Genomic DNA, 144,179 nt, shown 5'->3' with positions numbered 1-144,179 from the left:
AAGTAAGAAGAAGAATTTTAAATTCTATTCTAGAATTAACAGGAAGCCAATGAAGAGAGGCCCAATATGGGTGAGATATGCTCTCTCCTTCTAGTCCCCGTTAGTACTCTAGCTGCAGCATTTTGAATTAACTGAAGGCTTTTTAGGGAACTTTAGGACAACCTGATAATAATGAATTACAATAGTCCAGCCTAGAGGAAATAAATGCATGAATTAGTTTTTCAGCATCACTCTGAGACAAGACCTTTCTAATTTTAGAGAGGTCTTGGTGCTGACAAAACTGTGATGATATGTGAATGTGTGGGCCCCCGTAGTTGCTTTTATGTATGACATCACAGGGTCACGTTCAGAATAAACCATCAGTTCTATTCAGTACAACCTACATGGTAGTCACGTTATTGCCTCCGCTCATGATATGGTGTCAGAAGTGATCGATTCAACAAATAATGAGTGAGATGGCAAAATTAGGACCTCCAGAAAAGTTCGACTTCACCTGCCCGGCGGAATGGCCAATGTGGCGCCATCGTTTCGATCGCTATCGAGTGCAATGAACTGGACCAGGACAGCGGGGAAGTTCAGGTGAACACGCTTCTCTATGCTATGGGGACGGAAGCCGAGGCTATCTTTGAGTCGTTCGTGTACGACCGGATTGAAAATGCCGAGGATGAGGAGGAGAACGATGAAGTAAGCCATGAATGAATTATGACATTGTGATACAAAAGTTCCATGAGCATTTCATGCCAAAAAGAAATGTAATACATGAACGGGCATGCTTTCATAAGTGAGTGCAAAAGCCTGACGAGCCTGTGGAAGCCTTTATCCGAAGCCTGTACGAGCTAGCACAGTACTGCGAGTTCAGAGCTAACAAAGACGAGCAAATAAGGGATAGACTTGTGATTGGCATTTTGAGCACAGACGTGTCAGAAAAGTTGCATTTGGAGCCAGAACTGTCCTCTTAAGAAAGCAATCCAAATAGCTCGTCAAAAATTGAACAAATAAAACAACAAAATGTGTGCTTAAAAGAAGTGAACGTTGCGTCCGACAGTGAATCCAGTGAGGATGCATTTTTTGTTGGTGCTGTACGTGAGGCGATGCCAGACATGATTGCTCAGCCTGATCCCCGACAATGAGTGGCTAGTAGAGCTGGATGTGAATGGCAGTCCTGTAGAATTTAAATAGACACCGGTGCAGACATTACAGTAATGTCACAGACTTCTTCAATAACTACTGCAACGTCCAGGTTGATCAAGACTGGGCCAAACCCCTCATTACCAGCCCAGGAGGTGAGGTGCAAAACTGTGGCAGGTTCCTCGCCTTAATTCCATACAAGGGACGGCGCTACAAGTACTGGGTGACTGTTATCAAGGGGCCATACTTCTCACAATCTACTGGGACGCAGTGTTGCCAAGAGAATGGGTCTAGTAATGAGAGTGAATGCCATTACATCTTGCTCTGTTTATGGATGTGTTTGGGGACATTGGACTGTTCAAGTGCGACCCAGTGAAAATCGAATTGAAGCCCGATGCAGAGCCCTACTCCATGGCGACGCCATGTCGCATCCCATTTTCCTCTCCTTCCAAAAGTGGAAGCCGATATGAAGTGAATGCTGTCTCTGGGCATAATCGCAGGAGGTCACAGGCTCCACGGATTGGTGTGCCCGATGGTCCCTGTTGAGAAAAAGAAACAAAGAGCAAGTGAGCGAGTGCGTAGACCTAAAATGCGCTGACACAGAGCGGTGCGGCGTGAGAGGTACATTTTGCCCACTCTCCAAGACATAGCTCCAAAGCTGGCTGGAGCAACAATATTCTCCACTCTCGACGTGACAAGTGGGTTCTGGCAATCCCGTTGGAGGAGAGTAGCCGTAAGCTGACAACGTTCATCACTCCTATGGGAAGGTTTTGTTTCGTAGGCTGCCATCGGGATAACATCAGCACCAGAAATCTTCCAGAGACAGATGTCCTCTCTGCTTAAGGATCACGAGGGAGTGGTCGTAGTGATGGATGACATCCTTTATGGAGCCCACAACCGAAGAGCATGATTGTCACCTGACTGCAGTCTTACAGACTATCAGAGGACAGTGGACTGAAGCTGAACAAGGCCAAATGTCACTTTGGCAAACCAGAAATTCAGTACTTGGCCACCTCATCAGCGCGGAGGGGCTGAGGCCAGACCCTAGCAAGGTGAATGCAATCACAGAAATGGCCAGTCCAACAACGTCAAGGAACTGCGTCAAATCCTGGGGCACATCAGTTACGTCGGGAGATTCCTGCCAGATCTCTCCACATAGCTGCATCCGATTACAGACCTGCTGAAGAGAGAGAATGACTGGGTCTGGGGTGAGATATAAGAAAGAGCGTTTCAGTGCATCAAAGTCATGCTGGTGTTGGCCCCTGCCCTGGCATACTACGAAGCTGACAGAAAGACTGTAGTAAGTGCAGATGCGAGCAGCTATGGTCTAGGTGCTGCGTTGATGCAAGAACATGGGGGCAGTGTTGCCACAGTTACTTTGAAAAAGTAATCCAATTACTGATTACTGATTACTTAGTTACTTTACTAATTACTCAATTGGAAAACTAACTGTTAGTTTACTAGTTACTTTTATAGTTACTTTCCCCAGCTGCCGACAACAACCCCTCTGCCATCTCAACATGACAGTTTTGCCAAAACTCACTTTATAGTCACCCTTTCTTGACTTCAATGAAAATAAATACTTGTTTTATAAAAAGTAAAATAAAGACCTTTCTTGACCTCATATTTAACTGTTGACAGCACTCTAACAGTAAACTTGCAATTTCTAACCTACATTGTTTATAAATGTAACTTAAATTCTTTCTAACATTTTTCTAACATTTAAATTCTCTCTAAACATTTTACTTGTCGAAATTATTATTTTAAGTAGTATTAGTAGTTGTAAAAAAACGGCTTCAAAACTGGACCTTTAATCTAGGGGTGTTGTGGGGGGGCACATCCCTGTCCCACGCCTCCATTCCATCTGGATTCGTCCCTGCTGTGTCAGAGGCTCCTCATGCGCCTTCTCCGTTTCAACGTGGTGGCTGAGCACATCCCGGTGAAACAGCTTGTTGTCGCCGACACATTTTCCAGCTGGCCCTTGTCCGAGGTGAGCAATGGAGAGCTAGAGTAGGAGGTACAGGCCTATGTTGAGTCAGTTGTTGCAAATGCCCCAGTCTCATCACAGAGGCTCAGTGAGATCCACACAGCCACTCAGCAAGACAGTGAGCTGCCACAGATCGTCACCTTCATCAGAAATGGGTGGCCACCCAGGTCACGAGTGCTGCCATCCCTGTTGCCTTACTTCTCCGCAAGGGCACATCTCTCTGAAACAGATGGGTCGGTGCTGTATCAGGACAGGATCATCATCCCTGCTGCCCTGAGACCTGCCATACTGGAGCAGATTCATGGAGGCCACCAGGGCCTCACAAGGTGCCGTGCACGAGCAAGGATGTCAGTGTGGTGGCCATGCATCAGCTGCAAGTTAACCCAGAAAGTGTCAACATGCCAATTCTGCTTCCAAAACAGGCCCACTCAGCGACAGGAACCATTACTCACCACAGCTCTTCCAGAGGGCCCTTGGCAGCGCATAGCAGCAGATCTCTGTGAACTAGAGAAACAGACCTACCTCATAGTGACAGATTACTACTCCAGAGACATTGAGATAGCTCACCTCACTTCAACATCTAGTACCCAGGTCATCAATAGGCTCAAGGCCATGTTCGTGAGATGGGGGATACCGTTCGAACTGGTGAGTGACAATGGCACACAATTCACATCTGGCGAGTTCAAAGACTTTAGTGAGAAGTATGGCTTTGTTCATACTACAACTAGGCCCTCACTATCCCAAACGAACGTGCAGCGGACGGGCCGTTCCGATGGCCAAGCACATCCTGAAGCAGCCTGATCCACATCCTTGCTCTGTTATGTTACAGAGCAACCCCCAGTGCAGCAACCGGCATGAGGCCCAGCTCAGCTCATGACTGGAAGGTGCATCAGAACCACACTTCCTATGTTGGAAGAGAAGCTACACTGCACCTGTTGACAGACAACAGGTTCATGAGAAAGACGCACAAAAGTCATCTTACCAGTTCTACTATGACCGCCGCCACTCTGCTCGTCATCTTCCCACCGCTTCATCAGGGACAGGACGTCAGGGTCAAGATCGACGAGGAGAGAAGGGGTGGAAAACTCTGCCAAAGTCACTGGCCGGTGCAAAGAGCCCTGGTCATACCTGGTGAAGACGGACGGCGTGCAGTGCTGCGTCACAATCGGCGACATCTACAAGCCGGGCCAGAGTCTTTGGATTCATCTGACCAACGGGAGCCACCAGTTGAGCGACCAACACCGCCGCCAGGTAGACCTTCACCTGCAGCCAGTCCAGCGCGCAGTGACAAGCCACCAGACCAGAGGGCCCCAGACCAAGCTGCGGGGCATGCAACCCCGCATACACCAGCACAGAGTGGGGTACAGGTGACTTTCAGGGGCCGTGAGGTCAGACTTCCATACAGGTATAGAGACACTTAGTTAGGCCTGCTTTGTTATAACACTTTGAAAAAAGAGGGAATGACAGTATTCATATGTTATTGATGAGGTTTAAGAATTTTCATACCGACAGTTATGAGTTATTATGAGTTATAATGAATGATGCATTCTTCAGCCATGGCACGGGACTATGGACATGGACTGCATGGCTGTTGCTGAAGTTAAACACCCACTGACTCTTTGAACTGTCTTGAGTAATAGGAACAGCAACTATTGAGGGCAGAATAAATCCCTACGTTGCTGTGGATGGCGGGCAGTCTACCCCAAAATCCTAGTTTATATGAAATTGTACCTGCTCTGTCTTGGGTAGTTAATGGGGTGTCTTCAACTTAAAAGGGGGAGATGTGATGATATGTGAATGTGTGGGCCACCGTAGTTGCTTTTATGTATGACGTCATAGGGTCACGTTCAGAATAAACCGTCAGTTCTATTCAGTACAACCTACATGGTACTCACGTTATTGCCTCCGCTCATGACAAAAACAAAGCTGGACTTTACAAGAGACAACGCTTCTCCTCAATGTATTAAAATCATTTAAAATAAGTGGAAAAGCTTGATGGACGTAAGTTGGCAGCACAGACTTGTTGTGTCCGGAGTCAGCAGGTCAGTAGAGCAAATTAAAAACCGCTGGGAAGCAACGAACGCTTTGTACAAGGAGAAACTTAAAATGAGCAGAAGCTGTGCAGCTCCAAACAGCTTCACTTATTATGAATTAATGTAGTAATAACTGGAGGTCGACCTCTCTCCAAGGACACTGGAGTAGAAGTCGGTTTTCCACCGGAGGAAAGTTCACCCGAGACACCGGAAAGCCTGGAGGTAAGTCCTGATAAAATCAACAAGAACGCATCATTCCTCTTTTTTTATGAGACGTACTTTTAGCCAAATGTGTGTATTTAGTTCAAGTTAATGTTGGTGATTCGTGTTAAGTTATCCTGTACGTTTATTAGCATAGTAAAGTGTATGAACACAGTCTGTCATCGAGTTAACCAACACTCTTTATCCTCATTCACTTGTGGTGCATCACGTTAATTTCTGCTCTCATATATACAGATGATGATGATGTAAAAGAGCACATGGAAGAGGTTGATGACAGCAAATTATCAGTCTCAAATGAATTAATCAGTCTCAATTTAATTAAATCAGTATCTGTTCTAAGGACACCCGAATGGAGGACACATTATTGTCACTTAAACACATCCTTTGGATAAACAATACTTCACCATCATCATATTAATAATGCAGAAAGATCACACATCAGTTAAGGAACACATATCAATTAAATGGAATGATTATATGCAAAGCATTTTGTTTGATTAATCAATACAAACACCATTAGAAGTTTTTTTAGAATGTCTTTCTTCACTTAAACCTAAATATAATAGCTGTTATCAAGAAAAAGTTTTATGACCCCGTGTTGTGTAAGGGATGTTGTCTTGCAGTCTTGAGAGGGTCTGGCCTTGGTATGAGCTCATAAAATTTGGGTTCTCCTGGCCTGGAGAAACTCAGATTCTGACGTGAAGCCATTATAATGTCATGTAATTCATAATGACTGAAAATTCACTGATAAACAGGCAAGGGCTCCCCTTTGAAGAACTTTGAATTACAGTTTCGTTTGCTGTGAAGCCCAGTGTTGGCCCATGGGGGATGTCTCCAAGCTTAAGATCTCCAGATGACAGGAATTTCTCACCTGAGAGGAAAAACACATTCTTTTGTCTGCAGTTCCAAAGTGCAGATTTGTCTACTTTTAGAGAAGCTTTTTAACATGGGTGCAGTGCATTTTTAATGAAATGGTTTTATTCATTTTTAAATAACAGAACCCAGCGAGTAAAGGTGAATTGTCAGAGGTCAGAAGCTGCACACTGGTGTTCCACAGGGCTCTGTGGCATCACCTGTACTTTTTGCACTTTATACTAATGATTGCAAAAGTACATATGAAACAATTACATTTTGAAATATGCAGATGGACACGGCCCATAGTGAGTCTCTGCATAAGGACACTGACATCTCCTCATACCACAGTGAAATACAGCAGTTCACTCAGTGGGGTGACAGGAACTGTCTGCTACTAAACACCAAGAAGACTCAGGAAATGGTGCTGGATCCAAGAAACATTTGCCAGTATGACACTGTCATGACAAAGAACACCACCATCCAGCAGGTGTCTACTTACAAGTACCTGGGGATCCAGGTGGACAGTGCCCTCTGTTGGAAGCCTCATGTGGACTTTCTGTGCTCCCGCCTGCAGCAGAGGCTTTATTTTTGAAGAAGGCTGAGGCTGTATGGGGTGAGCACAAGCATTTTACTTGTTTTTTACCGAGTCATGGTAGAGTCTACACAGGAACGGGCTCATAGCCTGGTTTGGGAATATACAGCTCAATCAAAAAACGAGTTAGCAAACATTCACAAGACAGCAATGAAAATTATTGGACTCAAACAATATCCCACAATTCAACACATTTATGAAGAAGCAGTGATGAGGCGGGCCAAGATCATCTCCACCGACCCAGATCACCTGCTGTTCCCTGAATATGTGCTGCTGCCGTCAGGGAGGAGACAGAGTGCCTCAGTGCAGGAACAACAGGCTGAAACTCTCCTTTGTACCAGCCTCCATCAAATTTTTAAATACAAAAGCACATTAGCACTTTACTCGCCCAAAAACTGTTTTTTTTTTTTTTGTTGTTGTTTTTTTATGTTTGTGTTATTTGTGTTTGTCTTTGTCAATGTCTTTTAATGCAACTATGTAGTACTTTGCCCAAGACAAACTGCCTCTTGGGGACAATAAAGTTTATTCAATCAAAACTCAGGTTTTTGTTGAGACAGCATTAATGTATTTATTTAATTAGGGCGAATCGAGGCCATGGCGCTACACATGAAACATTTTATTCTTTGCTAACTGAAATTATACATTCTTTCTAGAATGAAAGCCATCATCTGGTTATACATGTCTCCTGGGTGATCGGTCAGCCCAACAGAGATCTTTCCTGGACAACACGAAAATTCAGTAAGGTATATCTTATATATATTCCAATTCTAAGGTGGAACTATGCTAGTATATAAAGTTATATCTAAATATCTAAAAAGGAAGATAAAATAGGAGAGTAGAAAAGAGCAAGTAGAGCCACTTAGGTGCCTGTTCTTGAAAACCAGGGATGGAAAGATAAGAGAGGCTTCTTTCCAGCTTTATGGAAGAACGTACCCGCTCAACGAAGCATTATAGGGCAACTGTTTGATGGTCTTCAGGCTCTCATTTCTCAATCCTACTCATCAGCTCCACATTTACATGAACAAAGTAGTCGGGCCTCGCTGAGACGAACATGGAACAGCCCGAAAATGACCACTCGTCCTGAGTGTTACTTCAAGCTACAGCTGTTTTTCTAAACTGCAGCAGCTACAGATTTTCCAAAGTACTCAATATGCTCAGAATGACCAGTACATGTTTGGAAGGGTCATAGAAGAGTGTAAAATTTCTAGTTTTAATATTTTAAGAAAAAACATTTGGTCAAACGACCTACATACAGTCTGGAATCTTTAGTATCTTAAACTTTCTGTTGTGGATGTTCCCTGATAATCTTTAATACATTAAGACCTCTAGATTCTGCTGGCTGCCAAAGATACAAGATTTGTTTTGTATTTTCCACTTTAAATGCGTATTCCATTGATAACAGTAGGCCTGAAAATAAAAATTTCATATTTGTAAAGCGTTCATTTTCTTCGATGTGTGGTATTAAGTTGACCCACTTATTTTAGCCATTTTCTCTTAAAATATCAAAATAAAATACACTTTTCTTTGACCCTCCCAAAGATGTACTGGTCATTTTCAACATGTTCAAAACCTTGGAAAATCTCTAGCTGTTGCTGTTTAGAAAATACAGCTGCATTTGAAGTAACACTTGGGATGAAAAAGGACGTGGACACTTGAGCGCTGTTTGTCCTGGACAGAGATTTTGGCACATATCTCAAGTTGTTTATTGGGGTCATATTAGTCTGGAACAGGTGAGTTAATCTCTCCTAAATGATGTCCACACATCTCAGCAAGGTCTTCTACTAAGTCCATGATTTTATCACCAATCACAGCGAGCCACTGACCACCCGACCCAAGTTACCACCTGACCATCTGCACACTCAGAATAATCAAATAACAGTGGAAACTTTGACTACAGCCCACACAACATGGAGAAACTGAATATAAGAAACTGGCCCTGATGTTTAGTTTCTTCAATTTTTTCTTGGAAGTATGTTATTTTGCTGACAAAGAGCCGACTTTAGGGTTTGGTTTTATGATCTGACTTCACAGTAACACCAGTTTAAGAAGTAATGCTGAGCTCTGATGTGAGTGAATAAGTTTTTAGCACAATATTTTTTTTTTAACCAGATTGTTGTGGTCCTGCCGGGTTTTTAATTTATATATGGTACGGAACAAAGTTGTATTCACTTTAATAGAAAAACGAGAAATGTGTTTGTCAGATTTTTTTATTATTATTTTGTTAATGGAGATGACCATTTCAGAGATGGAAGTGATTGAACATGTATTCCTTCAGTGTAATCCTCGTCCTGCTCCCACTGGAACGGCTCTGCATCCAGACTTGTGGTCCAGTCTGAGGAAAGATGCCATCAAAGTGACCAGTGTTCTCCAACCAGTTGTTGCTTGCGTTGTTCCTCATTTTGACAGAAATTCTGATGTGCACAGCAGGTTGTTATCACAACTGGTGTAAAGGTGAAGTGAAAATCTCTTCTCTTCAGTATCACCCTCCACCTCGACTCCAAAATCCTTAGTGTTTTCTTCTGTCACACAGCTGAGGTTCACATGAACAGATTTCTCCTCTGGGGTCAGATGTGTAGAATTTATGAAGCCTTTCAGCAGCCAGTCAAGGAGTGGATCTGCAGGAACTGATTTGTAGTCGTACGTCTTCTCCCTCAGTGTTTTTCACACCCTAAAACAGAAAATGGTTGTTTTAAAAATTCTTATGTCTAATGAGTAATTATATCCTAAAGAAAGTACAGGGTGTAGTGAATATGACTTTTTATTTCTCTTAAGAAAAGTTTGAAAGGTACCTTTGGCAGTTGATGAGCTCTGAAAAAGGTCTGAATGGCACAAAACATTGGAATCTTGGGCTTTTCCAGGCATTTTGCAACTGATGCTCCAAAATCTAAAAGCAAACAACTTGTTTTAGTTGAGTAAAGTAGGAAATGTAAAAAGACCTCACAAGGTTTGTTTCATTTTTTATTCATGAAACTGCTATTTTATGCTAATTAGATAATATGCTGCTATGATCTATTTGAAATAGATCATTGTTTAAAATAAATTTTGTGAGATTTCATAGTGGGATCTAAAAGCCACAGAAAAATGTTAGCATTTTTTTTCCCATTTATATAGCGCCAAATCACAACAGTTACCTAGGTGCTTCACACAAGTAAAGTCAACCTTAATAACCCCCAGAGCAACAGTGGTAAGGGGAAAAACTCCCTCTGAGGAAGAAACCTCAAGCAGACCACACTCAAAGAGGTGACCTCTGCTTGGGCCATGACACAGACATAAATTACAGAACAATTCACAAAACAAATATACAAGAAACAGTGTTGGTGCACAGGACAGGAGGGTCTCCAGCACAAATACCACACCCATCTCTGGATGGAGCTGCACCTTAAACAGAGAGAAAAAACAGAATCAAGCATCAGAAAGAGAAGAAATACTGTATAATTTGTCAGCATTAACAAGAAAAACAGTTTTACACATTATTGAGGGATATGATGCATTTCATCAAAGTGTGTCTGTCCATGCAGAGGAGGAGGAGCCAACATCTAACATCAACATTTAAATGTATCATGGATCAAGTGTCATTTGTCTCGGTTTGTGTGTTTTACAATCAAGTCGTCACAATAAAAGTACAAAGCTTCATTCTACAACATGACGCTCTTCAATCAAAAAGTGTGTTAGTGGGGCTGTTAATCAGGACAACTGGGCACAGAATGAAAACATGAAACTTTCAGGGTTTGTTCTTGATGACAGAAGCTTTAATTTAAGATGTGGAGACATTCTCAGTTTGACCTCTGGGGTCAGCTAGAGGTCACTGATCTCTGGGATGTGAAATTTCTGAACATGAAATTAGAAACGTGTGAATCTGAGGATGTAAATGTGACAAATGTAAACCAAATATGTATTCCCATGTTTCTGGACATAAACTCATTTCTGATAAGTACAACACCCCCAGAGGTCAATATGGGGTCACCAAGTGTCCACTTTGACTCCTGACTCCAAACACTGACCCCAGAGATTGACATGCTGCTCTTTGTGAGGTCATAGAGGCAGGCTGACTTTGAGTTGGATATACAAGTGCTGACTCTACTTCTGTCTTGGATGTTTGTTCTTGACCACACCCATGATGCCAGGTGGCTCTCAGTCCATGTGAAGGACACGATCCAACTGTCTGAGACTCATCCAGAGACACATTCAGAGTTTGTGTCTGGACGCTTTATCAGTAAAAAGACCATCAGCTGCTTTTCTGCCGTTGAAACTGATCACTGCTGAATCCGAACACCATGAATTTATTTTTGGTAAATGGATTTTTCTAACACGATGCAAAGGTCAAAGGTGATCAGCCCCCACAGAAGTTTGATTGATAACATTTTAATATGATGTCATAGAGACGCATCGTCATGCAGGAGTGTTTTACAGAATGACCACAGAACACAGCTGACACATATAGTGGGCGTGTCTGTCCATGCAGAGGAGGAGGAGCCAACATCCAGCTGACTGAAGCTGTCAGAAACCTGGATCAGAGCAGCTGAACGTCAGTGTTGTAAATCTGGACACCCTGTTGTCCTCAGTTCAAGTCCGTCTCTTCTGTCATGTTGATCTTCCAGCATTTCTGCTGCCAAATTGTCTTCATGACAGAATCAGAAACGCCGCTGATTCAGCAAAAATGTTGCTCCCCTTTAAGACGCTCCTCGTTCCACCTCCACCATCGACTTCTGTCACCGCTGATGGTTTGACCTCTGACCTTACAGGTACAGCAGCAGACATCATAAACCGGTTCTAGTTAATAACCAGAGCTCACTACGGTTTATTCTCCAGCTATTTTCCCGCTTTATACAGGTGAGGAAAATGAACCAACCCCAAATAAAATTCTTTACCAACGGCTGAAAAATTTATTGAATGCCGTCTTGTTTGGTTGGAAAACTGCTCAATTCTGGGTATATTTCATGGTTTTCTTGACCAAAATTTGTTATTTTGGCCAAATTCAAAATTCTGCAATGAAGAGCAGAACTTTAATGAAACAAACAAAACCATCAGAATTAAAACTGATCACAAACTGGATCCAAAAAGGATTTAGGTGAATTTTATTGTTTTTCAAACTATTTATGACAACAAAAATTCAAACTTTTGTGAAGAAGAATTATGAACAGTGTTCAGAAGAATCAAACCAAGTAATCTGAATCAAAATAAAAATCAAAGAGACGAAACATTTTGCATAAATTTCTCCCCCAAAAATTTATAATTTCATATTTCCACAAGGAAGAATTATGAACAGTGTTTAGATTAATCAAACAAAATCAAGAGAATTAAAATCAGAAACTATTGTTGAATTTCACAAAAAAAAAAAAATCTACATTTTCCGAAACAATTCCAAATTTTAATATTTTGTGAGGAAGAACAATGAACTGTGCTTTGATGAAGGAAACAAAAAATGATAATCAAAATCCATCATGAAGGGAAGACTTTTTACCAACCCCCCCCCTCTCAAAAAAAACAAAAAATTTAAACACTCAGAGAATCAAAGTATCCCAGCATGCAGCAGGACTCCTGACACAGACGCCATCTCACACCTCGAAGACAGCAACACCTTGCTGACAGGTTAAACACCATGAACATCCAAACACAGGAGGTGATGGTCTCGTGGTTAAGCGTTGAGCTTGAGACCAGAGGATCCTTGGTTCAAATCAAAGCCTGACCGGAAAATCACTAAGGGCCCTTGGGCAAGGTCCTTAATCCAAAGTTGTTCCTGGTGTGTAGTGAGCGCCTTGCATTGCAGCACCCTGACTTCATAGTTTGTGTGAATGTGAGGCATAATTGTAAAGCACTTTGAGCGTCTGTTGCAGACCAAAAAGCGCTCTGTAAATGCAGTCCATTTAACACTTCACACCACCTTTTAGTCCAAATCTTCTGCCACACTGAAAGCCACCTTTTGTTCCTCTTGGATTTCTTTTCAATAGAATGTAACGAGCCCCAGAACCGGGGTCTATAGTTGCACCCAACCATAGCTGGGACTGCATCCGAGGGCTCTCTTCAAGATGGTGATCATTTCCTTAACTGCAGACAACTGCACCTCATGTGCTCTTGGGTGACCGGGGATTACCTCAAGGTATTTCTTCAGGTTCTTCTTCATCAGGCCTGTTGCCCAACAACAACTGGGATGATATCGATGTCTTTCAATGATCATGTTGTTCGTAGGTCATTTTTCAGGTCTTGGTATTTGTGATCTTTCCCCTTTCAGCTCGATTCAGGCCGTAGTCATTGGGGACTGTCACATCGATGATTTTGGCTGTTTTCTCTTGCTTGTTCCAGATGTTTGATTGCACCTCCTTCCATATGTCTTCCTGCTGGGATCTCTTTGTCGTAGAAGAGTTACTTTTCTGTTGGATGAGACTGGTGCTGGTTCATGCTCCCAGACATTTTCTTTGACTTCCATCTCCAGTTCCTTACATACTTTACAGTGGAGATATTGACAGATCTTGTTGTGTCTGGATGTATAATGTCCGTCTGCCATGAGGATCTGACATGCTGATGTTAGATGGTTTACACTCTCAACATCTGTGTGACAGAATCGGCATTTATCATTTTGTGAGATCCCTGACATTTTTTGAAGCCATTTGTTAGAAGTCCCTGATCTTGTGCTCCAATCAGAATTCTTTCTCCAACAAAACCAAATTCTCCATTTTTAACCCACTGCATTGATCCAACTTTGTCAATGTTTTCCTTTTCCAGTTCTTCTTGGAATCGTCTGGCCCTTTTGTGTTGTTTCCATCTGTCCACTCCATGTCTTCATTCTCTTTTGCTGTATTGTTCTGGTCTGTCTTGCGAGTTTTGTTGCAGGTGTTAGATTGTTGCTTTCCTCTCTGTTCTAGGAGGTCTTCTGACAAGTTGTTTGCCAGTTTGATGACTGAGATCTGCTTGGATAAGGTGTTCTTGTGATGTTGTCCTCCCTTTTTCATGACTTCTTCTTCACTGTCCAATACTTATTATAGATGCTCTGTAGGCTGGTTGATTTCAGTGAGACCCAGACCTCCTTCTCTGTGAGGGAGATATATTCTGTCCATGCACTGATTTCTGTATGTAACCTTGTGGAGGGTGAGCATCTTCCTGGTTTTCGTGTCCACGCTGTGACCAGTCTACTTTGCCAAACCCAAAGGTCACCACTGTTTTGCAAACTGGTTTATGGCTGTGATCTTGTTTTATGTTGTCAACTTTGATTTGCAGATAAATGTTAAATGAACTGCATTTATATAACACTTTTCCATCTGCATCAGACGCTCAAAGTGCTTTACAATGATGCCTCACATTCACCCATTCACACACACACCCCGATGTCAGAGTGCTGCCATGCAAGGTGCTTACTACACACTGGGACCTTGCCCAAGGGCCCTTAGAGACTTTCCATTCTGGCTGGGTCTTGAACCGAAGATCCACTGGTCTGAAGCCCAGCACTTAACCACTAGACCATCACCTCCCTTTTTAAATGGTTTCTTATTCTTGTGTTACACTCACTCTAATTTTCTTATGATTTATTGTAGCATTTTCTTCAATTCCCAAGTATTTGTATGTGGAGTCTTCAGCCAAATCTTCAATGTAGCTCCCTTCATCCAACTGTATGTTTTCTGTTTTCTCTTTACCTTTTTTGATTGTGCATTTTGAGCATTTATCCAGTCCAAATTCCATACCAACGTCTTTAGAACTTATGGACTGCTTCCACGAGCCGACTGAGTCCAGGATCTGAGTCAGCAAAGATTTTTAAATCATCCATGAACAGCAGATGGTTCACAATTTTTTGATTTTTCCTTCCTCTGCCTCTACTTAAGTCATATCCGATGTCATGCTCCTTCAGGATCTTGCTGAGTGGGTCTATGATTAAGCAGAATAAAAGTGGTGAGAGTCTGTCTCTCTGGAATATTCCTCTCTGAACTCGTATGTCTGGGATTGTTATTTGCCCTCTGTGTGGTTTAGGGTGATGGTGGTGTTCCACTTGTTCATTTGTGCTCTCAGTAAAGATCTTATTTCCTCATTGATGTTGTAGAGTTCTAAGCACCTCATGATCCAGGAGTGTGACACGCTGTCAAATGCCTTTTTGTAATCAATCCAAGCCATGCTGAGGTTTCTCCTTTTTTTTGCAGTCCTCCATGATTGTATATTAATAACTGGTCTTTAGTAACTTATCTTTTTCTGAAGCAACGTTTCTGTTCATTTTCCAGGTAACCACCGGTGACCAGATGTTCATAAATGACATCAGCTATGATTCCTATCAGTCATTTGTACGTTGTTGTTAGGCAGCAGATGGGTCTGTACTTGTTGGGAAGCTGTGTTTCCTTGGTCTTTGGACCTGTATGAATTATCATGTGTCTTTCAGGCTGCACTTATGTCCAAATCTTCGACCACATTCAGAACAGCCAAACTGTTTTTGTCCTGTATAATGGCAGAGCTGCTGTAGAAATGGCACCCTCAAAACACCGTCCCTGATCTGAATGGATGCGACTTGGCACCCCAAATTATAGAACCACTCCTGGGTGATCACTTGGGTGACAGTAAAGCCCATTGGTCCCGAGTGGGAACAGCCATGGTGTACTTATAAATACATCCGTCATCGTCGGCAGTAATGACACCCGGTTACGCCAATCAGGTCACTAAAATTAACATTGAATCGGTGTGTAACTTTGCAAAAACAATGTCGGACTCTGTAGTTTCTCTGCGCCCCTCCCCAGTTGGACCGGGAGTGACATGTTTAGCCGCATGTTCTCCTTGAATTGCTGGCTGTCTGAGTGGTGTCCAAAAAATGAGGTGGGCTTCATAGATAATTGGCAAAGCTTCTGGGGAAAACCTGGTCTTATTAGTAGAGACGGCATCCATCCCACTTTGGATGGAGCATCTCATTTCTAGAAATCTGGCCAATTTTCTTAAATCCTCCAAACCGTGACTATCCAGGGTGGGACCAGGCAGAGTTGTAGTCTTACACACCTCTCTGCAGCTTCTCTCCCCCTGCCATCCCCTCATTACCCCTCCCCGTAGAGACGGTGCCTGCTCCCAACCCCAATAACCAGTAAAAATCTATTTAAGCATAAAAATTCAAAAAGAAAAATAATATAGCACCTTCAGCTGCACCACAGACTAAAACAGTTAAATGTGGTCTATTAAACATTAGGTCTCTCTCTTCTAAGTCCCTGTTTAAATGATATAATAATTGTCAACATATTGATTTATTCTGCCTTACAGAAACCTGGTTACAGCAGGATGAATATGTTAGTTTAAATGAGTCAACACCCCCGAGTCACACTAACTGCCAGAATGCTCGTAGCACGGGCCGAGGCGGAGGATTAGCAGCAGTCTTCCATTCCAGCTTATTAATTAATCAAAAACCCAGACAGAGCTTTAATTCATTTGAAAGCTTGACTCTTAGTCTTGTCCATCCAAATTGGAAGTCCCAAAAACCAGTTTTATTGTTATTATCTATCGTCCACCTGGTCGTTACTGTGAGTTTCTCTGTGAATTTTCAGACCTTTTGTCTGACTTAGTGCTTAGCTCAGATAAGATAATTATAGTGGGCGATTTTAACATCCACACAGATGCTGAGAATGACAGCCTCAACACTGCATTTAATCTATTGTTAGACTCTGTTGGCTTTGCTCAAAATGTAAATGAGTCCACCCACCACTTTAATCATATCTTAGATCTTGTTCTGACTTATGGTATGGAAATAGAAGACTTAACAGTATTCCCTGAAAACTTCCTTCTGACTGATCATTTAGACCTCAGTGCTGCTTTTGATACTGTTGACCATAAAATTTATTACAGAGATTAGAGCATGCCATAGGTATTAAAGGCACTGCGCTGCAGTGGTTTGAATCATATTTATCTAATAGATTACAATGTAATGTAAATGGGGAATCTTCTTCACAGACTAAGGTTAATTATAGAGTTCCACAAGGTTCTGTGCTAGGACCAATTTTTCACTTTATACATGCTTCCTTTAGGCAGTATTATTAGACGGCATTGCTTAAATTTTCATTGTTACGCAGATGATACCCAGCTTTACTATCCATGAAGCCAGAGGACACACACCAATTAGCTAAACTGCAGGATTGTCTTACAGACATAAAACATGGATGACCTCTAATTTCCTGCTTTTAAACTCAGATAAAACTGACGTTATTGTACTTGGCCCCACAAATCTTAGAAACATGGTGTCTAACCAGATCCTTACTCTGGATGGCATTACCCTGACCTCTAGTAATACTGTGAGAAACTTGGAGTCATTTTTGATCAGGATATGTCATTCAATGCGCATATTAAACAAATATGTAGGACTGCTTTTTGCATTTACGCAATCTCTAAAATTAGAAAGGTCTTGTCTCAGAGTGATGCTGAAACCTAATTCATGCATTTATTTCCTCTAGGCTGGACTATTGTAATTCACTATTATCAGGTTGTCCTAAAAGTTCCCTGAAAAGCCTTCAGTTAATTCAAAATGCTGCAGCTAGAGTACTAACGGGGACTAGAAGGAGAGAGCATATCTCACCCATATTGGCCTCTCTTCATTGGCTTCCTGTTAATTCTAGAATAGAATTTAAAATTCTTCTTCTTCTTACTTATAAGGTTTTGAATAATCAGGTCCCATCTTATCTTAGGGATCTCATAGTACCATATCACCCCAATAGAGTGCTTCGCTCTAAGACTGCAGCTTACTTGTAGTTCCTAGGGTTTGTAAGAGTAGAATGGGAGGCAGAGCCTTCAGCTTTCAGGCTCCTCTCCTGTGGAACCAGCTCCCAATTCAGATCAGGGAGACGGACACCCTCTCTACTTTTAAGATTAGGCTTAAAACTTTCCTTTTTGCTAAAGCTTATAGTTAGGGGCTGGATCAGGTGACCCTGAACCATCCTTTAGTTATGCTGCTATAGACTTAGACTGCTGGGGGGTTCCCATGATGCACTGAGTGTTTCTTTCTCTTTTTGCTCTGTATGCACCACTCTGCATTTAATCATTAGTGATTGATCTCTGCTCCCTCCACAGCATGTCTTTTTCCTGGTTCTCTCCCCTCAGCCCCAACCAGTCCCAGCAGAGACTGCCCCTCCCTGAGCCTGGTTCTGCTGGAGGTTTCTTCCTGTTAAAAGGGAGTTCTTCCTTCCCACTGTCGCCAAGTGCTTGCTCACAGGGGGTCATTTTGACCGTTGGGGTTTTTACGTAATTATTGTATGGCCTTGCCTTACAATATAAAGCGCCTTGGGGCAACTCTTTGTTGTGATTTGGTGCTATATAAATAAAATTGATTGATTGATTGATGACAAGACATTCTCGATGCCGCTACGGGTCGGTTCCAGTAGTGTAAAATCAATAGCCACTATCTCATTAGGCCGGGAAGCTAGCAGATGCCCCATATAACTATGGGACACTGGTGAAGAATCTTTAGCCGCTTGACACCTTTCGCACTGTTGCACCCAGTGCTTATGTCAGAGAACATCCCAGGCCAGAAGCATCGTTGACGCACCAGTTCAGCAGTCCTCTCGATACCCTGGTGGCCGTGCTCCTGATGGAGTTGCTCAAGGACCTGTTCCCTGAGTACTGCTGGCAGGAGCAGTTGAAGACGTTCTTCCCTCCATCAGACCGTAAAAGCTGATGATACAATACTCCCTCCCATTCGACAAGACGATCCCACTGCTGGAGGAGAGATAATGTCTGCCTAGAAAGGCCACGACTCTCTTCTTACGAGGGTCATGCACGTCTCCGTCAAAAGACCAAAATCTCTTTCAGACAAGGATCATCCTCCTGCAAAGCACCAATTTCAGGCAGAGACCGCCCTGGTAGGGCACTAACCAAAAATTGGCAGGCAAGATGTGGAGCTGCAAGTTGCTGAAGAGCCAGTGGAACAGAGCTGCCTGGAAGCGCACTAGCAGCCAGCTCAGAAGATGTAAGATACTGCCTGGACAATGCATCTGCATTGCCATTGCTGCGACCAGATCTATACTTTATTTCAAAGTCAAACGCAGCCAATTGGGCAGCCCACCTATGCTCAAGAGCTCCAAGCTTCGCGGACTGAAGGTAGCTTAAGGGGTTGTTATCTGTAAAGACCTGGCACTTCAGGCCTAGCAAGTACTTCTGAAATTTTTCGGTCATGGCCCACTTGAGCGCTTCATGAATCTTCATGAAACTATAGTTGGTCATATGGCGCTCAGTGGGCCGAAAGCCGCGACTTGCATAGGCGACCAGTCTAACGCCACCCTCAGTCTCTTGTGACAGCACAGCCCCAAGACCACTGTAGCTCACATCAGTCTCCAAGATAAAAGGTTTGGAGAAATCTGCATATGCAAGCACTGGGGCTGCAACCAACTTAGCCTTCAAGGCTTCAAAGCCCTCCTCACACTGGAGAGTCCAAACCTCACCCAGGGGCTTCCCAGACCCCCTCTTGTGCTTTGTTCCAGCCACTTCCACCACCAGCCTATGCAGCGGGGCAGGCAATTTGGCGAAACCCTCTACAAACCATCGATAATAATTAGCAAACCTGAGAAAAGAACGCAACTCTGTGACATGTTGAGGCCGCTTCCATTTGGCCACTGCCTCAATCTTGGAAGGGTCGTAGAGACACCCTCCTGGGAAATGACATGTCCCAAATATTTAACTTTTGGCTGGAAAAAGGAACACTTCTCTAGCTTGGCCTTCAAGCCTTCCCAGTGAAGACGTTCCAAAACCAGTTGTAGCTTCTCCAGGTGCTGCGCCACATCGGAACAATACACAAAAATGTCATCAAGATATAACAACAGTGACTGACGTTGATCACCGAACAGCCTCTGCATTAACCGCTGGAATGTGCTTGGAGCATTGCATAAGCCAAAGGGCATCCGATTGAACTTGAAGAGGCCAAAAGGTGTACAAAAGGCCGTCTTTGGCTTGTCCTGCTCCTCTACAGGGACCTGATTGTATCCACTGGCCAGATCGATAGTAGAAAACCAGTGGGCACCAGACAGCGCATCAAGACTCTCCTCGATGCGTGGCAAGGGAAAGGCGTCCTTCCTGGTCTTAGCGTTAAGAAGGCGATAGTCCACACAAAGGCGAAGACCACCATCCCTCTTATGGACCAGGATGATAGGAGAAGCATTTGGACTGCTACTTTCCCTTATCACCTGCGCATCGAGGAGATGATTAATATGGGCCTTCACAGCCTCATATTCTGAAGGTGGAATGCAACGATAGCACTGCCAAACAGGCACATCATCCAGCAAGGGAATCTCATGGGTGACCAAATTGGTACACCCAAGGTCCCCTTCGTGAGCAGAGAACACAGTACTATACTTTTGCAACAACGTTCATACCTCTGCTTGAGCTTTAGAATTAAGTGCAGACAAATCCACTGCATCCACCCCACTTTCGAACATGTCAGCCACATTGGCGGCCACTGTTGCTGTTCCAGGGATGACCTCTGTTACCCCTGCTGGTAGACTCACGACTTCAGCCCTGCCAAGGGTTCCAAGGCTGATACGAGGATACAGTAAAACATCAGTCAACCCAACATTAATCACCGAGATGTAGACTGTACCTCTGTTAACATGCACTAAACAAGGAGAAGTGAGAAGACCAGCTGGAAGGCCTGATTCCAATGGCTCAAAAAGAAGTGCCTGGCCAGCAAAATGCTGAGGGCAAGTGCCGGCAACTAACTTCATAGTGCCACCAGATATTCGCACAGCTCGTGGACCCTGCGTTTTTACCAGTCCAACTAATGCAGTTGGCTCACGAGCCTCTGCCCAATGACACTTCTGTAAGGCCTCCATGACAGGACCTGGATCCTTGGCACCCACCGGGAGTTCAAAAAGAGAAGAACCATGGGTGCCAAAAAGCTCTCGATAGCAACGGCGAATTATATTCATTCCTAAAATACCAGGCACTGACAGTCTTGCAACTGGGGAATCCTTTACAAAAAGTATTCCACAGTGGGTTAGCACTTTATTGCACAGAACCACGTCCAGTTCTAATCAATATATGGAATCTTGAGCCCATTGGCAGCCCTCAACTGCAACCAGTGACAGGCCTGCAGACGGTCTGTGCCCCAAGGCTCAAAATGTTCTCTGAAAAAACTCTCCGTGATAGTGGACACCACAGATCCAGTGTCCAACAAACACAGAACTTCTATTCCACCCATGTCAACCTTAATGGTTGGACAAGATGACATTAAGCCTGAAAAATTGCCTATCATTGAGCCCTTAAACACCCCACCTGAACTTTGGCTCCCTAGTCCAGAGGGGGCACTAGTTTCCCTGTGGCTCAGAAGCTTGAGGAGGCCTAGAGGAAGGGTTTACTCAGCCGCGAAACGTGACCCTCTCTCCATCACACTCACTTGCATAATGGCCAGATTGATTACATCTCCGGCATATGATACTACTACGAAGAGGCCTACCACTTTGCCATGATGCCTGGAGAGAAGCCACAGTCTGAGTGCGCTGATTCAGTTGTTCCTGCTGGCTCTTAAGCAGCTCCAGGACTTCACTCAGTCCTGGTGCCGGCAAGGAGGGAGATAGAGCATTACCTCTAACCTCAAACTGAAGACCATGGATGGATGGGAGGGAAAAGCTACGCTCACGATGAACAGTAGGAAGCCCCTCCCTTTCGCACACGAGGGCCTCTGCACGTACCTGCAGTAGGGTAGCAGTTGGACTTCCGCGGACAAACCGCTTTAACTCCCTATGCAGAGTGCTGTCACATACGTGCTCAACAAACTGATCTCAAAGGAGAACTGCGGCATCTGGCACACCACCAGGAGTACTCTGTTCGATCTTCTCCTTAAGCGACATTAGAGCCAATGAAAACTCTTGTAAAGTTTCTCCATCTTTTTGTCTGGAGAAAAAAGTTTGCTGTAAAGTGACATATGGCTCTGTACAGCCATACAGTTCCAGAAGAATTTGCAAAATCCGAGCTGGGTCCTCCCGATTCTCTAGGGGATGGAACTTTATCTCACTCTTAGTCTCACCTTCCAAATGATCAAACATGAATAGCGCCTCGTCCCAGGTAGCAAGGTGATGTGCACGCATACAAGCTTGGACCTCCTCCGTCCATTCATCCAACGTTATACCAGTTCTACCATTGAACAGAGGACACTTACATCACGGGGCATAACAATCACCCGCTCTATGGATGCAGCTGGAATCCCTGAAGAAGCACTGGCAGCAGGAGTGCCCGGAGCCTGGGCAGCTCCACTAGGCCCAGCCTGGGCCCCCTCCTGGAGAAGTCGCTCACTGTCTGCTTTAAGCTGAGACAGTTGTTCTCTGAGCTGTTGGAGTTCCTCCTCCATACTGCTGCAAGTACACACACCGACCTCTACGGCAAGGGAGAAAAGGGAAAAAAAATTTTTTTAAAAGTTCTACCAACCTCAAGTTTGGGTCCTAAAAAGAATAACATTGCTTCGTCCATCTGTGTCTACCCACAACAAATTGCATAGAAACAGTACAAACAAGAGTCACAATTCATAAATACTACCACAGTGATCACACCTCTACGTCATTTCCATCCTGCCGACAACGCCAAGTGTGGTGAAGTGGGGTCTCGCTCCTGGGCTAGGGTTGTTTGTTTATCCTAATTAACAAAACACTATAATTTAATTCCAATTTTAAAAGAAGGACCGACAACGCCACCCAAGGATACGGCCCTGGGACCAATCAAAGCCCAATTTGTAACAGAAGGCTGAGCAAGGTACGGGAAACAGAGAGGTATGCTTATCACAAGGTAGATTTATTCTGTCAAATTTGTTTAAAAATATAAATAAAACATCACCAATATCACATTTCATCGTACTGCTTTTCACATTCACCTTATATTGCACAGAATTACCTTATTCACCCAGATCTTATATTGCACTTAACACAGAGTTAAACTATTCAGCTTTCAACCAGATCTTATATTGCACTTAACCGAGCTAAATTATTCACTTCAACCAAATTAATGTTGAGTGAGCAAGGGTCCAGCTCAGACAAAAAAAACAAAAAAACAAATTAAATCCAAAAAAAAACACTGCAAACCAAAGCGTAAACAACAAACCAAACACAATAAAAGCAACCAAACATGCATCAAACTTGGCAGAGGAGGAATAAACCCCTCACCCCACCATACTAATCACAGCAGGTGAAATCAATCCCGTGTAGTGCGCCAATAGCACCCGCAGAGGGAGCCCTCTGCAAAGCAATGTACACAGCTGTTGGCAGCCGATGAAATGTGGACAAAGCAATGGCCCTTTAATAGGAGGTGGCACCTCAAACGTACACTCCGAACACCATGGTTCCTTCTGCCTAAACAAGAGACACAGGGGCAATAAAAAACAAACAAACAAACAACCATATTAACTCAGCCTGTGTAGATGAAATCTTACCTGCCAGTGTAGGCGCATGCACCCGCAGACAGCAGGAGGAGGAGGTAGAAAGAGCCCACAACTCAGACTCTGAAGCAGAATTTGACATTAGCTGTGACACGGCACGCAAAGCCAGCAAGACCATGAACAAACTTACCACAGGAGAAAGCCCCGAGCCCACGACGCGTGCCCGACAGCACGCACTCCCAACAACCAGCAATCAAACAAACGCACTCCAGCCAGGCTGCTGCCCTGAACCCCAGACACATGCAATTAAATGACGCCAATGTCAACCAAGGCTACAGAAAAGCACAAAACTGACCTGTAAGAACGACTGGAACCCTCAGATTCCGATGCAAATGTGCCCAAACAAATTGGCACAGAACCCGCAGCACGCCGCCACCATGAGCCCACACCAGGTGGTATATGTTGTGAGGTAGAGTCATGCAGTGAACAGCGCCCCTGGCGGCATACATGCACAGCGCTTGCTCCTGCCGGACGTTCCTGTGTGTTACTCTGTGCAGCGGCTCGTGAATAAATGCTACTGAGAGACACGGCTCGACTCTGTGTGTTTCATTATGCATCAACACATGTAACATGGTGTCAGAAGCTGCGCTGGAACCCGGAGTGGGAGTGACGCTATTTGTCACTGGGACGACATACGTCGATTTGTTTTGATAGGCTTGATTATTATAAGTTCCTGTTAGCTAGCCTACTAGCATCAGCACCGCATCATGACAGAACAATGGCTTCCAACTTTACACCCAACATTCCACCGCCGGAGCCCATGAAGATGACCGGCGATCTTCACAACAACTGGGTTAGCTTTCGCTTGGAGTTTGAGGACTATCTGCTTGCGACCGGGCTTGACAAGGCAGAGAAGCCGGTGCAGGCAGCGATGCTCAGGAGGCTAATGGGGAAAGCCTGCCATCATGTCTACAAGCACAACCTGGGACTCACAGCGGATGAGCAGAAAGACTCGTGAGTGATACTCGACAAACTGGGACAATACTTCACACCAACCAGTAATGTCATTTTGAGAGGTACTTTTTTGGCAACCTTAAACAAGAGGATGGAGAACCTGTGGATGCCTTTGTCACAAAACTGAGGGAAAAAGGTGCCACTTGTGACTATGGGGCTATAAGAGATGAGCTCATTAGGGACAGGCTTGTACTTGGAATATCGGATGAAGGCGCCAGACGACACATGCTAAGAGAGAAGGACCTCACGCTGGAGGGGGCTATTGACATTGGCCGTGCGGCAGAGGTGCTGGACAATAAGTTAAAATCTATGTCGCACGTTAGCTCCATGCCTGGGGAGAGCATCAATGTGGCATATGGACAACAACCAGGACGGAAACCGATCAGCAGGACACCCGAGTGCACAAATACATCTGCACAGTCACAAAGAGGCACAGATGACTGCAAGTACTGTGGCACATGGCACAGACGGGGGAGAGGCTTGTGCCCCGCTTTTGGAAAATCATGTCACCTGTGTGGCACTGCCAGTCACTTTGCCAAGGTATGCATGAAAACGGGCCAGCGAACACGTCAGTTGAATGTTGTGGAGGACCCACTGCTAGTGGACCGGGGGGACAGCGACCGTGGGGAGAGAGATGTGTACGCAGCAGAGAGTGTGGGGGCAGTGAACAGTGAAGGAAAGAAGTGGTTCATAAACCATCCACTGCTCAGAGGGGTCCAGCAGTGCCAGCTTGACTCTGGCGCCACCTGCAACGTGATGAGCATTAAAGATAAGATTAGACTGGCACCAAGAGCGCCTCTTAAGAAAAGTCTCACCAGACTGAGGCTGTACAACAGCGAGTGGATGAGCTCAATGGGTGTTTATAGCACACAGTGTGTCATTGGAGGCAGAGCACATAAACTGGACTTTGAGATTGTGCGCACCAATCAGAAGCCATTGCTTTCAGGGGAGACATGCGTGAGACTCGGCCTGATATGCTTCACCATCCCCGATGAGCTGAACAAAGTGGAGCACTGCAAGACAGGTGCACTAACCAAGGACAGTCTCATTAACACCTACAATGACGTGTTCAACAGCCCAGTCGAATCGCTGCCCGGCGTTGTACAGTTTGTGTTGGATAGGTCTGTGGCGCCTGTCCAGTGCGCACCAAGGAACGTTCCTGTGGCCCTCAAGGCGGCTGTTAAGGCGCCTTGAGGACCAATGAGGACCAATATGTAAAGGACGGACACCTAACCACAGTCACACAGCCCACAGACTGGATCAGCAGTTTGGTCATAGTGAAGAAACCGGACAAGTTGAGACTATGTATTGACCCTAAACCCCTCAACCGCGCCCTGAAAAGGTCCCACTACCTTATGCCCACTTTAGATGATGTGCTATACAAGCTGCCAAAGGCGCGTATCTTCACCCTGGTGGATGCGCGTGACACGATCTTACAGTGTCGCTTGGATGAGGAGAGTAGCCTGATGACTACGTTCTGGACTCCATGGGGTAGAATGCGGTGGCTGAAACTCCCTTTTGGCGTCTCAGTCACTCCAGAGCTGTATCAGAGGAAACAACATGAACTGCTGTCCGGCCTGAGAGGGATTGAGCCCATAGCCGATGACATCCTCATAGTCAGCTGTGGGGACGAGGAAGAGGAGGCGGTTCGGGACCACGATGCAAACCTCTAGGCTCTAATGGACCGATGCAGGGAAGTGAAGCTGAGGCTGAGCATAAGAAAGCTGCAGTTTTGTGTGAGAGAGGTCCGTTTCCACGGCCACATCCTGTCAGCGGAGGGCCTCAAGCCTGACCCAGAGAAGGTCAGGGCAGTCCAAGACATGCCAAACCCCATGGATGCAAAGGGTGTTCAGTGCTGTGTTGGCTTCGTTAACTATCTGTCAAGGTTCATGCCCCGCCTGTCGGAAGTGTGTGAGCTACTGAGGAGACTGCTGGACAAAGAGGTGCCGTGGCACTGGTTGCCCAAGCATGATGCTGCCATGAAGGAGATCAAGATACTAGTCACAGCAGTGCCAGTTCTGCGCTACTATGATGTCAGCAAGCCTGTCACCATACAGAGCGACGCCAGCCAGACAGGCTTGTGCTGTTGTCTACTACAAGGGGGACAGCCGGTTGCATTGGCCTCTCGCGCACTGACCCAGACAGAGCAGAACTACACACAGATCGAGAAGGAGTGCCTAAGCATTGTATTCACCTGCCAACGCTTTCACTACTACTTATATGGGAGGAGTGATGTTACTGCAGAGACCGACCACCACCCACTAGTGTCAATCTTCACTAAGCCCTTCCTCAGCGCGCCTAAGCGCCTTCAAAGCATGCTCCTTACACTCCAGAATTATTGCGTCACGGTGGTGTATAAGCCAGGCCCTGAAATGTACATCAGTGACACACTGAGCAGGGCCACCACCCCGCCGCAGGGGACGGGCTTTCAGTACAGGCGTGACATGGTCTGCAGCATGCAGCAGGAGCAGCAGGACGCGGCAGTCATTCAGCAAGCAGACTACCTAAACGTCACCGGCCAGCGCCTCGCCCAGATTCGACGACACACAGAAGAGGATGTGTGTCTCCAAACACTCAAGTCAGTTGTGTTGGAGGGATGGCCAATGCACAAAGAGGAGAGTCCCAGGGCCATCAGAGAATACTGGGCCATCAGGGACGAAATAAGTGCGCAGGACGGTGTGCTTTTCAATAGCCAGCGTGTCATCATCCCGAAAGCTATGCGTCCTGAGATGCTGAGACGGATCCACTACAACCACGTGCTAATTAGAGCTATTGTTTAGTCACCAGCCTATAGCAGTCTGCCTCTCGGTAGGAGGGGTCTGGTTAGGTTTAAAACTCCAGCTTTTGTGACTTCTTGATTATTCTTCTCTACAAGTGTCAAGACAGAAGTCAGACCACCAGAGCAAGAATTTTAGCTGAGGAAGCTTCTGCGATTTGAAGCGAAACGTCCTCGCGTCAAGCAACCCAGTCCAGTCGAAGATTCAAGCTTCTCTACTGTGAGTATGCACATGAGCAACAGAAAGAGACCATGATGTCACACCCACTCCCCACGCGTCCTTGGCAGCTCGTGAGCATGGACCTGTTCAGCTACGCTAGACAGGACTTCCTGCTCATGGTGGATCACTATTCTGACTTTTGGGAGATTGATTTGCTCCCAGACCTAGCAGCTGAAACAACTATGTGACGGTGCAAGGCACAGTTTGCACGGTATGGCATCCCTGACCGCATCATTTACGACTGTGGGGGTCAGTTCGACTGTGGAGAGTTTCGTGCGTTTATGAGGGAGTGGGGCTTCGAACATATCATGTCTTCCCCAAGACACCCGAAGGCCAAAGGCAAAGCGGAGTCTGCAGTAAAAATTGTGAAGGGTCTGTGCAGAAAGGCGGACCGCGGTGACGAGGACCCCTGGAAGGCTTTTCTACACTGGAGGAATACGCCCACAGAGGGTATGCACTGCAGCCCAGCACAGCAGCTGATGAGAACTCTTCTCCCTGTGGCCGACCAGCTGCTGGAGCCTCGGGTCGTCACTGGGGTCACTGACAAGCTGAGAATGAAGTGTCAGGCTGCAGAGCTGCTATATGACAGATCCGTGAGGGACCTACCAGAACTGAACGTGGGCCAGCCCATCAGGATGAAGCCACTTCCTGGTGACAGGACAGGCCGATGGAGGAGAGGCGTCTGCCTGCAGCAGGTAGGGCCGCGGTCATACCTCGTCAACGTGGAGGGAACGGCTTATCGCCGCAACAGAGTTGATCTCCGACCAGCGGAGTTTGCACCTCCGCAGCCACCAGCCCACATGGAACGGCCACCTGAGCGGCCTGAGGACACGGGCGCAGCTGTAGGGGGGCATCCGAGTCAGGGCAACACGGAGGAGGTCACCAACAACCCAGCAACATCTCCGAGGTCGTCAGCCCAGGAGCCATTGCCGTCTTCCCCACAGACTGTGCCCTCGCCAAACTGTGAGTTACAGGTCCGGGCCTTCTCCCGGAACGGGAGGCATATTAAGTCTCCGGACAGACTTGACCTCTAGGTCATGCACTGAGGTGGGACTAACGCACCCACACATTACATATATAGTACTAAAAAGACAAAAAAAAAAATATAAGAGGGATGTTCATTTAAAATGTTCTGTGTGTTACTGTTCTGAATTCCTATCTCCGTGGCACTAATGTCATGTTGTTCGATGTGGTATTCTGTTAAAAGAAAGGGAGATGTTGTGAGGTAGAGTCATGCAGCGAACAGCGCCCCTGGCGGCGTACATGCGCAGCGCTCGCTCCTGCCGGACGTTCCTGTGTGTTACTCTGTGCAGCGGCTCGTGAATACATGCTACTGAGAGACACGGCTCGACTCTGTGTGTTTCATTATGCATCAACACATGTAACAGTATATCTCTATGAGCGCGCCCTGTGCGCTTTAAAGACCTGTTGGCGCCACCCACCTTCACCTTAAAGGTATGCTGTGCACCAACATGCCACACAACCACAAAACGGCTGAAGAAAACTAGAATAGAACAGAAACCAAAAACCCAATACTAAAGTAGAACAGATAACAGAAAAGAGAATAGCAAAAATAAACATGATAACTAAATGATAATGAAAACACAGACTGACTGAGCAAAACAAGAACAGAACTAAACCATGGCAGAAGTATCAAAGAAACAAAGTGACAATGAAAAACAGAACAGAGAATAAACACGATGAAAATAAACAACTAATAACTCAGAGCTTGAGCAGGGTAGAAGTGGAGTGGGTAAAAGGAGGAAAAATTTAAACCATAACCCCGATCAGGGCCGAGCATGACAATGGTACTGTATGTGTGTGGAGTAGACAGTTCTGAAAAACTGAGTGACTGTGCAAGAAGAAGAGTGAGGAAAGCCACCAAGACACCCAGAGGAAGTTATAGGCTTCTCTATCTGATTGGAGAAATTGTGCACAGTGCATGTTTTTGTATTGTATTTTGTATCATCAGTTATACAGCTTCATGATGAAGGTACAGAGGAGGATTTTCTTTCACCAAAACATCAAATCTAGGCTTCATCTCAGATGGACCTTCTGGCAAACTGTAGCTGAACTTTCAGGTCTTTTTAAAAACAAAATCCCGGCTGCCTCAAGGCTTCTTCCTTGTGGATTTATATCAGATCAACAAGACATAAATATGACACACATATGTGAAATACATGACAGAACACTGTGGAAATGAAGACGTATAAAAGTGTCTTCAAACATATTGGAAACATTCTGAGAAATGGCAACAAGCACACGTTCAGTCCACTTTGTGAGGGGTTGAACAATCTGGGGAGAGACTCGGCTCAGCTCTTGTCTCTCTGTTGGATTTCAACAGGAAATACAGGATTTCAGTGATTTTGACTATGAAAAAAATTATCAAAACTTTTGTGCAGCAACATCGAAACTGCATTTAAAACATCCTCGTGAAGCTCCTTGAAGAAGATCTGTTGTGGTTTGGGAGGGGTCATAGTCAGAGAAGCACCGGGGGGCTGTTGTTGTGAGCAGGCTGTAGTGGGGGCTGCAGATTGGACTCAAAGACAAAACTGTCTTCAGCAGGGATGGTTGGGGGGGGGGGGGGGGGTGTATGTTTGGTCTCCCTTTTCTCCTCCTGCCTGGTGGCTCCATCCTCAGCATCCTTCTCTCTATATACTCTGGGTCCCTCCTCTGCACATGTCCAGACCATCTCATTCTCACCTCTGACTCTGTCTCCAAACCGTCCCCCCTGAGTTGTCCCTCTGATGTGTTCATTCCTAATCCTGTCCATTCTCGTCATTCCCAAATAGAATCCCAACATCTTCAGCTCTGCCTCCTGTCTTTTTGTTGGTGCCACCGTCTCTCAGTGATACAACATAGCTGGTCTCACTGATGTCTTGGAAAAACAACGGGACACAATAATTTACACATTATTAAAACTGTATTTGCAGTATATTTTTAAACAACAAAGTCTAAAAAAGTTATCAATAAGACTGTTGACCATCAGGGAAAAAAGATGTTGTTTGACCCTATTTTTAAAATCCTTTTTTTTTTCTGCAGGATGTTGTTTGTAGATCAAGTATCTCCTGAGCACCAGTAGAAGAAAAGGATGTTGCCCCAAAGGACCCAACCGAGGGGACAAACAAGGACAAGGCACTAGATGTAGAATTAATGCTGTGGTTTTCTGAATTGAATTTAAATTAAGAAATGAGGTCGTCTCGGGTGGATTTCTGTACCTACATCACACCACGTAAACAGCTCCATCTGATTAGATTTGCCTAATCTGATCGAAATTACCATCAGGTCAGAGGAGGGAGTGTAAGTCTGTTTCTAACCCAATCGTCTTCCATGTAAACAGCACGTCAGATTGTCCACCTGTGAGGAGCCTTGTTGCACGTCTGTTACGTCACATCACCACATGACGCTTCCTGATCTGTGTTGGCAAAAATCAATCAATCAATCAATTTTATTTATATAGCGCCAAATCACAACAAACAGTTGCCCCAAGGCGCTTTATATTGTAAGGCAAGGCCATACAATAATTACATAAAAACCCCAACGGTCAAAACGACCCCCTGTGAGCAAGCACTTGGCGACAGTGGGAAGGAAAAACTCCCTTTTAACAGGAAGAAACCTCCAGCAGAACCTGGGACTGGTTGGGGCTGAGGGAGAGAACCAGGAAAAAGACATGCTGTGGAGGGGAGCAGAGATCAATCACTAATGATTAAATGCAGAGTGGTGCATACAGAGCAAAAAGAGAAAGAAACACTCAGTGCATCATGGGAACCCCCCAGCAGTCTAAGTCTATAGCAGCATAACTAAGGGATGGTTCAGGGTCACCCGATCCAGCCCTAAATATAAGCTTTAGCAAAAAGGAAAGTTTTAAGCCTAATCTCATATAAGTAGAGAGGGTGTCTGTCTCCCTGACCCGAATTGGGAGCTGGTTCCACAGGAGAGGAGCCTGAAAGCTGAAGGCTCTGCCTCCCATTCTACTCTTACAAACCCTAGGAACTACAAGTAAGCCTGCAGTCTGAGAGCGAAGCGCTCTATTGGGGTGATATGGTACTATGAAGTCCCTAAGATAAGATGGGACCTGATTATTCAAAACCTTATAAGTAAGAAGAAGAATTTTAAATTCTATTCTAGAATTAACAGGAAGCCAATGAAGAGAGGCCAATATGGGTGAGATATGCTCTCTCCTTCTAGTCCCCGTTAGTACTCTAGCTGCAGCATTTTGAATTAACTGAAGGCTTTTTAGGGAACTTTTAGGACAACCTGATAATAATGAATTACAATAGTCCAGCCTAGAGGAAATAAATGCATGAATTAGTTTTTCAGCATCACTCTGAGACAAGACCTTTCTAATTTTAGAGAGGTCTTGGTGCTGACAAAACTGTGATGATATGTGAATGTGTGGGCCACCGTAGTTGCTTTTATGTATGACATCACAGGGTCACGTTCAGAATAAACCATCAGTTCTATTCAGTACAACCTACATGGTAGTCACGTTATTGCCTCCGCTCATGATATGGTGTCAGAAGTGATCGATTCAACAAATAATGAGTGAGAATGGCAAAATTAGGACCTCCAGAAAAGTTCGACTTCACCTGCCCGGCGGAATGGCCAATGTGGCGCCATCGTTTCGATCGCTATCGAGTGGCAATGAAACTGGACCAGGACAGCGGGGAAGTTCAGGTGAACACGCTTCTCTATGCTATGGGGACGGAAGCCGAGGCTATCTTTGAGTCGTTCGTGTACGACCGGATTGAAAATGCCGAGGATGAGGAGGAGAACGATGAAGTAAGCCATGAAATGAATTATGACATTGTGATACAAAAGTTCCATGAGCATTTCATGCCAAAAAGAAATGTAATACATGAACGGGCATGCTTTCATAAGTGAGTGCAAAAGCCTGACGAGCCTGTGGAAGCCTTTATCCGAAGCCTGTACGAGCTAGCACAGTACTGCGAGTTCAGAGCTAACAAAGACGAGCAAATAAGGGATAGACTTGTGATTGGCATTTTGAGCACAGACGTGTCAGAAAAGTTGCATTTGGAGCCAGAACTGTCTCTTAAGAAAGCAATCCAAATAGCTCGTCAAAATGAACAAATAAAACAACAAAATGTGTGCTTAAAAGAAGTGAACGTTGCGTCCGACAGTGAATCCAGTGAGGATGCATTTTTTGTTGGTGCTGTACGTGAGGCGATGCCAGACATGATTGCTCAGCCTGATCCCGACAATGAGTGGCTAGTAGAGCTGGATGTGAATGGCAGTCCTGTAGAATTTAAAATAGACACCGGTGCAGACATTACAGTAATGTCACAGACTGCTTTCAATAAACTACTGCAACGTCCAGGTTGATCAAGACTGGGCCAAAACCCCTCATTACCAGCCCAGGAGGTGAGGTGCAAACTGTGGGCAGGTTCCTCGCCTTAAGTCCATACAAGGGACGGCGCTACAAGTACTGGGTGACTGTTATCAAGGGGCCATACTCTCACAATCTACTGGGACGCAGTGTTGCCAAGAGAATGGGTCTAGTAATGAGAGTGAATGCCATTACATCTGCTCTGTTTAGTGATGTGTTTGGGGACATTGGACTGTTCAAGTGCGACCCAGTGAAAATCGAATTGAAGCCCGATGCAGAGCCCTACTCCATGGCGACGCCATGTCGCATCCCATTTCCTCTCCTTCCAAAAGTGGAAGCCGAATTGAAGTGAATGCTGTCTCTGGGCATAATCGAGGAGGTCACAGGCTCCACGGATTGGTGTGCCCCGATGGTCCCTGTTGAGAAAAAGAACAAAGAGCAAGTGAGCGAGTGCGTAGACCTAAAATGCCTGAACAGAGCGGTGCGGCGTGAGAGGTACATTTTGCCCACTCTCCAAGACATAGCTCCAAAGCTGGCTGGAGCAACAATATTCTCCACTCTCGACGTGACAAGTGGGTTCTGGCAAATCCCGTTGGAGGAGAGTAGCCGTAAGCTGACAACGTTCATCACTCCTATGGGAAGGTTTTGTTTCCGTAGGCTGCCATTCGGGATAACATCAGCACCAGAAATCTTCCAGAGACAGATGTCCTCTCTGCTTAAGGATCACGAGGGAGTGGTCGTAGTGATGGATGACATCCTTTATGGAGCCACAACCGAAGAGCATGATTGTCACCTGACTGCAGTCTTACAGACTATCAGAGACAGTGGACTGAAGCTGAACAAGGCCAAATGTCACTTTGGCAAACCAGAAATTCAGTACTTTGGCCACCTCATCAGCGCGGAGGGGCTGAGGCCAGACCCTAGCAAGGTGAATGCAATCACAGAAATGGCCAGTCCAACAAACGTCAAGGAACTGCGTCAAATCCTGGGGCACATCAGTTACGTCGGGAGATTCCTGCCAGATCTCTCCACAAAGCTGCATCCGATTACAGACCTGCTGAAGAGAGAGAATGACTGGGTCTGGGGTGAGATATAAGAAAGAGCGTTTCAGTGCATCAAAGTCATGCTGGTGTTGGCCCCTGCCCTGGCATACTACGAAGCTGACAGAAAGACTGTAGTAAGTGCAGATGCGAGCAGCTATGGTCTAGGTGCTGCGTTGATGCAAGAACATGGGGGCAGTGTTGCCACAGTTACTTTGAAAAAGTAATCCAATTACTGATTACTGATTACTTAGTTACTTTACTAATTACTCAATTGGAAAACTAACTGTTAGTTTACTAGTTACTTTTATAGTTACTTTCCCCAGCTGCCGACAACAACCCTCTGCCATCTCAACATGACAGTTTTGCCAAAACTCACTTTATAGTCACCCTTTCTTGACTTCAATGAAAATAAATACTTGTTTTATAAAAAGTAAAATAAAGACCTTTCTTGACCTCATATTTAACTGTTGACAGCACTCTAACAGTAAAACTTGCAATTTCTAACCTACATTGTTTATAAATGTAACTTAAATTCTTTCTAACATTTTTCTAACATTTAAATTCTCTCTAAACATTTTACTTGTCGAAATTATTATTTTAAGTAGTATTAGTAGTTGTAAAAAAACGGCTTCAAAACTGGACCTTTAATCTAGGGGTGTTGTGGGGGGGCACATCCCTGTCCCACGCCTCCATTCCATCTGGATTCGTCCCTGCTGTGTCAGAGGCTCCTCATGCGCCTTCTCCGTTTCAACGTGGTGGCTGAGCACATCCCGGTGAAACAGCTTGTTGTCGCCGACACATTTTCCAGCTGGCCCTTGTCCGAGGTGAGCAATGGAGAGCTAGAGTAGGAGGTACAGGCCTATGTTGAGTCAGTTGTTGCAAATGCCCCAGTCTCATCACAGAGGCTCAGTGAGATCCACACAGCCACTCAGCAAGACAGTGAGCTGCCACAGATCGTCACCTTCATCAGAAATGGGTGGCCACCCAGGTCACGAGTGCTGCCATCCCTGTTGCCTTACTTCTCCGCAAGGGCACATCTCTCTGAAACAGATGGGTCGGTGCTGTATCAGGACAGGATCATCATCCCTGCTGCCCTGAGACCTGCCATACTGGAGCAGATTCATGGAGGCCACCAGGGCCTCACAAGGTGCCGTGCACGAGCAAGGATGTCAGTGTGGTGGCCATGCATCAGCTGCAAGTTAACCCAGAAAGTGTCAACATGCCAATTCTGCTTCCAAAACAGGCCCACTCAGCGACAGGAACCATTACTCACCACAGCTCTTCCAGAGGGCCCTTGGCAGCGCATAGCAGCAGATCTCTGTGAACTAGAGAAACAGACCTACCTCATAGTGACAGATTACTACTCCAGAGACATTGAGATAGCTCACCTCACTTCAACATCTAGTACCCAGGTCATCAATAGGCTCAAGGCCATGTTCGTGAGATGGGGGATACCGTTCGAACTGGTGAGTGACAATGGCACACAATTCACATCTGGCGAGTTCAAAGACTTTAGTGAGAAGTATGGCTTTGTTCATACTACAACTAGCCCTCACTATCCCCAAACGAACGGTGCAGCGGAACGGGCCGTTCCGATGGCCAAGCACATCCTGAAGCAGCCTGATCCACATCTTGCTCTGTTATGTTACAGAGCAACCCCCAGTGCAGCAACCGGCATGAGCCCAGCTCAGCTCATGACTGGAAGGTGCATCAGAACCACACTTCCTATGTTGGAAGAGAAGCTACACCTGCACCTGTTGACAGACAACAGGTTCATGAGAAAGACGCACAAAAGTCATCTTACCAGTTCTACTATGACCGCCGCCACTCTGCTCGTCATCTTCCACCGCTTCATCAGGGACAGGACGTCAGGGTCAAGATCGACGGAGAGAAGGGGTGGAAAACTCCTGCCAAAGTCACTGGCCGGTGCAAAGAGCCCTGGTCATACCTGGTGAAGACGGACGGCGGTGCAGTGCTGCGTCACAATCGGCGACATCTACAAGCCGGGCCAGAGTCTTTGGATTCATCTGACCAACGGGAGCCACCAGTTGAGCGACCAACACCGCCGCCAGGTAGACCTTCACCTGCAGCCAGTCCAGCGCGCAGTGACAAGCCACCAGACCAGAGGGCCCCAGACCAAGCTGCGGGGCATGCAACCCCGCATACACCAGCACAGAGTGGGGTACAGGTGACTTTCAGGGGCCGTGAGGTCAGACTTCCATACAGGTATAGAGACACTTAGTTAGGCCTGCTTTGTTATAACACTTTGAAAAAAGAGGGAATGACAGTATTCATATGTTATTGATGAGGTTTAAGAATTTTCATACCGACAGTTATGAGTTATTATGAGTTATAATGAATGATGCATTCTTCAGCCATGGCACGGGACTATGGACATGGACTGCATGGCTGTTGCTGAAGTTAAACACCCACTGACTCTTTGAACTGTCTTGAGTAATAGGAACAGCAACTATTGAGGGCAGAATAAATCCCTACGTTGCTGTGGATGGCGGGCAGTCTACCCCAAAATCCTAGTTTATATGAAATTGTACCTGCTCTGTCTTGGGTAGTTAATGGGGTGTCTTCAACTTAAAAGGGGGAGATGTGATGATATGTGAATGTGTGGGCCACCGTAGTTGCTTTTATGTATGACGTCATAGGGTCACGTTCAGAATAAACCGTCAGTTCTATTCAGTACAACCTACATGGTACTCACGTTATTGCCTCCGCTCATGACAAAAACAAAGCTGGACTTTACAAGAGACAACGCTTCTCCTCAATGTATTAAAATCATTTAAAATAAGTGGAAAAGCTTGATGGACGTAAGTTGGCAGCACAGACTTGTTGTGTCCGGAGTCAGCAGGTCAGTAGAGCAAATTAAAAACCGCTGGGAAGCAACGAACGCTTTGTACAAGGAGAAACTTAAAATGAGCAGAAGCTGTGCAGCTCCAAACAGCTTCACTTATTATGAATTAATGTAGTAATAACTGGAGGTCGACCTCTCTCCAAGGACACTGGAGTAGAAGTCGGTTTTCCACCGGAGGAAAGTTCACCCGAGACACCGGAAAGCCTGGAGGTAAGTCCTGATAAAATCAACAAGAACGCATCATTCCTCTTTTTTTATGAGACGTACTTTTAGCCAAATGTGTGTATTTAGTTCAAGTTAATGTTGGTGATTCGTGTTAAGTTATCCTGTACGTTTATTAGCATAGTAAAGTGTATGAACACAGTCTGTCATCGAGTTAACCAACACTCTTTATCCTCATTCACTTTGGTGCATCACGTTAATTTCTGCTCTCATATATACAGATGATGATGATGTAAAGAGCACATTGGAAGAGGTTGATGACAGCAAATTTATCAGTCTCAAATGAATTAATCAGTCTCAATTTAATTAAATCAGTATCTGTTCTAAGACACCCGAATGGAGACACATTATTGTCACTTAAACACATCCTTTGGATAAACAATACTTCACCATCATCATATTAATAATGCAGAAAGATCACACATCAGTTAAGGAACACATATCAATTAAATGGAATGATTATATGCAAAGCATTTTGTTTGATTAATCAATACAAACACCATTAGAAGTTTTTTTAGAATGTCTTTCTTCACTTAAACCTAAATATAATAGCTGTTATCAAGAAAAAGTTTTATGACCCCGTGTTGTGTAAGGGATGTTGTCTTGCAGTCTTGAGAGGGTCTGGCCTTGGTATGAGCTCATAAAATTTGGGTTCTCCTGGCCTGGAGAAACTCAGATTCTGACGTGAAGCCATTATAATGTCATGTAATTCATAATGACTGAAAATTCACTGATAAACAGGCAAGGGCTCCCCTTTGAAGAACTTTGAATTACAGTTTCGTTTTGCTGTGAAGCCCAGTGTTGGCCCATGGGGGATGTCTCCAAGCTTAAGATCTCCAGATGACAGGAATTTCTCACCTGAGAGGAAAAACACATTCTTTTGTCTGCAGTTCCAAAGTGCAGATTTGTCTACTTTTAGAGAAGCTTTTTAACATGGGTGTCAGTGCATTTTTAATGAAATGGTTTTATTCATTTTTAAATAACAGAACCCAGCGAGTAAAGGTGAATTGTCAGAGGTCAGAAGCTGCAACACTGGTGTTCCACAGGGCTCTGTGGCATCACCTGTACTTTTTGCACTTTATACTAATGATTGCAAAAGTACATATGAAAACAATTACATTTTGAAATATGCAGATGACACGGCCATAGTGAGTCTTCTGCATAAGGACACTGACATCTCCTCATACCACAGTGAAATACAGCAGTTCACTCAGTGGGGTGACAGGAACTGTCTGCTACTAAACACCAAGAAGACTCAGGAAATGGTGCTGGATCCAAGAAACATTTGCCAGTATGACACTGTCATGACAAAGAACACCACCATCCAGCAGGTGTCTACTTACAAGTACCTGGGGATCCAGGTGGACAGTGCCCTCTGTTGGAAGCCTCATGTGGACTTTCTGTGCTCCCGCCTGCAGCAGAGGCTTTATTTTTGAAGAAGGCTGAGGCTGTATGGGGTGAGCACAAGCATTTTACTTGTTTTTTACCGAGTCATGGTAGAGAGTCTACACAGGAACGGGCTCATAGCCTGGTTTGGGAATATAACAGCTCAATCAAAAAACGAGTTAGCAAACATTCACAAGACAGCAATGAAAATTATTGGACTCAAACAATATCCCACAATTCAACACATTTATGAAGAAGCAGTGATGAGGCGGGCCAAGATCATCTCCACCGACCCAGATCACCTGCTGTTCCCTGAATATGTGCTGCTGCCGTCAGGGAGGAGACAGAGTGCCTCAGTGCAGGAACAACAGGCTGAAACTCTCCTTTGTACCAGCCTCCATCAAATTTTTAAATACAAAAGCACATTAGCACTTTACTCGCCCAAAAACTGTTTTTTTTTTTTTTGTTGTTGTTGTTTTTTAATGTTTGTGTTATTTGTGTTTGTCTTTGTCAATGTCTTTTAATGCAACTATGTAGTACTTTGCCCAAGACAAACTGCCTCTTGGGGACAATAAAGTTTATTCAATCAAAACTCAGGTTTTTGTTGAGACAGCATTAATGTATTTATTTAATTAGGGCGAATCGAGGCCATGGCGCTACACATGAAAACATTTTATTCTTTGCTAACTGAAATTATACATTCTTTCTAGAATGAAAGCCATCATCTGGTTATACATGTCTCCTGGGTGATCGGTCAGCCCAACAGAGATCTTTCCTGGACAACACGAAAATTCAGTAAGGTATATCTTATATATTATATTCCAATTCTAAGGTGGAACTATGCTAGTATATAAAGTTATATCTAAATATCTAAAAAAGGAAGAGTAAAATAGGAGAGTAGAAAAGAGCAGAGTAGAGCCACTTAGGTGCCTGTTCTTGAAAACCAGGGATGGAAAGATAAGAGAGGCTTCTTTCCAGCTTTATGGAAGAACGTACCCGCTCAACTGAACGCATTATAGGGCAACTGTTTGATGGTCTTCAGGCTCTCATTTCTCAATCCTACTCATCAGCTCCACATTTACATGAACAAAGTTAGTCGAGGACCTCGCTGAGACGAACATGGAACAGCCCGAAAATGACCACTCGTCCTGAGTGTTACTTCAAGTACAGCTGGATTTTCTAAACTGCAGCAGCTACAGATTTTCCAAAGTACTCAATATGCTCAGAATGACCAGTACATGTTTGGAAGGGTCATAGAAGAGTGTAAAATTTCTAGTTTTAATATTTTAAGAAAAAACATTTGGTCAAACGACCTACATACAGTCTGGAATCTTTAGTATCTTAAACTTTCTGTTGTGGATGTTCCCTGATAATCTTTAATACATTTAAGACCTCTAGATTCTGCTGTCTGCCAAAGATACAAGATTTGTTTTGTATTTTCCACTTTAAATGCGTATTCCATTGATAACAGTAGGCCTGAAAATAAAAATTTCATATTTGTAAAGCGTTCATTTTCTTTCGATGTGTGGTATTAAGTTGACCCACTTATTTTAGCCATTTTCTCTTAAAATATCAAAATAGAAATTTTACACTTTTCTTTGACCCTCCCAAAGATGTACTGGTCATTTTCAACATGTTCAAAACCTTGGAAAATCTCTAGCTGTTGCTGTTTAGAAAATACAGCTGCATTTGAAGTAACACTTGGGATGAAAAAGGACGTGGACACTTGAGCGCTGTTTGTCCTGGACAGAGATTTTGGCACATATCTCAAGTTGTTTATTGGGGTCATATTAGTCTGGAACAGGTGAGTTAATCTCTCCTAAATGATGTCCACACATCTCAGCAAGGTCTTCTACTAAGTCCATGATTTTATCACCAATCACAGCGAGCCACCTGACCACCCGACCCAAGTTACCACCTGACCATCTGCACACTCAGAATAATCAAAATAACAGTGGAAACTTTGACTACAGCCCACACAACATGGAGAAACTGAATATAAGAAACTGGCCCTGATGTTTAGTTTCTTCAATTTTTTCTTGGAAGTATGTTATTTTGCTGACAAAGAGCCGACTTTAGGGTTTGGTTTTATGATCTGACTTCACAGTAACACCAGTTTAAGAAGTAATGCTGAGCTCTGATGTGAGTGAATAAGTTTTTAGCACAATATTTTATTTTTAACCAGATTGTTGTGGTCCTGCCGGGTTTTTAATTTATATATGTGTACGGAACAAAGTTGTATTCACTTTAATAGAAAAACGAGAAATGTGTTTGTCAGATTTTTTTATTATTATTTTGTTAATGGAGATGACCATTTCAGAGATGGAAGTGATTGAACATGTATTCCTTCAGTGTAATCCTCGTCCTGCTCCCACTGGAACGGCTCTGCATCCAGACTTGTGGTCCAGTCTGAGGAAAGATGCCATCAAAGTGACCAGTGTTCTCCAACCAGTTGTTGCTTGCGTTGTTCCTCATTTTGACAGAAATTCTGATGTGCACAGCAGGTTGTTATCACAACTGGTGTAAAGGTGAAGTGAAAATCTCTTCTCTTCAGTATCACCCTCCACCTCGACTCCAAAATCCTTAGTGTTTTCTTCTGTCACACAGCTGAGGTTCACATGAACAGATTTCTCCTCTGGGGTCAGATGTGTAGAATTTATGAAGCCTTTCAGCAGCCAGTCAAGGAGTGGATCTGCAGGAACTGATTTGTAGTCGTACGTCTTCTCCCTCAGTGTTTTTCACACCCTAAAACAGAAAATGGTTGTTTTAAAAAATTCTTATGTCTAATGAGTAATTATATCCTAAAGAAAGTACAGGGTGTAGTGAATATGACTTTTTATTTCTCTTAAGAAAAGTTTGAAAGGTACCTTTGGCAGTTGATGAGCTCTGAAAAAGGTCTGAATGGCACAAAACATTGGAATCTTGGGCTTTTCCAGGCATTTTGCAACTGATGCTCCAAAATCTAAAAGCAAACAACTTGTTTTAGTTGAGTAAAGTAGGAAATGTAAAAAGACCTCACAAGGTTTGTTTCATTTTTTATTCATGAAACTGCTATTTTATGCTAATTAGATAATATGCTGCTATGATCTATTTGAAATAGATCATTGTTTAAAATAAATTTTGTGAGATTTCATAGTGGGATCTAAAAGCCACAGAAAAATGTTAGCATTTTTTTTCCCATTTATATAGCGCCAAATCACAACAGTTACCTAGGTGCTTCACACAAGTAAAGTCAACCTTAATAACCCCCAGAGCAACAGTGGTAAGGGGAAAAACTCCCTCTGAGGAAGAAACCTCAAGCAGACCACACTCAAAGAGGTGATCCTCTGCTTGGGCCATGACACAGACATAAATTACAGAACAATTCACAAAACAAATATACAAGAAACAGTGTTGGTGCACAGGACAGGAGGGTCTCCAGCACAAATACCACACCCATCTCTGGATGGAGCTGCACCTTAAACAGAGAGAAAAAACAGAATCAAGCATCAGAAAGAGAAGAAATACTGTATAATTTGTCAGCATTAAACAAGAAAAACAGTTTTACACATTATTTGAGGGATATGATGCATTTCATCAAAGTGTGTCTGTCCATGCAGAGGAGGAGGAGCCAACATCTAACATCAACATTTAAATGTATCATGGATCAAGTGTCATTTGTCTCGGTTTGTGTGTTTTACAATCAAGTCGTCACAATAAAAGTACAAAGCTTCATTCTACAACATGACGCTCTTCAATCAAAAAGTGTGTTAGTGGGGCTGTTAATCAGGACAACTGGGCACAGAATGAAAACATGAAACTTTCAGGGTTTGTTCTTGATGACAGAAGCTTTAATTTAAGATGTGGAGACATTCTCAGTTTGACCTCTGGGGTCAGCTAGAGGTCACTGATCTCTGGGATGTGAAATTTCTGAACATGAAATTAGAAACGTGTGAATCTGAGGATGTAAATGTGACAAATGTAAACCAAATATGTATTCCCATGTTTCTGGACATAAACTCATTTCTGATAAGTACAACACCCCCAGAGGTCAATATGGGGTCACCAAGTGTCCACTTTGACTCCTGACTCCAAACACTGACCCCAGAGATTGACATGCTGCTCTTTGTGAGGTCATAGAGGCAGGCTGACTTTGAGTTGGATATACAAGTGCTGACTCTACTTCTGTCTTGGATGTTTGTTCTTGACCACACCCATGATGCCAGGTGGCTCTCAGTCCATGTGAAGGACACGATCCAACTGTCTGAGACTCATCCAGAGACACATTCAGAGTTTGTGTCTGGACGCTTTATCAGTAAAAAGACCATCAGCTGCTTTTCTGCCGTTGAAACTGATCACTGCTGAATCCGAACACCATGAATTTATTTTTGGTAAATGGATTTTTCTAACACGATGCAAAGGTCAAAGGTGATCAGCCCCCACAGAAGTTTGATTGATAACATTTTAATATGATGTCATAGAGACGCATCGTCATGCAGGAGTGTTTTACAGAATGACCACAGAACACAGCTGACACATTATAGTGGGCGTGTCTGTCCATGCAGAGGAGGAGGAGCCAACATCCAGCTGACTGAAGCTGTCAGAAACCTGGATCAGAGCAGCTGAACGTCAGTGTTGTAAATCTGGACACCCTGTTGTCCTCAGTTCAAGTCCGTCTCTTCTGTCATGTTGATCTTCCAGCATTTCTGCTGCCAAATTGTCTTCATGACAGAATCAGAAACGCCGCTGATTCAGTAAAAATGTTGCTCCCCTTTAAGACGCTCCTCGTTCCACCTCCACCATCGACTTCTGTCACCGCTGATGGTTTGACCTCTGACCTTACAGGTACAGCAGCAGACATCATAAACCGGTTCTAGTTAATAACCAGAGCTCACTACGGTTTATTCTCCAGCTATTTTCCCGCTTTATACAGGTGAGGAAAATGATGACCAACCCCAAATAAAATTCTTTACCAACGGCTGAAAAATTTATTGAATGCCGTCTTGTTTTGGTTGGAAAACTGCTCAATTCTGGGTATATTTCATGGTTTTCTTGACCAAAATTTGTTATTTTGGCCAAATTCAAAATTCTGCAATGAAGAGCAGAACTTTAATGAAACAAACAAAACCATCAGAATTAAAACTGATCACAAACTGGATCCAAAAAGGATTTAGGTGAATTTTATTGTTTTTCAAACTATTTAATGACAACAAAAATTCAAACTTTTGTGAAGAAGAATTATGAACAGTGTTCAGAAGAATCAAACCAAGTAATCTGAATCAAAATAAAAATCAAAGAGACGAAACATTTTGCATAAATTTCTCCCCCAAAAATTTATAATTTCATATTTCCACAAGGAAGAATTATGAACAGTGTTTAGATTAATCAAACAAAATCAAGAGAATTAAAATCAGAAACTATTGTTGAATTTCACAAAAAAAAAAAAAATCTACATTTTCCGAAACAATTCCAAATTTTAATATTTTGTGAGGAAGAACAATGAACTGTGCTTTGATGAAGGAAACAAAAACATGATAATCAAAATCCATCATGAAGGGAAGAACTTTTTACCAACCCCCCCCCTCTCAAAAAAAACAAAAAATTTAAACACTCAGAGAATCAAAGTATCCCAGCATGCAGCAGGACTCCTGACACAGACGCCATCTCACACCTCGAAGACAGCAACACCTTGCTGACAGGTTAAACACCATGAACATCCAAACACAGGAGGTGATGGTCTCGTGGTTAAGCGTTGAGCTTGAGACCAGAGGATCCTTGGTTCAAATCAAAGCCTGACCGGAAAATCACTAAGGGCCCTTGGGCAAGGTCCTTAATCCAAAGTTGTTCCTGGTGTGTAGTGAGCGCCTTGCATTGCAGCACCCTGACTTCATAGTTTGTGTGAATGTGAGGCATAATTGTAAAGCACTTTGAGCGTCTGTTGCAGACCAAAAAGCGCTCTGTAAATGCAGTCCATTTAACACTTCACACCACCTTTTAGTCCAAATCTTCTGCCACACTGAAAGCCACCTTTTGTTCCTCTTGGATTTCTTTTCAATAGAATGTAACGAGCCCCAGAACCGGGGTCTATAGTTGCACCCAACCATAGCTGGGACTGCATCCGAGGGCTCTCTTCAAGATGGTGATCATTTCCTTAACTGCAGACAACTGCACCTCATGTGCTCTTGGGTGACCGGGGATTACCTCAAGGTATTTCTTCAGGTTCTTCTTCATCAGGCCTGTTGCCCAACAACAACTGGGATGATATCGATGTCTTTCAATGATCATGTTGTTCGTAGGTCATTTTTCAGGTCTTGGTATTTTGTGATCTTTCCCCTTTCAGCTCGATTCAGGCCGTAGTCATTGGGGACTGTCACATCGATGATTTTGGCTGTTTTCTCTTGCTTGTTCCAGATGTTTGATTGCACCTCCTTCCATATGTCTTCCTGCTGGGATCTCTTTGTCGTAGAAGAGTTACTTTTCTGTTGGATGAGACTGGTGCTGGTTCATGCTCCCAGACATTTTCTTTGACTTCCATCTCCAGTTCCTTACATACTTTACAGTGGAGATATTGACAGATCTTGTTGTGTCTGGATGTATAATGTCCGTCTGCCATGAGGATCTGACATGCTGATGTTAGATGGTTTACACTCTCAACATCTGTGTGACAGAATCGGCATTTATCATTTTGTGAGATCCCTGACATTTTTTTGAAGCCATTTGTTAGAAGTCCCTGATCTTGTGCTCCAATCAGAATTCTTTCTCCAACAAAACCAAATTCTCCATTTTTAACCCACTGCATTGATCCAACTTTGTCAATGTTTTCCTTTTCCAGTTCTTCTTGGAATCGTCTGGCCCTTTTGTGTTGTTTCCATCTGTCCACTCCATGTCTTCATTCTCTTTTGCTGTATTGTTCTCTGGTCTGTCTTGCGAGTTTTGTTGCAGGTGTTAGATTGTTGCTTTCCTCTCTGTTCTAGGAGGTCTTCTGACAAGTTGTTTGCCAGTTTGATGACTGAGATCTGCTTGGATAAGGTGTTCTTGTGATGTTGTCCTCCCTTTTTCATGACTTCTTCTTCACTGTCCAATACTTATTATAGATGCTCTGTAGGCTGGTTGATTTCAGTGAGACCCAGACCTCCTTCTCTGTGAGGGAGATATATTCTGTCCATGCACTGATTTCTGTATGTAACCTTGTGGAGGGTGAGCATCTTCCTGGTTTTCGTGTCCACGCTGTGACCAGTCTACTTTGCCAAACCCAAAGGTCACCACTGTTATTGCAAACTGGTTTATGGCTGTGATCTTGTTTTATGTTGTCAACTTTGATTTGCAGATAAATGTTAAATGAACTGCATTTATATAACACTTTTCCATCTGCATCAGACGCTCAAAGTGCTTTACAATGATGCCTCACATTCACCCATTCACACACACACCCCGATGTCAGAGTGCTGCCATGCAAGGTGCTTACTACACACTGGGACCTTGCCCAAGGGCCCTTAGAGACTTTCCATTCTGGCTGGGTCTTGAACCGAAGATCCACTGGTCTGAAGCCCAGCACTTAACCACTAGACCATCACCTCCCTTTTTTAAATGGTTTCTTTATTCTTGTGTTACACTCACTCTAATTTTCTTATGATTTATTGTAGCATTTTCTTCAATTCCCAAGTATTTGTATGTGGAGTCTTCAGCCAAATCTTCAATGTAGCTCCCTTCATCCAACTGTATGTTTTCTGTTTTTCTCTTTACCTTTTTTGATTGTGCATTTTGAGCATTTATCCAGTCCAAATTCCATACCAACGTCTTTTGAGAACTTATGGACTGCTTCCACGAGCCGACTGAGTCCAGGATCTGAGTCAGCAAAGATTTTTAAATCATCCATGAACAGCAGATGGTTCACAATTTTTTGATTTTTCCTTCCTCTGCCTCTACTTAAGTCATATCCGATGTCATGCTCCTTCAGGATCTTGCTGAGTGGGTCTATGATTAAGCAGAATAAAAGTGGTGAGAGTCTGTCTCTCTGGAATATTCCTCTCTGAACTCGTATGTCTGGGATTGTTATTTGCCCCTCTGTGTGGTTTAGGGTGATGGTGGTGTTCCACTTGTTCATTTGTGCTCTCAGTAAAGATCTTATTTCCTCATTGATGTTGTAGAGTTCTAAGCACCTCATGATCCAGGAGTGTGACACGCTGTCAAATGCCTTTTTGTAATCAATCCAAGCCATGCTGAGGTTTCTCCTTTTTTTTGCAGTCCTCCATGATTGTATATTAATAACTGGTCTTTAGTAACTTATCTTTTTCTGAAGCAACGTTTCTGTTCATTTTCCAGGTAACCACCGGTGACCAGATGTTCATAAATGACATCAGCTATGATTCCTATCAGTCATTTGTACGTTGTTGTTAGGCAGCAGATGGGTCTGTACTTGTTGGGAAGCTGTGTTTCCTTGGTCTTTTGGACCTGTATGAATTATCATGTGTCTTTTCAGGCTGCACTTATGTCCAAATCTTCGACCACATTCAGAACAGCCAAACTGTTTTTGTCCTGTATGAATTATCATGTGTCTTTTCAGGTCAACCTTTTGTCCAAATCTTCGATCACATTCAGAACAGCCAAACTGTTTTTGTCCTGTGTGAATTTTCATGTGTCTTTTCAGGTGGCCATTTTCTCTAAATCTGCGACCACATTCAGAACAGCCAAACTGTTTTTGTCCTGTGTGAATTATCATGTGTCTGATCAGGTCAACCTTTTGTCCAAATCTTCGACCACATTCAGAACAGCCAAACTGTTTTTGTCCTGTGTGAATTTTCATGTGTCTTTTCAGGTGGCCATTTTCTCTAAATCTGCGACCACATTCAGAACAGCCAAACTGTTTTTGTCCTGTGTGAATTATCATGTGTCTGTTCAGGTCGACCTTTAGTCCAAATTTTCGACCACATTCAGAACAGCCAAACTGTTTTTGTCCTGTATGAATTATCATGTGTCTTTTCAGGACGTGCTTTTCTCCAAATCTGTGACCACATTCAGAACAGCCAAACTGTTTGTGTCCTGTGTGAATTATGTGCTTTTTCAGGTCACCCTTTTCTCCGAATCTTTGACCACATTCAGAACAGACAAACTGTTTGTGTCCTGTGTGAATTATCATGTGTCTTTTCAGGTGGCCCTTTGCTCCAAATCTGCGACCACATTCAGAACAGCCAAACTGTTTTTGTCCTGTATGAATTATCATGTGTCTGTTCAGGTTGAACCTTAGTCCAAATCTTCGACCACATGCAGAACAGCCAAACTGTTTGTGTCCTGTATGAATTATCATGTGTCTTTTCAGGGTGCCCTTTTCTCCAAATGTGCGACCACATTCAGAACACACAAACTGTTTGTGTCCTGTGTGAATTATGTGTTTTTTCAGGTCGCCCTTTTGTCCAAATCTTTGACCACATTCAGAACCAAATTGTTTGTTTCCTGTATGAATTGTCTTCTGTTTCTGTGTTTTACTCCAATCAGAACACCTAAATAGTTTCATGCTTGCTTGCCTCCCCTTGTATGGCTCTGAGTAGTTCATGTTATCAGATCCATGGACATGTTTAGAGCCTTTAAACCGTTTCTCATCGGTCTTGTTTGAGCTAACAATATTGGTATTTTTTTGACAGCTAAAACTTGACTGAAGTTCTCTGGTCTGTTTCCAGTCATCACTGTCATCAGTCTCAGCTCCAGAACTGTCTGAACTCCTGCCACTGGTATCTGGTTGTAAATGACTGTTTGGACCTGAGTTGCTGGCTGGTTGTGGTCCTCCATCGTCCTCTCCATCAGCTTCTGCTGTCAGTGTTCTGTGTACAGATGAGCTGCTGGCTACAAGCTCTGTCTCTGTGCGCTCATCACTTGGGCTTTGATGAAGCTGTGAAGACTCTGGTTTTTCATCATCATTTTCACTCTTCACAGGGACGGCACTGAAACCAACCTTGGTGAGATCTGCCTCCTCCAGCTGCTGAAGCTGCTCTCCCTGCTGACTTATCCACAACTTCTCTTCTTCTTTAATGTCCTCCTGGTCAACACTCAGATTCCATTCCTGGTGTTCAGGGAGAGTTTCTTCTTTAATCACCAACAACGGCTGCATGTCTGCAAAGAAACAAATTAAATTAACAGCCCCTTTTTTTGGCCCCTTGGTATTTCATGGATTTCAATTTATTTATTCCATTTAAAATACAAAAAATAAAACCGGCTTCTCAATATAAAAATTTCAAAACCTATCTTACTTAAACTCAATCTTAAAGCAAATCTCTACAATTTGATATAAATTAATTAAAAATATAAAACCCAAGATGATGGGTTGCATAATTCATGGGACCCTTTGGTGTAATACCTGTAAATAATCAGTCTAAGTGCCAGTTTTCTTCAGACAAGTCAGGGGATGGATACATGAACATTTCCAAGTCACTGAATGTTGAATGACTTTCAATTACGAGGAAACACAAACAGTATGGCACTCTATGGTAAATCTGTGTGGAGTAGACAGTACTCAAAAACTGAAACATTGCTGTTTTACCACACACACACTTGTGCTCAAAAGTTTACATACTCCTTAATACTGTGTGTTGCTCCCTTTAACATCACTGACAGCTTGGAGTCTTTTGTGGTCGTTGTGGACGAGGATCTCTGATGGTGAAACTGCCACTGAATATGTCTTGGACTTTATTTACATTAATTACAAAGAAATACAAACAGTATGGCACTTTATGGTAAATCTGCATGGAGTTCTTAAAAACTGAGTGACTGAGCAAGAAGGAGAAGAGTGAGGAAAGCCACCAAGACACCCAGACAACTCAGGAGAGGTTATGGGCTTATGTGGCTGTGATCAAAGAAACTGTGCACAGTGCAAAAAAACAAAACAAAAAAAACACTGAAGTTCTGCCAGAGTATGTAAACTTTTGAGCACAACTGTACACACACACACACACACGCATTTTTTAAAAAATTTTCAGAAATTATTTGATATAAAAATGGTTTTGACCATTTTTGTGGGGCCATTTTTTCATGTTTTATTTTACTGATACCAATTATTCTGTGAGGAGTGGGAGAAATGGGAAACATCTCAGATTTACACACACACAAAAAAAGCAATTGTCCGTTGCTGTTCAAGTTGTGACATGTACATGAGAAGGACATATAAATCGGTGCATTGTGAATAATTATGTTGCACTTAATTGTCAGATAACATTGTTGGTCTTGTGCATGTTGTGACATGTACAGAATGAATTTGAAATTATATTAATTTATTAGACACACATGCAATAAAATTTCACTCATATATAACAACAAAACTCAAAGTAGTCAAAGAAAAACAGTAAGTAAAAAAAAACAATGTACACGGTGCCTAAAGGCGTAGGCAGAAGCAAAGTTGCTTTGTCGAAAGCCTTTCTCAGATCAATAAATAAACCAATTACTAATTCCCTTTGGTCCACGTTTATTGATCTCTTCTATTGCGCCAGTGCAGTGGGCCTTTTTGCTCTGAACCCATATTGACTGTCATCAGGCAAGTTGTGCCGTTCAATAAATTTATCCAATCTAAGTTTTTCCATATCTTAGAAAATTGTGACAATAATGAGACAGGCCTGTAGTTAGTAAAAAGATGTTTGTCACCAGATTTGAATAAAGGTATCACCTTTGCCACTTTCATACCATTTGGGACAATTCCAGTTTGAAATGATTTATTAAATATATAAGTTAATGGTTTAGCCATTTCTGTAATTATTTGTTTTACTAAGGCCATATGTACAGCATTATGATCAGTAGATTTTTTTTTTCTTTTACATGTGCTGACTACCATAATAATTTCCTTATCAACTGGGCCAAGAAACATTGTGTATGGATTTCTATCAATTTATTGCTGATTCACCCATGTAGTACTGTATGTGGAATGTCAGTTGCCAAATCTGGCTCAACATTAGCAAAAAATGTATTAAAACTGTTCACCCCTTGGTTCATATCATATTCATATTTATTATTATTATAAAGTATGTTGGGTAGTTCTTTGCTTTGGTTTTATTTGTTAAAATACTATTCAATATTTTCCATGTTTCCTTTATGTTATTTTTATAATTGTTGAGTATTTTTCCAAAGTATGATTTTTAGAGAGAGAGAGAGAGAGAGAGAGAGAGAGAACACAGGATTATCCGTGGCTGGGGCACAAGGAAGAGGACAACACAATATACTGCCATGTCTGTCTGGATTTTTCTTCAATTGCGGACCAGTAAGTCATTTTTAAATGCTGAAATAAAATAATTTGATTTGCTTCATCAAAAAACATACTGGCAAATGATTGTGCATTGAACAGTGATGAATTCAGAAAACACATCAGAAAACACACAGGAGAGAAGTAGATGCATCTTGGCATTTACCAATTATTTAAATTTTTTCCCCAATTATGAACAATCGCAGGACAGAAACATAATGAGCTATTTCTTGGTTAACGGATTAAAAGGCTACAGGCTATGCATGCAATATGTAATAAAATGTATTTTTTGGAAATTCAATGTTACCACCCACACAGGAGAGAAGCAATTTATGAAAAAGTGTAATTTCAGTACTTCCACAGTAGCATTCCCCCAGACACCCCAGGTGACACGCGCCATTGGCGTATGCATCGCGTGCCTTCAGCACACTTCACACAGCTCATGCCTGCGGCGCTCGCTTGTCCGGACAACCAGCTTTTCCTATAGGACAAGTAAACCGCCAGGGTTACTTCTCCTATGGACAAGTACACCAAAAAGCTTAATGTCAATGCCTGTGTATATATCAAATCAAATCTATTTTATTTATATAGCGCCAAATCACAACAAACAGTTGCCCCAAGGCGCTTTATATTGTAAGGCAAAGCCATACAATAATTACGGAAAAACCCCAACGGTCAAAACGACCCCGTGAGCAAGCACTTGGCGACAGTATGAAGGAAAAACTCCCTTTTAACAGGAAGAAACCTCCAGCAGAACCAGGCTCAGGGAGGGGCAGTCTTCTGCTGGGACTGGTTGGGGCTGAGGGAGAGAACCAGGAAAAAGACATGCTGTGGAGGGGAGCAGAGATCAATCACTAATGATTAAATGCAGAGTGGTGCATACAGAGCAAAAAGAGAAAGAAACACTCAGTGCATCATGGGAACCCCCCAGCAGTCTAAGTCTATAGCAGCATAACAAAGGGATGGTTCAGGGTCACCTGATCCAGCCCTAACTATAAGCTTTAGCAAAAAGGAAAGTTTTAAGCCTAATCTTAAAAGTAGAGAGGGTGTCTGTCTCCCTGATCCGAATTGGGAGCTGGTTCCACAGGAGAGGAGCCTGAAAGCTGAAGGCTCTGCCTCCCATTCTACTCTTACAAACCCTAGGAACTACAAGTAAGCCTGCAGTCTGAGAGCGAAGCGCTCTATTGGGGTGATATGGTACTATGAGGTCCCTAAGATAAGATGGGCCTGATTATTCAAAACCTTATAAGAATAAGAATTTTAAATTCTATTCTAGAATTAACAGGAAGCCAATGAAGAGAGGCCAATATGGGTGAGATATGCTCTCTCCTTCTAGTCCCTGTCAGTACTCTAGCTGCAGCATTTACGCAAATGCTAAAAAGCAGTCCTACATATTTGTTTAATATGCGCATTGAATGACATATCCTGATCAAAAATGACTCCAAGATTTCTCACGGTATTACTAGAGGTCAGGGTAATGCCATCCAGAATAAGGATCTGGTTAGACACCATGTTTCTAAGATTTGTGGGGCCAAGTACAATAACTTCAGTTTTATCTGAGTTTAAAATTAGAGGTCATCCATGTCTTTATGTCTGTAAGACAATCCTGCAGTTTAGCTAATTGGTGTGTGTCCTCTGGCTTCATGGATAGATAAAGCTGGGTATCATCTGCGTAACAATGAAAATTTAAGCAATGCTGTCTAATAATACTGCCTAAGGGAAGCATGTATAAAGTGAATAAAATTGGTCCTAGCACAGAACCTTGTGGAACTCCATAATTAACCTTAGTCTGTGAAGAAGATTCCCCATTTACATGAACAAATTGTAATCTATTAGATAAATATGATTCAAACCACCGCAGCGCAGTGCCTTTAATACCTATGGCATGCTGTAATCTCTGTAATAAAATTTTATGGTCAACAGTATCAAGAGCAGCACTGAGGTCTAACAGAACAAGCACAGAGGTGAGTCCACTGTCTGAGGCCATAAGAAGATCATTTGTAACCTTCACTAATGCTGTTTCTGTACTATGATGAATTCTGAAACTCTTCAAATAGACCATTCCTCTGCAGATGATCAGTTAGCTGTTTTACAACTACCCTTTCAAGAATTTTTGAGAGAAAAGGAAGGTTGGAGATTGGCCTATAATTAGCTAAGATAGCTGGGTCAAGTGATGGCTTTTTAAGTAATGGTTTAATTACTGCCACCTTAAAAGCCTGTGGTACATAACCAACTTATAAAGATAGATTGATCATATTTAAGATCGAAGCATTAATTAATGGTAGGGCTTCCTTGAGCAGCCTGGTAGGAATGGGGTCTAATAGACATGTTGATGGTTTGGAGGAAGTAACTAATGAAAATAACTCAGACAGAACAATCGGAGAGAAAGAGTCTAACCAAATACCGGCATCACTAAAAGCAGCCAAAGATAACGACATGTCTTTGGGATGGTTATGAGTAATTTTTTCTCTAATAGTTAAAATTTTATTAGCAAAGAAAGTCATGAAGTCAATACTAGTTAAAGTTAAAGGAATACTTGGCTCAATAGAGCTCTGACTCTTTGTCAGCCTGGCTACAGTGCTGAAAAGAAACCTGGGGTTGTTCTTATTTTCTTCAATTAGTGATGAGTAGTAAGATGTCCTAGCTTTACAGAGCGCTTTTTTATAGAGCAACAGACTCTTTTTCCAGGCTAAGTGAAGATCTTCTAAATTAGTGAGACGCCATTTCCTCTCCAACTTACAGGTTATCTGCTTTAAGCTGAGAGTTTGAGAGTTATACCACGGAGTCAGGCACTTCTGATTTAAAGCTCTCTTTTTCAGAGGAGCTACAGCATCCAAAGTTGTCCTCAATGAGGATATAAAACTATTGACGAGATAATCTATCTCACTCACAGAGTTTAGGTAGCTACTCTTTCCTGTGTTGGTATATGGCATTGGAGAACATAAAGAAGGAATCATATCCTTAAACCTAGTTACAGCGCTTTGAATGAATGAATGAATGAATGAATGAATGAATGAATGAAAACTGTTTATTTCGAACATTTGATACAACAATTACAAGATAGATCAGTGAAGACAACAACAAAAAAGTTCCTACTGTGTACCCAACATATCCGAAAAGGGGTAGGGTGAAGCATCAGCTTATTTATCCCTACCCCTTCTTCCCCACAACCAGTAATACCCTTTGCCACATATACACACAGATCCCTACACACCTAAACCGATAAATAATATATATATAAATATATACACAAACATAAATATACACCTACACATACCTACTTACATACAAAATACTATATATTTACAAGCCGAAGCAAAAAAACAAAAACACCCTAACCCCCATTACCCTTCCTCCTCCCTATACCTAGAAAAAAACCATATTTTTGTACCGCTGTTTGAACTGGTTCATGCTTGGACATTGCTTGAGCCCCACTCCTAATCTGTTCCACATCCTCACCCCACAGACAGAAATACAGAAACCTTTTAATGTTGTTCGTGCCCACTGATGCTTTAAATTAAATTTCCCCCTCAGATTGCAATCCCCTGATCTGTTAAAAAACATTTTTAATATTTGCTGGAAGTAAATTGTTTATTGCTTTATACACAATTTGTACTGTTCGAAAATGAACCAAGTCTGTGAATTTTAAGAATTTGGATTGTAAAAATAGTGGATTTGTATGATCTCTATAGCCAGTATTATGAATAATTCTTATAGCTCTTTTCTGCATTACTGATAGTGATTGTGTTGTACCTTTATAAGTATTACCCCATGCCTCTGCACAGTACTGTAAATATGGTAAAACCAGTGAGCAGTAAAGAATGCGGAGTGAGTTGTGGTCCAGAATATGTTTCGCTTTGTTTAGAACTGAAATGCTTCTTGACAGTTTACTTTGTATATGTTTTATATGAGTCTTCCAGTTTATCTTATCATCTATTATCATCCCCAGAAACTTATTTTCATGTATCCTTTCAATATCTACCCCCTCGACTTGTAACTGAACCTGTATGTCTGTATTACAATAGCCAAATAACATGTATTTTGTTTTACTTAAGTTTAATGATAATTTGTTTCTGTCAAACCATATTTTCAATTTTCCCATTTCTATACTGATCCTCCTAACTCCTGCAAATCCCCCCCTGAACAAAAAATGCTTGTGTCATCTGCAAATAATACTAATTTTAATATTTTGGAAACATTGACAATATCATTTATATAAATTAGAAACAGTTTTGGACCCAATACTGACCCCTGTGGGACGCCACAAGCATTGTCCAAGCATGATGATGTATATTCCCCCAACTTCACAAACTGTTTTCTGTTACTTAATTAGCTTCTCACCCAGTGCAACACCAACCCCCTAATCCCATACTGTTCATATTGATTAATATGTCATGATTGATTGTATCAAAAGCCTTTTTTAGGTCTATAAATATTCCAACTGAATGTAATTTGTGGTCTATGGCGTTTGTAATCTCAACTGATTCTACTAATGCAAGTGATGTTGAACTATGTGCTCTGAATCCATATTGACTACCAGTAAGTAATTTATATTTATTTATGAATTTGTCTAATCTATTATTGAATAACTTTTCTAATAATTTGGAAAATTGTGGAAGCAAAGAAACAGGTCTATAATTTGTGAAGTGGTGTCTATCCCCAGTCTTATACAGCAGCACAACCTTAGCTATTTTCATTTGATTGGGAAATTTACCGGTTTGAAATGATAAGTTACAGATGTATGTTAATGGTTCTACAATCCATTCAATGACCTGTTTTACCACCACCATATCAATTTCATTTAAATCGGTAGATGTTTTATATTTACAATTATTCACAATGTCTATAATTTCTTTTCCATCCACTGCTGTGAGGAACATTGAACAGGGATTTCTTTCTATGAGATTATTATCCCAATCCTCAGGTTGGGAATCGGGAATTTTTTCTGCCAAGCTTGGTCCAATATTTAAAAAAAAATTATTAAAACCGTTGACTACCTCATCCTTATTTTCCTTCTTGACATTATTATCAATGAAATACTGAGGGTAACTCTGTTTTTTATTACCATTTTTGATAATGCTATTTAATATATCCCATATTCCTTTAATATTGTTTTTGTTATTATATGTTACTATAATATTCCTGTCTACATACCCGTATAATATTAGTTAAACTATTTTTGTATTTCTTATATCTATTTTCTGCCTCTTTACTCTTTAGTTTTATGAATTCTCTATACAGTGTATTTTTCTTATTACATGCATTTCGTAACCCTTTCGTCATCCATGGTCGAGCTTGGATTTTTTGTTTTCTGTAGTCTTGTTTAATTGGACAATTTTTATCATATAATGATGTAAATATTTGTAAAAAAGTTTCATATGCACTATCAGCATCACTTTCACTGTATACTTTTCCCTGTTTTGCTCCTGTAAATCCTTCTTTAGTGTGTTCATGTTTTCCTCTGTCCGCAGTCGCCTGTATTTTATTTTCTCCTCTGGCTGATTCCGCCGATGTTTTCTATTATAAACGATGAAAACTGGTAGATGATCACTAATGTCACTGATTAATAATCCACTCACAGTGTTATTCTCAATATCATTGCTGAATATATTATCAATTAAGGTAGCACTATGGGATGTAATTCTGCTTGGCCTGGTGATTTTTGGATATAAACTCATACTGTACATTATACTGATAAATTCATCTGTTATTTTATGCTTATTTGGATTGAGCAGATCAATATTTAAGTCACCACAAATGAACACAGTTTTTTGAATAGTTTTTGAGAACATTTTTCCCATAGTCAGTGAATGTTTCAATACTAGATCCTGGTGCTCTATATATACAGCTGACTAATACATTTTTGCTTTTTTCTTCACATATTTCAATAGTTATACATTCTAATAAGTTATTAATCACAGTTGTCATATTGTCTACTATTTTATAATCCATGTTCTTATCCACATACACAGCCACTCCTCCTCCACACTTATTCTGTTTACACAATTAAATTCATATCCATCCAGGTCAAAATCCATTCCTTTATCTTCATTGATCCATGTTTCTGATATAGCAATTATGTTAAATATTTTTTTTAAATTGACTTAAATATTCTTTAATGTTGTTAAAGTTTGCATATAAACTTCTGCTGTTGAAATGGATTATTGATAATTTGTTATCCGTTTTAATGATCCGATTAAACTGTTCATCTGTATAATAGCAACAACTGTCATTGATATTTGAGAAGAAATTATTGTCCGGGTCTATATCGTGCTCCAAGTCCAGTACATTATGGTCTGTGTATTTAAATGTTCTCAGTTCTACTTTTCCATGATCAGCAATCCTTTGAGTTATATCCTTCTTGTCTCCAGATGTAGATGAATAGGTAGTAGATGAATAGGTTCCTCTGGTCTGTGTCATGGTGTTGTGATGTGTTTGTGTCCTCATACCTTATTGGTCGTATTTGTCCAGTTCCTCGATGTTCCTGATTACCATAACCTTCACTTGTTCTGGTGTTCCATTCAATTTGATAAATGTTTTGCAGTTGGATGTCCATGTCTGTTGAATTTTTCCCTGCTTTTTTAAGAAACAAGCTTTCCTGGTGATGTCTGCGTTTCTTTTGGTCAGATGTTCATTGATGAATACGTTTGTTCCTTTGAGTTTCCGTCCCTGTTTTAACAATGCCATTTTATGTTTTCTGTTGACAAACCTCATTATAACTGCTCGCTTGTCTCCATCCTCTCTCCTGGGCAGGGGGTGGCACGCTTCAATGTTATTACAGTCCATTTGAATACCTTTCTGAAAGACTTCTACTGTAATGAAACTTATACCCCACTGCTGGGTAGTCCATCAGAGTAAATGTAAATGTTATTAAGAAATGATCAGACAGAAGGGGGTTTTCAGGGAATACTGTTAAGTCTTCAATTTCCATACCATAAGTCAGAACAAGATCTAAGGTATGATTAAAGTGGTGGGTGAACTCATTTACATTTTGAGCAAAGCCAATCGAGTCTAACAATAGATTAAATGCAGTGTTGAGGCTGTCATTCTCAGCATCTGTGTGGATGTTAAAATCGCCCACTATAATTATCTTATCTGAGCTAAGCACTAAGTCAGACAAAAGGTCCAAAAATTCACAGAGAAACTCACAGTAATGACCAGGTGGACGATAGATAACAACAAATAAAACTGGTTTTTGGGACTTCCAATTTGGATGGACAAGACTAAGAGTCAAGCTTTCAAATGAATTAAAGCTCTGTCTGGGTTTTTGATTAATTAATAAGCTTGAGTGGATGATTGCTGCTAATCCTCCGCCTCGGCCTGTGCTACGAGCGTTCTGGCAGTTAGTGTGACTCGGGGGTGTTGACTCATTTAAACTAACATAGTCATCCTGCTGTAACCAGGTTTCTGTAAGGCAGAATAAATCAATATGTTGATCAATTATTATATCATTTACTAACAGGGACTTAGAAGAGAGAGAGATCTAATGTTTAATAGACCACATTTAACTTTTTTTAGTCTGTGGTGCAGTTGAAGGTGCTATATTTTTTCTTTTTGAATTTTTATGCTTAAATAGATTTTTGCTGGTTATTGGTGGTCTGGGAGCAGGCACCGTCTCTACGGGGATGGGGTAACGAGGGGATGGCAGGGGGAGAGAAGCTGCAGAGAGGTGTGTAAGACTACAACTCTGCGTCCTGGTCCCAACCCTAGATAGTCACAGTTTGGAGGATTTAAGAAAATTGGCCAGATTTCTAGAAATGAGAGCTGCTCCATCCAAAGTGGGATGGATGCCGTCTCTCCTAACAAGACCAGGTTTTCCCCAGAAGCTTTGCCAATTATCTATGAAGCCCACCTCATTTTTTGGACACCACTCAGACAGCCAGCAATTCAGGGAGAACATGCGGCTAAACATGTCACTCCCGGTCCGATTGGGGATGGGCCCAGAGAAAACTACAGAGTCCGACATTGTTTTTGCAAAGTTACACACCGATTCAATGTTAATTTTAGTGACCTCCGATTGCCATAACCAGGTGTCATTACTGCCGACGTGAATTACAATCTTACCAAATTTACGCTTAGCCTTAGCCAGCAGTTTCAAATTTCCTTCAGTGTCGCCTGCTCTGGCCCCCGGAAGACAATTGACTATGGTTGCAGGTGTCACTAACTTCACATTTCTCAAAACAGAGTCTCCAATAACCAGAGTTTGTTCCTCGGCGGGTGTGTCGCCGAGTGGGGAAAAACGGTTAGAAATGTGAACGGGTTGGCGGTGTACACGGGGCTTCTGTTTAGGACTACGCTTCCTCCTCACAGTCACCCAGTCGGCCTGCTTTCCCGGCTGCTCGGGATCTGCCGGAGGGGAACTAACGGCGGCTAAGCTACCTTGGTCCGCACCGACTACAGGGGCCTGGCTAGCTGTAGGATTTTCCAAGGTGCTGAGCTGAGTCTCCAATTCGCCCAGCCTGGCCTCCAAAGCTACAAATAAGCTACACTTATTACAAGTACCATTACTGCTAAAGGAGGCCGAGGAATAACTAAACATTTCACACCCAGAGCAGAAAAGTGCGGGAGAGACAGGAGAAGCCGCCATGCTAAACCGGCTAAGAGCTAATAGCTGCGCTAAGCTAGCGGATTCCTAAAAACACACAAAGTGAATAATAAGAAAATAATTTAGAGGTGATTCAGCAGATGGAGTGCTTTAGTTAAGGCACGTGAAGATTACACTGTGAAACAAATTGATATCTAGTTAACTAGATCAATCTAACTGCGCAGATTAAACAGCTAACAGATACAGCAAAACACTGCTGTGCTCCGGAACAGGAAGTGATACAATACCGCAGTGAGAGCCAACCACCAATAGAGGGGAGGTATATATGAATCTAATCCAAACAAAACAGTTCCTGTACAAAATCCATAAAAATACAAATACAAGAACATAAGAGGCTTACTAAATATTATTTACAAATAATAAAAGAAAATATAGGGCAACCAAACATTTACAAATCAAATTTGTCTATAAAAGAAACTACTTTAAAACATTACTGGATTCAATCAATGATAGAGACTTAGAATTAAGTTTAAACTCATTTTCTAATGAGTAATATTTGGTTTTGTCTTGAAAAAAAAAAAAAACATTTGTGTATGTAATGTTTGCTTAGTAAAATTATATTATTAATACGAAAGTCATTACAGTTAATATCTACGCATGAGCGCATTTTTTTTTTTACGTGAGTGGGGTTTTGTCACTGATCTGACACCATACTTTTACAAAAATATCAAAGACAACCAGCGTCTCAAAGAACTAGAGGATATTTTAATGGAGGTTCAATCAGCTAAATCAGGGGGACAGTTACCAGGTTTAGTCTGTCTCAACACAGCAAGGGGGGGGGGGTCTCCCTATGGTAGAAAATGGCTTACAAGAAGGCTGGATTACACAGGGTCCTAAGTACAAGGACAACCATAATGTTTCCTTTCCACCCTTAAACTACTTTGCTTCATATGTAACAGGCAAAAACCCACAACGATCCAAGTTTTATGTTCTCTACATCCAGCACTATGGCCCACGTAAAGCCAGAGAGACGTATGAGACACAACAACAATTACAAAACAGTGTCAGTGAGCAAAACTCAACTTGCAGTTACACCTTCAGTCACAAATAGTGTATCAGAAAAGAAATCAGATGAGCCAGCTGAGTGGTGCCCTATACACAAGAAGCCACACCCCTTAGCAAAGGGACTTAGGACTCTTGTTCTTGTTCAAAAATCTCCCTTGTGAACGTGTACCCCGCAAACTGTCCCAACAATGCTAAAAAAAAATGTATGTGGTCTTAGGTGACCAAAGAAAAAGATTTCTCGCCAAGTCGGTCTTCTTTGATGTATTTGGCATCAGTGTCGTCCCCTCCACATATACTCTTAAGACCTGTGCGGGCATAAAAGAGGCAAAAAGAAGGAAAGCTCATGATTTTGTTGTCTCATCTCTAGATGGAAAGACTCATGCAGCACTCCCACCTGTTTAAGAATCTAATATGATGCCAGACGGTCACTCAGAAATCCCCACACCTGACACTGGACAGCATTTTCCTCACCTAGCTGTGAACAATAGATCACACATTCTACGACATACAAACAGTTCCACTCAAACCAACCAACTTGGAGCTTAATAGATTCCAAAGAAATCCTGATGATCACTAAACAGCGTCATCTATTGGAGGACAAAATCTTTCTTGAGGTAATGGACAGAGGTTCATATGGACAATGATAAGCACTAGGTGGCACCCCCACCATTCTGTACACCACGTCCTCGACTTCCCAACAACAAAGAACAGCCTCTGAAACGAACACTGCTCTGCTACGAACACAACATTACATGAGAGAACAATTTACTGAATTTATGCAGAAAATCTTTCATAATGACCAGGCAGAAAAGGCACCACCACTCAAACCAGGTGAAGAATGCTGGTACCTTCTAACATTTGAAGTGTTCCATCCCCAGAAGCCGGGCAAAATACACGTTGGGTTTGTCTGAACTGCCTCATTCAACAGTATTTCCTGAAATGACATTCAACACACTGCTCAGGGTTCTACTGCTCTTTAGGCAAGAACAAATCTACAAATCATTTATAGAAATTATGGATGTATTAGGATTTCAGCAATACATTCAGGATTCAAGCACATTAGTGGAAATACCCTGGATTTGGTTCTCGCACGTGGTTTTGCTGTCACAAATATTAACATCATGCCTCTTGCATCAGTGGTCTCTGATCTCTCACTTATTAGGTTTACATTTTCGCTGCCGTGTTTAGTGGAACAACAACCTTATTCATCATTGCAGCGACACATTAACTCCTCAACTACAACTGAACTCAAAGTTAGACTGCCTGATATCTTAACTTCAAGTATGGAAAACACCCAATCAGTAGACAGTCTTGTGGATAGTTTAAACTCAGAGCTCAAAACTACACTCAACATGATTGCACCACCTTTATTAAAACCACATACCCCCAAAACAGTCACCTTGGTGCAATGATTACTTGCGTGACCTCAAGCATAAGGCTAGAGGTCTAGAACATAAACGGTGTAGTTCAATATTAGAAGTATTCCACCTTGCGTGGAGCGATGCTATCTTAGACTATAAGCATGCATGACTGGCTACAAAGCGGACTTATTACTCTGATTTGATCAACAAAAACAAGCATAAGTCAAAGTTCTTGTTTGACACGGTGGCAACATTTATTCATGGACAACCACTGTACTTCGCTCTCCTTTTAAAGCACAAGATTTCTTGGATTACTTTGAGAAAAAAAAAAATAGATGACATTAGGTCAAACCTATCCCAGCATGCCTTAACCCAGCCACAACACCCTGCTATTGAGGTGGGTGCCATCACTGAGGTTTTACCTTGATTTACAGAATTTGATAATATCTCACACAACATGCTGCTGAAACTTGTAACGTCTACAAAAAGCACAACCTGCTTTTTTGATCATGTACCAACAAAACTGTTTAAGGACCTGTGACCCACTCTTGGGTCGACTGTGCTGGAATTTATACTGCACCCTATGGGCACATACTGCGGCATTTTGGGATTACCTTTCACTGCTATGATGATGACAGTCACTTATACAGATAACTACTGGTAATTTCATCCACATAAAATCCTTAGAAGATTGCCTTGCATCCTTGAAAAGCTGGATGTCTACAATTTCCTACTTTTAAACTCTGACAAGACTAAAGAGAAACTAGAGCTGCTGAGCTTCTTAACAGGCCCCTGATTGTCTCCCTGTGTTCAGTATTTGTCAATAAATGTGTAATGTTGTGAATGTCACACTGTCAGTCAGTGTACCTTTTTTTTTTTTAATACTTCAGTGTGTGTGCACGGCTCTGAGCTCACAGTGACGTCTCTCTCTCTCTCACACACACACACACACACACACACACACACACACACACACACACACACACACACACACACACACACACACACACACACACACACACACACACACACACACACACACACACACACACACACTATCCCTACATGTCATCTGTAGCTCCACTCTGTGTACTTTCTTTTCTGTGTTCATGTTGACCGATCTGATGGACAGGGGATTCCGAGCTCCCAGGACCAATTTACATGCATTTGCACATTTTTAGGAGCATGAAAAGGGAACATGCTTGGATTGATGCATACACCCACTTTGATACATCTGGATATTTTTGTGATGATGCCAGTTTCTGGGTTTTGGAGTACACGTTTCAGTAGAAAATCCACTCAAGTCTTTGTACATGAGGCCTCAAATGTTGATGCAATGCATCCTGGGTCGAGTTTCCCTATATGTGGTCGGGAGAATTCCTTTTCCATATTCAGAGTAATTAAATAGTTTCATAGCTGTGGAACACCTGCTCCCACTAACAGATGTTTCACAGAGTTCTGATTAATTCATACCTGAGTTTTGAAGAACCTGTGATGACTGTGGTATTTCAACATCATTTTCAGTCTTCACAGGGACACAAGCATAATGGAACTTGGTCTTCTCAGTCTCCAGCCAGTGAAGCTGCTGTCCTTCGTTACTTGTCCAGACTTCATCTTGTTCCTGTTTAACGTCCTTCTGGTCGACACTCAGATTCAACTCCTGCTGTTCAGGGAGCATTTCTTCTTTAATCACCAACTGCTGCAACATGTCTGCAAGGAAGCAAATAATATGAAGAACAACATTTGTCAGAGTGAAGACAAACCAGCAGCACTGTCACCATGAAGTTACTGCACTGATGGAACTGATACTGTGGTATAACACATCAAGCCTCCTTGGTTTAGATTTTTTTCACATTCTTGATCTGGATACAGATGATGCTTTCACACAACTCAGAGGTTCAGTCCAGTTGAAGAAATGCTTGATACTTGTTAAAGTTTGATCATCATCAACTTGTTTGTAAAAAAAAAAAAAAAACTGGACAAATGTGCCACGAACAATCACAGCCAAGTGCAGTCTGCTGCGAGCTGCACTTTGTCTGGTCAACTACGTCACAGAACACTCTCACATTTGCCAGATGGTGAATCTAAGATGCAAGCCTTGATTTGATGCTTTGGTGAAAGAATTAATTATGTTTATTTTTATAGATTTTATAGCCTTATTTTTATAGACTTAAAGAGAGAAGACAGTGCTCTCTCTCTTTTCAATTTCAATGGACCTTTACTGACATGGGAAACATGTTTACACTGTCAAAGCAAGTGTTAAGAGTGAAAATTAAAAATCAAGTTCTCTCTCCTCCTCTGTTTCTCTCTCTCTCTCGTTTGCTCTCTCTTTTGGTGTTTTCCTGCTGAGCATTCTGCCAGTGAAAAGTGTTCTCTCACTGAAAACATGGTGCAACTCCGACCTGAACCACGTGGCTGTCAGTAGCCTGTAAAATTAAATGTTTAATTTTAGTCTTAAATATTCATGAGAGCATTACACTTACACGTCACTTACACTTTAAGCCAAAGAAACATTAAATAGTTATTTGTGCAAGTGTTGTACAAATAAATGTTAACTTTGTTCATGTTCCTTTTTTTCTGGAAGTAAAAAGTAAATAAGACCCTTCGGCTGCTCCCTTGTTTGCACTCAGGGTCACCACAGCAAACCCAAGGTGGATCTGCATGTTGATTTGGCACAAGTTTTACACCATACGCCCTTCCTGATGCAACTCCACATTACATGGATAAATGTGGCAGCGGCGGGGATCGAACCGGGAACCTTCCGTACTGAAACCATTTGGACACCACCCCTGCAGGCTTTTTCCACAATTAAGTCTGTTTTTTTTCCGGGTCTTCCCGAATGTCCGAGGGTTCTGCACGCGCCATACGGGCACAGGCTGTCGGGGGCGCGCGTCTCTGTGAACGCGCTTCCTTTTGTCCCTTTTCTTGCGATTAAAGGACTGATTTCTTTAAAGCGCGTTTTACTGCTGACCTTACGGCCACGAGCCACTGCAGTTAACATACTAGAAGCAGTTCATACATTTAGAAAACAGAAATAAAGTTAATTTTGATCTGTTTAGCTGCTATGCTAATCAGCTCCAAACTAGCCCTGCTGCTAACGTCCTGCTAAACTAGTCTGTTAATGAGTCCTAAGCATCTATTAGCGTCCTTTGGCTCATGTACAAATAAAGTGTGTTACCTGCTGAAAAGCTCCGCTCCACGGACTCGGATAAATGAGGAGAATAAAAGATTAATTTTAAATGTTGGAGAAGAACAGAGAAGGTCAGCAAGCAGACTGTCACCTCCGTCCAAGCAGCACAGTGATTGGCTCAGACACATCAGCCAATCAGAACGTCGCGTCTTGGAGGAGTCCAACACAGGCAACATTTTTTTGTTGAAAAGATTAAAATACTCCAAAGTGTTTTTTTTTTTCTCACAGTCTATTTGTAAACGTTGATTAAATGTTGGTCTTTCGACCATGTTTAACCCTGATGTTATTTTTAGACTCCTGACTGACTGACCCCAGCTAACAGCGCATTGGGGCTGCCCAGATCGATGCCTGACCTAAATAACAAAACACATACAACAGATAAAGTGAATTTACGACACAAAAGTTTTGCACTGATCTCAAAAATTACGCAGTTGACTGGCAAAAAAAAAAGCAGAAATCCGCCAAGAGCGGATATTGTTCATCTCTGCATCTCAAATATGTAATTAAACTAAGTGCTACTCAACTAAACAATGTGATGTTTAAAATAAAATATTAGCATTGGTACCAATGGCGGGCTGTCAATAGGGGGCGCGAGAACGCCACCCCATCTGAAATTTGACAAAGGAAAATCTACATAAACATAGCAACATTTATATTAAAAAATTAAATAAGCATTTACTTTTACCATAAAATGACAGTCTGTCAGCACCTGTCATTATTTAATAAAAGGGGTTTCACAATGTGTGAATTAATACGAGCGGAACACTCGCTCTATGGTAGACAGACATAAACCGGAAATGGCACAAAAATTCCATGGAAATATAGACCTGGAATGGACGTCACGTGACTAGCGGCGTGCTGCACGGTGGCCGTTACTGAGGGTGGAGAGAGACCTTGATCCTGTTAAACAGAAGCGATATGAGGAGAAAAAAGGCAGCCAGTGCTTCATCATCAACTGCACAAACCACAAAAACAAATTCTCCAATACTAAAATGAACTGTACAAGAGCCTTAATGTAATTATGTCAAACAAATGTCTATTTTAAAGTCGTTATGTCGCAATTTAATATCAATATACTGAGACTATAACTCAACGCCTTAAGTTCTTTTCATTAAGCTGCGTTCACATGCGGAAACAAAAATGTTTAAATATATTTATGTCTATATACTTGCTGTTGTTTAATATGATGTGTACATGTGGTCACAGGAGGCATTTAAATTTGAACAGTGTGGTTGGAGGGGATGGAGGAGGAACTTTTTACCCTGACTGAGGGTTAAAAGTCATAAATTCTGAATGGCTTTATATCTACTTGTAATAAAATGTTAGTAAAAATCATATATATGTTGTTGTCATTAAAAGACTAGTAATAATATTACAGTGGAAAAAGCAGCAAGATAAATGAGCACAATGTCAAGACATACTTCAGATTAATATTTTAATACATAAGGAATTTTTATCCAGACATGTATGGGTTCGTTAGACCTTTTAATTAGCATGAATACAACTTACAAGGCTTCATTTATAAAAATCCATCGAGAATTATGATGACAGGAAAAAAAAAAACAAACATCACAGTAAATGAACAGAATGGAATATTTTCACTAAATTTCCACACTTTACATAAAACATTTTCGAAACAGACATGTATGGGTCCATTAGAAAGAGCAATTAAAGGGCTTTAAAACAAGCCTACTTTTATTAAAATCTGTTAATAAATAGCGACAATAGAGCGAGAAAAGCAGCACAGTTTGTCATAATTTCCCCAAATTTCTGCATTTTACATAAAAGGTTTTTTTTCACTCACACATGCAGAGCTTTCAAATGGCTTTAAAACAAGCCTACATTCATTAAAATCCGTTAAGAAATAGTGACGCTAGTGCAAAAAAGCGGGAAGTTTATTATTGATGATCGGCACATCTCCACCCTTAGTAATGGCGTCTTCCTGTCCTGAGCAACACTAATATATTGAGGCGCGCATGTCCATTCCAGTCTATATTTCTGGTCCAAGGCCTCCAAGGAACAAAGAAGAGCCATGGTGGTGGCAGAGGTGGCAAGGACGGAGCAAGACAGGCTACGTGTCAAAGCGGTGGCTCAAAGTCGTCAAGGAGGCTGGATGACTTGGGAAGGCTGTTGTGTGGGCCGCCAGAAGAGGAGGTACTGCTGGCCCACCACCAGAGGGCGTCCTGCCTGAAGTGCGGGCTTCAGGTACGGGAGGGCGCCGCCGCCACGGACACAGCCGGGGGTGACAGCTGTCACTCATTATCTCCTGACAGCTGTCACTCATTCATGCTTCATCATCTCACTCCATAAAACCCGGACGTCATCTCCACCTCATCGCCGAGATATCGTCAAACCGTTCAGGTAGTATTCTCAGCCTTGAAAGGGAACTGTGTATCAGTCTGAACTCTGTTTTGCAGCCGTTTTCCTGAAGTGTTCCTTGTCTGTGAGATCAGCGTTCGGTGTGACCAGCGACAGCTTCGCTGCACACCTCTACCAGATAAGTGGGTAGACAGGAGCTGCACGAGTGTGTGTTAGAGGTGGAGGTGGAATTCCCACCGTTGTTGCTACTGGGTGTGCACACACCCATATCTTATTGTCTCTGCTCCCTGCCAGCAGTACCAGATCCGACCTTCGAAGACGGTGGCCACCTGGGGACTCGGGACTTGGCGGCTCCAGTATTCTCCGGGTTCGGTGGCGGAGGAAATCGTGTGGTTCCAGTTCATCTCAGGACAGACGTCTTCTATCCTCGAGCCTGCCCACACATCACCCTAGTGATTGACTGTCTATAAAATTTCACATTCCTCTGTGTTGTGCTCATTCACAACAGTAAAGTGTTCATATTTGACTCTTTCATTGTCCGTTCATTTACGCCCCCTGTTGTGGGTCCGTGTCACTACACTTTCACAACAGGATATCTCGACCAGCGTCATGGATCCCGAGGGGCGTCACCCATCTGTTGGACAGCCAATGGAAGAGCAGGGTGCAGAGGCGTCTGCAGGAGGCGTGCTTGGTGAGTTGCAGCAAATCCTCACCGCCTTTACCGCTTGGCTGGATTTGATGACCGAGAAAAACGTCATCCTTAATCGCAGGATGGAGGCTCTCACCGCTCAGGTGGAAGCGCGCGATCAGAGCGCTGCTGCGGCTCCTCCTCCTGCCGACCCTGTGCCCGATATTAACGTTCCACTGTTCGTTCAATGAACCCCCCCACCATCCCCTGAAGCATACATAAGTCCCCCAGAGCCGTACGGGGGTTGTGGGGAGACATGCGCGGACTTTCTGATGCAGTGTTCGCTCGTCTTCGCACAACGACCCGTGATGTACGCGTCTGACGCCAGCAAGGTGGCTTATGTTATTAACTTGCTTCGTGGTGAGGCACGCGCTTGGGCTACAGTGCTTTGGGAGCAAAACTCACGGCTCCTTACCTCTTATACTGGGTTTGTGAGGGAGTTCAGAACAGTGTTTGATCACCCTAACAGAGGAGAGACCGCTTCAACAGTGCTGCTGTTAACGCGACAGGGGCGCCGGAGCGCAGCCGAATATGCAGTCGACTTCCACATTGCGGCTGCGAGGTCCAGCTGGAATAACGTTGCGCTCCACGCTGCCTTCATAAACGGACTGTCGTCGGTCCTGAGGGAGCACCTGGTAGCTAAGGAAGAACCGCGGGATTTAGATGGACTTATCGATCTCGTTATACGGTTAGACAATCGGTTGGAGGAACGCCGTCGGAAGCGAGACGAAGGACGTGGCCGGGTACGCGCCGTCCCTCTCCCTTCCGGGTTCGAAAAGGTTCCGCCCTCCCCACACTCTACGGCCTCAACGCTCCGTGTGGCTACAGCTCCCCCTGCTGGCGAAGCTATGGACACGAGCAGGGCCACATTTAGACCACCTAACAGACAGAGGAGGCTGGCCCGCGGGGAGTGTTTTGTCTGCGGTTCTAATGAGCACCTGCAGAGAGACTGCCCCAAGCGGTTAAACACCAACGCCCGCCCCTAGAAACTGGGCTAAGGGTGGGCCAAGACATTCACGTGGGACATACACATATTTCCACACGACTCCCAGTTACAATCCTAAGCGGGGATTTAACCCTTCAAGCCCCAGCACTGGTGGACACGGGGTCAGAAGGGAATCTGCTGGACAGCAGATGGGCAAGGGAGGTAGGGCTCCCTCTGGTGGCGCTTCTTTCGCCATTGCAGGTGCGGGCACTAGATGGCACCCTTCTCCCTTTAATCACGCACAAGACACAACCTGTAACTCTGGTGGTGTCTGGAAATCATCGGGAGGAGATCGATGTAACTCTGTCCTTCCTGGGGTTTATCATCTCCTCTAACTCCGTCGCCCCTGATCCGGCCAAGGTTGCGGCAGTGAGAGATTGGCCCCAACCTACAAGCCGTAGGAAGCTGCAACAGTTCCTCAGCTTCGCTAATTTCTATAGGAGGTTCATTAAGGGCTACAGTCAGGTAGTTAGCCCCCTGACAGCCCTGACCTCTCCAAAAGTCCCCTTCACCTGGTCGGATCGGTGCGAAGCCACGTTCAAGGAGTTGAAACGACGGTTCTCTACTGCGCCAGTTTTGGTGCAGCCCGACCCTAGGCGCCAGTTTGTGGTTGAAGTGGACGCCTCTGACTCAGGGATAGGAGCTGTGCTATCCCAGAGCGGAGAGACCGATAAGGTTCTTCACCCGTGTGCCTACTTTTCTCGCAGGTTGACCCCGGCTGAACGGAACTATGACGTCGGCAATCGAGGACTCCTTGCGGTGAAAGAGGCTCTTGAGGAGTGGCGACACCTGTTGGAGGGAGCGTCTGTGCCATTCACGGTTTTCACTGACCATCGGAACCTGGAGTATATCAGGACCGCCAAGCGGCTGAACCCCAGGCAAGCCCGCTGGTCACTGTTCTTCGGGCATTTTGACTTCCGGATCACCTATCGCCCCGGGACCAAGAACCAGAGATCGGATGCCTTGTCCTGGGTACACGAAGAGGAGGTCAAAACTGCGCTGTCGGATCCACCGGAGCCCATCCTGCCTGAGTCCACTATCATGGCCACCCTCACCTGGGACGTGGAGAAGATCGTCCGGGAGGCCCTGGCACGAAGCCCGGACCCGGGAACTGGACCAAAGGACAAACTATACATCCCACCAGAGGCCAGGGCTGCGGTCCTAGACTTCTGTCACAGTTCCAAGCTCTCCTGTCATCCGGGGGTGCGAAGGACCGTGGCAGTTGTCCGGCAGCGCTTCTGGTGGGCGTCTATGGAGGCCAATGTCCGGGAGTACATCCAGGCCTGCACCACCTGCACCAGGGGCAAGGCTGACCACAGGAAGTCCCAAGGACTGCTCCAACCGCTTCCTGTGCCTCATCGCCCCTGGTCCCACATCGGCCTGGATTTTGTCACGGGCCTCCCACCGTCCCAGGGCAACACCACCATCCTCACGATAGTGGACCAATTCTCCAAGGCGGCCCACTTCGTGGCCCTCCCGAAGCTCCCTACGGCCCAGGAGACAGCAGACCTCCTGGTCCACCACGTCGTCCGTCTGCATGGGATCCCTGCAGACATTGTCTCGGATCGTGGTCCCCAGTTTTCCTCTCACGTCTGGAGGAGTTTCTGCAGGGAACTGGGGGCCACCATGAGCCTCTCATCTGGGTACCATCCACAGACGAACGGACAGGCAGAACGGGCCAACCAGGAGTTGGAACAGACCCTCCGCTGTGTGACATCCGTGCACCCGACGGCCTGTAGCAACCACCTGGCCTGGATCGAGTATGCGCATAACAGCCAGGTGTCTTCTGCCACCGGCCTCTCCCCATTTGAGGTGTGTTTGGGGTACCAGCCCCCGTTATTTCCTGTGGTTGAGGGAGAGGTCGGTGTGCCCTCGGTCCGGGCCCACCTTCGGAGGTGCCGTCGGGTGTGGCGCACCGCCCATTCTGCCTTGTTGAAGGCCCGGATGAGGGCCAAGACCCATGCAGACCACCGGCGGTCCACCAGCCCGGGCAGGAAGTGTGGTTGTCGACAAAGGACATCCCGCTTCAGGTACAGTCCCCAAAACTGATGGACAGGTTCATCGGACCCTTCCGCATCCTCAAGGTCCTTAGCCCTACCGCAGTGAAGCTCCAGCTCCCCGCTTCACTGCGGATCCACCACACCACACCTCACCCCTCTGTGCTCCCGGTCCGGCGCCGCCTCCTGCCCAGATCATTGACGGGGAGCCGGCCTGGACAGTGCGCCGGCTCCTGGACGTCCGTCGAATGGGCCGGGGGTTCCAATATCTGGTGGACTGGGAGGGGTATGGACCCAAAGAACGCTCCTGGGTGAAGAGGAGCTTCATCCTGGATCCGGCCCTCCTGGCCGATTTCTACCGTCGACACCCCGATAAGCCTGGTCCGGCGCCAGGAGGCACCCGTTGAGGAGGGGTCCTGTTGTGTGGGCCGCCAGAAGAGGAGGTACTGCTGGCCCACCACCAGAGGGCGTCCTGCCTGAAGTGCGGGCTTCAGGCACGAGAGGGCGCCGCCGCCACGGACACAGCCGGGGGTGACAGCTGTCACTCATTATCTCCTGACAGCTGTCACTCATTCATGCTTCATCATCTCACTCCATAAAACCCGGACGTCATCTCCACCTCATCGCCGAGATATCGTCAAACCCTTCAGGTAGTATTCTCAGCCTTGAAAGGGAACTGTGTATCAGTCTGAACTCTGTTTTGCAGCCGTATTCCTGAAGTGTTCCTTGTCTGTGAGATCGGCGTTCGGTGTGACCAGCGACGGCTTCGCTGCACACCTCTACCAGATAAGTGGGTAGACAGGAGCTGCACGAGTGTGTGTTAGAGGTGGAGGTGGAATTCCCACCGTTGTTGCTACTGGGTGTGCACACACCCATATCTTATTGTCTCTGCTCCCTGCCATCAGTACCAGATCCGACCTTCGAAGACGGTGGCCACCTGGGGACTCGGGACTTGGCGGCTCCAGTATTCTCCGGGTTCGGTGGCGGAGGAAATCGTGTGGTTCCGGTTCATCTCAGGACAGACGTCTCCTATCCTCGAGCCTGCCTACACGTCACCCTAGTGATTGACTGTCTGTAAAATTTCACATTCCTCTGTGTTGTGCTCATTCACAACAGTAAAGTGTTCATATTTGACTCTTTCATTGTCCGTTCATTTACGCCCCCTGTTGTGGGTCCGTGTCACTACACTTTCACAACAGTCACTCCCGGTTGCTATGACGCCCTCTCGTGCTTGAAGCCTGCACTTCAAGCAGGGTGCCATCTGGTGGTGGTGGGCCAGCAGTACCTCCTCTTCAGCGGCCCACATAACATGGAGGCTGCTGGCAACATCTCACAGGCTGCATCCACCATCTAGTGGACTAAATAGAAATCTGACTGGAGTGGGAGGCAGCGCTGTGTTCCTCACACGCACACATGGGGCTGAAATGATCACTCAGCTGTATGTGTGTTTGTTCATAAAGGCTGCATGAGCCACTAAACGTGCGCACCACTGGACACCTTTGCTGAAATACAAATATGTAGGACTGCTTTTTTGCATTTACGCAATATCTCTAAAATCAGAAAGGTCTTGTCTCAGAGTGGTGCTGAAAAACTAATTCATGCATTTATTTCCTCTAGGCTGGACTATTGTAATTCATTATTATCAGGTTGTCCTAAAAGTTCCCTAAAAAGCCTTCAGTTAATTCAAAATGCTGCAGCTAGAGTACTGACGGGGACTAGAAGGAGAGAGCATATCTCACCCATATTGGCCTCTCTTCATTGGCTTCCTGTTAACTCTAGAATAGAATTTAAAATTCTTCTTCTTACTTATAAGGTTTTGAATAATCAGGTCCCATCTTATCTTAGGGACCTCGTAGTACCATATCACCCCAATAGAGCGCTTCGCTCTCAGACTGCAGGCTTACTTGTAGTTCCTAGGGTTTGTAAGAGTAGAATGGGAGGCAGAGCCTTCAGCTTTCAGGCTCCTCTCCTGTGGAACCAGCTCCCAATTCAGATCAGGGAGACAGACACCCTCTCTACTTTTAAGATTAGGCTTAAAACTTTCCTTTTTGCTAAAGCTTATAGTTAGGGCTGGATCAGGTGACCCTAAATGGGTCACAGATCTACGGGGCAAATTAAAAGCCCAAACATTACTGTTGAGTCCAGTTGTCTCTGTGTTATTCCACTGCTGTTTGTGTCTCAGAGAAAATGGTGCACGGTTCTTAATTTTACTGCTTCTCTTTTACTTCAAACTGAAACGTGACTCTGGCAACACAATTTACACATCATCCAAGTTTAAATCATTTTCCTTTGTAAAATGTAACAAACTTTAAATGTATCATGGATCAAGTGTCATTTGTCTCGGTTTGTGTGTTTTACAATCAAGTCGTCACAATAAAAGTACAAACAGCTTCATTCTACAACATGATGCTCTTCAATCAAAAAGTGTGTTAGTGGGGCTGTTAATCAGGACAACTGGGCACAGAATGAAAACATAAAACTTTCAGGGTTTGTTCTTGATGACAGAAGCTTTAATTTAAGATGTGGAGATGTTCTCAGTTTGACCTCTGGGGTCAGCTAGAGGTCAATGAAATTTCTGAACATGAAATTACAACCCCAATTCCAATGAAGTTAGGACGTTGTGTAAAATGGAAATGAAAACAGAATACAATTTTCAAATCCTCTTCAACCTATATTCACTTGAATACACCACAAAGACAAGATATTTAATGTTCAAACTGAAAAACTTTGTTTTTGTGCAAATATTTGCTCATTTTGAAATGGATGCCTGCAACACGCTTCAAAAAAGCTGAGACAGTGGTATGTTTACCACTGTGTTACATCACCTTTCCTTCTAACAACACTCAGTAAGCATTTGGAAACTGAGGACACTAATTGTTGAAGCTTTGCAGGTGGAATTCTTTCCCATTCTTGCTTGATGTACGACTTCAGTTCAGTTGCTGCTGATGATAACACAAACCCTATATAAACTTTGATTAAAGAATCATCATTTTTTTTTAATGGAGTATTTGTCCCAGTGAAATCTGACGAATTGAGAATAGAAGAGGAGAAAGGCAATAAATGAAACAACTAATGATGGCAGACATAGATTAGGAGGGATGAAGGTTACATTAACTGGAGAACAAAAACAAGAAAATTAGAGAATCAGCTCAGTTATTACTCCAAATTGTTGATGTTCTTCTAAGAATCCATCTATGTGCGGTTCACATAACTTGCGAGTGGTAAGGTGGCCGCCAGTTTGCTTCAACGGTTTGTATGGAGTGTGTGTGGGCCAATGAGGGATCCAGTATTACAACCCCAATTCCAATGAAGTTGGGACTTTGTGTAAAATGTACATAAAAACAGAATACAATGATTTTCAAATCCTCTTCAACCTATATTCAATTGAATACACAACAAAGACAAGATATTTAATGTTTAAACTGATAAACTTTATTGTTTTTGTGCAAATATTTGCTCATTTTGAAATGGATGCCTGCAAAAAAAGCTGGGACAGTGGTATGTTTACCACTGTGTTACATCACCTTTCCTTCTAACAACACTCAATAAGTGTTTGGGAACTGAGGACACTAATTGTTGAAGCTTTGTAGGTAGAATTCTTTCCCATTCTTACTTGATGTATGACTTCAGTTGTTCAACAGTCCGGGGTCTCTGTTGTCGTATTTTGCGCTTCATAATGCACCACACATTTTCAAAGGGTGACAGGTCTGGACTGCAGGCAGGCCAGTCTAGTACCCGCACTCTTTTACTACGAAGCCATGCTGTTGTAACACGTGCAGAATGTGGCTTGTCATTGTCTTGCTGAAATAAGCAGGGACGTCCCTGAAAAAGACGTTGCTTGGATGGCAGCATGTGTTGCTCCAAAACCTGGATGTACCTTTCAGCATTGATGGTGCCATCACAGATGTGTAAGTTGTCCATGTCATGGGCACTAACACACCCCCATACCATCACAGATGCTGGCTTTTGAACTTTGCACTGGTAACAATCTGGATGGTCTTTTTCCTCTTTTGTCCAGAGGACACGACGTCCATGATTTCCAAAAACAATTTGAAATGTGGACTCATCAGACCACAGCACACTTTTTCACTTTGCATCCATTTCAAATGAGCTCAGGCCCAGAGAAGGCGGCGGTGTTTCTGGATGTTGTTGATGTATGACTTTCACTTTGCATGGTAGAGTTTTAACTTGCATTTGTAGATGTAGTGATGAACTGTGTTAACTGACAATGGTTTTCTGAAGTGTTCCTAAGCCCACGCAGTAAGATCCTTTACACAATGATGTCGATTTTTAATGCAGTGCCGTCTGAGGGATCAAAGGTCACGGGCATTCAATGTTGGTTTTTGGCCTTGCCGCTTACGTGTAGAAAGTTCTCCAGATTGTCTGAATCTTCTGATTATATTATGGACTGTAGATGATGGAATCCCTTAATTCCTTGCAACTGAACATTGAGAAACATTGTTCTTAAACTGTTGGACTATTTTTTCACGCAGATGTTCACAAAGTGGTGATCCTCGCCCCTTCTTTGTTTGTGAATGGCTGAGCCTTTTGGGGATGCTCCTTTTAATGCACGTGGGCTCAGGAACACTTCAGAATACCATTGTCAGTTAAATGATGAAAATAAAGTCTAAGACATATTCAGTGACTTCAAAATGTTTATGTATCCATCCCCTGATTTGTCTAAAAAAATAAATAAATAAATAAAAAAAACTGGCAATAAAATTCATTATTTACAGGTATTACACCAAAGTGTTCCATTATTTATGCAACCCATCATCTTGGCTTTTATATTTTTAATTGATTTATATCAAGTTGTAGAGATTTGCTTACAATTTGAGTTTAAGCAAGAAATAAAGAGGGCCAATCTGGGTATAAATGTTGGGGATTTGAATCTCAGCATTTTGTTATATGCCGATGACATTGTTTTGATCACTGAGGAAGAAACTAAATTGCAAAAAATGTTATGTATTATGAATGATTGGTGCACCAAATGGCGATTGATTATTAACTCTGAGAAAACACAAATAGTTAATTTTAGGAGGAAGTTTGTATGTCAAAGTAACTATGAGTTTCATTTTGGTCAAACATTACTGAAATATTCTACAACTTATAATTACCTTGGGTTTGTTTTTCATGAAAATATGAGTTTCTCTGTAGGTAGAAGAGCACTAGCGGAGCCTGCTGGGAGGGCTCTGGAGGCTGTCATGAATAAGCTGAAGCTCTGGCCGGACCTGAGTTTTTCAACTTTCACTCAGCTGTATGACTCAGTGGTAGCGTCAGTGCTGTTCTATGCTGCTGGGGTGTGGGGCTTTGAGGAGGCACCAAAGTGTGATGCGGTTCAGCAGAGAGCGATGAGGTACTTCCTCGGAGTTCATAGGTTCACCCCTAAGGCCGCCATAGAAAGAGACATGGGCTGGGAGCCCTGTGTGGTGAAACAGAAGGCTGAAATGATTAGGCTGTGGAACCGCCCAGTGCGTCTACCTGTGGACAGACTTCCAAGGAAAGTCTTTAATTGGGATAAAGCTCTTAACTGTTCTTGGTCCAAAGAAGTTTGTGAGATATTATCCTGTGCAAATCTACAAGTGTTCTTTTTAAAATATCAAACCTCAGACAGAAATTATTTGAACGTTATAAGGAACACTGGAAATGGGAACTGGGGAACAAGCCTAAATTAAGAACTTATGTTCAGTTTAAGGATTGTTTCTCCACTGATTTTTATGTTAAAGGTAATTTAACAAGGAGGCAGAGGTCTCTGTGTGCCCAGTTTAGAGCAGGAGTGTGCTGCCCCTAGAGGTTGAAGTGAGTCACTACAAAGGTATCCCTGAAGAGAATAGGCTTTGTTCCCTTTGTGATTTGAATTTGGTTGAGGATGAATTTCATTTTCTGTTTTACTGTCCACTTTATAACAGTCTAAGAGCTGCAATGTTTAAAAAAATCCAGTGTAAAAGTCCTGATTTATTTTGGTTGGCTGAGGGCGACATGTTGGGTTGGCTGTTTGAAAACAAGGTTTTCAGTGTGGCAGCGTTTGTGGATAAAGCTTGGACTTTGAGACTGAAAACTCTGTATCCACCTGACCTGTAGCCCAGTTTACTTTGTTATTGTCCTTTTATTGTGCAACAGCTGATGGTCGTCTTTACTTTGTTGTTGTTGGTGGGGTTTTTTTTTTGTGTGTCTTATAAGCCCATGTGGGCTGGGCACATGTGTGCATGACACTTAAATCAATCAATCAATCAATTTTATTTATATAGCACCAAATCACAACAAACAGTTGCCCCAAGGCGCTTTATATTGTAAGGCAAGGCCATACAATAATTACGTAAAAACCCCAATGGTCAAAACGACCCCCTGTGAGCAAGCACTTGGCGACAGTGGGAAGGAAAAACTCCCTTTTAACAGGAAGAAACCTCCAGCAGAACCAGGCTCAGGGAGGGGCAGTCTTCTGCTGGGACTGGTTGGGGCTGAGGGAGAGAACCAGGAAAAAGACATGCTGTGGAGGGGACCAGAGATCAATCACTAATGATTAAATGCAGAGTGGTGCATACAGAGCAAAAAGAGAAAGAAACACTCAGTGCATCATGGGAACCCCCCAGCAGTCTAAGTCTATAGCAGCATAACTAAGGGATGGTTCAGGGTCACCTGATCCAGCCCTAACTATAAGCTTTAGCAAAAAGGAAAGTTTTAAGCCTAATCTTAAAAGTAGAGAGGGTGTCTGTCTCCCTGATCTGAATTGGGAGCTGGTTCCACAGGAGAGGAGCCTGAAAGCTGAAGGCTCTGCCTCCCATTCTACTCTTACAAACCCTAGGAACTACAAGTAAGCCTGCAGTCTGAGAGCGAAGCGCTCTATTGGGGTGATATGGTACTATGAGGTCCCTAAGATAAGATGGGACCTGATTATTCAAAACCTTATAAGTAAGAAGAAGAATTTTAAATTCTATTCTAGAATTAACAGGAAGCCAACGAAGAGAGGCCAATATGGGTGAGATATGCTCTCTCCTTCTAGTCCCCGTCAGTACTCTAGCTGCAGCATTTTGAATTAACTGAAGGCTTTTCAGGGAACTTTTAGGACAACCTGATAATAATGAATTACAATAGTCCAGCCTAGAGGAAATAAATGCATGAATTAGTTTTTCAGCATCACTCTGAGACAAGACCTTTCTAATTTTAGAGATATTGCGTAAATGCAAAAAAGCAGTCCTACATATTTGTTTAATATGCGCTTTGAATGACATATCCTGATCAAAAATGACTCCAAGATTTCTCACAGTATTACTAGAGGTCAGGGTAATGCCATCCAGAGTAAGGATCTGGTTAGACACCATGTTTCTAAGATTTGTGGGGCCAAGTACAATAACTTCAGTTGTATCTGAGTTTAAAAGCAGGAAATTAGAGGTCATCCATGTCTTTATGTCTGTAAGACAATCCTGCAGTTTAGCTAATTGGTGTGTGTCCTCTGGCTTCATGGATAGATAAAGATGGGTATCATCTGCGTAACAATGAAAATTTAAGCAATGCCGTCTAATAATACTGCCTAAGGGAAGCATGTATAAAGTGAATAAAATTGGTCCTAGCACAGAACCTTGTGGAACTCCATAATTAACCTTAGTCTGTGAAGAAGATTCCCCATTTACATGAACAAATTGTAATCTATTAGATAAATATGATTCAAACCACCGCAGCGCAGTGCCTTTAATACCTATGGCATGCTCTAATCTCTGTAATAAAATTTTATGGTCAACAGTATCAAAAGCAGCACTGAGGTCTAACAGAACAAGCACAGAGATGAGTCCACTGTCCGAGGCCATAAGAAGATCATTTGTAACCTTCACTAATGCTGTTTCTGTACTATGATGAATTCTAAAACCTGACTGAAACTCTTCAAATAGACCATTCCTGTTGGGAAGGTGTCGTAGCACGGACCCACAACCGGGGGCGCAAAGGAATGGACAATGAATAAGCCAATAAGTAACAATTTAATGTTGTGACAACACACAACTAAACACATAAGATCTGTAAAGTCAATTAACACCAGGTGACGTGTGGGCAGGCTCGAAGATAGAAGACCCCCGACGAGAGATGAGCCGCGTCCCACACGGCTTCCACCACCAACGGCCTGAAGAACACCGGAGCCGCCAAGTCCTGAGTCCCCAGGTGGCCTCTGTCTTCGGCTGTCGACCCTGGTACTGCTGGCAGAAACAAAGACAAGATGAATGAGTGTGAATCCACACACTCAGTAATCCACAGTCTGCACTCAGTTAGGAGGGAGCACCTCCACCTCCAATCACACACTCGTGCAGCTCCTGTTTAACCACTTATCTGATTGGAGTGTGAAGCGAAGCCGTCGCTGATCACACCAAACGCCAATCCCACAGATAAGGCAGAACCAACAGGATAACGGCTGCAAAAGAAGTTCAGATTATCACTCAACGATTTGAGTCGGCAGAGAAAGTTACCTCTTCGGTAGTTGATTTCTCGGCGAGGAGGTGGAGTTGCAGTCCAGCCTTTATGGTGATGGTGATGATGAGGAATGAGTAACAGCTGGAGCTGAGGATGAGTGACAGCTGTCACTTCTTCTGGGTCTGGCGCCCTCTCGTGCTTGGAGCCCGCACTCCAAGCAGGGCGCCCTCTGGTGGTGGTGGGCCAGCAGTACCTCCTCTTCAGCGGCCCACATAACAGGACTCCCCCCTCAACGGGCGCCTCCTGGCGTCCGACCAGGCTTGTCCGGGTGTCTCTTGTAAAAATCGGCCAGGAGGGCCGGGTCCAGGATGAAGCTCCTCTTCACCCAGGAGCGTTCTTCAGGTCCATACCCCTCCCAGTCCACCAGATATTGGAACCCCCGGCCCTTACGACGGACATCCAGGAGCCTGCGGACTGTCCAAGCAGGCTCCCCATCAATGAGCCGGGCAGGAGGCGGCGTAGGTCCAGGAGCACAAAGGGGCGAGGTGTGGTGTGGTTTGAGGCGTGACACGTGGAACACAGGGTGGATCCGCAATGAAGCTGGGAGTTGGAGCTTCACTGCGGCCGGGTTGATGATTTTGAGGATCCTGAAGGGTCCTATGAATCTGTCCTTTAATTTTGGGGAGTCCACACAGAGAGGGATGTCCTTTGTTGAGAGCCACACCTCCTGCCCGGGCTGGTATGTGGGGGCCGGGGAACGCCGGCGGTCCGCATGGGTCTTGGCCCTCGTCCGGGCCTTTAACAGGGCAGAGCGGGCGGTCCGCCACACCCGGTGGCACCTCCTGAGGTGGGCCTGGACCGAGGGCACACCGACCTCTCCCTCCACCAGCGGGAACAATGGGAGCTGGTACCCCAAACATGCCTCAAAAGGGGAGAGGCCGGTAGCAGACGAGACTTGGCTGTTATGGGCATACTCGATCCAGGCCAGATGGTGACTCCAGGCCGCCGGGTGCGCGGAGGTGACGCAGCGAAGGGCCTGTTCCAACTCCTGGTTAGCCCGCTCTGCCTGGCCGTTTGTCTGGGGGTGGTACCCGGACGAGAGACTCACGGTGGCCCCCAGCTCCTTACAGAAACTCCTCCAAACCTGCGAAGAGAACTGGGGACCACGATCTGATACAATGTCCGATGGTATCCCATGCAGCCGCATGACGTGGTTGGACCAGGAGGTCTGCCGTCTCCTGGGCCGTCGGGAGCTTCGGGAGGGCCACGAAGTGGGCCGCCTTGGAGAACCGGTCCACTATCGTGAGAATGATGGTGTTGCCCTGGGATGGCGGGAGGCCCGTGATGAAGTCCAGGCTGATGTGAGGGGCAGGGGTTGGAGGAGTCCCGAGGTCCTCCGATGGTCTGCCTTGCCCCTGGCGCAGATGGTACAGGCCTGGACGTAGTCCCGAACGTCGGTTTCCAGGGACGCCCACCAGAAGCGCTGCTGGACCACTGCCACGGTCCTACGCACTCCGGGATGACAGGAGAGCTTGGATCCGTGACAGAAGTCCAATACAGCAGCTCTGGCCTCTGGTGGGACGTACAGTCTGTTCTTGAGGCCGGTCCCCGTGTCCGGGCTCCTCGCCAGGGCCTCCCGGACGGTCTTCTCCACGTCCCAGGTGAGGGAGGCCACAACAGTGGACTCGGGGATGATGGTCTCGGTGGGGTTCGACAGCCCCGCTTTGGCTTCTTCTTCGTGCACCCGGGACAATGCATCCGATTTTTGGTTTTTGGTCCCGGGGCAGTATGTGATCCGGAAGTCAAAGCGCCCAAAGAACAGAGACCAGCGGGCTTGCCTGGGGTTCAGCCGCTTGGCGGTCTGGATGTACTCCAGGTTCCAATGGTCCGTGAAAACCGTGAAAGGCAATGACGCCCCCTCCAGCAGGTGTCTCCACTCTTCAAGAGCCTCCCTCACCGCGAGGAGCTCCCGATTGCCGACGTCATAGTTCCGTTCAGCTGGGGTCAACCTGCGGGAAAAAATAGGCACAAGGATGGAGAACCGTATCAGCCTCCACGCTCTGGGACAGCACGGCTCCTATCCCTGAGTCAGAGGCGTCCACTTCCACTATGTACTGGCGATCAGGATCAGGCTGCATCAGAACTGGTGCAGTCGAGAACCGGCATTTCAACTCCTTGAATGCGGCTTCGCACCGATCCGACCAGGTGAAGGGGACCTTGGTGGAGGTCAGTGCAGTCAGAGGGCTAACTACCTGACTGTAGCCTTTAATGAACCTCCTGTAGAAATTTGCAAAGCCGAGGAACTGCTGCAGTTTCCTGCGGCTTGTTGGTTGGGGCCAATCTCTCACCGCCGCAACCTTGGCCGGATCAGGGGCGACGGAGTTGGAGGAGATGATGAACCCCAAGAAGGACAAAGAAGTGCGGTGGAACTCGCACTTCTCGCCCTTCACAAACAGCCGGTTCTCCAACAACTGCTGTAGGACCTGACGTACATGCTGGACATGGGTCTCAGGGTCCGGGGAAAAGATGAGTATATCGTCCAGATATACGAAGACGAACCGATGCAGGAAGTCCCGCAAGACGTCATTTACCAAAGCTTGGAATGTCGCGGGGGCGTTAGTGAGGCCGAACGGCATGACCAGGTACTCAAAGTGACCTAACGGGGTGTTAAATGCCGTCTTCCATTCGTCTCCCTTCCGGATCCGAACCAGGTGGTACGCGTTTCTAAGATCCAATTTTGTGAAAATTTGGGCTCCACGCAGGGGCGTGAACACTGAATCCAACAGAGGTAACGGGTATCGGTTGCGAACCGTGATCTCGTTCAGCCCTCTGTAATCAATGCATGGACGGAGTCCGCCGTCCTTTTTGCCCACAAAAAAGAAACCAGCACCCATCAGGGAGGTGGAGTTCCGGATCAGCCCGGCAGCTAAAGAGTCCCGGATGTAGGTCTCCATTGATTCGCGTTCCGGACGTGAGAGGTTGTACAACCTACTGGACGGGTACTCAGCGCCCGGGACCAAATCGATGGCACAATCGTACGGTCGGTGCGGGGGAAGAGTGAGCGCCAGATCTTTGCTGAAGATGTCAGCAAGATTGTGGTACTCCTTTGGCACCGCCGATAGATTGGGGGGGACTTTAACCTCCTCATTAGCCGTCACGCCGGGAGGAACCGAGGATCCTAAACACTCCCGGTGGCAGGTTTCGCTCCACTGCGTCACAACCCCGGACGGCCAATCTATCCGGGGATTGTGCTTCACCATCCATGGAAATCCCAAAATCACTCGGGAGGTAGAAGGTGTTACATGGAACACTATCTCCTCCCTGTGATTTCCAGACACAACCAAGGTCACTGGCTGTGTCTCATGTGTGATTAATGGAAGCAGGGTGCCATCTAGTGCTCGCACCTGCAATGGTGCCGGCAGGGCCACCAGGGGGAGCCCTACTTCCTTTGCCCATCTGCTATCCAGCAGATTCCCTTCCGACCCCGTGTCTACCAGTGCTGGGGTGTGAAGGGTTAGATCCCCACAAAGGATCGTTACTGGGATTCGTGCAGATTTGCAGGATTTCCCCGCATGCGTGTTATGGCCCACCCTTAGCCCAGTTTCTAAGGACGGGTGTTGTAGTTTGACCGTTTTGGGGCAGTCCTTCTGCATATGCTCACAAGAGCCGCAGACAAAACACTCCCCGCGGGCCAGCCTCCTTTGTCTGACGTTTGTCTTTACTTTGGCCCTGCTCGTGTCCATAGCCTCCTCAGCAGGGGGAGCTGTAGCCACACGGAGCTCTCTGGCAGTGAAGCGTGGGGACGACGTCACCCTTTCGGAACCGGAAGGGGGAGGGACGGCTCGTGCCCGGTCACGCCCCCCGGCCTGCTCCCGACGATGCTCATTCAAACGGTTGTCTAAGCGTATAACCAAATCGACAAGCCAGTCAAAATCCTGCGGTTCCTCCTTAGCCAGCAGATGCTCCTTCAGGACCGGAGACAGTCCATTTACGAAGGCGGCGCGGAGCGCAACGTTATTCCAGCCGGACCTCGCTGCCGCGATGTGGAAGTCGACTGCATACTCGGCTGCGCTGCGACGCCCCTGTCTCATTGACAGCAGCACGCTCGAAGCGGTCTCGCCTCTGTTGGGATGGTCAAAAACTTGTTTGAACTCCCGTACAAACCCAGCATAAGACGTTAGGAGCCGTGAATTCTGCTCCCAAAGTGCCGTAGCCCAGGCGCGTGCCTCTCCTAGAAGCAGATTAATAACATAAGCCACCCGGCTGGCGTCTGACTCGTACATGACAGGACGCTGTGAAAAGACGAGCGAACACTGCATGAGGAAGTCTGCGCACGTCTCAACACAGCCTCCGTACGGTTCCGGAGGGCTTATGTATGCTTCAGGGGACGGTGGGGGGGGGTCGTTGAACGACCAGTGGAACGTCTGTTACAGGCCCAGGACCAGCACGAGGAGTGGCTGCAGCAGCGCCCTGATCGCGCGCTTCCACCCTGGCGGTGAGAGCCTCCACCCTCCGGTTAAGGAGAACATTCTGCTTGGTCACTAAATCCAGCTGAGCCGTGAAGGCGGTTAAGATCTGCTGCAGCTCACTCAACACGCCTCCCGCTGACACCTGCGCTCCTGGCTCTTCCATTGGCCGTTCAAGCTCGGGTTGACGCCCCTCGGGATCCATGACGAATGGCCGAGAAATCCTGTTGGGAAGGTGTCGTAGCACGGACCCACAACAGGGGGCACAAAGGAACGGACAATGAATAAGCCAATAAGTAACAATTTAATGTTGTGACAACACACAACTAAACACATAAGATCTGTAAAGTCAATTAACACCAGGTGACGTGTGGGCAGGCTCGAAGATAGAAGACCCCCGACGAGAGATGAGCCGCGTCCCACACGGCTTCCACCACCAACGGCCTGAAGAACACCGGAGCCGCCAAGTCCCGAGTCCCCAGGTGGCCTGTGTCTTCGGCTGTCGACCCTGGTACTGCTGGCAGAAAACAAAGACAAGATGAATGAGTGTGAATCCGCACACTCAGTAATCCACAGTCTGCACTCAGTTAGGAGGGAGAACCTCCACCTCCAATCACACACTCGTGCAGCTCCTGTTTAACCACTTATCTGATTGGAGTGTGAAGCGAAGCCGTCGCTGATCACACCAAACGCCAATCCCACAGATAAGGCAGAACAAACAGGATAACGGCTGCAAAAGAAGTTCAGATTATCACTCAACGATTTGAGTCAGCAGAGAAAGTTACCTCTTCGGTAGTTGATTTCTCGGCGAGGAGGTGGAGTTGCAGTCCAGCCTTTATGGTGATGGTGATGATGAGGAATGAGTGACAGCTGGAGCTGAGGATGAGTGACAGCTGTCACTTCTTCTGGGTCTGGTGCCCTCTCGTGCTTGGAGCCTGCACTCCAAGCAGGGCGCCCTCTGGTGGTGGTGGACCAGCAGTACCTCCTCTTCAGCGGCCCACATAACAATTCCTCTGCAGATGATCAGTTAGCTGTTTTACAACTACCCTTTCAAGAATTTTTGAGAGAAAAGGAAGGTTGGAGATTGGCCTATAATTAGCTAAGATAGCTGGGTCAAGTGATGGCTTTTTAAGTAATGGTTTAATTACTGCCACCTTAAAAGCCTGTGGTACATAGCCAACTAACAAAGATAGATTGATCATATTTAAGATCGAAGTATTAAATAATGGTAGGGCTTCCTTGAGCAGCCTGGTAGGAATGGGGTCTAATAAACATGTTGATGGTTTGGATGAAGTAACTAATGAAAATAACAGACAGACAGACTTAAATAAAATTATTCATTCATTCATTAAGCAAGACAATTTTAGAATTTATTTATTTATTTTGCTTTGTATTTGAAATGGCATAAACAAATTAAAATATGTGAAATACCAAGTGTTGCAATACTTCTAGAGGGCACTGTATGTGGATCTAAAAAAACTTCAGCATTTTATTTATCTGTTAATCTGTTCCTCTTGTTTGGCCTTGAAGGCTTTTGATGTAAAGCAGCTCTTCTGCTACATTCATGTCATCATCAAAGCATAAAAAAAATCAGAAACTGATCGGTGTCAAAAGAATCTGGTCTTTAAATTCACCTCCTTCCCCCAGTTGTCTTTTTAATATCACATGATGTCTTCAGTCGTCTGTGTCACAGTGTTTTGAACCAAACAAACATCAGAAATTTGTTGCTTCTTCTCAGGACAAATGTTCTCCACCAATGGTGAGACACAGTTTTTGCTAAACTCCGCCTCTGTCAAAGGTTTCAAAGGAAAGTAATAAGGGGAAATATACAGATATGATCCACATATTTACAGATGGAGCTAAAGATCCAGTTACAGAAAAGATAAGTCGATAATAAAAAGACCATCAGATCAGTTCGCCGTCTTTTGTGTGGAACCCCTAACAATTTTTCTTGCACTGTGGTGGGTCGAGGAGATGACGTTCAGTCACCATGTCATCTATTCAGGTTCAATGGCAGCTTTAATCTGCTTTTCAAATGGAAAATGTGTTTGGAGGCCAAACCTGATCAATGAGATTCTTCAAAGCTAATTTAAACTCCAACAGAATATTTCAGTGTGTTTCATGTGGGTTCCATCTCATTCTGAAATTGAGGACAATGAAGCAGTAGACAGACAGAAAAGAACAAAGCCTGGTAAAATGGGAAACGGACTGTATTTATATAGCACTTTTCCATCTGCATCAGACGCTCAATGCACTTTACAATAATGCCTCACATTCACCCCGATGTGAGGGTGCTGCCATACAAGGCGCTCACTACACACCGAGAGCAACGAGGGGATTAAGGACCTTGCCCAAGGGCTCTTAGTGATTTTCCAGTCAGGCTGGGATTTGAACCGAGGGTCATCTGGTCTCAAGCACAGCATGATAAAAGCAATGGGACAGAGAATCTAAGGGTCGGTTTTTACATAAAATTCAGGGACGGGTTGTATCAAGGAAACAGAGGAGATGAAGTCACATGACTACGTATAGATCACACAGGTTTAAATCAAACTCTCAACATCACTGGAAAACATGAAACTGAGATGCAGCAGAAGGGAGACTGTTGAGCACGTGTTACTGGAGTGACAAGAACATAACAAAGAAGAAGAATTCTTTATTTTAATTCTTTAATTCTTTAATTAGATAATGTCCACCACCAGGACAGAACAGTTTAACACTTCAGGGGTTACATTCTTTTTCTTCACCGAAACCACCATCTTGGAGGCAAGTATTGGCATATTTAAAGGGAACAGGGTTATTCAACAGGATATAGAACCGTGTAATTTCTTCCACCTTTTTTTTCTCCCTCCTTTATCTCCACATTTCCTCATTAATACACACGTCAGACTTCATTAATGCTCCACACCCCAACAGTTGGTGGCGGTAATGCACCATGTCGGTTTGCAAACCGCCAAAAAGTCGATAGAAGAAGAAGAATCCAACGAAGAAGAACTTTCCTTTTGGCGCACGAGGCTAAAGCTAGTTAGCTGGAGACGCTGGAAACTCGTGTGTGAACAGATCAAACTTCACTCTCTGATCCTCGAATATGTTTTTTGAAGAGCTCCAGAAGCACAAAGGTCGACAGTAAACCGGAAGTAGAAGAAAAGGCGAAGTTAGCGCGAAAAGGTGGAAGAGCTGAGAAGGTTGTTGAAACAGCGGCTAACTGCTGCTAATGAAGCCGAGATATTTGAGTTGGTAGAAACAAACAGATCGCAGAGCAGCAAGAAGAAACGAGTGGATTTAAAGAAGAGAAGAAACTAGTCAACGTGCTGGATGCTGTTTTCAAGCCTGAAGTTCGCTGATCCACAGCAGGTTTGTCCACTAAACTTTATGTTCTGTATTCAGGTCTCCATCTAAATAATGGAAACGTGGCGCTGCACCAGGTTGTTACTTTCTCAGCACCAGTTTAGGGTGTTCACTCTGTTTTCTCAGATAATTTTGCTTAAATTGTTTGAATTCGTATTTTTTTCAGCCCTGTGGAGTGATTTCTCTTGATTTCCTGTGTAAACTCGTAAAGCAGCCATCTCCCGATGTTTTTTTTTTTAATAAAATAGCATAGAAAAATCACATAAAAAGCCGGGGGTTCGGGGTCCACGTAGGTGGCGCTCTGGTGGGGAGCCAGAATCATTTGCATTATGGGCTTATAAACCCATTTGTTGTCTTACTGCCGCCTTTTTTTTTTTTTCTGTTTGAGGTGCTCCTCCATCCAGAAGTAGTCCAGGAGCCAATCAATTTTGACCTGATTGGTACCACTGAAGTCCAAAAGACACTTAGAATCCAGCCTCAGTGTAGAGAGTTTTCATGTGACAACGCGGACGACGTTTGGATTACGACGCGGTGGCCGCTGTGATACACAACTTGCATTTGGTGAACAATTGCAGAACCTTCAACATTGGTCAACTTTTGTGCTGTGTTCAGTTGTTCAAACAGAGGTGATAAAAATGAGGCAGCTCGGTCATTTTACAAGCTGCCAGCGGTTATTGTGCATCAAGCGGTGGAGTGTTAGGAGCTTTCTAAGCAACACAGAGAGATGTGGCTCAGCAGAAGAGGCAGAGCAGATCTGAAGGAAGATTTAATATTAGAGGTGCATCGATCAGGATTTTTTTTAGGCCGATCACCGATCACTGAACTTTTGATCTGCCGATACCGATCAAGGCCGATACCAATCAAGTACATATTTGGATCATGCCCAAAATAAGAATATAGGTCTAATGTATAGGCCTATTTTTGCATTAAAACTTAATGATGAAAACAAAAAACATGCATTCAAATAAAGACACTAGAATAAAATGCCAACTTTTGTTTTATTACACTGACTTTGTTCTACCAGCAAGCTTTTCTTTTCCATGTTTCATGTTGCTCAGGTTACAGCCTACAGAACGTTGGGAATGTAAAATACAGCCCTTATTCTATGGGGTTAAAATTGTCTCATTAATATTTGTAAATGCACACAGGGTGATCTACAAATAATCATTGATTTGCAAATGTGTTTAGATATCCACAAATGCAAATTTCATATTTGTAACTTGTAAATTGGTCTTTGCAGATAATGTATTTGCAAATATAAAACTTAATTTGTACAAAAAAAAAAAAAAAAAAATACTTTTATAAAACTGGAAATTGTATTTGTGAATTGAGTTTCAGCATTTGTGGATCACCAGTTACATGCATTCATCGCTTTCCTCTGTGACGTAATTTTGAGACATTCTTTTTGCGAAATCCACAGATCCACAAACAAATCAATTTTTTTTATTTATTTCGAACTTAGTTGTCAATTCCAGTATCATGGCAGTTCACAATATAAGCAAATCAAATGAACAAAGCTTCTTTGTACTCTCTGTACCTCTACACTCATATGAAAAAATAAAATCAAAATGCCTACTGATTCACAAATACACACTCACGCATACTGGATATCCACTAGATGGCACTGTGGTTCCATTCATTCTTCATTGACCCCTACCTGACTACAGCGACCACCCTGGGATGGTTATCATACATTTTTGTGTCGGCCATGACACACTGAGGCTGGATTCTAAGTGTCGCTTGGTCAACTTCAGTGGTACTGAAAACCTGCTTGGTCCATGGACCAAACTGGGAGTGGGTGTCTTCTTCTGCAACACTGACCTCTATATAATACTGGATCGCTCATTGGCCAATATTTTTGAAGCAAACCAGCTGCCATATTACCGCTCGCATGCTCGGCTCCTGAACAGTCTTTTCTTTTGATCTTTAACCAGGCGCACGCAACTTTATTCTTTGTGATTTTGTATAAAAATGCCTTCATGTGCAGCAAATCACCAGTTCAGAGGCTGTGGACGAACATTTCACCTGTGAGTATGATTGAAATGGAAAGTAATGAACAATAATTTGAAGAGTTCAATCCCTTATTCCAGCATAGGCATAGATAGTAGTAGTAATAATAATAATAGGTGGCATGGCTTGTGTGTAGCCACATGTTGAGTTTTGTGTTGGACAAACTATTTTAAGACATTGATTGGGTCCATTTATTAGGTCTACTTGTGCATAGTTTTGGAGCTTTAGGTGTTGTTGCTCTGAGCTTTATTACTAATATCAGGCTGAAGCTGTGTGTAATATTAACAATACAAGAGAAAACTACCTCTGCTGTCGTGAGTTAAGTGGTGTTTTAGACATTCAGTGCAACTATAAAAAAAAATCCAAACACTTTGGTTCATGATATGGTACCATTATGTGTGTATATATATTAAGCTTGCTGATGATTACACAAAACCTGTATAAACTTTGATTAAAGAATCATAATTTTTAGAATGGAGTATTTGTCCCAGTGAGAACTGAGTAATTGAGAATAGAAGGGAAGAATGTCAAAGTACTAAAAGAAAGAAAGGCAATAAATGAAACAGCTAATGATGGCAGACATAGACCTTTTATGAAACGGGTTGCTAAGCACTCCCCCTAATGACTCCCCAGTTCATTTATTTTTAATCCTTCAAAGCCAAAAGACATGTCTTTTCAGTAGTACAGCAGAAAAAATAATGACTGTTATTGGAAATGTTAATTTAAATGCATAACTGGAAATAGGCCAATCTCCAACCTTCCTTTTCTCTCAAAAATTCTTGAAAGGGTAGTTGTAAAACAGCTAACTGAACATCTGCAGAGGAATGGTCTATTTGAAGAGTTTCAGTCAGGTTTTAGAATTCATCATAGTACAGAAACAGCATTAGTGAAGGTTACAAATGATCTTCTTATGGCTTCAGACAGTGGACTCATCTCTGTGCTTGTTCTCTTAGACCTCAGTGCTGCTTTTGATACTGTTGACCATAAAATTTTATTACAGAGATTAGAGCATGCCATAGGTATTAAAGGCACTGCGCTGCGGTGGTTTGAATCATATTTGTCTAATAGATTACAATTTGTTCATGTAAATGGGGAATCTTCTTCACAGACTTTCTCTTTTTGCTCTGTATGCACCACTCTGCATTTAATCATTAGTGATTGATCTCTGCTCCCCTCCACAGCATGTCTTTTTCCTGGTTCTCTCCCTCAGCCCCAACCAGTCCCAGCAGAAGACTGCCCCTCCCTGAGCCTGGTTCTGCTGGAGGTTTCTTCCTGTTAAAAGGGAGTTTTTCCTTCCCACTGTCGCCAAGTGCTTGCTCACAGGGGGTCGTTTTGACCATTGGGGTTTTTACGTAATTATTGTATGGCCTTGCCTTACAATATAAAGCGCCTTGGGGCAACTGTTTGTTGTGATTTGGCGTTGTATAAATAAAATTGATTGATTGATTGATTGATTGAGACAGAACACCTAAATGACAAATAGATCGAATGACCCCAAAACAACATCTCCAACATTCATAGTTTTGCTTTTATACATTTCTTTCTGGTTCATTTTCATTCATTCATTCAAATGGAACAGAACATGTGGTGGAAAATGTAACCTGTGCACATTGTGACAGTTGCGTGAGAATGTGATGTGTTATAAGCATAAATCGAACCAGGTAGAAATATTTCTAATTCCTTGGTGTCCAGTGTTAATTGGAATTTGAAATGAGAATTACATTGGTCAGATGCAATTTCACTGTATGTCAATGTACCCCAGTAATGTTCTTGTGCAGACCAGGTAATTAATGTACTGTAATATATTAGAAAGCAAAACCTGAAGCGCTGAAGTGTAGATAAAACCTTCAGTAACGATGCTGCAGCAACTTTATCTATTTTTTTGCAGATTGTCACCTGTACAGATACTTGCACTGAATAGCACAAATTTCAATAAGACATCACATCAATGGGACACAAGAATTTAGTTTATTGTAATGGTTATATAAAACCAAAATGCAAAACCATTCAGAACCAATCATGGAAATCAAACTTCCAGTGTCAAAAACTAAATTTATATGGTAGATGCATTGCTAGAAAGAATAAATCACATATAATCGTGCTCATGCAAGTGTGCTGGTAGTTGTGCTGGACCAGAGGCACGAGTGGCAATAGTGTCCCTGAGATGGTCCCCCGGCATTGCTTGCCATCACACGGGGGTGAGTGGGCCAGCCTGAGGTTCCTCTTCCTCTGTCACCACATCCACCTCTTCCACCTCATCATCTGTGCGGATGCAGACATCGCGTAAGAAGGCATATCAAGCTACGATCTCGGCGGCATATGTTGGGCTCACCTCCCAAGATTTGAACAAGGTTGAACGCCATCTCGCTTTCATCCTGTCAAAAGCGCGCTGCACCACAGACCGGGCACAGGCATGATGTGTGTTGAAGCACACTTGAATTCGGCCGTGCAGCGGGTTTTTAAAAGTGTGATGATCCCTACAGGGGCCTGGATGCAGGGATAAGCTCCATCTGCCAATAAATAATGCCCAGGTGGAGGGTATAGGGAGCAAGTGAAGAGGGGGCTGTTGTGTAGAACTCTGGCATCATGTACTGACCCGGGGTAGCCAACGAAGATGTGCAAAAACCGGCCCAGCGCATCACAGACACCTTGCAGGTTGATTGAGGGGAATAACTTGTAATTTATATAATCGGCAGCATGCAGACTCCCCAGAGATTTGATTCGGACATGGCACCTGCAGCACGGTCAAATGCTTCACTCCGTGCCAAGGCTGCAAAGGACAACCCGTGAGCTAAACTATAAAGGAATACCAACAGCTTGATGTCAAGCTCCCATCCAAGGTCCTTCTCATATGGCAGTATTTGAAGCACATGGTGAAATGTGGTTCTGTTTTCAGTCATTCCTGTTTTCTCCTGAACAATTCTTCAGTTTAGTCAATCTCTGCACTTATTCTCTTCCTGATAGTTCACTGATCCATCGATTCACTCGGTCAATATGCTTGGCGTCCTTCTCCGTTGAGGACGTCAATTTATTCATTTTTGGTTTTATGGTAGCAGGGCTGGTAGTGTTTGGCTCATGTGCTGCCCTGATCTACCGGAAAATTGGCAAGACGGCAGCATCAAGAACCACGGCCCCTCGGTTGTCCGTCATGATTAACGAGGTTGGCAAGGTAGTGCATTCTCAGACTGCGATGACTCAAACTCACACGCAAATTGGATGACATCTTGGAGCAGATGGGTGCCTTGCAGATGAAGTTGAAGATTTCGGAGGCCGGGGAATATTCTTAATTTACAATTGGGAATATTCTTAATTCATAATTGGGATTTGGTTGTTCTAGTGAAGCTGTAAAAAGTGTTTTTCACTGCTCAAACTACAACACACCAGGCTTATCAAGCCTGAAGGACAAATTGCCCAACTGTTTTCCTCCAGAGGAATGTCTTTGGCCTTGATGAGATTATTCGGCTCCTTTCTTATCTCAACCCACAAAGACAAACTGACAGACTTACACATGGACAAAGACTGAAGCATGCTCCATTTTTCCCTTTTACCTCACCTCCTGTCCCCCATCATGCCCCGATCCCGGCCACCCATCACGCCACCCCTTTCCCCTCTGGGGGCTCTGCAGTTTAGCTGTGGCAGGTCCCGTTCCCCCCACGATGGCGGCGGCGTGACTCCAGTTGCAGCGGCTACCACACACTCACATCGCCTCAATTTGGATAACGGACTGTTTCAAGTTTAGTGCACATAAACAATGTCAAATGTATAGTTGTTGTCTTAATTCTGATGTGTGCCATTATTACGGTAAACAAGTAATAATTGTGGATTAATTGCTGTTTGTTTGTGGAAATGTGAGTGTGGACGTAATCTTGTTGTTGTTGCACTTGTAATGACAATGACAATAAATCTCATCCATCCAGTAACTCTTTTTGTGTCTGTTTAAATGCTTTGTGCAAACATGTTTAAAGCCCAAAAGTTGAGGGACAGGCTGAAACAACGGCTGACAGCTGCTGATGAAGAAATATTTGAGTTGTTTGAAGGATTGATTGCAGACTATGAAGAAGAAAGTCATCATTTAAAAGAAGAGAACAAAGGAAAAGTTCTGGAAGCTGTTTTTAATCCTCGAGTTTGCTTGTACAAAGCAGGTTTGTTCACTAAACATTGTATTACTTTTACCCCATCACAGGCTGTTGTGACTGTGAAATATTTTCCTAATCAGGTATTCAACCGGTAATTTTGCGAATACGTGTGCAGTAGGATGAGATTTTATGAAAAAATTGTAAAAATTTCCTAATGTAAAAGCTCTGATTTGACCTTGTAACACACTGAAGGTCAAGGGTCTCCTTTATAAAACAGAGCCTAGGACTCATGCTCATAAAAGCTGAATGGTGTGGTGCAAAAAAAACAGATTGATTAAAAACCATGAATATACACACCTGTAAACAATGTTCTTCATAAATCACACTCCAGAATTGTGCACACCTGGATCAGCCACATATTCCACCCTCTAAACGACCACATTCAGCCATAAATGGTCAATGCAAAACACCTCAAATGTTTCAACCAGATAAACATTTACTGACCTTGACAACTGAGATGAAGTGCAAGTAAAACTTTTCTGAAACAGAAATTGAGGCGCTTGTGGAGAAGACGCTAGAAAAACATTTTGTTTGATGGTCACAGCAGTGGGCTAACAAACAAAAAAATTGAAGACATCAAAGCATCAAGACAGAAAACTTAAAGCAATATGTCTCAAAAATCAAAAATGCACAACAAAACAAATGAGGAACGAATGGGAGGAAACTGGAGTCAACGTCTGTGACCGAACTGTAAGAAACCGCCTAAAGGAAATGGGATTTACATACAGAAAAGCTAAACGAAAGCCATCATTAACACCTAAACAGAAAAAAACAAGGTTACAATGTGCTAAAGAAAAGCAATCGTGGACTGTGGATGACTGGATGAAAGTCATATTAAGTTAAGGTGATGATGCTGGAACTTTTTTTTTGGTGCCGTTCCAATGAGATTTACAAAGATGACTGCCTGAAGAGAACATGTAAATTTCCACAGTCATTGATGATATGGGGCTGCATGTCAGGTAAAGGCACTGGGGAGATGGCTGTCATTACATCATCAATAAATGCACAAGTTTACGTTGATATTTTGGACAATTGAAAGGATGTTTGGGGATGATGGAATCATTTTTCAAGATGATAATGCATCTTGCCATAGAGCAAAAACTGTGAAAACATTCCTTGCAAAAAGACACATAGGGTCAATGTCATGGCATAGGGTCAGTGTCAACGAGCAGATCTGATTTGATGCAGGTGTTAGTTTTGGGGATGAAAATTTACAGGGTGATTCCATAATTTATTCCTCTGCTTGGTCTAAAAAAGTAACCGTTACTGACTGCCACAATCTTTTTTTTTTTTTGATTTCTTATAGTGTTTCTTAAAGCCAGAAAGTTGCCATTTGAAATGACTTGATCTGCTTTTTTTTCTACAAAATTAAACAACTGAATGAACATCCTCCGAGGCCGGTGATTCCATAATTTTTGCCAGGGGTTGTATGTGCATATGTACTAGCATGTTGCTAATGCAGATCCACTGGCTCTAGATTGGGTTGTGTTTATAAAATAGATAGCTGACATTTTTCAAGGGTGGTAATAAATTAAGCAATGAGTTGGAATTAAGTGTCAGTCCAGAATGTTTATAGAACCTTCGACCTTAACAGTTTTTAGAAAAGGAACTCTTTATTCCTGTTAATTATGTAATTTTTCACGTTGACTTACTGTCTTAATGTATTTATAAATTGTTTAGGTTGTTAGCATATACAAACTGTTATTATTTTTTATTTTTTTATTATTACTTCTATTTTGTCATTTGATTTTTAAATGGACCACAGTGGAAATAAGTCTTTTCACTTTCTTGTGTCATCCATGTATTTTTAACATATTTACAATTACATGCACTTAAGTTGAATTTACTAAAGTCACATACTCTCACTTTTAATATAAAGATGATTTACTGCCCCCTGCTGGAAAGGCGTGTGAGTCTAAAATGTAATGAGCAATGTTAGCTAATATCGATAGCTTCTCCAAAACTATTTGTCTTGTCAGAGTTTTGTTTTGGGGGTGTTCATCCTTGACCTAAAATACATTAGTATGGCAAATGTCAGCTGTGCTCAGTTTGTCCCTGATCGAAGTTGCAAGTACGCACAGCTGTTTGTCTTTATTGCATGCAGGTGCTTCTGATTTTATGCACAAACAGGGTGGAGATCAAAAACGATACACATTTCACTCATGGTGCAGGGTTCTCCGCAGGCAATAGAACAACGACGTTACGCCGTTGTAGTTATTGAAAATTGGCATATTTTACCATTCACTATTTTCAGGGGTGGACTGATCGAAGGTTTTCCAGACATGACACTGACAGAGAAAAAACAGGATAACACATGTGCAGACATGGTCTTCTGTATTTTCATTTTTATTCTGTCTTGAATTTGCAAGTTTTGGAAATCAATCAATCAACTTTTTTCTTATATAGCGCCAAATCACAACAAACAGTTGCCCCAAGGCGCTCTACATTGTAAGGCAAGGCCATACAACAATTATGAAAAACCCCAACGGTCAAAACGACCCCCTATGAGCAAGCACTTGGCTACAGTGGGAAGGAAAAACTCCCTTTTAACAGGAAGAAACCTCCAGCAGAACCAGGCTCAGGGAGGGGCAGTCTTCTGCTGAGACTGGTTGGGGCTGAGGGAAAGAACCAGGAAAAAGACATGCTGTGAAGGGGGGCAGAGATCGATCACTAATGATTAAATGCAGAGTGATGCATACGGAGCAAAAAGAGAAAGAAACAGTGCATCATGGGAACCCCCCACAGTCTACGTCTAAAGCAGCATAACCAAGGGATGGTCCAGGGTCACCTGATCCAGCCCTAACTATAAGCCTTAGCGAAAAGGAAAGTTTTAAGCCTAATCTTAAAAGTAGAGAGGATATCTGTCTCCCTGATCTGAATTGGGAGCTGGTTCCACAGGAGAGGAGCCTGAAAGCTGAAGGCTCTGCCTCCCATTCTACTCTTACAAACCCTAGGAACTACAAGTAAGCCTGCAGTCTGAGAGCGAAGCGCTCTAATGGGGTAATATGGTACTACGAGGTCCCTAAGATAAGATGGGACCTGATTATTCAAAACCTTATAAGTAAGAAGAAGAATTTTAAATTCTATTCTAGAATTAACAGGAAGCCAATGAAGAGAGGCCAACACGGGTGAGATATGCTCTCTCCTGCTAGTCCCCGTCAGTACTCTAGCTGCAGCATTCTGAACCAACTGAAGGCTTTTTAGGGAACTTTTAGGACAACCTGATAATAATGAATTACAATAGTCCAGCCTAGAGGAAATAAATGCATGAATTAATTTTTCAGCATCACTGTGAGACAAGACCTTTCTGATTTTAGAGATATTGCGTAAATGCAAAAAGGCAGTCCTACATATTTGTTTAATATGCGCTTTGAATGACATATCCTGATCAAAAATGACTCCAAGATTTCTCACAGTATTACTAGAGATCAGGGAAATGCCATCCAGAGTAAAGATCTGGTTAGACACCATGCTTCTAAGATTTGTGGGGCCAAGTACAATAACTTCAGTTTTATCTGAGTTTAAAAGCAGGAAATTAGAGGTCATCCATGTCTTTATGTCTGTAAGACAATCCTGCAGTTTAGCTAATTGGTGTGTATCCTCTGGCTTCATGGATAGATAAAGCTGGGTATCATCTGCGTAACAATGAAAATTTAAGCAATACCGTCTAATAATACTGCCTAAGGGAAGCATGTATAAAGTGAATAAAATTGGTCCTAACATAGAACCTTGTGGAACTCCATAATTAACTTTAGTCTGTGAAGAAGATTCCCCATTTACATGAACAAACTGTAATCTATTAGACAAATATGATTCAAACCACCGCAGCGCAGTGCCTTTAATACCTATGGCATGCTCTAATCTCTGTAATAAAATTTTATGGTCAACAGTATCAAAAGCAGCACTGAGGTCCAACAAAACAAGCACAGAGATAAGTCCACTGTCCAAAGCCATAAGAAGATCATTTGTAACCTTCACTAATGCTGTTTCTGTACTATGATGAATTCTAAAACCTGACTGAAACTCTTCAAATAGACCATTCCTCTGCAGGTGATCAGTTAGCTGTTTTACAACTACCCTCTCAAGAATCTTTGAGAGAAAAGGAAGGTTGGAGATTGGCCTATAATTAGCTAAGATAGCTGGGTCAAGTGATGGCTTTTTAAGTAATGGTTTAATTACTGCCACCTTAAAGGCCTGTGGTACATAACCAACTAACAAAGATAGATTGATCATATTTAAGATTGAAGCATTGAATAATGGTAGGACTTCCTTGAGCAGCCTGGCAGGAATGGGGTCTAATAAACATGTTGATGGTTTGGATGAAGTAACTAATGAAAATAACTCAGACAGAACAATCGGAGAGAAAGAGTCTAACCAAATACCGGCATCACTGAAAGCAGCCAAAGATAACGATACATCTTTGGGATAGTTATGAGTAATTTTTTCTCTAATAGTCAAAATTTTGTTACCAAAGAAAGTCATGAAGTCATTACTAGTTAAAGTTAATGGAATACTCAGCTCAATAGAGCTCTGACTCTTTGTCAGCCTGGCTACAGTGCTGAAAAGAAACCTGGGGTTGTTCTTATTTTCTTCAGTTAGTGATGAGTAGAAAGATGTCCTAGCTTTACGGAGGGCTTTTTTATAGAGCAACAAACTCTTTTTCCAGGCTAAGTGAAGATCTTCTAAATTAGTGAGACGCCATTTCCTCTCCAACTTACGGGTTATCTGCTTTAAGCTACGAGTTTGTGAGTTATACCACGGAGTCAGACACTTCTGATTTAAAGCTCTCTTTTTCAGAGGAGCTACAGCATCCAAGGTTGTCTTCAATGAGGATGTAAAACTATTGACGAGATACTCTAACTCCCTTACAGAGTTTAGGTAGCTACTCTGCTCTGTGTTGGTATATGACATTAGAGAACATAAAGAAGGAATCATATCCTTAAACCTAGTTACAGCGCTTTCTGAAAGACTTCTAGTGTAATGAAACTTATTCCCCACTGCAGGGTAGTCCATCAGGGTAAATGTAAATGTTATTAAAAAATGATCAGACAGAAGGGAGTTTTCAGGGAATACTGTTAAGTCTTCTATTTCCATACCATAAGTCAGAACAAGATCTAAGATATGATTAAAGTGGTGGGTGGACTCATTTACTTTTTGAGCAAAGCCAGTAGAGTCTAATAATAGATTAAATGCAGTGTTGAGGCTGTCATTCTCAGCATCTGTGTGGATGTTAAAATCGCCCACTATAATTATCTTATCTGAGCTAAGCACTAAGTCAGACAAAAGGTCTGAAAATTCACAGAGAAACTCACAGTAACGACCAGGTGGACGATAGATAATAACAAATAAAACTGGTTTTTGAGACTTCCAATTTGGATGGACAAGACTAAGAGACAAGCTTTCAAAAGAAATTAAAGCTCTGTCTAGGTTTTTGATTAATTAATAAGCTGGAATGGAAGATTGCTGCTAATCCTCCGCCCCGGCCCGTGCTACGAGCATTCTGACAGTTAGTGTGACTCGGGGGTGTTGACTCATTTAAACTAACATATTCATCCTGCTGTAACCAGGTTTCTGTTAGGCAGAATAAATCAATACGTTAATCAATTATTATATAATTTACCAACAGGGACTTAGAAGAGAGAGACCTAATGTTTAATAGACCACATTTAACTGTTTTAGTCTGTGGTGCAATTGAAGGTGCTATATTATTTTTTCTTTTTGAATTTTTATGCTTAAAAATCACAAATCTAAACGATTATTTCTGTTTACCATGGCATTTTGAATGTTTTAGCATGTTAAATGAGGCCACTTAAGGCCAAATAAAAAAAATAAGTTGTTTATCATCCCCGCCCTACATAGAAAATGACCAAGACTGCAAAAATTATTTCCACCGTACCCGAAATTATTTCCACCATGTGGTGAAAAGCGCCGGTGGAAATAATTTTCACCATACGGATGAAATCATTTCGGGCACGGCTATGCCACATTTCTGAGCTGCTTTTAGCGTCCGCGAATCCCTCCGGCAGTAGGTGATTTTCTGTTCCGATTCAAACGACTTTATGGCACCCAAAACGGCATTTAAAGATGAAAAATTAGCACCAACACTCAACATTTAAAGATGAAAAATTAGCACCGACACTCAATGCCGAGGGCTCTGCTGCCATGTTGAAATAAATACCCTCTGCGATGATGTCATTTGAACTGGCCAGTCGGCGAGGAGATCCGGTCAAATATCGCTAGGTGCGTGTTTGCCGTATCCGGCAAAATATACATTACGAAAGAAAAAGCCTGTATTCAGATATTATAAGAGTTTTTATCAACAGGCTCTGGAGTTAATTTATCAGTGCAGCTGTTGTGGAAATGCTGGGCTCCAGAGCCATTTTTTTTTTCCAAAGGGTTTGTTATTTTCCAAGTATCCACAGAAAACAAGGAATTTGACTTTGAGCTGCACTCTGTACAGCATGTATAAATATACACTAAACACTAAATAAATTACTAATAGAAAGTACAAATGAAATGTGCAATAAGAAATAAAAGAATGTTCTGTCTGCAGACTGAAGATTTCACAGACCTCCTGGGCTTATGGTTCGGCAAAGCTCCGAAACTCTTAAAGATGTGAAAAAATAAAAAAAATCACCCGGGAAAGCAGAGTGAGAGGGAGCACCCTGAACTTAAAAATCTGCATGATGGCACAGAGACATTGTGCCATTGCTCAGGGAAAGCCCTGCCACTACCGATAGTTTAAAAATACAAAGTTCTTCTTACTTAATTAATCGATAGAATACTCTATACCAGAAATATTCAATAGCTGCAGCCCTAAGAGACACTGTGCTGCAATGCACCATGGGAGTTTTGGGTTTTGGGGTTTTAAATGTTGTTTTTCATCTTAATTTAAGTGTTGTTAGTGTTACTAATTTATTGTGTTTTTGGAGCTGAATTGGTTTAGACAGTTTAGTTGAATGTCATGGTGCCATTACCGTGAGTGGGAAGTGTATCTTCCATTCCAGCTTATTAAGTAATCAAAAACCCAGACAGAGCTTTAATTCATATGAAAGCTTGACTCTTAGTCTTGTCCATCCAAAATGGAAGTCCCAAAAACCAGTTTTATTTGTTATTATCTATCGTCCACCTGGTCATTACTGTGAGTTTTTCTGTGAATTTTCAGATCTTTTGTCTGACTTAGTGCTTAGCTCAGATAAGATCATTATAGTGGGCGATTTTAACATCCACACAGATGCTGAGAATGACAGCCTCAACACTGCATTTAATCTATTATTAGACTCAATTGGCTTTGCTCAAAATGTAAATGAGTCCACCCACCACTTTAATCATATCTTAGATCTTGTTCTGACTTATGGTATGGAAATTGAAGACTTAACAGTATTCCCTGAAAACTCCCTTCTGTCTGATCATTTCTTAATAACATTTACATTTACTCTGATGGACTACCCAGCAGTGGGGAATAAGTTTCATTACACTAGAAGTCTTTCAGAAAGCACTGTAACTAGGTTTAAGAATATGATTCCTTCTTTATGTTCTCTAATGCCATATACCAACACAGTGCAGAGTAGCTACCTAAACTCTGTAAGTGAGATAGAGTATCTCGTCAATAGTTTTACATCCTCATTGAAGACAACCTTGGATGCTGTAGCTCCTCTGAAAAAGAGAGCTTTAAATCAGAAGTGCCTGACTCCGTGGTATAACTCACAAACTCGCAGCTTAAAGCAGATAACCCGTAAGTTGGAGAGGAAATGGCGTCTCACTAATTTAGAAGATCTTCACTTAGCCTGGAAAAAGAGTCTGTTGCTCTATAAAAAAGCCCTCCGTAAAGCTAGGACATCTTACTACTCATCACTAATTGAAGAAAATAAGAACAACCCCAGGTTTCTTTTCAGCACTGTAGCCAGGCTGACAAAGAGTCAGAGCTTTATTGAGCCGAGTATTCCTTTAACTTTAACTAGTAATGACTTCATGACTTTCTTTGCTAATAAAATTTTAACTATTAGAGAAAAAATTACTCATAACCATCCCAAAGACGTATCGTTATCTTTGGCTGCTTTCAGTGATGCCGGTATTTGGTTAGACTCTTTCTCTCAGATTGTTCTGTCTGAGTTATTTTCATTAGTTACTTCATCCAAACCATCAACATGTCTATTAGACCCCATTCCTACCAGGCTGCTCAAGGAAGCCCTACCATAAATGTTTATTTACTTGAATAGTTTGATTATTGATCAGTGGAGTAATGTGGGTTTGTTAACCTGACAAATATGAAAATTCAGTAAGGTATATCTTATATATTGCATTCCACTTCTAAGGTGGAACTATGCCACTATACAAAGGTATATCTAAAAAGGAAGAGTAAAATAGGAGAGTAGAAAAGAGTAGAGTAGAGCCACTTAGGTGCCTGGTCTTGAGAACCAGGGATGGTAGGTTAAAAAGCTTTTTTTTATCCCATGGGAACTCTCCCTACACACCCAAGCAGCTCAAGAAAAAGGTATATATAATATAATAAATAATAAGACATAAGAAGGATAAGACATCACAGGAGAAGATTGTTATCAAACACAAAGGAACCAACTATTTTGTAAGTTACGATGAACGTTGCTAAGGCCAGCTAGATAAGCTAAGGTTAGCTGTTAGGTATAACTAATTGTACCTCTATTCCTCCAATATTTACTTAAATATAATATTAATAGGGGGAACAAGAAAAAGTAAAGCATGTAGAAATGTATATGGAGACATAAGTATATATATTTGCACAAAAGAGAAAAATAACGGGTGTTTTAATCACCAGACCTGCAGCTGCTAGCGTTACACATCTTGCTGTTTCTTCTTATGATGATAATGATAATATGGGATTTTAAGGATTATTGTTAACAGAGCACCAAGCAAACACATTTTTGCATTTATGCAAATGAAATCAGGCCTTGTGTTGTTACTCTGAGTTCAGTCTAAATTTACTCTTCATTTAAACCCAGATTAGCATCATTTTCACTGACTACGTTTACATGCCGTTAATATTTGGGTTAAGGTCAATGTTCCGGTTTCTGAATCATTAGGAATAACCCGTTTACATGCTTAAGCAGACAGAGTTACTCCTGTATACATGGTCATTGGTATCATTTGGAATATCCCCATCTAAACACCGATGCACGTCTTCCACCGGTGCTTGATTTGGTCTGGCGTTTGTGGCATTCGTGCAAATCCTGCTTCGTGTAAAACCCCTCACTACACACTTTATACTCGTACACTTTTCTCAAACAGGCATTAACATTTTCTCACTTTTCTCTCCTGTGTAAACACTCTCTTCTGGGCGAGAAGATTAACAGACATGCAGAACACAATGCGCGTGCTCTCCCTTCACTCACTGCCTCCGGGGGTACAGATGCGGGACACGCAAAGAATCCAAGTCATGGCCACGGAGCTCTGCAGCAACAGTAAACCGAGACCCTGGCGCTCCGCATCAAAACAGCGAGTGTAGTCTCTGGACCTGTTGCCAGAGTTGGCGCAGCTCCGCACAGCAGAGAGGGGGGCGGTGTGAGTGGCCCGCTGCGGCATTTACCAAGCCCACAGACTCAGTAAGCACATCGGAGGCAGAGCAATCGCGGTGATGCCGACCGGTGCCGCGACCGGCCCGCCTGATAAGGACACAATGCGCTTTTTACGTCTGCTTCTGTGGTGTCCGGTGGGCTGCGTGTGCTGCATACAAGCAGTTGTCATACTCATAAGACCAAGATTCCTTGCGGATAGGACATACGCAGAACACAAAATAATGTTCCTTTATGTGGGGATATCCCGATGCGCGTTTATATGACCTGATACTTGGGTTAGAAAAGGAGTAACCCAGGGGTCTTATTCGGGTTTTTAAAAACCAGAATATGAGCATATTCGGGTTTTTGCGGGTGTTTACATGGCCGTGCACACCCGGGTTATTGCTAATATTCCGGTTATGAAAGGGCTATTGGCAGCATGTAAACATAGTCACTGATATGTTTGATTTTAATTCAGTTTTCCTTTTCTTTCAAATTAAGTGCTTTACTCAAATTACACTCTTAATTCCAAATTCTGGCCTCACAGTTTCTTACATTTTACACACATCATATGTCCTTCTAAACACCTGTTAACTGTTATCAGTAATACACAACATGATTATCTTCTGGCATTTGCATATCATCATAGCAGGTTTGTTATGAGCACGTTATCGGTCTTTGGTAAAAAAAAAAATTACATGACCAAGTGATCCTCTAACCTTCTTGCTGTGAGGCGTCAGTGCTAACCACTAATCCACTGCGTCGCCCACTGTTCTAAATCATATCAATTTGTTTTTTTTGCAGACTTGCAGCAGTTGTTGCTGATTAAAGAAGAAATTCTCCCTGAACAGCAGGAGGGGAATCTGAGTGTTGACCAGGAGGACATTAAAGAGGAACAAGAGAATCTCTGCATCAGTCAGCAGGAGCAGCAGCTGGAGGAGACCATCAGTAAGTTCACTTTCAATGCTGTGTCTGTGAAGACTGAAAATGAGGAAATGTGTAAATAATTTAGAGGTGATTCAGCAGAAGGAGTGCTTTAGTTAAGGCACGTAAAGATTACACTGGGAAACAAATCGTAATCTAGATAACTAGATCAATCTAACTGCGCAGATTAAACAGCTAACAGATACAGAAAAACACCGCTGTGCTCCGGAACAGGAAGTGATACAATACCGCAGTGAGAGCCAACCACCAGTAGAGGCAAAAGTTCCAACGTCTTCTCGACCCCTTGATGACCATGCCCTTGATGAACGTCAGTCAGCACTTCGGCTTAATGCCGCAGTCAACAATAAGTGCACCACGGCCCCAGCCCCGTCTGGCCTGTACGCCAGACGACCCGTTAATCTTGCTACATGAGGGACGACATGCAGGTGGTTGGTGTGACAAAGGAAGATACAGAGGACAGGGAGAGATGGAAATGATTGATCTGCTGTGGCGACCCCCAAAGGGGAGCAGCTGAAAGAAGTCCTTAGTACAATTATTTTATGTGTCACAAGGGTCCCTTTATTCACAATTAGCGTTCACCAGTACCATCTTCACCACTACCATCTTTCATATTTTCAACATTCTGCTAGCAATGAAAATAAATACTGTTAATGATTCACCAAGAACAACAACAAAAATAAGTATATTAAATGATCCTGTTAACAACCACATCATTAATTATGTGCGGCTGAGCTTCCGGAGGCAGGGCTATAATGTCATCGGCCCACATGAAAATGCAAATTCTGCAAATTCTGTGTTTAACTCATCCACTCGGTGACCCGTTTTCAAAAAGTAGCGATGTCAGTTCTCGTGGGCCTCCACACTCTTTGGCTTGGTCCTCACAAATAGTGTGCAGTGTGGATGAGGAAAAAAATACACGCACGTGCAAGAAGGTTCCCTTCACTTCTCCACCAAATGACACCTCGCATGCTGCATTTGTTTCCGTGGAACAAAACAAGTCCATATAATGGATGCACTTCATATATAGAGAGCTTTTGTGGAAGCTCCTTTGTTTTTTCATGATTGCACCTCTCAACGGTACAGGAGAGCAAATGCAAAACCGCCCCTTCTACACCAGTTCTCTGGCCAATCTCACGCTCCATTGTCCTGTCACTCGTGAACAAGACCCTGAGGTACTTGAACTCCTAAACTTGGGGCAGACCACCGGAGTCGGGAATCCATTGGTTTCCTGCTGAGAACCATGGCCTCAGTTTTAGATGTGCTGATCCATATCCCAGCTGCTTCACTGATCCAGTGAGTGTTTGAGGTCACAGGCTGATGAAGCCAAAATGACCACACCATCTGCAAAAAGCAGCGTTGAGACCCTTAGCCCACCAAAGTGGAAACCCTCCTCTCCCTGACTATGCCTCAATATCTTGCCCATGAAATGAGTCCGACTTACAGCCGAGCACCTGAACACAGCTCTCACTTTGCGAGTACAGAGATTGGATGGCCCTTAGAAGGGACCCCCTCACTCCATACTTCCGCAGCACCTCCCAAAGTATCTCCCGGGGTACACAATCATACGCTTTCTCCAAGTCCACAAAACACATGTAGACTGGATGCATACTCCAGGAACCCCCCCTCGGTTCCTTGTGAGAATGAAGAGCTGGTCGGTTGTTCACGACCAGGATGGAACCTGCATTGTTCCTCTTCAGTCAGAGGTTTGACGATCGGCCGAACCCTCCTTTCCAGCACCCTGGAGTAGACTTTACCAGGGAGGCTGAGTAGTGTGATGCCCCTGTAATTGGTGCACACTCTCTGGTCCCCTATATTAAATATGGGGACCACCACCTTAGTTTGCCACTCCTGAGGTACTGTCCCAGACCTCAACACAATGTTGAAGAGGTGTCTCATCCATAGACAATCCCTCCACACCCAGAGCCTTCAGCATTTCTGGACAGATCTTATCAACCCCCAGGGCATTGCCACTGCAGAGGGGTTTGACTATCTCACCGACTCCACCAGAGAAATTGATGATAATCCTCCATCAGCTTCCAGCTCTGCCCCCACTATAGAGGGTGCTCGGGTCTGATACAGGACTTCCTCAAAGTGTTCCTTCCAGTGGCGGTTTACATCCTCAGTTGAGGTCAACAAAGTTTGGAGTACCCCACGGGAGCCCTACACAGGACTCCATTCAGGGACTCCATAAGGCCGAATACTCCAAACTGCTGTTAGGTGCATATGCACACACAACTTTGATAAATCCATAAATTTTTTGCGGAGTTTGAATATTCCTAATTAGTATTAGTATATATTCCTAATTCCTAATTAATTCCGAATTAATAGGACCCCCCCTCCATAATTTTGAAAACCAAGGTCAAGAGTTTAAAGCCACGGGTTTGACAGCAGAGGATCCTTGTTTCCCTGTAAGATTTGAAAAGTACAAAGGCTGTTAAACACCAAATTGCTACGACTTCATGAGTGTGAAGAGGTGCAACATCAAGAGATGCGACATCATCATCAGGATGTGAGACATCACTGTAAAGCTCTTTGAATATATTTATCACATGGCAAAACGTGCAATGGAAATCAAGTTCATGAGCATTGTGTTTGAGATCAGCAACATTCTAAAATATTAATTAAAATAGTTGTCTTATATATTTTTCAACCAGTTATAATGTCACTGTAGATGTCTTCATGTCATAGTTGAGTTTTGACATTACGTTAGAGTCCAGCAAAAGTATGTGAGACATGTAAAACAAATCCTCCTCGGCCCGGTTTTGTAAAGTAGTCTAATCTTGTTTTGTTGACTAAATTCACTTAGTCAACTCTTTGTTTAACGTTAGTCATTGCACAAAGTGCTTTGTCGGTTTACGTTTCATGTTGGTCAACAAAAGATTTGAGCCTCTTACAGAGGAGGCTAATCTTATTTTAGTCAAAAAAAAAAAAAAACTTCAGTGCCTTACTTCAAAAATGGCAGCTATCATGTACCACCACTTGAGGGAGCAGGAAGGAAGGAGAGCCTTGCTGCGAGAGCAGGTGTACCAGGACCGGAATAATCCATTGGAGATGCTTATGTACGCCCAAGGTTCAACAGTGATACTGCTTCCATCTGCCTACAATTTTCTTCATTGTGAGCATGACAGCTTCAACCATCAAATGAGAAGGAACAATGCCCTGCCCGCCCTTCTTCAGGTTTTGATTGTGCTGAGGTTTTACGCCTGTGGAACCTTTCAGCAGGTTATCAGTGACACCATCCACGTCTCTGAGTCGAACGTGTGCCGAATTGTGAGGGATGTCACTTCAACACTTATCCTGCACATTGGGTGATCTGTCCAGCTACCTATTGAGGGACACTGTGATCTCCTCTCAAGCCCGTCTTCTGGCAGCTAGGGCCGGTGTTCCTTTGAAACAATCAAGAGCACCTCTATGTCGCTCGTATGCCTCCAAAAGGAGAGAAGGTAGGATCTTTTTCCGGGAGCGTTTCTCCTCTGATGTGGTAGACTCAGCCATGGTTGTAGCAGACGACCAACCCAAAAGTAAACAAAACTCTCATTCATTGGAGGGGTGTCGTGGCAACGACATTCGCAAGGTTGCTTATGCCCAAGAAAATCGTCGACTAACGTTAGATGGCTAATCTATGAGTTTAGCCATCTGTGAAATTCGACAGCAAATGTTGGGCGACAAACCTTCCGGCGCAGTCACACGGCAATAGCTGAACAAAGCAAAGAAAAGTCACAAATCACTGTGAAAAGGGGAACAAATGATCCTGTACCTTTCCCATCACAGAAAAGCCTGCAAATCAAGAGTGCAAAAAGGAGCAAAACAAAACCAAAATGAAACAAACATCGACCTTGACGCTGTGAACAAAATCAAAATGAACCATTCACAATGACGTGATTGACAGCAGGTATGAGACCAAGCAGAGTCAACCCTGTCCTCATGTCCACAGCAGTTGTAAGTGCAGGATTTACAAATGAACTGAGGTTGTCATTGGGTTTCGTTCACATTATTCAACAGTTTGAAAATCCTGACAAAGCACCAGCTGCAGGAATGAAGCTGGATGACGGTTAAATGTTGTCTCAGAACGTTAAGTCCAGATTTCTTTGGAATGAAACAAAACCGAAACTAACAAAAGATAAATGAAGCAAGCATTTACCTTGACACTTTCAACAAAATCAAAATGAAACATTCACAATGACATGATTGACAGCGGGTATGAGACCAAGCACAGCCAACGTTGTACTCATGTCCACTAACCCTAACTTGCCGGTGCAGGATTTGGTTGTCTTGACAACAGGTGAGAGATGTTGTTTGTCTTAACAACATCAACATGTGTGAACACGCAGGCCAGCCACAAACATTTGGAACGTGTGTAAATACTTGCGTAGTTCATAAAATGTTCTGACTGTTATTGTTTCTCCAGCTGCACGAATGAAGCTGGACGACGGTTAAATGATGTTTCTGAAAGTTGAGGCAAGTCCAGATTTCATGTTTCATTTGGGCTTTGGTGTCCTTTATTAGTGCCGTGTGACCGAGGCTTTCGTCGACTAAGTAAGTTTAGTAGACTTAAAGATTAGACTGCTTTATGAAACCAGGTCCTGCTGTACACTTCATCAGTTCCATCAGTGCAATAACTTACTGTCATCAGGTCAAACTCACCACTCTGATACTTTATTTTAATGAGTGTTGTTCTAACCTTTATTCTTAATTTGTTTCTTTGCAGACATGCAGCCGTTGTTGGTGATTAAAGAAGAAACTCTCCCTGAACAGCAGGAATGGAATCTGAGTGTTGACCAGGAGCACATTAAAGAAGAAGAGAAGCTGTGGATAAGTCAGCAGGGAGAGCAGCTTCAGCAGCTGGAGGAGGCAGATCTCACCAAGTTTGGTTTCACTGCCGTCCCTGTGAAGAGTGAAAATGATGATGAAAAATCAGAGTCATCACAGCTTCATCAAAGCCCAAGTGATGAGAGCACAGAGGCTGAGCCTGTAGCCAGCAGCTCATCTGTACACAGAACACTGACAGCAGAAGCTGATGGAGAGGACGATGGAGGACCACAACCAGCCAGCAACTCAGGTCCAAACAGTCATTTACAACCAGATACCAGTGGCAGGAGTTCAGACAGTTCTGGAACTGAGACTGATGACAGTGATGACTGGAAACAGACCAGAGAACTTCAGTTGCATTTTACCTGTCGAAAAAATATCAATATTGTTAGTTCAATCAAATGCAACATTGCTGAGGCAGAATTTATGTATTCTCAAGCATCTGGACCCATGAACAAATCCAAGCAATACAAAGGGAGGCAAGCAAGTGTGAAACCATTTAGCTGTTCTGATTGGAGTAAGACACAGAAAGAGAAGACAATTCAGACAGGAAAGAAACCATTTGACTGTTCTGAATGTGGTCGAAGATTTGGACAAAAGAGCTACCTGAAAAGACACATGATCATTCACACAAGAAACAAACAGTTTGGCTGTTCTGAATGTGGTCAAAGATTTAGAGAAAAGGGCAACCTGAAAAAACACTTGATAATTCATACAGCACACAAACCATTTGGCTGTTCTGAATGTGGTCGAAGATTTAGAGAAAAGGGCAACCTGAAAAAACACTTGATAATTCATACAGCACACAAACCATTTGGCTGTTCTGAATGTGGTCAAAGATTTAGAGAAAAAGGCAACCTGAAAAAACACTTGATAATTCATACAGCACACAAACCATTTGGCTGTTCTGAATGTGGTCGAAGATTTGGATATAAGGGAACCCTGAAAAGACACATGATAATTCACACCGGAAATAAACAGTTTAGCTGTTCTGAATGTGGCCAAAGATTTAGAGAAAAGGGCAACCTGAAAAAACACATGATCATTCATACAGGACACACGTACGAGTTCAGAGAGGGATACTTCAAGGAGACAGCCTTTCACCTCTCTTATTCTGCTTAATCATGGACCTGCTCAGCAAGATCCTGAAGGAGCAAGACATTGGATATGACTTAAGTAAAGACAAAGGAAAGGAAAACCAAAAACTTGTGAACCATCTGTTGTTCATGGATGATTTGAAAATCTATGCCAACACAAAAAACGGACTCACTCAACTCGTGGAAACTGCCCATAAGTTCTCAAAAGACATTGGCATGGAATTTGGACTGGATAAATGCTCAAAATGCACAATGACAAAAGGAAAAAAGACAAAAACCGAAAACATACAATTGGATGAAGGGAGCTACATTGCAGACCTGGCTGCAGACTCCACATACAAATACTTGGGAATTGAACAAAGTAATTCAATTGAACACAAGAAAATGAGAACAAAAACAACAAAAGAATACCTAAACCGCTTAAAAAAGATCTGCAAAACACAACTGACACCAAAAAATAAAATCACAGCCATAAACCAGTTTGCAATACCAGTGGTGACCTATGGGTTTGGCATAGTGAACTGGCCACAATGCGAACTTAACAAATTGGACACAAAAACCAGAAAAATGCTCACCCTCCACAAAATCACATACAGAAATCAGTGCATGGACAGAATATACCTACCTCGCAGAGAAGGCGGTATGGGTCTTACTGAAATCAACCAGACCTACAGAGCATCGATAATAAGTATTGGCCAGTACTTAAAGAGCTCTGAAGAAGAAATCATAAAAACGGTCACACAACACCACGAGGCCATAACTGAACGGACCTCAATCACTAAACTGGCAAAAAACTTTGGCGGAGAACTTCTACAAGAGAGAAAAAGCAACAGTCTCACGCCTGCAACAAAACTTGCAAGACAGACCAGAGAACAATACTGCAAAAAAGAAGGAAAACATCGAGTGGAAAGATGGAAACAACACAAAAGAGCCGAACGTTTCCAAGAAGAACTCGAAAAGGAATACATGGACAAAGTTGGATCAATGCAGTGGCTAAAAAATGGAAAACTTGGTTTTGATGGAGAAAGAATTCTGATTGGAGCACAAGATCAGGGACTTCTAACAAATGGCTTCAAAAAAATGTCAGGGATCTCACAGAATGATAAATGCCGATTCTGTCATACAGCTGTTGAGAGTGTAAACCATCTAACATCAGCATGCCAGATCCTCATGGCAGATGGGCATTATACATCCAGACATAACAAGATCTGTCAATATCTCCACTGGAAGATCTGCAAGGAACTGGAGTTGGAAGTCAAAGAATATGTCTGGGAGCACGAGCCAACACCAGTCTCATCCAATGGAAAAATAACGATCTTCTACGACAAAGAGATCCCAGCAGGAAGACACATAGAAGGAGGTGCAATCAAACCTGATATTGTCATCTGGAACAAGCAAGAGAAAACAGCCAAAATCATTGATGTGACAATCAATCAATCAATCAACTTTTTTCTTGTATAGCGCCAAATCACAACAAACAGTTGCCCCAAGGCGCTCAGTGACAGTCCCCAATGACTACGGCCTGAATCGAGCTGAAAGGGGAAAGATCTCAAAATACCAAGACCTGAAAAATGACCTAAGAACAACATGGTCATTGAAAGACATCAATATCATTCCAGTTGTGATAGGAGCAACAGGCCTGATGAAGAAGAACCTGAAGAAATACCTTGAGGCAATCCCCGGTCACCCAAGTGCACATGAGGTGCAGTTGTCTGCGATTAAGGGAACGATCACCATCTTGAAGAGAGCCCTCGGATACAATGCCAGATCTGGTTAAGATAACTATAGAACCTAGGATGCAACTTTAGACCCCAGGTTTGGGGCCCATTGCATTCTACTAAAAAGACAAAGATAAATGAAAAGACAAAAACAATTTGGCTGTTCTGAATGTGGTCGAAGATTTGGACAAAAAGGCACCCTGAACAGACACATGATAATTCACACAGGACAAAAACAATTTGGCTGTTCTGAATGTGGTCGCAGATTTGGAGAAAAGTGCCACCTGAAAAGACACATGATAATTCATACAGGTCCAAAAGACCAAGGAAACAGCTTCCCAACAAGTACAGACCCATTTGCTGCCGAACAACAACATACAAATGGCTGATAGGAATCATAGCTGATGACATTTATGAACATCTGGACACTGCTGGTTACCTGGAAAATGAACAGAAAGATTGTTCCAGAAGAAGAATAGGAGCTAAAGACCAGTTACTGATAGACAAAGGTATCATGGAGGACTGCAAAAAAAGGAGAAACCTCAGCATGGCTTGGATTGACTACAAAAAGGCATTTGACAGCGTGTCACAAATGAACAAGTGGAACACCACCATCACCCTAAACCACACAGAGGGACAAATAATAATCCCAGACATACGAGTTCAGAGAGGGATATTCCAGGGAGACAGACTCTCACCACTTTTATTTTGTTTAATCTTTGCCGACTCAGATCAGGGACTCAGCTCGTGGTCGCAGTCGATAAGTTAAATGGTAAATGGACTGCATTTATAAAGCGCTTTTCCATCTGCATCAGATGCTCAAAGCACTTTACAGTTATGCCTCACATTCACCCCGATGTCAGGGTGCTGCCGTACAAGGCGCTTACTTGACACCGGGAGCAATCGGGGATTAAAGACCTTGCCCAAGTGATTTTCCAGTCAGGCTGGGATTTGAACCGAGGATCTTCTGGTCTCAAGCCCAATGCCTTAACCATAAGTTCTCCAAAGGCGTTGGTATGGAATTTGGACTGGATAAATGCTCAAAATGCACAATCAAAAAATGTAAAAAGAGAAAAACAGAAAACATACAGTTGGATGAAGGGAGCTACATTTAAGATTTGGCTGAAGACTCCACATACAAATACTTGGGAATTGAAAAAAAATGCTACAATAGATCATAAGTAAATGTAAGCGAAAGTAACACAAGAATACCTAAACCATTTAAAAAAGGAGGCGATGGACGAGTGGTTAAGTGTTGGGCTTCAGACCAGTGGATCCTCGGTTCAAGACCCAACCAGAATGGAAAGTCACTAAAGGCCCTTGGGCAAGGTCCCAGTGTGTAGTGAGCACCTTGCATGGCAACATGACAGTTTGTGTGTCTGTGTGAATGGGTGAATGTGAAGCATCATTGTAAAGCACTTTGAGCAACTCATGCAGATTGAAAAGTGTTATATAAATGCAGTCTATTTAACATTTATCTGCAAATCAAAGTTGACACCATAAAACAAGATCACAGCAATAAACCAGTTTGCAATACCAGTGGTGACCTTTGGGTTTGGCAAAGTAGACTGGCCACAGCGTGGACACGAAAACCAGGAAGATGCTCACCCTCCACAAGGTTACATACAGAAATCAGAGCATGGACAGAATATATCTCCCTCACAGAGAAGGAGGTCTGGGTCTCACTGAAATCAACCAGCCTACAGAGCGTCTATAATAAGTATTGGACAGTACTTAAAGAGCTCTGAATAAGTAGTCATGACAAAGGGAGGACAACATCATGAGAACACCGAGCAGACATCCGTCATCAAACTGGACAAAAAACCTGTCAGAAGACCTCCTAGAACAGAGAGGAAAACAACAATCTGACACCTGCAACAAAACTCGCAAGACAGACCAGAGAACAAAACAGCAAAAGAGAATGAAAACATCAAGTGGACAGATGGAAACAACACACAAGGGCTGGACGATTCCAATAAGAACTGGAAAAGGAAAACATTGACAAAGTTGGATCAATGCAGTGGATTAAAAATGGAGAACTTGGTTTTGATGGAGAACAAATTGTGATTGGAGCACAAGATCAGGGACTTCTAACAAATGGCTTCAAAAAAAATGTCAGGGATCTCACAAAATGATAAATGCTGATTCTGTCACACAGCTGTTGAGAGTGTAAACCATCTAACTTCAGCATGTCAGATCCTCCTGGCAGACAGACATTATACATCCAGACACAACAAGATCTGTCAATATCTCCACTGGAAAGTATGTAAGGAACTGGAGATGGAAGTCAAGGAAAACGTCTGGGAGCATGAACCAGCACCAGTCTCATCCAACGGAAAAGTAACTGTCTTGTACGACAAAGAGATCCCAGCAGGAAGATATATGGAAGGAGGTGCAATCAAACCTGATATTGTCATCTGGAACAAGCAAGAGAAAACAGCCAAAATCATCGATGTGACAGTCCCCAATGACTACGGCCTGAATCGAGCTGAAAGGGGAAAGATCACGAAATACCAAGACCTGAAAAATGACCTACGGACAACATGGTCATTGAAAGACATTGATATCATCCCAGTTGTTGTTGGGCAACAGGCCTGATGAAGAAGAAGAACCTGAAGAAATACCTTGAGACTCCATTTACAGAGCACTTTTCAGTCTGCAATAGATGCTCAAAGTGCTTTACAGTTGTGCCTCACATTCACCCATTCACACAAACACTGATGTCAGGGTGCTGCAATGCAAGGTGCTCACTACACACCAGGAGCAACTAGGGATTTAGGACCTTGCCCAAGGGCCCTTAGTGATTTTCCGGTCAGGCTGGGATTTGAACCAAGGATCCTCTGGTCTCAAGCTCAACTCTTAACCACTAGACCATCACCTCCTGTGTTTGGATGTTCATGGTGTTTAACCTGTCAGCAAGGTGTTGCTGTCTTCGAGGTGTGAGATGGCGTCTGTGTCAGGAGTCCTGCTGCATGCTGGGATACTTTATGATTCTTGTGTGTTGAAATTTAAAATTTTGGGGAAAATATGGAATTTTGTTTAGGTAAAAGCTTCTTCCCTTCATGATGGATTTTGATTATCATGTTTTTGTTTCCTTTATCAAAACACAGTTCACGGTTCTTCCTCACAAAAATAAAAAAAAAAATTAAAAATTTAAAAATTTGAATTGTTTTCAAAAATGTAGATGTTTTTCATGGTGAAAACAGTGAAATTCACCAAAACACTTTTTCTGTTTCAGTTTCTGATTGTAATTCTAGTGGTTTTGTTTGATTAATGTAAACACTGATCACAATTGTCCCTTGTGGAAATATGAAATTATGAACTTTTGGGGAGAAGTTTATGCAAAATGTTTGTTTTTGATTTTTATTTTGATTCAGATTACTTACTTCTTATTCTAAACACTGTTCACAATTCTTCCTCCAAAAAAACTTGAATTTTTGTTGTTTTCAAATACTGTTTGGAAAACAATAAAATTCACCTAAATGCTTTTTGGATCCAGTTTGTGATCAGTTTTAATTCTGATGGTTTTGTTTGTTTCATTAAAGTTCTGCTCTTCATTGCAGAATTTTGAATTTGGGCAAAATAACTAATTTTGGTCATGAAAACCATGAAATGCACCTAGAATTGAGCAGTTTTCCAAGTCGCATGAGAGAAAAATTTTTACCAAAACAAGACGGCATTCAAGAAATTTTACAACCGTTGGTAAAGAATTTTATTTGGGGTTTGTCATCATTTTCCTCACCTGCATAAAGCGTGGAAATAGTTGGAGAATAAACCCTGCTGAGTTCTGGTTATTAACTAGAACCAGTTCATGATGTCTGCTGCTGTACCTGTAAGGTCAGAGGACAAACCATCAGCGGTGACAGAAGTCGATGGTGGAGGTGGAACGAGGAGCGTCTTAAACAGGGAACAACATTTTTGCTGAATCAGCGGCGTTTCTGATTCTGTCATGAAGACAATTTGGCAGCAGAAATGCTGGAAGATCAACATGACAGAGACGGACATGAACTGAGGACAACAGGGTGTCCAGATTTACAACACTGACGTTCAGCTGCTCTGATCCAGGTTTCTGACAGCTTCAGTCAGCTGGATGTTGGCTCCTCCTCCTCTGCATGGACAGACACGCCCACTATAATGTGTCAGCTGTGTTCTGTGGTCATTCTGTAAAACACTCCTGCATGACGTTGATGCGGCTCTATGACATCATATTAAAATGTTATCAATCAATCCTCTGTGGGGGCTGATCACCTTTGACCTTTGCATCGTGTTAGAAAAATCCATTTAGCAAAAATAAATTCATGGTGTTCGGGTTCAGCAGTGATCAGTTTCAACGGCAGAAAAGCAGCTGATGGTCTTTTTACTGATAAAGCGTCCAGACACAAACTCTGAATGTGTCTCTGGATGAGTCTCAGACAGTTGGATCGTGTCCTTCACATGGACTGAGAGCCACCTGGCATCATGGGTGTGGTCAAGAACAAACATCCAAGACAGAAGTAGAGTCAGCACTTGTATATCCAACTCAAAGTCAGCCTGCCTCTATGACCTCACAAAGAGCAGCATGTCAATCTCCAGGGTCAGTGTTTGGAGCCAGGAGTCAAAGTGGACACTTGCTTCAGCTTGTTGGTGACCCCATATTGACCTCTGGGGGTGTTGTACTGATCAGAAATGAGTTTCTCATGTCCAGAAATAATGGAAATACATATTTGGTTTACATTTCTGTCACATTTTCATCCTAAGATTCACACGTTTCTAATTTCATGTTCAGAAATTTCACATCCCAGAGGTCAATGACCTCTAGCTGACCCCAGAGGTCAAACTGAGAAAGTCTCCACATCTTAAATTAAAGCTTCTGTCATCAAGAACAAACCCTGAAAGTTTAATGTTTTCATTCTGTGCACAATTGTCCTGATTAACAGCCCCACTAACAGTTTTTGATTGAAGAGCATCATGTCGGATAAAACAATGTCAGTCTCTGTAGTTTTCTCTGCGCCCCTCCCCAATCATTACCCCATCCCCGTAGAGACGGTGCCTGCTCCCAGACCACGAATAACCAGCAAAAATCTATTTAAGCATAAAAATTCAAAAAGAAAAAATAATATAGCACCTTCAACTGCACCACAGACTAAAACAGTTAAATGTGGTCTATTAAACATTAGGTCTCTCTCTTCTAAGTCCCTGTTAGTAAATGATATAATAATTGATCAACATATTGATTTATTCTGCCTTACAGAAACCTGGTTACAGCAGGATGAATATGTTAGTTTAAATAAATCAACACCCCCGAATCACACTAACTGTCAGAATGCTCATAGCACAGGCCGAGGCGGAGGATTAGCAGCAATCTTCCACTCCAGCTTATTAATTAATCAAAAACCCAGACAGAGCTTTAATTCATTTGAAAGTTTGACTCTTAGTCTTGTCCATCCAAATTGGAAGTCCCAAAACCCAGTTTTATTTGTTATCTATCGTCCACCTGGTCGTTACTGTGAGTTTCTCTGAATTTTCAGACTTTTTGTCTGACTTAGTGCTTAGCTCAGATAAGATAATTATAGTGGGCGATTTTAACATCCACACAGATGCTGAGAATGACAGCCTCAACACTGCATTTAATCTATTATTTGACTCAATTGGCTTCGCTCAAAATGTAAATGACTTTTAAGGTGGCAGTATTTAAACCATTACTTAAAAAGCCATCACTTGACCCAGCTATCTTAGCTAATTATAGGCCAATCTCCAACCTTCCTTTTCTCTCAAAAATTCTTGAAAGGGTAGTTGTAAAACAGCTAACTGATCATCTGCAGAGGAATGGTCTATTTGAAGAGTTTCAGTCAGATTTCAGAATTCATCATAGTACAGAAACAGCATTAGTGAAGGTTACAAATGATCTTATGGCCTCAGACAGTGGACTCATCTCTGTGCTTGTTCTGTTAGACCTCAGTGCAGCTTTTGATACCATATCAAGTTTATGGTGACCATAAACTTTTATTAGAGAGATTAGAGCATGCCATAGGTATTAAAGGCACTGCACTGCAGTGGTTTGAATCACATTTATCTAATAGATTACAATTTGTTCATGTAAATGGGGAGTCTTCTTCACGGACTAAGGTTAATTATGGAGTTCCACAAGGTTCTGTGCTAGGACCAATTTTGTTCACTTTATACATGCTTCCCTTAGGCAGTATTATTAGAAAGCATTGCTTAAATTTTCATTGTTACGCAGATGATACCCAGCTTTATCTATCAATGAAGCCAGAGGACACACACCAATTAGTTAAACTGCAGGAATGTCTTTCAGACATAAAGACATGGATGACCTCTAATTTCCTGCTTTTAAATTCAGATAAAACTGAAGTTATTGTACTTGGCCCCACAAAACTCAAACATGATGTCTAACCAGATCCTTATTCTGGATGGCATTACCAAGACCTCCAGTAATACTGTGAGAAATCTTGGAGTAATTTTTGTTCAGGATTTGTCCTTCAATGCGCATATTAAGCAAATTTGTAGAACTGCTTTTTTTGCATTTGCGCAATATCTCTAAAATTAGAAAGGTCTTGTCTAAGAGTAATGCTGAAAAGCTAATTCATGCATTTCTTCTTGGCTGGACTATTGTAATTCATTATTATCAGGTTGTCCTAAAGGTTCCCTGAAAAGCCTTAATTTAATTCAAAATGCTGTAGCTAGAGTATTGACAGGGACTAGAAGGAGAGAGCATATTTCACCCATATTGGCTTCTCTTCATTGGCTCCCTGTTAATTGTAGAATAGAATTTAAAATTCTTCTTACTTATAAGGTTTTGAATAATTAGGTCCCATCTTATCTTAGGGACCTCATAGTACCATATCACCCCAATAGAGCGCTCCGCTCTCAGACTGCAGGCTTACTTGTAGTTCCTAGGGTTTGTAAGAGTAGAATGGGAGGCAGAGCCTTCAGCTTTCAGGCTCCTCTCCTGTGGAACCAGCTCCCAATTCTTATTAGGGAGACAGACACCCTCTCTACTTTTAAGATTAAGCTTAAAACTTTCCTTTTTGCTAAAGCTTATAGTTAGGGCTGGATCAGGTGACCCTGAACCATCCCTTAGTTATGCTGCTATAGACTTAGACTGCTGGGGGGTTCCCATGATGCACTGAGTGTTTCTTTCTCTTTTTGCTCTGTATGCACCACTCTGCTTTTAATCATTGGTGATTGATCTCTGCTCTCTTCCATAGCATGTCTTTTCCTGATTATCTCCCCTCAGCTCCAACCAGTCCCAGCAGAAGACTGCCCCTCCCTGAGCCTGGTTCTGCTGGAAGTTTCTTCCTGTTAAAAGGGAGTTTTTCCTTCCCACTGTCGCCAAGTGCTTGCTCATAGGGGGTCGTTTTGACCGTTGGGGTTTTCCTGTAATTATTGTATGGCTTTTGCCTTGCAATATAAAGCACCTTGCGGCAACTGTTGTTGTAATTTGGTGCTATATAAATAAAATCGATTTGATTTGTTTTAAGTGATAACAAAATAAGGCATGTTCACAATTTTTCCAACACCCATGAACCTTAACTTTACTTGCTCCTCAGCCAGCAATAACACTAGCTTTGTGACACCTTTGAAATGCCTGCGTGACACACTCAGGGGCCACATCACCACCAGCAAGTCAGATGGGGCAACCCCACGCTGCCCAAACAGTTTCCCATAACACCCGTGGATGGCATTCATCCCCAGGATCCTGGGAATCTGTAAAACAAATCCTCCTCCTACATTTCGACATTATCAGTTCCATCAGTGAAAAAACTTACTGTCATCAGGTCAAACTCACAACTCTGATCCTTTATTTTAATGAATGTTGTTCTAACATTTATTGTTAATTTGTTTCTTTGCAGACATGCAGCCGTTGTTGGTGATTAAAGAAGAAACTCTCCCTGAACACCAGGAATGGAATCTGAGTGTTGACCAGAAGGACACTAAAGAAGAAGAGAAGCTGTGGATAAGTCAGCAGGGAGAGCAACTTCAGCAGCTGGAGGAGGCAGATCTCACCAAGTTTGGTTTCACTGCCGTCCCTGTGGAGAGTGAAAATGATGATGAAAAACCAGAGTCATCACAACTTCATCAAAGCCCAAGTGATGAGAGCACAGAGGCTGAGCCTGTAGCCAGCAGCTCATCTGTATACAGAACACTGACAGCAGAAGCTGATGGAGAGGACGATGGAGGACCACAACCAGCCAGCAACTCAGGTCCAAACAGTCATTTACAACCAGATACCAGTGGCAGGAGTTCAGACAGTTCTGGAACTGAGACTGATGACAGTGATGACTGGAAACAGACCAGAGAACTTGAGTCAAATTTTAACTGTTGGAAAAATATCAGTATTGTTAGTTCAAGCAAATGCAACATTGCTGAGGCAGAATTTATGTATTCTCAAGCATCTGGACCCATGAACAATTCAGAGCAGTACAAGGGGAGGCAAGCAAGCGTGAAACCATTGAGCTGTTCTGATTGGAGTAAAACACAGAAACAGAAGACACTTCAGACAGGAAAGAAACCATTTGACTGTTCTGAATGTGGTCGAAGATTTGGAGAAAAGGGCGACCTGAAAAGACAGGCCTGATGAAGAAGAACCTGAAGAAATACCTTGAGGCAATCCCCGGTCACCCAAGTGCACATGAGGTGCTGTTGTCTGCAATTAAGGGAACGATCACCATCTTGAAGAGAGCCCTTGGATACAATGCCAGCTCTGGTTAGGTTAACTATAGAGCCTAGGGTGCAACTTTAGACCCCAGGTTTGGGGCCCATTGCATTCTATTAAAAAGACGACAAAGATAAATGAAAAAACAAAAGACACAAACAATTTGGTTGTTCTGAATGTGGTCAAAGATTTGGACAAAAGGGCAACCTAATCAGACACATGATAATTCATACAGGACGCAAACAATTTGACTGTTCTGAATGTGGTCAAAGATTTGGAGGAAAGGGCGACCTGAAAAGACACATGATAATTCACACAGGTTGGAGTTCCTACTGGACACAAGCCTCGAGTGTCCTCGGTCCCACTGTGAAGGGGTTTGCCACGAGAGATCTTGGTATGAGGATGTTTCAAAAGACTTCCTGTTAATTCTAGAATAGAATTTAAAATTCTTCATCTTACTTATAAGGTTTTGAATAATCAGGTCCCATCTTATCTTAGGGACCTCATAGTACCATATCACCCCAATAGAGCACTTCGCTCTCAGACTGCAGGCTTACTTGTAGTTCCTAGGGTTTGTAAGATTAGAATAGGAGGCAGAGCCTTCAGCTTTCAGGCTCCTCTCCTGTGGAACGAGCTCCCAATTCGGATCAGGGAGACAGACACCCTCTCTACTTTTAAGATTAGGCTTAATTTTCCTTTTTGCTAAAGCTTATAGTTAGGGCTGGATCAGGTGACCCTGAACCATCCCTTAGTTATGCTGCTATAGACTTAGACTGCTGGGGCATTCCCATGATGCACTGAGTGTTTCTTTCTCTTTTTGCTCTGTATGCACCACTCTGCATTTAATCATTGGTGATTGATCTCTGCTCCCCTCCACAGCATGTCTTTTTCCTGGTTCTCTCCCTCAGCCCCAACCAGTCCCAGCAGAAGACTGCCCCTCCCTGAGCCTGGTTCTGCTGGAGGTTTCTTCCTGTTAAAATGGAGTTTTTCCTTCCCACTGTCGCCAAGTGCTTGCTCACAGGGGGTCGTTTTGACCGTTGGGGTTTTTACGTAATTATTGTATGGCCTTGCCTTACGATATAAAGCGCCTTGGGGCAACTGTTTGTTGTGATTTGGCGCTATATAAATAAAAATTGATTGATTGATTGATTGAAAAGAAACAAACACCAGCTAAAACCTCCACAAAGCGCCTAGGCACAAAGGCGTATGAAGAAAATGATGCAACTTCCCCCAGTGCTGGGGGGAGACATCTCTTCTGTAGCAGCACTCAGCTGGGTCATCCACCAGATCAGTGGTGTCATCAACCAGATAGTTCTGATCCTGGACCCCAGCAACAACACCATCAAAGGGCTAAAAGAATCCAGTGAAACTGCATCATTGTAAATTGGTCCATTGGGGAGAAGAAAAAGATCTCTCACTGCTTCGCATACTCAAACATGAGAAGTGGGGCAGGAGATCAAAGGCAGTATTTGAGGAGAGGAAAGGTCACCATCTTGAAGAGAGCCCTCGGATACAAAGTCAGTAATGTTAAGGGTGCAGCTTTAGACCCCGGGTCTGGGGCCCCACTGCACTCTATTAGAAGGAAATTCAAGGCAAATGAAAAAAAAAAAGACACAAACAGTTTAGCTGTTCTGAATGTGGTCGCAGATTTGGAGAAACGGGCAACCTGAATATGACATCGGATATGACTTAAGTAGAGACAGAGGAAAGAAAAAACAAAAACTTGTGAACCATCTGCTGTTCATGGACGATTTGAAAATCTATGCCGACACAAAAAAGGGATTCAGTCAGCTAGTGGAAACTGTCCATAAGTTCTCAAAAGACTTTGGTATGGAATTTGGACTGGATAAATGCTCAAAATGCACAATGACAAAAGGTAAAAAGACAAAAACCGAAAACATACAATTGGATGAAGAGAGCTACATAGAAGATCTGGCTGTAGACTCCATATACAAATACTTGGGAATTGAACAAAATACTATAATTGAGCACAAGAAAATGAGAACAAAAACAACACAAGAATACCTAAACCGCTTAAAAAAGATCTGCAAAACACAGTTGAAACCAAAAAACAAGATCACAGCCATAAACCAGTTTGCAATACCAGTGGTGACCTATGGGTTTGGCATAGTTGACTGGCCACAGCGTGAGCTTAATAAGTTGGACACAAAAACCAGGAAGATGCTCACCCTCCACAAAATCACATACAGAAATCAGTGCATGGACAGAATATATCTCCCTCGCAGAGAAGGCGGTCTGGGTCTCACTGAAATCAACCAGGCCTACAGAGCATTGATAAGTATTGGACAGTACATAAAGAGCTCTGAAGAAGAAATCGTAAAAATGGTCGCACAACACCATGAGAAGACCTTATCCGAATGGACCTCAATCACTAAATTGGCAAAAAACTTTGGCAGAGAACTTCTACAAGAGAGAGAAAGCAACAGTCTCATGCCTGCAACAAAACTTGCAAGACAAACCAGAGAACAATACAGCAAAAGAGAAGGAAAACATCGAGTGGAAAGATGGAAACAGCACAAAAGAGCCGGACGTTTCCAAGAAGAACTTGAAAAGGAATACATTGACAAAGTTGGATCAATGCAGTGGCTAAAAAATGGAGAACTTGGTTTTGATGGAGAAAGAATTCTGATTAGAGCACAAGATCAGGGACTTCTAACAAATGGCTTCACAAAATGTCAGGGATCTCACAAAATGATAAATGCCGATTCTGTCACACAGCTGTTGAGAGTGTAAACCATCTAACTTCAGCATGCCAGATCCTCATGGCAGATGGACATTATACATCCAGACACAACAAAATCTGTCAATATCTCCACTGGAAGGTCTGCAAGGAACTGAAGATGGAAGTCAAAGAAATGTCTGGAAGCACGAGCCAGCACCAGTCTCATCCAACGGAAAAGTAACTGTCTTCTATGACAAAGAGATCCCAGCAGGAAGACACATCGAAGGAGGTGCAATCAAACCTGATATTGTCATCTGGAACAAGCAAGAGAAAACAGCCAAAATCATCGATGTGACAGTCCCCAGTGACTACGGCCTGAATCGAGCGGAAAGGGGAAAGCTCTCGAAATACCATTGCAAAGAATATTCCATCACCACTGCCCAATAAGAAAGGCATCCCAAGAGGGCGAGTCGTCACCCAAAGACACAACTTACCCACAAAAACACTTCTCGGATGTGGAAATACAAGTAATGCAACAGGAGGTTGTGCAAATGATCAGGGTTGGCATCTGCCCTCTGACACAAGCCATTGGACCACCGAGGAATGACTGTCCTCAGAAAACATACATCCAACAAAAAACACCAGACCAAGCCAGCCTCTCACGCCAAAGAAAAAGTAGGAGTCAAACACCACACCAACAAAAAAGAAATCAGGCACTACTCCCCCACCCGAAAAAAACGAGCCATTCACTGCCCTCTGAAAAACGAGTTATTCACTGCCCCCCCCCCCCCCCCAAAAAAAAAAAACCCGAGCCATTCACCAGCTCATCCATAAAACAATATACAGGTCCACACAGACCCAGAACAGCAGGAACTAGAAGAGGTATTGGCAAATAAGATTGAAGAACCAAGAAAAATGGACATGACAGAACGTCCAAAGCTGACTAAATTAAATGAAAATAAAAAAATTCAAAACTATCTTGCAAAACGTTAACCTGGGACTGGCTAAACTGGTCCCAGAAGGAACCACATTGACAGAGATAAACTCTATCAATTATGGAGCAGCATGGTACATACAAATAAATTAGTCCCACAAGATTTGGAGAGAAAAGGAACCACAAATAGGAAAAAGAATACGATGCCACGATGGAAAAAGACATTACAACCAAAAAAAAAATCAGCCGCCAAAGAGCAGAGATCTCCCAAATGGCCACATTTTTTGGGAAGCCAAAACCACAAAAAGAATCTTCTTAAAAAAGTAAATTGTATTAAAAGAAAATACAATGTTGAAGATAAACAGCTGGGTGGGAGGCTGAACATCAAGCCTTAAGCCCCGGTCACAACCCACCGTGCGTTTTTTTTCGCTGTACGTTTTCTGCGGAAGCCACGGCCACTACGTTTTTGTGAAAACGTACGGAGGCAGTAGCAAGAGGGGGGAGGGAGTATGTTCAACGCACGTCTCTAGGAGTGTAACGATAAAGAGAGTTGACAATAAAGCAGTGCGTGTGTGTGTGTGTGTGGGGGGGGGGGGTCGCTTTTCTTTTTTATGAGCGGGACCGGAACGGCAGGTGTTTTTCGCCGTCGGCGATGCATGAGCATGTCCAGCCTGCAGCGGTAAGTTGCACGAGTGTTTACTTGCCTCGAAAACTTACAGCTAGTTAACAGACTGAAGCTTTGGAGTGTCTGTGTTGCTGACGTTTGGAAATAAAGTCCAAGTTCAAGTGAGAAGCTGCGTTGTGTATGCAAGTCTGTTGGCCACCGTAGTATGTGGTGAGTGCCGTAATCCGTACTGCCGATGTACGGATTTGGTTAATTCAATAGTAATTGAATGAAAATGTGCTGCTTTGAATCCATACTGAGGCAGTACTCACAACGTGCGTCATCTGTACTGCTGGTGAATCCGCAGCCTGACCGCAGCGAAAGTTCTGCATGCACTAAAACCTCTACGGCGTATCTGCGTGTGTCTGTGTGCTCCTAAATTCATACTGAGGCAGTACTTACGACGTATGGATCTCCAAATTTAGCCCACGTTTTTGCAAGTAGACTGCACGCACGTGCAAGTACGGCGGGTTGTGACCACGGCTTTAGTAAAAGCTTTTCCAGCACAAATTAGGAACAAAGACAAGAAAATACAAGCAAAACAGATAAACAATTTGCAAAAAAAAAAAAAAAACCCAGACTAGTGTACAGGAAGCTGGCAAACGACACAATAGAAGTACAACAGCCACCTGAGAGAGAAGAAGTTGAAAAATTCTGGAGACCACTCTTTGAAGACCCAAAACAACACCAAGAGGCTGAGTGGATTGAAAAAATAAAACAGAAAAACAAAGACAAACAACAAATACCAGCAATTGTAATCAATGAAGAGGAGATCAGAAAGAAAATGAGTGAATACAGTAACTTCAAGGCACCTGGCATCAACAAAATCCCAAATTTTTGGCTGAAAAGACTGACAGCATTACACCAACATTATGCTGTGACTTTCACAAAAATATTGAACGGAGAAGACACACCAGACTGACTAACGACAGGGAACACAAGCCTAATTCCAAAGACCAAGGAAACACAGCTTCCCAACAAGTACAGACCCATCTGCTGCCTAACAACAACGTACAAATGACTGACAGGAATCATAGCTGATGACATTTATGAACATCTGGACACTGGTAGCTACCTGGAAAATGAACAGAAAGGTTGTTCCAGAAGAAGATTAGGAGCTAAAGACCAGTTACTGACAGACAAAGTTATCCTGGAGGACTGCAAAAAAAGGCAGAGGAACCTCAGCATGGCTTGGATTGACTACAAAAAGGCATTTGACAGTGTACCACACTCCTGGATCATGAGGTGCTTTGAACTCTACAACATCAATGAGGAAATAAGATCTTTCCTGAGAGCACAAATGAACAAGTGGAACACCACCATCACCCTAAACCACACAGAGGGACAAATAACAATCCCAGACATACAAGTTCAGAGAGGGATATTCCAGGAAGACAGACTCTCACCACTTTTATTCTGTTTAATCATAGACCCACTCAGCAAGATCCTGAAGGAGCAAGACATCGGGTATGACTTAAGTAAAGACAAAGGAAGGAAACATCAGGAAGTGGTGAACTATCTCTTATTTATGGACGACTTGAAGATCTTTACCGACTCAGAGCAGGGACTCAGTCAGCTAGTGGAGGAAGTTCATAACTTCACTGTGGACATTGGTATGGAATTTAGACTGGATAAATGTTCTAAATGTGCAGAAAAAGAAAGCAGCAGAAAACATACAGCTGGATGAAGGGAGCTACATTGAAGATTTGGCTGAAGATTCCACATACAAATATTTTGGAATCGAAGAAAATGAGAGAGAGAGAAACACAAGAATACCTAAACCATTTTTAAAAGATTTGCAAATCAGAACACCAAAGAAAAATTTGTCAACAACTGACATGTTTGGGGGCGGGGCTTCCATCAAGCTCCAAGTTGACATCTTCAGTTTCAGCAGCATCACATCGATGGTTCAATCTGTTCACTGAAGCCTGAAACCAAAGTCCTGGTGTCTTTCTTTCTTGGGGACAGACGACTCGTCTTCTTCTACCTCCGTCCTGCAGAAGGTGAATCTAAATGTGCCTGTGGGGGGGAACAGGATGGGAGGGGGGCTTCAAGTTCCTGCTGGATTCTATGATCTAATAAACTCACCAAAACAAAGAAACACTGACGTGAAATCTGAGCCCTGTTGAGTGTGTGAGTGCTGGAAAGGTGTGCACGTGCAGCATGTGCACAGCGGGTCGTCCTAAGGTGAGTCAGGTCACATTTTTGGCAAAGCGAATGATGACTGGATGATTTTGTTGTGTGGGCCGCCAGAAGAGGAGGTACTGCTGGCCCACCACCAGAGGGCGCCCTGCCTGAAGTGCGGGCTTCAGGCACGAGAGGGCGCTGCCGCCTCCAGGAACTGCCGAGGTGACAGCTGTCACCCATCAACCATGACAGCTGTCACTGATCATCTACATTACGCCAGGAATAAAAGCAGGAAGACACCTCCACCACATCGCCGAGATATCATCTTCATTGAGAGGTAATGTCCTCAGCCGTTTGTGTTACAATATAATTTGTATATTGTGAGTGTTTGCAGGAGTACCGGTACCTCTGTCGGTGGAAGCTGAGAGAGCGCTGGAAGGCACTCTTTTCCCCTGAGGAATCACTGCGGTACTCTGCAAGTTATAGAGTGAGAGGTGGAGGTGGCATTCCCACCATAATTGTTACTGGGTGTACACACACCCACACTTGACTGTTTTTGTTTTCCGCCAGCAGTACCAGATCTGACACGCCGAGACAGTGGCCACCTGGGGACTTCGGGACTTGGCGGCTCCAGTATCCCTCGGGTTCGGTGGCGGTGGAAATCGTGTGGTTCCGGTTCGTCTCCAGACGGGCGTCTCCTATCGTCGAGCCTGCCCACACGACACCTTTATTGATTGACTTGTATACATTCTGTAATCTGCTGTGTTTGGTTGTGGCATTCACAACAGTAAAGTGTTCTAATTTAACTCCTTCTATTGTCCGTTCATTTACACCCCTTGTTGTGGGTCCGTGTCACTACACTTTCCCAACAGGATATCTCGGCCAGCGTCATGGACTCCGAGGGGCGTCAGCCGGCTGTTGAACGACCAATGGGAGCACAGGCGTCTGCAGGAGGCGTGATTGGTGAGCTGCAGCACATTCTCACCGCCTTTACGGCTCGGTTGGATCAAATGACCGAGCAAAACATCCTCCTGAACCGCAGGGTGGAGGCTCTCTCCGCGCAGGTGGCGGCGAGCGCTCAGGTCGCTGCTGCAGCTCCTCCTCCTGCCGACCCTGTGCAGGATATGAACGTTCCAGTGGTGGTTCAACAACCCCTCCCACCATCCCCTGAAGCATACATAAGCCCTCCTGAGCCATACGGAGGTTGTGTGGAGACGTGCGCGGACTTTCTCATGCAGTGTTCGCTCGTCTTCGCACAACGTCCCGTCATGTACGCGTCAGATGCTAGTAAAATAGCTTATGTGATTGCTCTGCTTCGGGGTAAGGCACGCGCCTGGGCTACGGCGCTCTGGGAACAGAACTCACGGTTGTTATCAGCATACACTGGGTTTGTGGGGGACTTCAGAACAGTGTTTGATCACCCTAACAAAGGAGAGACCGCTTCAACAATGCTGCTGTCAATGCGACAGGGGCGCCGGTGCGCAGCCGAATATGCAGTCGACTTCCGCATCGCGGCTGCGAGGTCCAGCTGGAATAACGTTGCGCTCCGCGCCGCCTTCATAAACAGACTGTCGTTGGTTCTGAAGGAGCATCTGGTAGCTAAGGAGGAACCGCGGGATTTAGATGGGCTTATCGATCTCGTTATACGGTTAGACAATCGGTTGGAGGAACGCCGTCGGGAGCGAGGCGAAGGACGTGGCCGGATACGCGCCGCCCCTCTCCCTTCCGGGTTCGAAAAGGGACCGCCCTCCCCACGCTCCACAGCCGCGGCGCTCCGTGGGGCAACAGCTCCCCCTGCTGACGTTGTTAGGGAAACGCACAGGGCCAAAATGAGGAGGCTGGTCCGCGGGGAGTGTTTTCTCTGCAGCTCAAAGGAGCACACGCAGAAAAACTGCCCCAAACGGCCACAACAACCGCCCTCAGAGACTGGGCTAAGGGGGGGTCAAAACATTCACGTGGGACACACACAGATTGCCACACGACTCCCAGTTACAATCCTGAGCGGGGATTTAACCCTTCAAGCCCCAGCACTGGTGGACACGGGGTCAGAAGGGAATTTGCTAGACAGCAGATGGGCAAGGGAGGTAGGGCTCCCTCTGGTGGCGCTTCCTTTGCCATTGCAGGTGCGGGCACTAGATGGCACCCTCCTCCCTTTAATCACACACAAGACACAACCAGTAACTCTGGTGGTGTCTGGAAACCATCGGGAGGAGATTGAGTTTTTTGTAACTCCTTCTACCTCCCGCGTGATTTTGGGCTTCCCTTGGATGTTGAAGCACAATCCCCGGATTGATTGGCCGTCTGGGGTGGTGGTTCAGTGGAGCGAAACCTGCCATCGGGTGTGTTTAGGATCCTCGGTTCCTCCAGGTTTACAGGCTAAGGAGGAGGTCAAAGTCCCTCCAAATCTGACAGCAGTGCCGGTTGAGTACCACGATCTTGCTGATGTCTTCAGCAAGGATCTGGCACTCACCCTTCCCCCGCACCGTCCGTACGATTGTGCCATTGATTTGGTTCCAGGCGCTGAGTTCTCGTCCAGCAGGCTGTACAACCTCTCACGACCTGAGCGCGAATCAATGGAGACCTACATCCGGGACTCATTAGCTGCCGGGCTGATCCGGAACTCCACCTCCCCGATGGGGGGAGTTTTCTTTTTTGTGGGCAAGAAAGATGGCGGACTCCGTCCATGCATTGATTACAGGGGGCTGAATGAGATTACGGTTCGCAACCGATACCCGTTGCCTTTGTTGGATTCGGTGTTCACCCCCCTGCATGGAGCCAAAATCTTCACAAAGTTGGATCTTAGGAACGCATACCACCTAGTTCTGATCCGGAAGGGAGACGAATGTAAGACGGCATTCAACACCCCGTTAGGTCATTTTGAGTACCTGGTCATGCCGTTCGGCCTCACTAACGCCCCCGCGACGTTCCAAGCTTTGGTTAATGACGTCTTGCGGGACTTCCTGCACCGATTCGTCTTCGTATATCTGGACGATATACTCATCTTTTCTCCGGATCCTGAGACCCATGTACGGCATGTACGTCAGGTCCTGCAGCGGTTGTTGGAGAACCGGCTGTTTGTGAAGGGCGAGAAGTGTGAGATTCACCGCACCTCTTTGTCCTTCCTGGGGTTTATCATCTCCTCCAACTCCGTCGCCCCGGATCCGGCCAAGGTCGCAGCGGTGAGAGACTGGCCCCAACCTACGAGCCGTAGGAAGCTGCAACAGTTCCTCGGCTTTGCAAATTTTTACAGGAGGTTCATTAAGGGGTATAGTCAGGTAGTTAGCCCCCTGACAGCCCTAACCTCACCAAAAGTTCCCTTCACCTGGTCAGATCGGTGCGATGCCGCGTTCAGGGAGTTGAAACAGCGCTTCTCGACTGCACCTGTCTTGGTGCAGCCCGATCCTAGTCGCCAGTTTGTGGTTGAAGTGGACGCCTCTGACTCAGGGATAGGAGCCGTGCTATCCCAGAGCGGAGAGACCGATAAGGTTCTTCACCCGTGTGCCTATTTTTCCCGCAGGTTGACCCCAGCAGAGCGGAACTATGACGTGGGCAATCGAGAGCTCCTTGCGGTGAAAGAGGCTCTTGAGGAGTGGAGACACCTGCTGGAGGGAGCGTCAGTGCCTTTCACGGTTTTTACTGACCACCGGAACCTGGAGTATATCAGGACCGCCAAGCGACTGAACCCTAGGCAAGCCCGCTGGTCACTGTTTTTCGGCCGTTTTGACTTCCGGATCACCTACTGCCCCGGGACCAAAAACCAGAGATCGGATGCCCTGTCCCGGGTGCACGAACAGGAAGTCAAGACCGAGCTGTCGGATCCACCGGAACCCATCTTACCGGAGTCCACTATCGTGGCTACCCTAACCTGGGACGTGGAGAAGACCGTCCGGGAGGCCCTGGCACGGAGCCTGGATCCCGGAACAGGACCGAAAGACAGACTATACGTCCCACCAGAAGCAAGGGCTGCCGTCCTGGACTTCTGTCACGGGTCCAAGCTCTCCTGCCACCCAGGGGTGCGTAGGACCGTGGCAGTGGTCCGGCAGCGCTTCTGGTGGGCGTCCCTGGAGACTGACGTCCGGGCTTACATCCAGGCCTGCACCACCTGCGCCAGGGGCAAGGCGGACCACCAGAAGGCACAGGGACTCCTACAGCCACTTCCTGTGCCTCATCGCCCCTGGTCCCACATCGGTCTGGATTTTGTCATGGGCCTCCCGCCGTCCCGGGGACACACCACCATTCTCACGATAGTGGACCGATTCTCCAAGGCGGCCCACTTCGTGGCCCTCCCGAAGCTCCCGTCGGCCCAGGAGACGGCGGATCTCCTGGTCCACCATGTCGTCCGGCTGCATGGGATACCTACAGACATCGTTTCAGATCGCGGTCCCCAGTTCTCCTCGCAGGTGTGGAGAAGTTTCTGCCAGGAACTGGGGGCCACCGTGAGCCTCTCGTCTGGGTATCACCCTTAGACTAACGGACAGGCCGAACGGGCCAATCAAGAGTTGGAGCAAGCCCTTCGGTGTACTACCTCCGCACACCCGACGGCTTGGAGTGAACATCTGGCCTGGATCGAGTACGCTCATAACAGCCAAGTGTCCTCTGCCACCGGCCTCTCCCCGTTTGAGGTGTGTCTGGGGTACCAACCCCCTTTGTTTCCTTTGGTGGAGGGAGAGGTCGGTGTGCCCTCGGTCCAGGCCAACCTGCAGAGATGCCGTCGGGTGTGGCACACCGCCCGTTCAGCCTTGTTGAGGGTCCGGACGAGGGCAAAAGCCCATGCAGACCGTCGACGGTCCCCGGCCCCCGCATACCAGCCCGGGCAGGAGGTATGGCTATCCACCAAGGACATTCCACTCCAAGTCGAGTCACCTAAGTTGAAAGACCGCTACATCGGACCATTCACCATCCTTAAGGTCCTCAGTCCTACCGCAGTGAGGCTCCGACTCCCGGCCTCACTGTGGATCCATCCAGTCTTCCATGTCTCCAGGATAAAACCACATCACACCTCACCCCTCTGTGCACCCGGTCCGGCGCCGCCTCCTGCCCGTATTATCGACGGGGAGCCGGCTTGGACAGTACGCCGGCTCTTGGACGTCCATCTAATGGTGGACTGGGAGGGGTATGGACCCGAAGAACGCTCCTGGGTGAAGAGGAGCTTCATCCTGGACCCGGCCCTCCTGGCCGATTTCTACCGTCGCCACCCGAACAAGCCTGGTCGGGCACCAGGAGGCGCCCGTTGAGGGGGGGGGTCCTGTTGTGTGGGCCGCCAGAAGAGGAGGTACTGCTGGCCCACCACCAGAGGGCGCCCTGCCTGAAGTGCAGGCTTCAGGCACGAGAGGGCGCTGCCGCCTCCAGGAACTGCCGAGGTGACAGCTGTCACCCATCAACCATGACAGCTGTCACTGATCATCTACATTACGCCAGGAATAAAAGCAGGAAGACACCTCCACTACATCGCCGAGATATCATCTTCATTGAGAGGTAATGTCCTCAGCCGTTTGTGTTACAATATAATTTGTATATTGTGAGTGTTTGCAGGAGTACCGGTACCTCTGTCGGTGGAAGCTGAGAGAGCGCTGGAAGGCACTCTTTTCCCCTGAGGAATCACTGCGGTACTCTGCAAGTTATAGAGTGAGACGTGGAGGTGGCATTCCCACCATAATTGTTACTGGGTGTACACACACCCACACTTGACTGTTTTTGTTTTCCGCCAGCAGTACCAGATCCAACATGCCGAGACGGTGGCCACCTGGGGACTTCGGGACTTGGCGGCTCCAGTATCCCTCGGGTTCGGTGGCGGTGGAAATCGTGTGGTTCCGGTTCGTCTCCAGACGGGCGTCTCCTATCGTCGAGCCTGCCCACACGACACCTTTATTGATTGACTTGTATACATTCTGTAATCTGCTGTGTTTGGTTGTGGCATTCACAACAGTAAAGTGTTCTAATTTAACTCCTTCTATTGTCCGTTCATTTACGCCCCCTGTTGTGGGTCCGTGTCACTACACTTTCCCAACAGATTTGTTATTAAAGTTGTTCTCGTCTCATCTTCCTACTTAAGTCCCCGTCACTCAGAGCAAGAATGTGCAGGAACCAGGTCGAAATGACAAATATGACCATCGTCGGACGCAGTCGGAGGAAAAGAGGCGTGGTCAGCAGTATCAGAACCAAGCCAGCTGACAGTCTTCTCTGGGCCCGGGACAAGATAATGTTGTTTGGGCCCTCCCCTCCACCACCACCGGGTTTTTTTTGTCACTAAACATCACCAGTTATGTTTGATATATTGTGATAATGCAATAAATAAGGTATTCTATACGAGGGGAAATCTTAGCTCTCCATGGCAGGTGAGATTTTAGTTAAATATGACATTTATATACTTGTCAAAAATGACCTGCTAATAATATTAAGAGTTGTGCATACACATTTTCTAATTCTTATACATGCAGGAAAAATAGACGAGGAAAGAATAAATTAGGCATTTTATTTTGAAGAATTTTCTCTTTGTCAACTGATAATACAGTAAATAAGCATGTATAACAAACTTTAAATGAAAACTTTTTCAGTTCAACGTCATGCTACACTCAACAAAAATATAAACGCAACACTTTTGGTTTTGCTCCCATTTTGTATGAGATGAACTCAAAGATCTAAAACTTTTTCCACATACACAATATCACCATTTCCCTCAAATATTGTTGACAAACCAGTCTAAATCTGTGATAGTGAGCACTTCTCCTTTGCTGAGATAATCCATCCCACCTCACAGGTGTGCTATATCAAGATGCTGATTAAACACCATGATTAGTGCACAGGTGTGCCTTAGACTGCCCACAATAAAAGGCCACTCTGAAAGGTGCAGTTTTATCACACAGCTCAATGCCACAGATGTCGCAAGATTTGAGGGAGCGTGCAATTGGCATGCTGACAGCAGGAATGTCAACCAGAGCTGTTGCTCGTGTATTGAATGTTCATTTCTCTACCATAAGCCGTCTCCAAAAGCGTTTCAGAGAATTTGGCAGTACATCCAACCAGCCTCACAACCGCAGACCACGTGTAACCACACCAGCCCAGGACCTCCACATCCAGCATGTTCACCTCCAAGATCGTCTGAGACCAGCCACTCAGACAGCTGCTAAAACAATCGGTTTGCATAACCAAAGAATTTCTGCACAAACTGTCAGAAACCGTCTCAGGGAAGCTCATCTGCATGCTCGTCGTCCTCATCGGGGTCTCGACCTGACTCCAGTTCGTCGTCGTAACCGACTTGAGTGGGTAAATGCTTACATTCGCTGGCGTTTGGCACGTTGGAGAGGTGTTCTCTTCACGGATGAATCCCGGTTCACACTGTCCAGGGCAGATGGCAGACAGCGTGTGTGGCGTCGTGTGGGTGAGCGGTTTTCTGATGTCAATGTTGTGGATCGAGTGGCCCACGGTGGCGGTGGGGTTATGGTATGGGCAGGCGTCTGTTATGGACGAAGAACACAGGTGCATTTTATTGATGGCATTTTGAATGCACAGAGATACCGTGACGAGATCCTGAGGCCCATTGTTGTGCCATACATCCAAGAACATCACCTCATGTTGCAGCAGGATAATGCACGGCCCCATGTTGCAAGGATCTGTACACAATTCTTGGAAGCTGAAAATGTCCCAGTTCTTGCATGGCTGGCATACTCACCGGACATGTCACCCATTGAGCATGTTTGGGATGCTCTGGACCGGCGTATACGACAGCGCGTACCAGTTCCTGCCAATATCCAGCAACTTCGCACAGCCATTGAAGAGGAGTTGACCAACATTCCACAGGCCACAATTGACAACCTGATCAACTCTATGCGAAGGAGATGTGTTGCACTGCATGAGGCAAATGGTGGTCACACCAGATACTGACTGGTATCCCCCCCCCCAATAAAACAAAACTGCACCTTTCAGAGTGGCCTTTTATTGTGGACAGTCTAAGGCACACCTGTGCACTAATCATGGTGTCTAATCAGCATCTTGATATGGCACACCTGTGAGGTGGGATGGATTATCTCAGCAAAGGAGAAGTGCTCACTATCACAGATTTAGACTGGTTTGTGAACAATATTTGAGGGAAATGGTAATATTGTGTATGTGGAAAAAGTTTTAGATCTTTGAGTTCATCTCATACAAAATGGGAGCAAAACCAAAAGTGTTGGGTTTATATTTTTGTTGAGTGTAGAACTGTCAGTTCTGTAACTTCAAAACCAAATGAACATCTCACAACTGACTGTTCTGTTGTGTGGGCCGCTACAAGAGGAGGTACTGCTGGTCCACCACCAAAGGGCGCCCTGCCTGAATAGCGGGCTGCAGCCACCTCCCAGGAGCAGCCTAGAGTGACAACTGTCACCCATCAACCATTCATCACCACCTTCCATAAAAGCCGGGCAGCAACTCCACCTCCCTGCCGAGATATCAGTCTACTATCAGGTAAAACTCTCAGCCGTTTTTGGTGCCAAACACACACAATTGTTCTGAATACTTTGCAGGCATACCTGATAACTATCCGCAGCTGGAGGCTGGGGTTGTGGATCGTGAAGGAGATGACGTTCTTCGCTCCTCACACCAAACTGGATAAGTAGTCAGGCGCTGCACGTTTGTTGTTCCTGTTGTTTTTGTATAATTGACTATTGTACTAAATCTGCATTTGTCTGTATTCCGTTGTGCACATTTCACAACATTAAATTGTTATATTTGGCTTATCCATTTTCCGTTCATTTACGCCCCCTTTTGTGGGTCCGTGTCACTACACTTTCCCAACAGGATATCTCGGCCAGCGTCATGGATTCCGAGGGGCGTCAACCATCGCTTGAACAACCAATGGAAAAGCAGGGTGCACAGGCGCCAGCAGGAGGCATGTTAGGTGAGTGGCAGCAAATCTTAACCGCCTTCACTGCTGGGTTGGACTTAGTGACCGAGCAGAGCGCAATACTCAATCGCAGGTTGGAGGCTCCTACCGCACAGGTGGAAGCGCCCACACGGGGCGCGTCTGCGGCACCTCCTCCTGCTGACCTGGTGCGGAATACAGATATTCCAGTGGTCGTTCAACGAACCCCCCCACCGTCCCCTGAAGTATACATAAGCCCCCCGGAACCGTACGGGGGTTGTGTAGAGACGTGCGCAGACTTCTTAATGCAGTGTTCGCTCGTCTTTGCACAACGTCTCATCATGTACGTGTCGGACTCCAGCCGGGTGGCTTATGTTATTAATTTGCTTCGAGGAGAGGCACGCTCCTGGGCTACGGCGCTCTGGGAGCAGAACTCATGGCTTCTATCAGCATATACTGAGTTTGTGAGGGAGTTCAGACTGGTGTTCGATCACCCAAATAGAGGCGAAACCGCTTCGAGTACACAGCTGTCTATGAGACAGGGGCGTCAGAGTGCGGCCGAGTATGCAGTCGCCTTCCGCATCGTGGCAGCGAGGGCCGGCTGGAATACTGTTGCACTCCGTGCCGCCTTTGTAAACGGACTATCTCTGGTCCGTAAGGAGCATCTGGTGGCTAAGGACGAGCCGCGGGATTTAGACGGGCTTATCGACCTGGTATTACGGTTAGACAACTGATTAGCAGAACATCGACGGGAGCGAGACAAAGGGCGTGGTCAGGCACGAGCCGTCCCTCTTCCTTCCGGGTCTGAAAGGGAGCCGTCTTCCCCACGCTCCACAGCCAGAGGGTTCTGTGTGGCAACAGCTCCCCCTGCTGACGTTGTTAGGGAAACGAACAGGGCCAAAACAGATCAGATGACAGATTGAGGAAGCTGGCCCACGGGGAGTGTTTTCTCTGCAGCTCAACGGAGCACACACAGAAAAACTGCCCCAAACGGTCAAAACATCACTCACCCTTAGAGACTGGGCTCAGGGTGGGTCACAACACGCACGAGGGAAATGCACGTAAATCAGCATGAATCCCAGTCACGATCCTGTGTGGGGATTTAACCCTTCACGCCCCAGCACTCGTGGACACGGGGTCGGAAGGGAATCTGTTGGATAGCAGATGGGCAAAGGAAGTAGGGCTCCCTCTAGTGGCCCTTCCTTCATCATTGAAGGTACGGGCGCTAGATGGCACCCTTCTCCCTTTAATAACACACAAGACACAGCCAGTAACTCTGGTTGTGTCTGGGAATCATCGGGAGGAGATTGAGTTTTATGTAACTCCTTCTACCTCCCGCGTTATTTTGGGCTTCCCATGGATGGTAAAACACAATCCCCAGATTGATTGGCCGTCTGGGGTTGTGGCTCAGTGGAGCGAAACCTGCCACCGGGAGTGTTTAGGATCCTCGGTTCCCCCCGGTTTGACCGCTAAAGAGGAGGTTAAAGTCCCCCCCAATCTGATGGCGGTGCCTGTGGAGTACCACGATCTTGCTGACATCTTCAGCAAAGATCTGGCACTCACTCTTCCCCCGCACCGTCCGTACAATTGTGCCATTGATTTGATCCCGGGAGTTGAGTATCCGTCCAGCAGGCTGTACAACCTCTCACGTCCTGAGCGCGAATCAATGGAGACCTACATCCGGGACTCTTTAGCTGCCGGGCTGATTCGGAACTCCACCTCCCCGATGGGTGCTGGTTTCTTTTTTGTGGGCAAGAAAGACGGCGGACTCCGTCCATGCATTGATTACAGAGGGCTGAACGAGATTACGGTTCGCAACCGATACCTGTTGCCCCTGTTGGATTCAGTGTTCATGCCCCTGCATGGAGCCAAAATCTTCACAAAGCTGGATCTTAGAAATGCGTACCACCTGGTTCGGATCCGGAAGGGAGACGAATGGAAGACGGCATTTAACACCCCGTTAGGTCACTTTGAGTACCTGGTCATGCCGTTCAGCCTCACTAACGCCCCCGCGACGTTCCAAGCTTTGGTAAATGACGTCTTGCGGGACTTCCTGCATCGGTTCGTCTTTGTATATCTGGACGATATTCTCATCTTCTCCCCAGATCATGAGACTCATGTCAAGCATGTATGTCAGGTCCTGCAGCGGTTGTTGGAGAACCGGCTGTTTGTGAAGAGCGAGAAGTGCAAGTTCCACCGCACTTCTTTGTCCTTCTTGGGGTTTATAATCTCCTCCAACTCCGTCGCCCCTGATCCGGCCAAGGTTGCGGCGGTGAGAGATTGGCCCCTACCGACAAGCCGTAAGAAGGTGCAACAGTTCCTCAGCTTTGCAAATTTCTACAGGAGGTTCATTAAGGGCTACAGTCAGGTTGTTAGTCCCCTGACAGCCCTGACCTACCCAAAAGTCCCCTTCACCTGGTCATATCGGTGCGAAGCCGCGTTTAGGGAGTTGAAACGCCGGTTTTCGACTGCGCCAGTTCTGGTGCAGCCTGATCCTAGCCGCCAGTTTATCGTTGAAGTGGATGCCTCTGACTCAGGGATAGGAGCCGTGCTGTCCCAGAGCAGGGAGTCCGATAAGGTCCTCCACCCTTGTGCCTATTTTTCCCGCAGGTTGACCCCGGCAGAAAGGAACTATGACGTCGGCAATCGGGAACTCCTAGCGGTGAAAGAGACTCTTGAGGAGTGGAGACACCTGTTGGAGGGAGCTGCGGTACCATTTACGGTTTTCACGGACCATCGGAACCTGGAATACATCCGGACCACCAAGTGTCTGAACCCCAGGCAAGCCCGCTGGTCACTGGTCTTCGGGCGTTTTGACTTCCAGATCACATATCGCCCCAGGACCAAGAATCAACGATCCGATGCCCTGTCCCGGGTACACGAGGAGGAAGTCAAAACCGAGCTGTCAGATCCTACGGAAACCAAGTCCACTATTGTGGCCCCCCTCACCTGGGACGTGGAGAAGACTGTCCGGGAGGCCCTGGCACGGAACCCGGACCCAGGGACTGGCCCGAAAGACAAACTTTACGTCCCACCAGAGGCCAGGGCTGCAGTCCTGGACTTCTGTCACGGTTCTAAGCTCTCCTGCCACCCAGGGGTGCGAAGAACCGTGGCAGTGGTCCGGCAGCGCTTCTGGTGGGCGTCTCTGGAAGCCGACGTCCAGGAGTATGTCCAGGCCTGTACCACCTGTGCCAGGGGCAAGGCAGACCACCAACGAGCACAGGGACTCCTCCAGCCTTTACCCGTGCCTCATTGCCCCTGGTCCCACATCGGCCTGGACTTCATCACGGGCCTCCCGCCATCCCAGGGCATGACTACCATCCTCACGATAGTGGACCGGTTCTCCAAGGTGGCCCACTTCGTGGCCGTCCCAAAGCTCCCAACGGCCCAGGAGACAGCAGACCTCCTGGTCCATCATGTTGTACGTCTGCATGGGATTCCATCTGACATTGTCTCTGACCGTGGTCCCCAGTTCTCCTCGCAAGTCTGGAGGAGTTTCTGTAGGGAGCTGGGGGCCACCGTAAGCCTCTCGTCCGGGTACCATCCCCAGACAAACGGACAGGCAAAGCGGACGAACCACGATTAGGAGCAGGCCCTCCACTGGGTGACCTCCGCGCACCCGACGGCCTGGAGCAACCATCTGGCCTGGATCGAGTACGCTCACAACAGCCAAGTCTCATCTGTCACCGGCCTCTCCCCGTTTGAGGTATGTTTGGGGTACCAGCCCCCATTGTTCCCGCTTGTTCAAATCAAATCAAATCAATTTTATTTATATAGCGCCAAATCACAACAAACAGTTGCCCCAAGGCGCTTTATATTGTAAGGCAAGGCCATACAATAAAGCTTGTTGAGGGAGAGGTCGGGGTGCCCTCGGTCCAGACCCACCTAAGGAGGTGCCGTCGGGTGTGGTGTACTGCCCGCTCTGCCCTGCTTAAAGCACGGACGAGGGCCAAGGCCCATGCAGACCGCTGGCATTCCGCGGCCCCTGCATACCAGCCCGGGCAGGAGGTTTGGCTTTCCACCAAGGACATTCCTCTCAACGTGGAATCCCAGAAACTGAAAGACCGCTTCATTGGACCTTATACCATCCTCAAAGTCCTCAGTCTGGCCGCAGTGAAGCTGGTAGCCTCATCCAGTATTTCATGTCTCACGCATCAAACCCTACCGCACTTCACCACTCTGCACCCCCGGACTGGCGCCACCTCCTGCCCGGATCATCGACGGAGAGCCTGCCTGGACCGTGCGCAGGCTCCTGGACGTCCGTCGACGGGGCTGGGGATTCCAGTATCTGGTGGACTGGGAGGGTTATGGACTCGAAGAGCGCTCCTGGGTGAAGAGGAGCTTCATCCTGGACCCGGCTCTCCTGGCGGATTTTTACCACCGTCATCCCGACAAGCCTGGGCGGGCGCCTCCTGGCGCCCGTTGAGGCGGGAGGGGGGGGGTCCTGTTGTGTGGGCCGCCAGAAGAGGAGGTACTGCTGGTCCACCACCAAAGGGCGCCCTGCCTGAATGGCGCGCTTCAGGCACGAGAGGGCACAGCTGCCTCCCAGGAGCAGCCTAGAGTGACAGCTGTCACCCATCAACCATTCATCACCACCTTCTATAAAAGCCGGGCAGCAACTCCACCTCCCTGCCGAGATATCAGTCCACTATCAGGTAAAACTCTCAGCCGTTTTTGGTGCCAAATGCACACAATTGTTCTGAATACTTTGCATGCGTACCTGATAACTATCCGCAGCTGGAGGCTGGGGTTGTGGATCGTGAAGGAGATGACGTTCTTCACTCCTCACACCAAACCGGATAAGTAGTCAGGCGCTGCACGTTTGTTGTTCCTGTGTTGGAGGTGGAGATTAACCACTAAGAAGGAACTGAACTTTGCTGTCTGTTTACTGGGTGTGCACACACCCACCATAACCTGTTTGTGCTTCCTACCAGCAGTACCAGATCTGACAGCTGGAGACGGTGACCACCTGGGACTCAGGACTTGGCAGCTCCGGGTTGTTGCAGATCCGTTGGCAGTGGAAATCGTGTGGGACCCGGCTCTTCTCTGGACAGACGTCTTCTATCCTTGAGCCTGCCCACACGTCACCCTTTTTTTTGTATAATTGACTATTGTACTAAATCTGCATTTGTCTGTATTCCGTTGTGCACATTTCACAACATTAAATTGTTATATTTGGCTTATCCATTGTCTGTTCATTTACGCCCCCTGTTGTGGGTCCATGTCACTACACTTTCCCAACATGTTTCTCTCTTCTCCTGTCTTCCTCTCCTTCTCACTTCTCTCTCTTGTCTTCCTCTCTTCTCTTCTTATCTGCTTCTCCTCTCCTCTCCATAAAAAAGTGACAGGCATTGACAATACATTAAGAAACTACCACATAAACTCTTCATCTGTACTGAAATTTTGTGCCTGATAATCAGTCTCTGATTCCTGCTCAATGGACAGCTCCTGCTCTCTCTCTCGCTCTCTCTCTTCTCCGTCTGCGGGAGCCTCACTCTGTGCACCGTGACACAACCCGTCTCTCTCTTCTCCGTCTGCGGGAGCCTCACTCTGCGCACCGTGACACAACCCGCCTCTCTCTTCTCCGTCTGCGGGAGCCTCAATCTGCCCACCGTGACACAACCCGCCTCTCTCTTCTCCGTCCGCGGGAGCCTCATTCTGCGCACCGTGACACAACCCGCCTCTCTCTTCTCCGTCCGCGGGAGCCTCATTCTGCGCACCGTGACACAACCCGCCTCTCTCTTCTCCGTCCGCGGGAGCCTCACTCTGCGCACCGTGACACAACCCGCCTCTCTCTTCTCCGTCTGCGGGAGCCTCACTCTGCGCACCGTGACACAACCCGCCTCTCTCTTTTCCGTCTGCGGGAGCCTCACTCTGCCCACCGTAACACAATCCGCCTCCCTCTTCTCCGTCACCCGTACCCTGACTCCTCACACCTGCCTGCTGCTCGCTCTCCCTCCTCTGTGTTTCTGTCAAAGATAACGTGTTTTGTCAGGCTTTGTACAAGCTAAGCTAATGGCCGTTAACATTACAGCTGGTCACTTAGGCTGCGTTACAAGTTTGGCTGCACTTCTTACCTTGCTCTTTTCCACTCATCCCAGCATCACTGTCGGCACATTTTTTAAAATATTTGTTTAGAGCATTTCTCAACCCTTTGTTTTCCTCTTCTCTTTTTCTCTTTTCTTTCCTTTTCTGGGCACCGAATTAAGCTTACCAGACATACTGATAGCAGACCCGCACACCTTCTCAACGCCAAATTAAAAACAACATCAATGGTTGATCCAGGCCAAACCATTTTTGTGTTTGGGGTGGGAGGTTCCATGATCACTATTTCTCAAGGACAGCTAGGAGAATACAAATAAAAAACTGCAATGTGATTGAAATAATAGTTTTCCATAAATAGGACTATTCTGACAATTTTTTAAAATTCACAATTTAATGAGGGCCCAGTTGTGGGCCCCCCTCTCCCTGGGCCTGGGACAGCAGACCCCTTTGTCCACCCCCCTATCGGTGGGCCTGGTCAGAACCATCGATTTCTATTTACTCACTAGATGGAGGACCGGGGTGATCCGCTCATTCGCTGACTGTTGCCAGAGCGCCGCCATCTTGGTTCGCGTTTAACAACCAGACATCAATAGAAATCAATGTGGACATGATCAATGTTTTCAAGAGAGTTTCACCATAAATCTGCATTTTCCCTGATATTACATTTATTCAAACTCAGTCCCACATTTGTTCAGTCACTATTTGTCCAAATGTTGTCTCATGTTTAATAATGTTGTCACGGCCCGGGATCAGACACGGTTTTTGATGCGGGGGAAGCGGGCAGCGACCTGGGGCACAGTTTTTCATGAGAAACGGGGCGGTACAAAGACTTAAGAAAAAATAAATGATCATCTGCGCCTCCACAATCATCAAATTGGCGCCTCGTCCCTGCAGCTGCAGGCGCCCCTGCTTACTGAGAACAGGCGTTTGAAAGTGGACAGACAGAGTGTAAAGAACACGTTCGAATTTCACCAGAGAGGACAAACTGCCCACTGGTGGAGAAAAAGTTTGCAGAAGGAGAGCCTGCTTATTGAGGGTTTAGAAATTGAGCTGCATTCACATTATGAGCTGAAGTGACTTGAATCTGATTTTTATGTGCCTCCGTGATGCAGTGTACACTTTAACAAATTACAACATATATGTACTAAATCTAAATTTTGTTAACCCTCACCACATAACCTGGTTGTTTAACAAAATATATAGCTAATTTAAGAAAATATACAGTTAATTGTATTTTACAGTATATTCTGTTTAATATTTAAACTGAGGTATGTTGGCCAGTTTACCAAATTAAATTAAGTAAATATAGCAGAGTGTGAATGTGCCAAATCAAATTATTTGATGTGAGATTTGGGCTCCTTCCTGTTTTATGAGCTGTCTGAACATGTGAAGTTTAATTTATGTGCTTGTCCTGTTACCTTCCTTTGTGAATGTGCTCAGAGATCAGAGTCAGTTCTGATTTCATTCTGCTTTCTGTGTCGTCACTGGTGATGTGACTGATGTGAGATCAGATAACGGTCACTTACAAACAGGAAAAAACAAACAAACAAAAAGATTCAGGAACAAATAGAGGACTCAGAAATGGACGGACTGTCATCAAAAACTCACAGTGGGCCTCATGTATCAACGTTGCGCACTTGTGGTGTAAATTTACGGTGTAAATTTGAAGTACACCAAAGTTGCCGTGACATTTATCAAGCAGTGCGCACGTGCCCATTTCCAGCGTACGCCCGACGTGACCTTGATAAATGCGGCGGGTGAAAATCGTAATTATAATAAACACGCCCATAAATATTCAGACTCCACTTCAGACACACCCTCATTTTACGACATGGAAGCCAGGAAGACGGCAAAGAAAAAGAACTCCACCAATCACGACGCGTGCCAATAGAGCATCAAAAGCAGCCGTCGTATTAATTGTTTTGTAGTATAATCAAAAAAGTGCTACAGTGGTCCCTCGTTTATCGCGGGAGTTACGTTCTAAAAATAGCCAGCAAAAAGCGAAGTCTGCGAAGTAGTCAGTGTTATTTTTGTGCAATTATTATAGATGTTTTAAAGCTGTAAAACCCCTGTAAAACCACTTTATACACTTTTCTCAATCAGGCATGAACATTTTCTCACTTTTCTCTCGTGTAAACACTCTCAAAGTTCAAACCTTAGTAGAAAAATAAGACCAAACTGTTTTCAGGCCCAAACATTTGTTTGAAAAATAAAAATAGAATGTTTTCCTATAAATAATTATGATGGCTTTTAGAACTAACGAATGTAATTTTAACAATCAACCTACGAGGTTGGACACATAAGAAATTATTAATAGTGACTGACCAGTATTTCACAGTTCCTCTGATCGCGCCTCTGCGTCCTGACGCCGCGCCTTTTTCCACTGAGTCAAACCTCGCTGCAGGTGTCTTTTTCCGAGTGAAAAACACAGTTGTGGGTAGTTGTTGGCGCTCTTTTTTCTTCTGGGTGAAAAGATTCTTATAAACAGGCACGCAGAACACTGTAAAAAAAAAAAGCATGCAAAATTGGACTAAAATAATCCGCGAAACTGCGAGGCCGCGAAAGGTGAACCGCGTTATAGCGAGGGACCACTGTATTCTCTTTTCACATGTCAATAATTCTTGACGTGGATATTTGCTTGCTCAATTAATAAGACACACCTAATTTTTCAGATTTCTTTATTTTTAAAATGCATTTCTTTCTTTATTTTATTGTAACAGACGAATTGAGAAAACAAAACCTGATTGCAGCACGGGCGAAGGGAATGACAACACTACAGTTGTAATTATCAATTCCATTGTCTAAAACGATCACACCACATAAAGTTAAGCTCAGCGCTGCTCTGGCTCCAGGCTCGAAGTCTGGAGAAAAAGGCGAGCAGCGCTTTCTTTGCGGTCAGCGCTGTGGCCACGGATCATGCTTGATAGACCAACAATCCCGCAAAAGCAGGATTTGTATTAATTATTATGTAGTATAATCAAGAAAGTGTTATTTATTTAACATATGCATTGATTTGTATAATGGCACTCTTTATCATGTTGATCATTTTCATTTTTATGTGGATTCCAGTGCTGGTTCATTTTGGTGTATAATTTACACCACCTCTCGACCTGGTGTATATTTTCAGCGCAGCGTACGCCAACGACCACATTGATAAATGCCAAGTAGCGCAGCCATTTTGGCGTACACCCCATATACGCTCAAATATTGCCGTACGCAACGTTGATACATGAGGCCCAATGAAACCAGGACCAGAAGTAAAATCAGCACTGCAGAATCACTGGCATCTACAACAGGCGTCTGTCTTCATATGTCAGAAATGTCCAACAGAGGATGTAAATCTAAGTTTGATCCACAGAGTCAAACAAGATGATCCTTCTGGTGCTACACCATAGTCAATATGACTGACAGTTGACAACAGATATAAATAAGTAAGAAAATTGTGAGACCACT

The 144,179-nt window shown here is 44.2% G+C and overlaps 1 protein-coding gene and 4 long non-coding RNA genes across 5 annotated transcripts; 2 read left to right on the top strand and 3 right to left on the bottom strand.

Moving 5' to 3' along the window:
- Window positions 1-9,008: 9,008 nt before the first annotated feature.
- LOC117530260 lies at window positions 9,009-9,734 on the bottom strand. The gene is made up of 2 exons (XR_004566269.1): window positions 9,607-9,734; window positions 9,009-9,485 (listed from the first exon to the last, which is right to left on the bottom strand). It is a non-coding gene; the product is annotated as an uncharacterized LOC117530260 (long non-coding RNA).
- A 30,516-nt stretch (window positions 9,735-40,250) lies between these two features.
- On the bottom strand, window positions 40,251-47,966 carry LOC117530255. Its single transcript, XR_004566264.1, has 3 exons — window positions 47,908-47,966; window positions 40,850-40,944; window positions 40,251-40,727 (listed from the first exon to the last, which is right to left on the bottom strand). It is a non-coding gene; the product is annotated as an uncharacterized LOC117530255 (long non-coding RNA).
- Window positions 47,967-48,013: 47 nt separating this feature from the next.
- LOC117530242 lies at window positions 48,014-64,449 on the bottom strand. The gene is made up of 3 exons (XR_004566251.1): window positions 64,328-64,449; window positions 62,623-62,859; window positions 48,014-48,065 (listed from the first exon to the last, which is right to left on the bottom strand). It is a non-coding gene; the product is annotated as an uncharacterized LOC117530242 (long non-coding RNA).
- An 11,083-nt stretch (window positions 64,450-75,532) lies between these two features.
- LOC117531539 (oocyte zinc finger protein XlCOF7.2-like) lies at window positions 75,533-108,641 on the top strand (the record flags this gene model as incomplete). Its single annotated transcript, XM_034194659.1, has 3 exons — window positions 75,533-75,881; window positions 92,509-92,685; window positions 107,863-108,641. Coding segments are annotated over exons 1-3 (1,305 nt in total), but the record flags the coding sequence as incomplete, so codon positions are not given.
- A 3,180-nt stretch (window positions 108,642-111,821) lies between these two features.
- LOC117530253 lies at window positions 111,822-125,503 on the top strand. Its single transcript, XR_004566262.1, has 3 exons — window positions 111,822-111,840; window positions 120,637-120,638; window positions 125,368-125,503. It is a non-coding gene; the product is annotated as an uncharacterized LOC117530253 (long non-coding RNA).
- Window positions 125,504-144,179: the final 18,676 nt, after the last annotated feature.

The sequence above is a fragment of the Thalassophryne amazonica genome, chromosome 18, assembly GCF_902500255.1.
Source record: "Thalassophryne amazonica chromosome 18, fThaAma1.1, whole genome shotgun sequence".
In the NCBI taxonomy this organism is placed as follows: domain Eukaryota; kingdom Metazoa; phylum Chordata; class Actinopteri; order Batrachoidiformes; family Batrachoididae; genus Thalassophryne; species Thalassophryne amazonica.
The sequence above is the reverse complement of the archived record's forward strand: the minus strand, read 5'-3'. Positions and strand labels throughout refer to the sequence as shown.